Here is a 106,931-nt window from a genome sequence, read left to right as displayed (position 1 = left end):
ATATAATATCTGTGTTTGAACACTGAAAAAATATGTCCGCATCTCATGTCCAGAGTTTACCTCTTAACTTTAGGCATTTGTCTAAGTATTACAAATACTAACACCACTTCCAAGCAAGACCAAGCTAGGCATTATGTAAAAAATATATACCTATTCATGGCATCCTAAGCCTCTTTTCTTCTATATATCTTCTTTCCATTCTTTATTCTTCTTTTATATCCCCTTTTTTTAATACATTACCTTTCCATTTAAGGGGTTCTCACCTTGGAATGATAATATTAAATACCAGGATATCTTTCCCCATGTTCCTTGTAAATTTTGCTGTTCTTATTTTCGATGCGAATGATGATTGATAACCAACTGTAAGATGTACATTGCATGGCTCATTTTTATGCTGCCCCATTCCAACATAGTATAACTGCAGAGGCCTACTTTTAATACAAATTCTGTTTAGATTCAGGACTGCACAGGTTACTTTTGATAGTGTGATCTCAGCCAAAACCAAATAAACCCAAGTTAATCAATTCTTTATTGGGTATAACATCATCTCGGGGATCACATTTATAGTGTAACTACACTTTGGTTAAATACATTTATATAGTATATATCATTGGTAGAGAAGTCTTTTTATCCTTTAAGCTCCGTACACGCAATCAGATATTTGGATGACCGTTTTTTGTGGCATGCTGGTCGAAAGTGAAGAGGTTACACACCATATGAAAATTCTTGTACGACAGAATTCAACGTCAGAAGTGACAAAATGGGGTTGATTTACTAAAGGCAAAAATACTGTTGCTCCAGAGCTTAGTAAATGAGCAAAAGCCCTGCTGACTTTCACCAACCAATCATGTGCAAGCAAAAATGCATTTTTTTTATTTTCCTTGCATGTGATTGGGTATTCTTTGCAAAGTGAACCTTTACCTCATTTATTAAGCTCTGGGGTAACTGCCCTTGCAGAGTGCAATTGCACTTTACAATGTGAAAAGTCTATTGGCCTTTAGTAAATCAACCCCAATGTGTTGAGTAGTTTTGTATGTATTCTTTCGTTTCAGAGCATGCGTAGTCTTGCTCTTATGAATTTTTTTCGTACGAAAACCGTACTAGTTAAACAAAAATCGGACGTTGAGTTCACATCCGCCATAATTTTAACCCACATCCAATTTGCATAGGTGTGAACCCAGCCTCAGTGTTTTAAAAAAAAATACATTTTGTATTCAGACTTCTGCTATAAATTTTTTTTTTTTTAAACTACCAAATAAAAAAAATAAAAAACATGGCTTTTGTCTAGGGTTTTTTTCATATACTGTTGTAATAAAGGACTCCTCCATATGAGCCATTCCGACTCTCGTGATGGGCTTGCTGCTGGTCCCAGGTAGCAGAAATACCATTTCAAAAATTGCTCAAGAAATAGGAAGTGAGCGGATGCATTGTGAGCTTCATTGCACTTGTCTGCAGGTAGGAATCTGCAATTACATTGTCTAAAATCCTTACTATGTACATAACTAAACAGAGAAGGATTGTTTTTTTCACAGCAAAAGTAAGGTTACATTTTCTAGTGATTATAAATTGAAAAAAGTGATATTTTGCAAGGTTATTGTTCTCTGAATCAGCATATTATCAGCATTTGCTTTGTAGGCCATAACCAGACCCCACTGGACTGGACGATTTTGGGTCTATCCTGGAATGTGTGGGCACTAGGATCTGCATTATGGCATTAGGTATACTGAGTTAGTTAACTGTGGAGCACTTTCCAGGTCCAGAGCTGTGGTCCAGCCTCTGGTGTGATTCATTCTCTACTTCATGAATAAGACCATTGGACACTATTATTATTCGTATCTTTTTCCATTGGTTTACCACAGAAAGGGCTAACACAGAGGAATTCATATTATTCCTTAGGTGAAATGTTGCGAGCACACACTCATCTTACCGCTATTCATTGTGAGATAACGCATTATCGCCATTGATCCTTTTCAATAGTGATATGGGATCCTCATCTGTTGAGCTGGCTATAAATTATCCTTTAGATTTACCAAAACCATGTAATATGAGGACAAACCTAAACACTTTCAAATTGTGTACAGGCCCTTGAAGGTAAATCTAAAGGAAATTGAACAACAAAAATTGTATAGTGTGTATCCAGCTTTAGGCCTCGTAAACACGCGCAAGAATCTCGTCAGGAAAAAAACTTTTTCCTGACGAGATTCTTGGCAAGAATCTCTTGCTGCCCGAGTGTACACACTGATCTTTCAACCGCGGTTCTCTTAAAAGGCAAGAATGCGGAGACGCCATCGCGTACGACGAGCATGCGCTCGTTACATTCGATGCCGTCGCCGCCATCTTGCTTCACCCTACCTATGCCGTTGAAGCAACCGCACATGCGTCAAAGTCATTTCGAGCATGTGCGGGTTTCCACGGCGACAGGTAAGTATACACACTCTCGGGTTTCTTGTCGGGAAACAAGCCGACAAGAATCTCGACGAGAAAATAGAGAGCAGGATCTCTATTTTTCCAGTTGAGATTCTGCCCAGATTTCCAGACGAGAAACCTGAAAGCCTCGTACACACGCTCGGTTTAGTCGGCAACCGAGCGTGTGTACGAGGCTTCAGTCTTTGTTGCCCAAATATAGTAATGTGACACCACCTAAACCTCCAAAAGAAAGTTTGACCTTTGTGCTTACTATAAGGTCCATTTCTTGAAGTTTCTTAAAAAAATGTGTCTATGATGTGGCTCTTATGGTTGCTTTTCTACAAAATTGAGGCATACTGGGAGTGGGAAGGGTTATACTAAAACGGTCACTGTTTTGTTTGACAAATCCTCCTTTACAGTGGGGATCGAAAGTTTGGGCACCCCAGGTAAAAATTTGTATTAATGTGCATAACGAAGCCAAGGAAAGATGGAAAAATCTCCAAAAGGCATCAAATTACAGATTAGACATTCTTAGGCCCCGTACACACGAGAGGATCGATCCGCTGAAATTGATCAGCGGATCAGTTTCAGCGGATAGATCCGCTGGTGTGTACGATCCAGCGGATATTTATCCGCGGATATATTTCGGGCCGACCGATTTCCAGCGGATAAAAATTTCTTAGCATGCTAAGAAATCTATCCGCTGGAATCGGCTCCAGCGGATTGATCCGGTGGTCTGTACAGACTCACCGGATTGATCCGTCCGAACCCATCCCTCGCATGCGTCGTAATGATTCGACGCATGCGTAGATATCCTTATATGACAGCGTCGCGCACGTCGCAGCGTCATCATCGCGGCGACGGCGCGACACGTCACCGCGGACGGAATTCCGCTGGGATTTTGATCTCCTGGTTAGTACAACCAGGAGATCAAAATCCTCTCGTGTGTACCCGGCATTATATGTCAAAAAAAGTTAGATTTTATTTCCATCATTTACACTTTCAAAATTACAGAAAACAATAAAATGGCGCCTGCAAAAGTTTGGGCACCCTGCAGAGTTAATATCTTGTACTGTCCCCTTTGGCAAGTATCACAGCTTGTAAATGCTTTTTGTAACCAGCCAAGAGTCTTTCAATTCTTGTTTGAGGTATCTTTGCCCATTCTTCCTTACAAAAGTCTTCCAGTTCTTTGAGATTTCTGGGCTGTCTGTCACGCACTGCTCTTTTAAAGTCTATCCATAGATTTTCAATTATGTTGAGGTCAGGAGATTGTGAAGGCCATGGCAAAACCTTCAGTTAACGCCTCTTGATGTAATCCCCTGTGGATTTTGAGGTGTGTTTAGGATCATTATCCATTTGGAGAAGCCATCCTCTCTTTAACTTCAGCTTTTTCACAGATGGCATCAAGTTACCATCCAAAATTTGCTGAAATTTTATTGAATCCATTTTTGCTTCTACTAGTGAAATTCCCTGTGCCACTGGCTGCAATACAACCCCAAAGCATGGTTGATCCACCCCCATGCTTAACAGTTGGACAGAGGTTCTTTTCATTAATCTCTGTGCCCTTTCTTCTCCAAACGTACCTTTGCTCATTCCGGCCAAAAAGCTTTTATTCTAACCTCAACGGTCCACAGAACTTGTTTCCAAAATGCACCAGGCTTGTCTATATGTTCATTTGCAAAGTTCAAACGCTGATTTTTGTGGTGAGGACGTAGAAGAGGTTTTCTTCTGATGACTCTTCCATGAAGACAATATTTGTACAAGTATCTCTTTATAGTGGAATAGTGTACCACAACTCCAGTGTCTGCCAGATCTTTCTGGAGGGAGCGTGCAGTCAAATGTGGGTTTTGAATTGCCTTTCTCACAATCCTGCGAGCTGTTCTGTCTGATATTTTTCTTGGTCTTCCAGATCTTGCTTTAACTTCCACTGTTCCTGATGACTGCCATTTCTTAATTACATTCCGAACAGAGGATATTGACATCTGAAAACACTTTGCTATCTTCTAATAGCCTTCTGCAGCTTTGTGAGCGTCAACTATTTTCAGTTTCAGTTTTCTAGACAACTGCTTAGAAGAACCCATGGTGCTGATTGTTGGGGCAAGGTCAGATGAGTCTGGGCATTTAAAACCTTTGGGATTGACTTCACCTGGTCTTCCCAGACGATGATTGAGAACAATCCATGACACTGGCAGGTCTCAGCTTTGCAAAGGGACCAAATGCACCTAGGGAATGCTATAAATTCTGCAGAAGCCCAAACTGTGCATGCTATAAATTCTGCAAAAGCCCAAACTTTTGCAGACACAATTTTTTTGTTTTCTGTAATTTTGAAAGTGTAAATGATGGAAATAAAATCTAACTTTTTTTGACATATTATAAGAATGTCTACTCTGTAATTTGATGCCTTTTGGAGATTTTTCCATCTTTCCTTGGCTTCGTTATGCACATTAATACAAATTTTTACCTGGGGTGCCCAAACTTTCAATCCCCACTGTAGGCAGCAGTAAAAACTCAATTGTCTGTAAAGTCTATGTCCCCTAATGAACAAGAATGGATTTTGCAATAGGTTCAAAATCCACGTACTTTCATAAGGTACTACTATTCCCATAGTCACAAACTAAACATATACAGATGCTTGTACAATAAACCAGTCACTAAATATACTATTCCTTTTAATGTAAAAATTTTATTGAACATAAAATATTCAACTTACAATAAAATCCAAGTCAACAAGGCATTGTGGACATAGGAAGAGATCATACAACAAGCTTCTGACACAGAGACGTTCAAACATTGAAATGCATTCATTAAAAGTCTGTACATTCGGACACACAAACATTCACTATTCTTCTGCGCTGTTGCGTCTGCTGGACGTCATACATACAGTGCCAAGCAGAGACGAGCAATAATTCACACCCAGGACTCAGCATCCTGATAACCTAGTGTGAAGCTGAACTTGAAATGATATGGTTCACTTTCTGTTACTCTCATAAAACCAGTCCCGTTAACCCTGTCTTTTCCAATGAAAATAAACAGTTCTGTCTATGCATTCCAATTCTTCTTTTAACCTGAGCATCTGAGTACTACAGAGGCTTGAGAACCAACAAATTGCCAATTTCAGCATTATACAATTTTGAAGAAAGTTGTTTTGTTAGAGATGATCACAGATTTTTAAATTCATGATGTCACTGACTGATATTCATAAGTGGACTACCAGTTGTTTTGATGCCCTTTGTTCAAAGTATAATTGAACCCAAACACAAAATGTCTGCACCAGCTAAATGCACAATCTTGCATTCTGCAGATGTGGTGGTGCTTATTTATGTTTTACCTTTATTTTCACCTGGTGATTGAGCCAGTAACACACTTTCATTCTTAAGATGACAAAGCTCACACAACCGTCAGGACAACAGAAACTAGATAGGACTACAGAACCCCAACCTATTCTTGATAGCATCAAGAAGTGTGGTTCTGTAGTTTTGAGAAATAGCTGAGAACAATGTCAGCACAGAAAGAGAGCATAGGAAGCTATCAGCTCACAAGATTTCTGGCAAGATCGATAGGTATTTTTCGAACTTGTGAAGATAAAATAGGTATAATGGTCCAAAATGGACCAAGTAAAGATGTTCATAGTTAGGGTTTACATACATTTTAAGTCCCCAATGCTTTTCCAGACAGCAGCTGAATTTCTTCTTACAGTGTAATGTACATTAATATAGACAAGGACCCAGAAAAAATCTAAGTTGTATCTAATTAGTGAATTGTTGCATACACAAGTGCTATTTTGTCACAGATTGATTTTGAAGTTCAAAGCAGACTAAAGTAAGTTGCTCAACCCCAAATATGCAACAAATATTATTTCAGTTTTATATATTCCTTAGAAATTTTAAATTCTTAAATTACCATCTTTTAAACTCTTAACACCAGACATTGCTCTGAGCCAGATGGGGAAAGATGACCTAGTATTGCTCACCTCTTCTTGCTTCATGTTTGAAACCACTCATCATTTACAACTCATGATCACATACTACTGTATGCCAAAAAGGAGTTAAAGAACAATAGTAAACAAACTAGTTGAATAGACCATACAGTTTGCAGAACTGAAGGCTTAAACCAAGGTCTAAACAAATATTAACATCACTATTATTAGTTAGCTGCAGTTCTCCAATCTCTCGATCTAGAAAATGATTCATAAGGAACTACAGCATGTGAGGTGAATTATCTAGAATACCTTAATCCATGGCTTTCTCTGGTTTACTCAAGATCTCAAACACATCAACAGCATCCAAACATATCTAGTGTCAGGGTCAGATTTCATTTCAAGTATGGATACTGTATCTTTTTTTTCTTGTCAGTATTACATAAGTTTTTAACTGTTGAATTTACTCAATTGATGTTATTTAACAGTGTCAAATTCTCTCCCTATAGCATAAGAATAGCTAATGTCTCAATCTTTTTTTTTTAAGGACCTTTGCACACCATTATCCCATTACAACGGTGCTAATTTTGTTTAGCAATACTTTGGCCATTACTGCCCATGTCCTAATGATAGATGTGAGACTGAAAGGCTATCCATGTGTGAGTGTCAGTAATAGTGGGTGAGGTGAGGGGGTCACTCTTGTGAGCCAGAGTTTGAAGAAGTGACTCCATCGTTGTGCACTCCTCTTCCCACCATCTCTTGACCCCATTCTCTGTGGCTGGACTCCTGTAGCCCACGGCCTTTGGTTTCAATGGGAAGGAAGCAAGAAGCCAGTGCTGCTAAAAGACAACAACCACTGTACACCAACACTGTGAGATATATAGATGACTCGAGCATCACCTGGAAGAAAGGAGAATAGATCTATAAATGCTTTGTTAAAATAAATGAGAGTGGAAATCAAAAGACATCATTTGAAACTTCATGAGAGGCTTGTGGAGATCATACCTTTTTTGTGCCCAAGTCATCATAAGAATGTGAGCCAAAACATTTACTGTATTTATTGGCGTATAACACTCACTTTTTTACACTGAAAATAGAGGGTAAACTGTGCCTGCGTGTTATACGCAGGGGGCTGTGGAAAGTTTTTTCCTGAAACTTCCCTCTTAAAGTTAGGGTGCGTGTTATACGCCTGTGCGTGTTATACGCCGATACATACAGTATTTTTGTTTTGAAAAGATCATATAAAAGGCTAAAACCCTTGTCAGTTTAGTTTTTGTCCTCACTTTCTGTCCCATAGATGCAGTGCCATCTTAATAGCCTCAAGGGGCCCTGTGCAAAGTAATGCACTGGGACACCTACCAGCCTGCATCAGCTGTCCTCATCACAGTGTCAATATACATCAGGTGTCCCCATCACACGATCCCCTTACATCAGGTTCCCCCATCACAGTGCCCATTTCCATCAGGTTCCACCATCACAGTGCCCATTAACATCAGGTGTCTCCTCACACCAGGTTCCCCCATCACAGTTTCTGCATACATCAGGTTCCCCCATCACAGTTTCCCCAATGCATCAGGTTTCCCCATCACAGTGTCCCCATGCTTCAGGTTCCCTCATCACAGTGTCCACATGCATCAGGTTCCCCCATCACAGTGTTTCCATACATCCGGTGTCACCATCACATCGGCTCTTACATCAGGTTCCCCCATTACAGTGTCCATATACATTAGGTGTCCCTATCACAGTGCCCCTTAAATCTGGTTCCCCCATCACAGTGTCCCCAAACAGCAGGTGTCCACCATCAGAGTGTTTCCATACATCAGGTGTCCCTATACATCTGGTGTCCTTTAACATATTGTCCCCATACATCAGGTGTCCCCAAACTTTAGGTTCCCCCATCATAGTGTCCCCATACATCAGGTTCCCTCATCACAGTGTCCCAATACATCAGGTTCCCCCATCACAGTATTCCCATACATTAGGTGTCACCATCACAGTGCCCCTTACATTAGGTTCTCCCATCACAGTGTTCCCATACATTAGGTGTCCCCATCACAGTGCCCCTTACATCAGGTTCCCCCATCCATCAGGTGTTACCATCACAGTGTCCCTAAATATCAGGTTTACTTGGGTGAGAGTGTAGAATTGTAGATGAAGTTGTAAAACCTAATCCAGTAACGCCTTACATTAGGCCACTGCCACCAAATGTGTTACATTGTCTCTTCATGCCCGCATCCGCGGAAACACAACAGAGATGCTACCGGAATATAATTTGCCAACCTAGCTGGCACCATGTACCATCTCAGAAGCACTTTATAATTTGCTTTGAAGGTATTAATGAGAGACCTCAAGGCCTCCTGAGCAATAGAGTGCCATTCATCCAGCTCAATAGTTTCCTGGAGGTCTACTTCCCATTTTCCATATAACCCTGTTTGACAGGAGTATTAGTCAAAATAGTATAGATTTCTAAAATACGCCTTCGGATTTTATCAAACTTCTGACACAAATATTCCATGGAGGTCATGGTTGCTATATCGGAATTTCGTTATAAGATATATAAAGTGTTGCTAAACCAAGTAATATGAAAATAGTTAATCCCCCGTTAGGAGTGAGGCCCTGGATGAATTCCCTATTTTCTAAGAATAGGTGCCAGGGAGTTTTGCTGGGATTTACATTTGTGAGATTTTGATAGTCTATCGCAAATTTTCTTGGAAAAGGAAAGTGCTGGGCATAGGATTGGAGGCTGTTCCTTAGGTGTCAGCCATAGGATATGGGAGATCGGTCGATCCAGACATGCATAAGCCTCAATTTTCATCCAGATAGGGTGAGGCTGATTGGAATGAAATTTGGCTAGCTGGGCCAATTGTGCCATGTAAAAATACTTAAACAAGTCTGGCCCATGTGAATTTAAAAATAATTGGGAGATTGTTCTATTTTCTGAAAAAAAACTCAATGGACTACTTTTTTTTTTGCCATCAGTCTTCTATGTTCATCTCATGCTGGCTGCTAATTTTTGGAAAAATAATGAGTCAGCAGGTAAAAACATAGCCTATAAAACTGTCAGGAAGCCTGCAGGCAAGGCTGAAACATTGTCAGTGGTTAGGGCAGTTTATCCCCCCTGGCGGTATTCCAGAGTCTGGCTCGGGGTAAGATTTCTTTACCAAAAGCGGTATCCCCGAGCCAGACTCAGGCTCGCCTCGCAGCATCCACAGGCAGTGTTTACTTACCTTGTCCCTGGATCCTGCGATGCATCCCCGCTGTATGAGCGAGCAGTGTCCTCCTCGCTTGATTCACAGTGCCCGTGTGCCGCCGATTTCCGGTCCCTGGGACGTTCCGATGCACAGGGGCGGAGATCGGCGCCAAATTCAAAAATTTAAATAAACACAATACATATAGATTACAGTACTGTATGTAAAAAATACACACCCCCCTTTGTCCCTAGTGGTCTGCCCAGTGCCCTACATGTACTTTTATAAAATAAAAACTGTTCTTTCTGCCTGCAAACTGTAGATTGTCCATAGCAACCAAAAGTGTCCCTTTATGTCAAAAATGGTTTTAGAGCAGCTAGAAAACAGCAATAATAAATTATAATCACTTGCAGAATTGAGCGATAGCGATTTGTGGGGAAATTCGTCATAAAAAAATAAAAGTAATGACAGCGACAATTCTGAGCAAATTTCAGTGATTTTGAGTTGATTACATTATTGAATAATTTTTATTATAATTACATTATTATTTGTTATAATTATTTATAGTTATTTATTATATTATAATTTTGTTTTTCAAACGTTATCATACCCGAGATGTCTACTAGACTCTTGTTTGGACAGATTTAAGTGAGTTATTCCTAAGAATTACAGGCCTACAATGTAGAACATATATCGCATGAATAAGTCAGGTTTTATGATGAAACATGTCGGGGGCGTGGCTATAATCTGACCTCTTGATCACCTACCAACGTGAGAGGCCAGTGCAGTGTCTTGCTTGCGCTAGTGACCAGCGCCTGTTTGTTTTTTGCTTCACGCCATTTTCTGGGGGCTATCAACTTAAAGTGTGGATCGAGTGCCGTGAGTTACCTGGATTTTCTTTCCTTGGTCCGCCGTGACCGTAGTTTGCCAGCTGCACAATATTGAGGAGATTTCTGCTGTGTTTATTCACGTTTTTACCTTTTTGGCATTGTGTGAGTGCATAATTTGCAGAGTTTTATGTGGTGTGTTATTAAACTGGTTTTACGTTATCACACTATGTTATACTTTCTTCATTATTTATGAGGATCTTATTCACTACTTGATTGAGAATGGAAGCTCGCCCTATGGTTTGAACCAATTATTACACGCTAGTGAGTGGCCATTTCTATTGGTGAAGGAATCACTTTATCTCACATCGGGTGTGGTGGAAGAATTTTTTGAATTAATTTACTTTAAAGACCTTACACCTTGAAAGAGAGAAAGAAGTTTCACCTCCTATTACTTTTCCATGAACTTTTATTTTGCCTATGAACACTTTCAATCACGGGTTTGAATCATTTGGACTTTTACATTATTATATTGTGTTTATTTATTCACTGTTTGGCTCATACACACATGAGCGCTGTTTATAAATAATTTACGGTTTAATTTAATATTTAAACACGTTATATATACTTTGTCATCTACAATGTAAAACGCCAAATTTTCATGCAAAATAATTGTACCGCTTTTAGCACCTAAAACCAGAAAGAATCATACTGCCAGGGAGGTTAAAAAACAGCATAATTCAGAAGGCACAATAGGGTTGTAGCCAAAATAAAAGAAGCAAACACATCTATTGCAGAGCTAGAAAGGGTCAGGGGGGAACCTTCTGCTTAGCGTTGCCTTACTGCCCAGAGCAGAATATATGCTGACTTCACATAGCTGGGCTTGCAGTTGCCACCACTGCTTTTAAAACTGTACTGAGGTGAGCAGGGGCACTGGGGGCAAAGACTTAATAAATATTTTGCTGAGAAGAGAACAATGGAAGTGTCTTCAGTAAAATGCTTGGCTACGAGAGAAAAGTTGTGCCTGCAATAGTTATATTGTATCATACATAATGAACAGTTTTCATTTTTACCTGTGCAATAAAAGGTGTGATTAATGCCCCTACACGAGCCATCCCACTGCAAGTTCCTAGACCTAGTGCTCGTGTAGCTGTTGGATAGACCTGAAGGAATAAAACAAAACATGCATATATTAAAATTCTTATATATGGGAAAGACATTAGAGATTGCTAAAGCATAATCAATGCACTAACGAAAGCAGCAGCCAAAGTGAAAGCCCCCCCCCCAAAAAAAAAAAAAAAAATCAGCAGTTACAAATACTGTAGCCGCTGACTTTTAATAAAATCACACTTACCTGTCCAGGGATCCAGCCCCATATACGAGCCGCACAGCACTTTGTGAATGTTCCTGCAGCCACCTAGGACCTATAACGTGTCCCAGAAGGCTGCGGGCAAACCCCCTCAGCGTAGTCAATCTGAGTGGGAGCGGGTACCTTACCTATCAAAACCAGGTACCTGCTCCCACTTCCACTGGGATTCCAACCAGGTACCCGCTCTCCCCCCCATAAAAATGTGCCCAAAAGTAGGAGAAGAGGGGGGAGGGGGCAGAAAAGTGGAACCCTTTTGGGTGAAATTCTGCTTTAAATTGCCGAGATACCATTCCTTGCTCCAAAATATATATCCACATTTGAAACATTCAATCTTTTGTGAGACTTAAGGCCAAACTCAACTACATCCAGAGGACTTCTTTCAATCTTAATTGTCTTCATGACAGATTTACTGTCCACTATGATTTTCCAGTAGCAGTCACACATTCTCGTGCTTCTTCCACTTTTTTTCCCATCACCCATTGATAAATCATCTTATATTCTATTTACAGAATACAAGGTGTTCTGTGACTGGACAAGAGGTAGTCCCATTGTTCATCTTCCCCTCGTCTCTTATCAGTAGGTGATGGGGGAGGAAGGGAAGAGCGTGTGACCAATACTCCCGCTCTGTATGAAATGGCAAGTCACAGTAGTAGAGCCCAGAAACTCAAAACTGACAGTAAATCTGTCACGAAGACAACTAAGATTTGTAGCATTCCCAGAAACCCTTGAAATGTAGTATATACAGCTTAAGACATAACTATGCTGGATCAATCTTTAACCACTTAAGGACTGCCGCCCGACTAAATACGTCGGCAGAATGGCACGGCTGGGCACATGGACGTATATATATACGTCCCCTTTAAGAGCCCAGCCGTGGGTCGCGAGCGCGCCGCCAGCAGTGTGCTCGCGACCCGGTTCTAAGCTCCGTGACCGCGCCCGCGGGACCCGCGGACCCGATCGCCATGGGTGTCCCACGATCGGGTCACAGGAGCTGAAGAACGGGGAGAGGTGAGTGTAAACAAACCTTCCCCGTTCTTCTCTGTGGCAATGTCAGTGATCGTCTGTTCCCTGATATAGGGAACGACGATCACTGATGTCACACGTCCAGCCCCGCCCCCCTACATTTAGAAACACACATGAGGTCACACTTAACCCCTACAGCGCCCCCTAGTGGTTAACCCCTTTACCTGCCATTGTCATTTTCACAGTAATTTTTATAGCACTTTTCGCTGTGAAAATGACAATGGTCCCAAAAATCGGTCAAAAGTGTCCGATGTGTCTGCCATAATGTTGCAGTCACGAAAAAAATGGTTGATCGCCGCCATTAGTAGTAAAAAAAAAAATATTAATAAAAATGCCATAAAACTATCCCCTATTTTGTAAATGCTATAAATTTTGCGCAAACCAATCGATAAGCGCTTATTGGAATTTTTTTTACCAAAAATAGGTAGAAGAATACGTATCGGCCTAAACTGAGGAAAAAAAACTTTTTTTATATCTTTTTTGGGGATATTTATTATAGCAAAAAGTAAAAAATATTGATTTTTTTTCAAAATAGTCGCTCTATTTTTGTTTATAGCGCAAAAAATAAAAACCGCAGAGGTGATCAAATACCACCAAAAGAAAGCTCTATTTGTGGGGAAAAAAGGACGCCAATTTTGTTTGGGAGTCACGTCGCACGACCGCGCAATTGTCAGTTAAAGCGGCGCAGTGCCGAATCGCAAAAAGGGTCAAGGTCCTTAACCTGCATATCGGTCCGGGTCTTAACCGGTTAAGAAGAAGTTTGGGATTTCAAAAATAATTAAAAAAATGACATACTTACATCTATTCTGATTTATCGGTTTACGGTCTTTTTGGAGCAGAGAGCCTGCGACTCTCAAGTCACTGCCCTCTGCTCTGCCACTCCAGCACCCACTGGAGCAATGGGCTGAAGAGGGGAAGAATGCAGCTGGCTTTGGCTCTCAGCAAACAAAACAAATAACATGCTTTTTTCCTGGAGTTGGGCTTTAACAATTCAGACTGGTAAGTTTGCTATGGTAGCTGTGTTTGCAGTCATGTGCCTGTTTCTTTGTGAGCTTAGGTGGTCAAGTTAGAAAAAATAGGGGACCACGAGTGTGGTCCTCTACATATCCAGGTGGCCGTACAAGAGTTTGATTTTTGTGAATTTTCTATTAGTATACTATATGGTGATGGTTTGTGTAAAGTAAACTGTTAACGTAACATTAAAATACAATCAAGTTGATTTTGCATGGATAGAAATTAGCATGACATCAAAGAAAATGTAATCTTTAAAGTCCTGAATGACATTGTGCTGCCTTTTGTAAGTTTTTAGTGCTCATGTAGTCCGAGCTTCTGACATTCAGAATAATGGGGCAACATTATATCTGCAGCATTTTTTTTCCTGGAAGAGATTTAGACTTTCTTTAAAGTATGAAAACAATATACCCAAACAAGTGAAAAAAGGGGGGATAATTGCGCTAAACTCAATTGTGCACTTGTATCAAATAAACATGTGACCAAGTATGTGTGTAACAGGTGAATCTAAACTGGAGGTATAGATTCATCCGTGGAATCAGGGGGGCGTGGCCACCTGTTCCTACTGAACACTAGTGTGTGTAAACCCAGTAATCAAATAACACTGGGATGTGTCAATCGTGACTACAATAATTGCTATAGCAGAGTCAGGGGGCCGTGGCTGCCCGTCCCTCCTAAGCAGTGATGGGTGTGAGCCCAAAGTGCAATAACTTAAACAATATAACACAAATACTAAAAACCGTGATAGCAATATTTGCTAGAAATTGATAAACCACAGAATTAATGTTTTGTGAAAAAGTCCATAAAGTCCAAAATTGAAAAATTAGATAGATGATAAGTCCATTTGGCAATGAAAACACCCGTGAAAATTCCAGGAATGCTGTAACTAAGCACCAGATGTGAGTCCACCACCAATCATGCAGTTGCTTACCAGAAATCAAGGTCCTGCCGGACCACTATCAACATATCTCTCAACCAGAGATTTAAGGCAGTAGTAGATCCTCCACATGCACTAGAACCCAGCCGTATCCAGCGATGGATATAGAAAACAACAAGACAGAGCTCCACATGGCATAAAATCCGGGTGATTTATTTAAAACAGCATTAAATGAATATACAACTCACATTTGTAGATAAAAAAACAGCAATTGGCCTGTAACGCCGGCCGGACGTGTCCAGGAACAACAGCCACTCGTTTGGAGAAATGAAGGGGATGGCGTCCACACGTCACTCGCTCCACCTACTACTGCCTTAAATCTCTGGTTGAGAGATATGTTGATAGTGGTCCGGCAGGACCTTGATTTCTGGTAAGCAGCTGCATGATTGGTGGTGGACTCACATCTGGTGCTTAGTTACAGCATTCCTGGAATTTTCACGGGTGTTTTCATTGCCAAATGGACTTATCATTTATCTAATTTTTCAATTTTGGACTTTATGGACTTTTTCACAAAACATTAATTCTGTGGTTTATCAATTTCTAGCAAATATTGCTATCACGGTTTTTAGTATTTGTGTTATATTGTTTAAGTTATTGCACTTTGGGCTCACACCCATCACTGCTTAGGAGGGACGGGCAGCCACGGCCCCCTGACTCTGCTATAGCAATTATTGTAGTCACGATTGACACATCCCAGTGTTATTTGATTACTGGGTTTACACACACTAGTGTTCAGTAGGAACAGGTGGCCACGCCCCCCTGATTCCACGGATGAATCTATACCTCCAGTTTAGATTCACCTGTTACACACATACTTGGTCACATGTTTATTTGATACAAGTGCACAATTGAGTTTAGCGCAATTATCCCCCCTTTTTTCACTTGTTCCTAATTTGTTTATACACAATTTAATTGCTGCTTATCAATCTCAACCCATCATCTTAGCGCAGTTGTTCCCAAATTTTTTTTCCAATATACCCAAACAGTTAATTACATTTTTACATGTTTGGATAAAACAGCTACACCATTGTTGGAGAGTTATGTTGACAGCCATAGGCGTGTGCAGATCGTGTGCCAGCTGTGCCTGGGCACACCCTAATCACCCAGTGTGGCACAGATTCCTCCTGTTTAGACCTCTGATATTTCACCAAAGGCTGCTAGAATTTTTTTTTTAAATAAATAAAAAAAATAGATTGTAAAAAATTAAATAATACAAATAAACAAAAACTAGTGCCACCATCCACTACTGACACTAATCTCTGCGCTACTGACACTGTCAGTATGTATACACATGCACACGCATATGTTTGAGCTTTGGGGTGCATACCCTAATGCAATAGGCTGTGCACACCTATGTTGACAGCACAGATCAGACTGTGTGACCATAAAACAATAGCAAGTGGTTACAGAAGAATTATACAAAAAAAAATGATATGTTTTTTAACCACTACTATTCCCTTATACTGGCATTTGAAATTTACCAATGCTGAAATTTGGAAACTGGATGAATGGTTTAGGACTTTCAGATCAGAACAAAATGAGGGACAAATGAGGAGAAAAAAGGGACAGAGGGGCTTTGTTCCAAATCAGGGACAATACCTTGAAATCAGGGACAGATGGGAGCTGTGGTCTTACCTCTGGAGTGTAAACATAGGCAGCTTGGAATCCACCTGAAATAAAGGCTCTTGCTATGAAGAGTAAAACTGTGAGCACATTCCTGAAAAGAAAAAAAGATTCAATGGTGAATAGTTGCAATGTAAACTATTAATATTTTAACAAAAAAACACCATGACATGTCAGGCTAATACTTATCTAGAAAATAGAGTCTGTTTTTCAAAGGCCTTTTTGAAATATCATGTTTATTTGATAGGGCAAGTGTTGATGATTCTTGACCTTGTGTTGATGGGCAAAATGCAGGGCATTTAGGATCAGTTTGAGATCTTTCTGGGATCATTCACAGTTCAGGCATATTTAACCCTCAGTTGACTTGCCTTAGAAAATGCCTTATCTTACTTCAAAAGCTGATGTCCATTGACTTGCATAGAGAGAAAAGCAAGTTCTAACATGAGCAAAAGCCCATTATCGCAGGCCCTTTACCTCCCTGGCGGTATGATTATTTCAGAAAAAAGGTGCTGAAAGCGGTACCATTATTTGCAAGGAAATTTGGTGTTTTATACTGTAGGCCTGTAATTCTTAGGAATAACTCACTTAAATCTGTCCAAACAAGAGTCTAGTAGGCATCCCGGGTATGACATTTTTTTAAAAACAAAATTATAAATTATAATATAATAAATAATTATAAATAATTATAACAAATAATAATATAATTATAATAAAAATTATTCAATAATGTAATCAAATCAAAATTACTGAAATTTGCTCAGTTGCAGAATTGTCGCTGTCATTACTTTTATTTTTTTATGACGAATTTCCCCACAAATCGCTATCGCACAATTCTGCAAGTGATTATAATTTATTATAGCTGTTTTCTAGCTGCTCTAAAACCATTTTTGACATAAAGGGACACTTTTGGTTGCTATGGACAATCTATAGTTTGCAGGCAGAAAGAACAGTTTTTATTATATAAAAGTACATGTAGGGCACTGGGCAGACCACTAGGGACAAGGGGTGTGTATTTTTTACATACAGTATACTGTATGTATTGTGTTTGTTTACCTTTTTGAATTTGGTGCCATTCTCCGCTCCTGTGCGTCGTAACGTCGCAGGGAACGGAGATCGGCGGCACACAGAGGTACTGTGTGAATCGAGCGAGGTCCCGCTCGCTCACACAGCGCGGTGGCATCGCTGGATCCAGGGACAAGGTAAGTAAACCAAGCCTGTGGATTCAGCGAGGCGAGCCAGAGTCTGACTCGGGGTTACCGATCGTAGCCCAAAAATCTCACCCCGAGTCAGACTCGGGAATACCGCCAGGGGGGTTAAGCTGGGTACACACAGGCTGAATGTCGGGAGACAATGGACGGTGAAAAACAAAAATGTCCGGACATTCGGCCTGTGTGTATGTCGGTCTGTCCGACAGAAGCCAGCCGTTTGGCCAGCTTCTGTTAGACGGGCGCTTTCAGCCATTGGCAAAGAGAGCTGATCAAAGTGCCCTGGCGGCTGGGAGGGGGGGGTTACCCCCTGTCAGAACACAACAGCTCAGCAGGGTAGCACTTACCTTGCATGGTTAGTACAGCTGAGCTTTTTTTTTTCGTTCAACCTTCGGGGGTTAAATGAAAAAAAGATCTTATTGATCTTTTCAAAAAAATGTACTGCATTTAATGAAAGTCTCGATCTGAGAGTTCAACCAAATATTTTCTTTGCTGGAATGAAAGATAATTTGGAAGGAAAAGGTTATTTGAAACAATCAGATCTATAGTTAAATCCTTATTGTTACGTGTATTTTCAGTATACAGTTAGGCATGCGTGGGAAGGATGCAACTTCCTACAAGCAGTTCAGCTTGTAGGATGAGATATTCCACCTCCCATTGCTGACATGTTAATACCACCCACCTATCTCCTGTGCTGGTTATCCACCAGAGCCAACACAGCTGTCAGCTGCAGCCAGAAATAGAAAAATTGTATTATAGCAGAAAAAGTATATTTCAAATAATGGATGCAAGGAATCATTATATGTGTAGTTTTATTATTCAAGACGCAGATCATGTCTGATCAGAAAGGAATACTGCTTGCTGGAGATATGTACTATATTGTGCACATACAATTTTGGTAAGGAGGACATACTATGGTGAAAAATTCAGAAAATGATTGCACTTCAGTTGTCCTTTAAATTGTGGCATGAGGTTGAAGTTGTGGTAAAGCCAGTGTAATACTGGAAATGTGTAGGCAAATTCAACCATTTATAACCATTGTTTGAATATAAAAAAGGGCCAAAGGTCTAATGCAATATAACCAATAATTTCTACCAAGACTGTGAAATGACCAGACTTGGTGGTGGTAGATTGCCTTGATTTAGTAACTAATTTTTGAAAGATGGTTAAAACTGGTTGAAATTGCCTTACAATTGCCATATTTATGGCCAATTAACAGATTGGGTTATACTCTCTATAAACGTAGCAATTTCCATTTTCAACCACTTTCCATCCACCAGGAATTGCAAATATGATTGCAAGTAATCACCAGAAATGAAGCAATCTACCAACCCAGGAGTTCAATTGACCAACCAAATTCCAGTGATTGTGAAATAGAAACTGCAAAAAATTAAAAGCTTCAATTAAAGTTGACTTTCTGCAGTGCACGCTGTATGATATAAGATAGATAGAGTGATGGTATGAATGCTTCATCAGAATGAAAAAGGCATTCTACCTCCAAGGTACATGTTAGCATAAGATGGGGCACAACATGTCGCCATCGCTGCGCTGTGCATTCAGGAGTTTTGGTGCACTCTCAGAAAGTGCACCAAACCCGTAGGATATAAAAGCAGTCTATGGCTCAGTGCATTTAACCTGCAGAAAAGCCTCAGGTGCACTGCCCTTTACCTGCGGATCAGTGTGAAAGCAGCCTAGGTGTTAATATGATGATGGCAAAAGCGTAGTGCATGGGATGTTTAATACACTGAGAATCTACTGGCATCGCCCTCCAGGCAGCCAGAAAGGTCCCAGGCAAAGTGTGCTTAGTATCACTTCATCTGTGACAGGAGCTCTACAGAGGCAGCATCAGCTTATGCAGCTCCTGCTCCCTCCATGCTCTTTCTGCTGCTGGCGGATACTCTGGTATGGTGGGTCGGCAACCCGTTGCTTGCTGACCCGCTATCCCAGAGCATGGACATGCACTTCCCTGGTTTGCGGTTGCAGGCCACATCAGAGGGTGCAGTGGGCCATGGGCTGAGCACCTCTGCTCCAGAAGGTTTTAATGGTTGGCTAGTTTGCTTCTGTAAACAATTTACATTGTAAGTGCACCATGTTTGTTGAAGCATGTTATATATTTCTATTCTGCTATTGTAATTTAAATGGTTAATTTTATTGAAGATCTGTCACACCCTTCTAAATGTATTGGGTCTGTCTTGATTTGGGGATTGGTGCAGACAAGTGAAGCACTATGAGAAGTTTGTAATAAATCCCTGATTAGGGACTTTAGGGTAGTGCCATAAATACAGTATATTTCATTTTGATGTATACATATGATGTACAAGCCACTACACATTTTTATGTTTTATGTAATGTTGTAAATAGAAGTCAATGATTTTACCAATATGGTTTACACAATTTTGCCGTTAAAGTCACGTGAGAATCTAATGTGGAGAATCTATTCACTGTATAGTTTAAGTTGTTTTTTATTGGCTAGAATTGCTGTTTAAAGAATACATGGCACCCTTGCCAATTGTTTGACACATGTGCCTCATTCCTGCATGTCCAAATAGAATGCAGAAGTTTAGTTACTTGTGTGATGGGAGTCACTTTGGGTGGGGGGCTTGTGAAACCCAGCTTACCTTGGAGAGCTCTGGAAACTCTGTGTCCAGCTCCCTCAGCCCCTCCTATGTTTAAATTACCCTGTGTCCATTAGGGGCACAGGTTGACTGAGAACCCCAGGCTGATCTGAGCTAGTCGGACTCACTGGAATATTGTATATATGTATATATTGTGTGTTGTCTCATGCTCTTGTGGATTGTTTACTAGGATCGTTTGGGGTGTGGCTGTGTCCTATTGTTCTGTTGTGTCTGTCTGCCTTAGGAGAAATGTATTATGGGATGGATGTTTTGTATTTGTGTTACTGGCATGTGGACTGGGGGCAGGGTGGAGAGGGGAGGGACGAAATTCCTTCAACAACTCTCCTTGCTGATTGGACAGTTTACCCCGCCCTGAATTCCAAAGGGAGGGGTGATTGTCTCCTGGGCTGTATATATGTTTGTAAATGTGTTTCAATAAAGAGTTTAATGTTTCAATGTTTTAATGTTTTTTACCCTACATTGAGTTACGGCTATTAACTGGTTGGTTCCGGACAAAGGAAACATTTACAGTGGGCATAGTCCTGTTGAGGACGGGGGTCCGTCACACTATGCTGAGCATCTGGATGGGTCTATGCATGGCACAGTAACAACACTGTCACATCCCATGAAAAAAAAAACTGATGGCTTAGCAATGTTCATGCCTACTCAGAAGGGTTAAGAATAACATGTAACCTGCAGTAACACATAGCAACTAGTCACCAATCATAGGAACAAGTTTAAGACCCCAAAAAAAAAATTCTGGCCACCACAAAAGGGTGGGAAGATTGTACTGTGGTCATCCTACATAACAACAGACCTTTCCCACCAGTGGCTTTACTAGGGTTGATGTCACCTGGTGCAGTAAAAAATTGTGTCACCCACCCCTTTCATCAGGCTCTCTTCTGTCTAGCCTGCCACAGTGCCCTGCAGGGTGCTGGTCAGGCAAGTTTTGGGCCGGCAGTGCATGGTCACAGTGTGCACCCCAAATAGGCCCTTGTAAATAATGCGGTCGGTGCCGATCCGCTGATCCGTGTGTTGCCATGCAGTCGGATATCACTTCCTACTTGATGGCGTCACCCCTCTGGTCAGTGTCATCCGAGTGCGGTCCACGACCCCCGCACCCCCATAGTGACGCCACTGTTTCTCACTCCATGAAAAAACGCATAATCTGATATGTGTTTAATTTTACTTTAAAAGGAACCCCTCAGGAGAGAAATGTTGTTATTATTATTATATAAAGTTATTGCTGGCTATATGTCAAAGTTCAACAAAGTCAGTTCCAAAATGTCCTGCTTTTCGAGAAATGACAGCACCCTTAAACATATAACACTTGTTTATTTTATTGATATCAGATAAAATTAAAAGCAGTTTTTAAGTGTTCTCCAGTTTGAAAAACACAAGATGGACACTTTGATTCTGACTTTATCCAGAATATTAAGATTCCATAAACTGGGTTTTAAGTGCTCTGTCAACACTCTGCTTACCCTATTGTGTGGTGGGGGAATGCACTGTACCAGACAGTTTACAAATCATGCTGTTAAACCCTGGTTTTTGACTATCTAAGTTTCAGTGTATGGTTAATGTTGCAGGGTAATGGTATTTTAGCAAAGTATTACCCCAAAAAAATGGAATATGTGTCAAATATATTACATTACCTTCCAACACAAAGAAACAGAAGAAGTGCACAAAAAGAGAAAACAAAAAAGCAGATGGCCATTGTCTTCTTCCGCCCCAGTCGGTCAATGATCCATAAAGTCACCAACACACCTAAGATGAAACACAGGATACTTAGCTATCATAAAGATAAATATACATAGAATTTTGTCAAGAACATCAACCAGGAGAACGATGAACGAGGGGCGTGGCCTGACGCAGACGACAATGGACGCTTTCTGAGGAGGCTCCTTCTAGCCAACTTTTATCTAGGGCCATCCGATACCTTAGATCGGAGATTAGCGCTCCTAACCCCTCCATCCTTATTCAAGATATCTCCCTGCATGGTTCTGAACCATTATTTTACCTTCAAAAGGTCCTCCGGAGGTGTACTGTGCTCCGTGACGGGGGTTCAGTCAGAGACGTCCCGTCGCCATTTTGGGGCCTACGAAGCCTTAACCACAGGCGCGCTCGGGTGAGGTAAACTCAGCGGCTACTGAAACATTTATAGTTTCATCTTCCTCACGGGTGGCGATCCTGGTGAGTGAGGTTCGTTCCCCTGTAGAGGCTAAACATTCGGGAGATCCCTGCACCGGTCCCCTGCGGCCTATACTCCCTCCGTGATCCGCGGACTCAATTGCTGCAGACGACACCGCGGTCGAGTACAGGGAGGACAGCGGACGAATCGATCCACCAAATCACTCCCGCCTGTGTCATACAGCTCTGCAAGGGGTGACCAGGACAAACATCCGAACAGAGACTGGTGGAGACATACGTTTTCTATGCCAGAGGCCTTCTGACGCACTTTTTAATAAGACTGAGGGGACAACGCCGCCATCTTGTGGCCTGCAAATTTATTGTCTCAAACATTAATTTAGTGTGGCATAGGCTGCTTTGACTGGCCCTTTTTTTTTTTTTTTTTTTTTTAATTGATTCATCCCCTCAAGTCTGAAGCTAAGAGTGAGGTATGTGGATGACTGCTTGTCAGTAAATATATAAAGGCCTGACAGTGTCTTCATAGGCCTTCTCCTCAAGTTCCCCCCAAAAAAAAAAAAATTCCTGGAATCTGCAGTTTTTATATTGCCTCACTTACATAAAGGATACAGAGACTGTACTGTTGTTAATATAGGTAATACCTATTGCCACTAACCAGCGACAGAAATATAAAGGAGCCAATACTGGGAATAATAAGTGATTTTAACGCAGAGTGTAGTAAATTGTGACCATTATACTGTGGAATTTCTATAAGGATCTGATAGTATATGGATGAATTTTATGCACAGGTCACCGTGACATCCTGAAACATACATAATCCACTGTATCATACTATTTGGAGTTCTTATTATATTTATTTTTTTCTCTAAACTGAGGTAATTCTTAGTTCACTGGCTATATGACTGCAATGATAATCTATTAACAGTAGTCAAAGGTTGATTACCAACTGAATACGATGCCCAGGGACTGTGTTTTACAGTGTGGAATTATCCTATGATTTTCTCTGCTATGAAAACTTGCTGAGGTAATCCTACACACCGTCCGATGTTGGTTGACAAAAGCTACAAACCAATCCGCTAATATAACACCTGCATGATATGTAATTTGAGGCATTTTTATGATGATGATCTTTTCACAATACTTGCTGTAAAGGCCCAAATCTGGGCCTGGTCTGTTCACATAAGTAATACCTACTGTAAGATGGTGGTTATAAGACTGTTATGCCTATAGGAACTGATATAGGAGTGAACTGTTGATTTTACGATATAGAGCAACTCTACCCCTGCTGATAAGAATTCACTATAACACTTATTATATATGAAGGGGAAACAGGTCAAAAAAAATAAGAACTCAATTATCAAGGAGAGTCTTTTTAATATGGACACACCTCCTCATACAAGTCCTCAGGTGCCTGTGGTGGATCCTAAGTTTACTGAACATTTCTCATCTCATATGACACCCTCCTCATCACCTCCTCCCTTAAGTTCTACTACATCTTCAGCTTTATTTTCATCTGTAGTAAAGGAGGGTATAATACCTATAATGGCTGATCACGGGATTCCTATGGTTTCTCCCTCACATGACCCTATACAAGTACCTGCTACCATTGAAACTGCCCCAGAAGTTTCTTTCAATGTTGCTGATCTCTATAACAGGATTTCTGAAATGCTGGAAAGGGGTTTAGCTCACACGGCTGAGAAAATTACTAAAGATATTAGGGCAGACTTCCAATGTCTGGGCAACAGGATTGATTCAGTTGAGCATAAACTGGACACTAACGTTTCTAAAACAGACCAACATGATGATCATATCCATTTCCTACAAGAACAACTGGAGGCCGCTCAGGCTAAGATTGACGATTTGGAAAACAGGTCAAGAAGAGAAAACTTCAGGGTTAGGGGTCTCCCTGAATCCATTATGGACATTCATTCAGCAATACGAGATATTATGAAAATCCTCCTTCCATCTGCACCTGATATGAAATTGGAGATTGATAGGGCTCATAGATCGTTAGGCCCACTGAGAAGAGATGGTTTGCCCAGAGATGTGGTGGTCAAGCCTCATTTTTTCTCCACCAAAGAAGACATTATGAAACGGTCCAGACAACAGGAGAATCTTCAATACCAAGGTACTAATATACAAATATTTTCTGACATTTCACCATACACCATTCAGAAAAGAAGAGCAATGAAACCGTTATTGTCTGCCCTCATCAACAAAGACATCAAGTATAAATGGGCTTTTCCCTTCGCCTTAAAATTCAATTATAATGGTAGAAACCATATAATACATAATTTCCAAGAAGGTGAACGACTTCTGTCTGATCTGAAAATTATATCTCTTGATCCTGTCATGGACACTAATCCGCCTCAACTTCCATCTGCCAAGAGGAACACACCTACTAGTCCGACTCAAAATCCTTGGAACAAGGTCAAGTACAGGAAAATTGGAGGTGACCAAGCACCCTGACATTGAATAGACTTACTCAAGATGTATCTCTTATTCTTTTATTCAGATGAATTTTTTTCCCAGAAACTTTCTAAAAAAAAGAAGACTCCGAGATTACATGTCTAGTTTTATGCAGTTTTTCTTTAGATCATTCTCCTATTGTTTTTTGGTCATCCTATGATTCACATGCCTTTTTTCTTAAACTTGTTTTAAGATGTGATGTTTAATCTGTCGGCAACTGACGACGGTGAGGTATTGAACCTCAACTTACCTCTTGTGTCGACGCCTTGTCGACCCAATGGGTAAGAATATAGTCCTTTTCCGGGACTATGCAAAAATTTCTTGTTTGAATGAGGGAAGGAGAATCATTCTCTTCCCCCATTCTGGGTCACGAATTGACCTTACACGATCTAATAGTTTATTGTGCTATATGTTTTTTTATTTTTCTCTTCTTATCTCTCCTTTTCATTTCCTTTTCTTTCTTCTTCATACTCTCTTCGTTTCTTCAGCCTGCCTGCCATTGTTCGTATTTACGAGACTATTGATGATATCTGTATGGTCCTGCATGTTCATAGATGTCGACAAGACTTATGGCTGGATCGAATGATGTATCTAAACCCCTTAGTGTTGTTACTCACAACACTCAGGGGTTAAATTCTCCTGTTAAGAGACGCAAAGCTTTTCAAGTATACAAATCTCTCCGTGTAGATGTGGTTTTCCTTCAAGAAACCCACTTTCCTAAACGATACAACCCTTCCTTTATGCATGCCCACTTTCCATTGTTTTACCTAGCTAAAGCAGAAAACAAAACTAAGGGTGTGGCCATTTTGTTTTCTAGGTATTGTAACTTTAACCTGACTAAAGAATTTGGAGATCCGGAAGGTAGGTTTCTATTGATACAAGGTACCCTTGATGGCAGACTATACACATTTATCTCTTATTATGCTCCTAACAGAGGTCAGAAAAAGTTTTTCTCTCAGATGCTTGATACCCTCCGACCATTTATGGAGGGGATCATTCTTATGGGTGGAGACTCTAATCTAGCTTTTGACACGGGATTGGATAAATCCAAACCTTCTGCCAATGGAATCGTCAGACCGACTAAACTTAGTCTACAAGTAGCACGCATTCTACATCAGTCTAGATTAACTGACATCTGGAGGGAGTTGAACCCCAAAATTAAGGACTATACTCACTATTCTAGCCCTCACCATTCTTATTCGCGTATAGATCATATATTAATCTCTAACCATCACGTCCCAGCTGCCATTAAGTCTCACATAGTTGATGTTTCTTGGTCAGATCACTCGATGGTTCTATTGTCACTGAGGAGAGAGGACACTTCTCCTAAAGTGTCTCATTGGACACTAAATAAGTCTATTTTGAAGGACCCTGCCCTAATGAAGGATATTGAGCAATCTCTTCTAGAATACTTTAAGCATAATGATACAGGAGATGTGTCCCCTGAAACTCTGTGGGCTGCCCACAAGGCTTCTATCAGAGGCAAAATCATACAAGTAGCCGCTGGCCTTAAGAAACAAAGAAACATAGACATAAGGAAGCTGGAAAACAACTATATAGAGCTCCGTAAAAAACATAAATCTGATCCTCTTAACTTTCCTACTCAGGCACTTGATGCAGCTAGATCAGCCCTAAACTTGGTACTTACCACTAAAGCTGGGGAAGATATGAAATGGACTGGAGCTAATTTCTATAAGTTTAAAGATAAAATAGGCCCGATGCTAGCTCATAAACTCTCTCCCAGATTTCAATCACGATCTCTCCCTAAAATAAGGATGACTGATGGCTCTCTTACCCTGAATCCTAGAAAGATAATGGAGGCCTTTCATGATTTTTTTTCTAAGCTTTATGCATCCACTGACGATTCTTCTTCAGAAGGAATGGATGATTTTCTAGACAATTTGAACCTACCACAATTGACTGAAATACATAGAGAAATGTTGGAGTCTCCCATATCAGCTGAAGAAGTATTGTTAGTAATTAAAAACCTGAAATTAGATAAAGCCCCGGGCCCTGATGGGTTTTCAAGTGCTTATTATAAAACATATTCGAGCATTTTAACACCCTATATGGTTAAATTTTTCAATCACATGACCGGTGGAGTTCCCATAGACAGGCAACTTAATTTAGCTTATATTTCGGTTATCCCAAAGCCAGAAAAAGACCATAGCCTGGTGGAAAACTATAGACCTATATCCCTCATAAACAACGATCTTAAGATACTCACTAAGGTAATGGCCAATAGAATGTCCTCTTTCATTGGCCAGTATGTTAGTAAAGATCAAGTAGGCTTCATAGCTGGAAGGCAAGGTCCTGATCAGGTTAGGAGGGCTGTGGATCTGATCTCTATTTTGAACTCGGGTTGGACTGGTGATACTAATCAAAAGGGAATGCTTCTTTCTATTGATCTACAGAAAGCATTTGACTCAGTATCTTGGCCATTCATGTTAGAAGTGATGAAACGTTGGGGGTTTGGCACGAAATTTCTTGGAGTCTTATCTGCACTTTACTCTCACCCTAAAGCTAATATACGCTTTCAGGGTATTTTTTCGGAACCTATTGAGATTCATAGGGGTACTAGGCAGGGTTGTCCTCTGTCTCCCCTGGTGTTTGCAATAGTTATGGAATCCTTGGCTATAGCCATTCGTGAAAACACAAACATCAGAGGAGTTAGATGTGCCAAAATGGAGCATAAATGTGCCTTGTTTGCAGATGACCTTTTACTGTTTTTGACCGCTCCAGTTACATCCCTTCCGGAATTATATTCTCTTTTAGACAAATTTTCTATGGTTTCAGGTCTAACTGTAAATATGGCCAAGTCTAGGGCCCTCAATGTTTCTCTCTCTGAATCCACGGTTTCTCTACTGAAGGAAAATTATGGATTCAAATGGGACACCTCTTATATCAAATACCTAGGTATATATTTGACCCCCAATATCCAAAACTTGTATTTGGCCAATTATCCACCTATGTATAGAAAACTTGAGAAAGATTTAAGAGATTGGGGGACTCAGAATATAGGTTGGATTGGTAGAATTAACTCGGTTAAGATGACTCTTCTCCCTAGGCTTTTGTATCTTTTTAGATCATTACCCATACCGATAATTAAAAGTCATCTAAAATCCTTTCAAGGAAAGATTATCAAGTTTATTTGGAACAATAAGGGTCCACGCCTTTCATCTCGCACTCTCTATAACTTACCTGAACAGGGGGGTCTGGGGGTACCCAACTTATTATGGTACTATCAATCAGCAAGATTGGCACAGTTATCGGAAACTTTTCTTAAACATGAACGCCCTGACTGGTTAGATATAGAAGAGCAGGCGACCCCGAATCTAACGATAGAGGAGTTAATGTGGAGTCCTACCAAGAATAGACCTTCTATTTTATCTCCGACTCTTTCTCAAACTTTTGTTTTATGGGACTCACTTAAAAACAATCCCTCTCTAATTTCTAAAGGCAGACCTTTATCGAATGTTTTTCTAGACCCACTCTTTATTTCTAAAATTGAAGTAGATTCGTTCAAATGGTGGCATGACAAAGGGTTGTATCGTATAGGCCGTTTTTTTTCGCGCTCAGGTCCACTTCCTGAACAACACTTCATTGACAAGCTAGGTCTTCCTGTCTCAGAAAAATTAAGATTTTCTCAAATACATGACTATGCACAAAGTCTATGGGATAGTGGCTCGATATCTGGACTATTGACACCTTATGAAAGTAACTGTGATCAGGGTTTAATCAGGAAGGGGAATATTTCAATCATATATCAATCGCTTGCTAATAACTACACCAAATTACCTCATATGCTGGCCTGGGAAAGGGAACTTAATATCAACTGGGATTTATCTGACTGGTGCAGTAATTATTCTAGATCCATTAAAGGATATGTGAATATATCCCTTGTAGAGGCTAATGTTAAAATTTACACTAGGTGGTATCTGGTTCCCGTTAAACTGGCTTCCATGTATCCGTCAACTTCGCCCCTTTGCTTCAGAGGTTGTCAGGGATTGGGGTCTATGATACATATATGGTGGGAATGTCCCAAAATACGTGGATACTGGAATAAGGTGTTCAACATAATAAGACGTGTCACAGGCTGTAATTTGCATCAATCCCCCACTATCGCTTTACTTCACGGGATGTTACCCCAAACCTCCAAGGTTACTAGAAAACTCATCCTATACATTCTGACAGGTGCCAGGATCACAATTGCAGCTGCGTGGAAAAAATCTACTGTCTCCATCCGGTATATGAAACAAAAGGTTACATGGATTATGGAACAAGAAAAGAGGGTCTGTTCCATGTTGGATATGTCTACTCTTTTCCATGAAATATGGGAACCGTGGATGAAATTTATGGGAATATCTTTTATCCCATAAAGGCTGTGGTGATATTTATATCCATAAGACGATGTCGTTCGTTGGCAGGCAGGCTGCCATCTCTTTTTCCTTTTACTTTCCCCTGACCTTCTTTTTATTTTTCCTTTCTTCTCTTTTTCTCTTTTCATTGATTGTTATTTGATTTGATAATTTTGTTTTTTACACGAGGATAACATCCTTGTTATTTCTCACTCTCAGAGTGATATGTTTAGAAAAAAAAAAAAAGATATATATAAACATTTGTATTAGCATATGTTTGAGTTATCTAAAGATTCCACCAAATTTTTGGGGATGTTAGGTATGTTAAGGGTATTGAAAATATATATTTACAGTTACTGATGGGTATTGGTGATAGTTATTGGAGGGAGGAAAGGGGGATTTAAGGGTTTGCTTAACCTCTTGGACACAGACTGTTCCCAGTGGGGGTGTCAGAGAGGTCTTGGTTATACAGAAATCCTGCCCTTTGTTCGTTCCATGAAATTAAACCCAGTACACACATTGGGTTTTTTTTTTTTTTATTTTTTTTATTGTGTGACGACAATAAGTCTAAGGAATTATATAATATATGGAAATATCCTTTTATTTATTTAAATATAAATTATTGGTTATACCTAGCTTTTCTATTATCTATTACAATCTGTTATACTCTCACCGTATGGTGATAGCATATGATATGGCTGTATATAATAGTCAGTTTCTATGACAAGAACATCTTCTATGTAAAACAATGCATTGGATTTATTATTTACTGTGTATTACTAAATTGTATACTGCTGTTTTAGTACAAATGTATGTACTTTTATTGAAAATAAACATAAATTTGAATGAAAAAAAAAGAACATCAACCAGAATTAGGCCTCGTACACACGACCGAGGAACTCGGCGGGCGAAACACATCGTTTTCCTCGTCGAGTTCTTGTTAGGCTTGTCGAGGAACTCGACAAGCCAATTTTCTCCATTCCCGTCGAGGAAAAAGAGAACATGCTCTCTTTTTGGCTCGTCGAGTTCCTCGACAGTTTCCTCGTTGAAAAATGTACACAAGACCGGTTTCCTCTGCAAAAAAAATCTCCCACCAAGTTTCTTGGTGGATTCTGGAGAGGAAACTGGTCGTGTGTACGAGGCCTTATGGGAACTTGACAGCCTCAGCTCTGTTCCTGTGAGCTGTGTGGAGGGGGGTGTGTCTCTTCCCTGCAATCTGCTCTCAGAACTCTTATTGAGCTTTGCAGAGTGTAACTTTAGCTCTCCACCCCTTTATTCTGAACCCTCAGATAAGCTTTAAAAATTTAGCACTTTGAACAAATGTAGAGAAGAGAAGACTGCAGATAAACAGGTACAATTTACGTAGAAGGATTTGTTTCATCTCTGTGTATCACCTGAGGCCAGTCACTTTACTGGGTATATGTAAGGGTTTACAACCACTTTAGGGTCTCCAAGCTGTCCATACACAAGATACGAAAATTGGAAGAAAAATGTTGTACAGCGAACAATCGGCCGATTATCTGATTGTTAGTATGGTGCTTTAGACAGCATGATTCCGAATTTTCGGACAACAAAAACTGAAGGTGAAGGCTAGAAATGTTTTATCGTAAGTGAACACAACGTCCAGTTTTCATTTCATGTTTACAGTAATCGTACAGAAATAATCTAATAGAAAAAAATATGCATGCTTAGAAGCACAGAGCAACCCTACACTACCCTCCTCTACTACGCAAGTAAGTAGCTACATTTGCCTAAGTTTGTCTTTGTTGGCTGAGATTTTTCACACAAGTCAGTGCCATTTCAACTACATCATTATATGGAATTTCGTCGAAAATCGAATGATCGGTTGTCTGATTTTCTCATAATGTGTACGAAGCTTAATGCACACCGGTGTCAAGTTTGTTTGTATTTGGACACATGTCTTCTGGCAGTGACTTTCAGATCAGTTTAGATGCTTAAAAATATCTCTGTTTATATCTGTTTACATTTAAACCAACAGCTAATGGACCGCAAATGCAAGTTTTCCTTGATTTGATAAAAAATGCTAAATAATAATCATTGATATGATATTATATCCAAATGATATTTCAGACTACCATATGTTTTAGGCATTTAAAGTATAACTAAAGGCAAAACATTTTTTATTTTTTGTATTTTTGAAATTAAGGAAAACCCGAAAATCCTCCAGTGGAGACATTCGTTTTGGTCACCCTGGTGACAAAAAGACTCCCTACATTTGGAGGGATTTCTTCTCACTTCCTATTATGTTTAAACTCCCCAATGGATGAAAGGGGGCAAAAAATCCTTCCCTTAATTGAAAATGTAAAAAGAAGAAAGTTTTACCTTTTAGTTCTACTTTAACAACCTGTTTAAATCACAAGGGCAGTGAAATGGCAGATTTTCATGACAATATGTCCTATTAAATGAATGAACATTTCATATTACTGTGAATCAGGCCTCGTACACACGACCGAGTTTCTCGGCAAAAACCAGCAAGAAACTTGCTGGGAGATATTTTTTTTGCCGAGGAAACCGGTCGTGTGTACATTTTCGTCGAGGAAACTGTCGAGAAATTCGACGAGCCAAAAAGAGAGCATGTTCTCTATTTCCTTGACGGGAATGGAGAAAATTGGCTTGTCGAGTTCCTCGACAGCCTAACAAGGAACTCGACGAGGAAAACGATGTGTTTCGCCCGTCGAGTTCCTCGGTCGTGTGTACGAGGCTTCACAGATAATTCTTGATTGACCAACTTGTTATCTGCATTACACTGAATATACGTTTTGCATATTAGGTAACAAGCTTAAATTTCTTGTGGAAATGAAGGTAAAAGCTCTTTGTTCGCCCCTTATCTGTGTACTAACCAGGGAATTCTGATAGCGTGGTCCATAATAAATCAGTATAATCTTCCACAGTTAAATATTCACAGGACAGGCTGCACTTTGGCTTTGCTGTCTTCCTGCGGCTGGCAACTAGAAGAGAGTAAAAAATAACACTGATAAGAATAATCATTTAAAATAAAACCAGATTATGTCCTGAGAAGCGCAGACTCTGGGAGAAATTACAATTACAAGACTTGCAATGTTATTTGTGGTAATATATATAAAGTGTGCTGTCAAAATTAAGTGCATAAGCTCATAAGCTTATATGGAAGTACCACGAGGGTATAAACAAATTGATACAATATAATAAAAGATGATGGTTCTATTAGAAACAACTTTGGTAACAAAGAACATGTGTATGAAATAAATTAGTCCATATATGAATCATCTGCTATATCAAATGAAAGTGTCCATCCAAAACAGTGCATAAGTGAAAGTTCAATGCAAACATATCCAAAATAGCTTCACCACCATGTTAAGGAATAAATAGATGGCAGCTTACCAGATCCTAAGATCCTAACAGGATCTATATGCGTGTGTCTCCACAAAATTATTAAATTTTTGTAAGTGCAACTTTTTATTAAATTCTTATTCGTTTAAAAAGATAATGCACTATGAGCTTTTTTCTACCTCTCCAACACGCTTGTTTCTGAGCACTTAAAGCTAGTTTCGCAACACCTGGAGGGCCACCAGTTTGAGACCCCTGCTTTAGATAATAAGATGGTAGTTGCATGAGTTATAGAGTATTGTTATTCATATCAGCAGTGTGTGCATTTCCCCAATTATTATTGCCAATAATGTTATGGTTCTAGAGGTGGCCTTGCCATGTAACAAAAAAAAAGAAAAGAAAACAGAAACTAAACAATAATACCAATTTAGTGCTGCCCACTCTGGCCCTGCTGCCATATCCTGTTAAAAAAAAAAATTTGACTCTAAATATTTTTTTTTTTTTTGCTCCATAAGATTTTTATTAAAGAATTGGTACAAAAATGAAAAATACAAACCTTAAAAAAACAAAACAAAACCAAACCCTTCCCAGATACCCTCATATGTAGAAGATTCCACAAGGCTGTCAATGGGCCATTACCGGCCAACCAAGGCATTATAGAGGGGTCCAAACCATTATATATACCTAGTAATACAGTACAGAACCAAAATTACCAAAAGTACAAGGTAATAGCACAGGCCAAATTGGAATCATGGAAAAAAAATAAGCAATTGAAGATAAGTTCTCAGTGCACCGACTGGGTGGCAGTAATATTATTATTCACAATTGTACACCAAGAACCTGATGTCAGCAAGAACAGTACACATGCTAAAAAGCTTGAGGAAACTCCTGCAATCATAAAGCAGAAGGGAGTGAGAAGAAGAAGAAGAAAAAGAAAAGGAGGGGTGGGGAAAAGAAGGAAGAGTAGATGAAAACCACCCCATTGTCCAGGCCCATCCACCGATAGCACTCCGACCTACCAATGATGCCCAAAATAATTTGTTTTATAATTTTTATAGTGAATCCAAGTTGAAGAAAAATGTTGGATTCTATTCTGGGCTGTCAAGATCAACTCCTCGATCTCCTCCAGCCTGTTCACACAAATGTAACATTTCGTCAGGCTAGTGGATGAGGTGTTCATTCAAACGAGACACACAACTGTGCAATGTTGATCAGCAAAGTGCGTACATAAAGGGAAGAGTGGTGAAGCAGATATTGGCTTGACGTGCAGTCAACAGTCATCAGGGCCGGCGCTAGGCATAGGCAAGTCAGGCGGCTGCCTAGAGCGCCAGGGTAGGGGGAGCGGCAAAAACAGATCCCCAGCCACTCGCTGGGGATTCGGATCATTAAAATACTGTCACTCTGAAGCCGGGAGGACAAACTGTTCCTGAACAAAAGTTATGCTGCCAGACAGTGCAGCCGCCCTCCGCTCTTATCTAACTCAGCAGCAGTACAGGCACAGAGCGCACCATGACAGGCAGCACAGCCCCCCCCCCCCCCCACACACACACACACAATATGAATTCAGCCGCTGTTTCCACTCCCCCCTGTACCGCTGGCATCTCTTACTATACAGGGGAGGGGGCGATCAGCAGCTCTGTGATGTCCTCTACCCAGCAGTTCACGTCCCGTGTGTCAGTGTGTGTACAATGGACAGGGGAGGAGGGGCTTCTGACCCGAGCAGAGACCAGATTCAGTGCACAAGTTTGTCCCTCTGCTTGTACACTCTGCAAACTTGTCAATACATGCTGGGGTCAGAGGCTCCTCCCCTCTCCATTGTATACATGACACTCAGGAAGTGACCTGTGCTGGCTGGAGGCACATGCTGCAGACATTGCAAGGGATCACGTTCAAGGGCTGCTGCATTTATACTTCTCATGTAAGGTAAGCCTGACACTGACTGCCCCCCCCCCACCACCTATGACACTGCCCCCTCCACCTATGACACTGCCCCCTCCACCTATGACACTGCCCCCTCCACCTATGACACTGCCCCCTCCACCTATGACACTGCCCCCTCCACCTGTGACACTGCCCCCACCACCTGTGACACTGCCCCCTCCACCTATGACACTGCCCCCTCCACCTATGACACTGCCCCCTCCACCTATGACACTGCCCCCTCCACCTATGACACTGCCCCCTCCACCTATGACACTGCCTGTGACACTGGACCCCCTCCACACCTGTGACACTGACTGCCCCCCCACCTGTGACACTGACTGCCCCCCCCACCTGTGACACTGACTGCCCCCCCCACCTGTGACACTGACTGCCCCCCCCCACCTGTGACACTGACTGCCCCCCCACCTGTGACACTGGCCTCCCCCACCTGTGACACTGACTGCCCCCCACCTGTAACACTGGACCCCCCCACCTGTGACACTGGACCCCCCCCCCCACCTGTGACACTGGACCTCCCCCACCTGTGACACTGGACCCCCCCACCTGTGACACTGGACCCCCCCACCTGTGACACTGGACCCCCCCACCTGTGACACTGCCCATATTAGCGGCGTGCTAGCAGTCTCCATGCTGACTCTCAGCGTCTTCGATCCAGTGTGCCAGCGGCTCCGATCCCGGCTCTCAGCGGCCCTGATCCTGTGTGCCAGCAGCCTCCATGCTGGCTCTCAACTGACCTGATCCTGCCTCTCAGCGTCTTGTGCAAGGTAAGCGGAATCATGGTGTTGCTATGGGGCAGGGGGGTGCAGGTCACACCGGGTGATGCCAATCCGAGGTCCCGGGTAGTAAACATGCACTGAATTATCCTGGGTTTAGCAGTGCTCCTGTTAGGTGAGGGGGGAAGGCCAATGACATTCCTGGTGCCAGGGGAAGTCATCCATCCAGGCCTTCTGCTGCCATGTTGACTGCTGTAATAGTGCGATTTCCGGCACCCACAGCATCTTCCCTGCAGCTATCCTATCCACATCCCCATTCCAGCAACAAACAGGTCAGTTTCAAATTGATGACATTGTCTGCAGGAACAGATCCCATCTTCCCCAGATCCCCCATACCAATATCTGCTATCACCAGATAACAACTCCAACTAGTCCAGCTAGCTATTGCCCTCTCGGCCCCCCATGGTGAGCCCTCCACATCTCTGACTTGGATCTGTCCAGACATGACAGATGAGAATGTATTGGGGGGGGGGATTTATGTGAGAGGGGGGATTTGTGTGAGGAGGGGGGATTTGATGCGAGAAGGAGGGATTTGTGCAAGAATGACCAATTGGGGGGATTTGTGCGAGGAGAAGGGATTGGAAGGATTTGTGCAAGGAATGGGATTGGTGCTTGGAGAGGGGATTTGGGTGATTTATGCAAGGAGAGAAGGAGATTTGTGCTAGGAGAGGGGATTGGGGAGGATTTGTGCTAGAAAGGGGATTTATGCAAGGAGGGGGGATTTGGGGGATTTGTGTGAGGAGGGGGGAATTTTAGGGATTTGTGCTAGGAGGGGGGATTTATGCAAGGAGAGGGGATTTAGGCAAGGAGGGGAGATTGGGGGATTAATGTGAAGAGGGGGGATTTGTGCAAGAAGGGGGATTGTGCTAGAAGAGGGGATAGGGGGATTTGTGTGAGGAGGGGGATTTGGAGGGGAATTTGTGCTAGGAGCAGCGACAGGACAACATGGTGTCACCCCCATGGACGGTAGACACCATATTTTACCACACTGAGCGGAACTTCACACATAAGCACTCCACCTGCTTCTGTGTGTTTGCACCAGGCACCCAGGGGGGACATGCCCACATTTGCTGGTGGGAATGCTGGAAGTGTCTTTCCCCACCTGTCAGGACTGTAGCATGGAGCTACAAGTTCTGTGAAACTCCTCCTATGCTCCATGCTACAGTTCTGACACTCAAAGGTGTCAGCAGCACTGTGTTTAAAAAAAAAAAGCACAGGGAGACATATCAGTCTGCGCATTGGTAAGAGAGGAGGAGGGAATTGGTGAGAGAGACGGGGGGGCATTAGTAAGAGAGGAGGGTGGAATTCGTGGGGGAACTGGGGGGGATTAGTAACAGAGAGAGATTGGTGAGAGAGCTGGGGGGACATTAGTAATAGAGGAGGGAGGAATTGGGGGGCATTAGTAAGAGAGGAGGGAGGAATTGGGGCCATTAGTAAGAGAGGAGGGGGGGCATTAGGGATTTGAGGTGTGAAGGTTCAAATCCAGTTTTGTAAAAAAATAAAAATAAATGCAGATCCCTTTGCAGGTCAAAAAATTTGCATTTTTTATTGTTTTTACTAGGAGTGTAGCATTGTCAGAGTATCTGTCGCTCGTACAGACAGGCAGTTACACGGTTGGCCTCTCTGTATATTGCTTTAGCCTAGAAATAGGTGAAGAGGCACCACAAAAATCTCAGTGAGGGGCGGAGCGAATGGTGCGGGGGGGGGGGGGGGGGGCGTCAAAATGAGGCTTCGCCTAGGGTGTCAAAAATCCTTGCACCAGCCCTGACAGTCATCCCTGTCACCTGAGCCGTAATATCATAAACCTTGGTCCAGAAAGGGACCAAATTAGGACATGTCCGCCAGATGTGAAGAAATGTACCCTCATCCGCAAGGCAGCACCCACAACAGTCTGTTGCCGTCGGGCAGATTTTATGCAAGAGCACCTTGTGCCAACGAGTACGAATTTTATAAGCATTTCCTTGCATACGGACATTAAGGGAACCCTTGTGTATCAAGGTATTTGCTCCCAGTCCTCTGCCCAGTCCTCTGCATCCAGATGACAATCTAAGTCCTTCTCCTAAGCCTTACATGCAGCCCCAGTGTCAGGAGGGATAGTGGCCAAAAACAATCCATAAATCTCAGATATGAGATGAACTTGAGGGGACAACTGTGTGCAAATGGACTCAAAAGGTGTGCAGTCTCTGGAAAAGCTCTCTTGACTTCCAAGGCATTAAGGTAATGAAAGATTTGTAGATAAATCCAGTGAGGGACATTAAAGCCCGGGACTCGGCTGTTAGACTCTTGATATTTATTAATAAGAAGACTTTATGAGTGCTAACTCCTGCATCATAAATCATAAAGTGGTATAGATTTGTATAAATTGTAGTTGCTAAGGACTGAGTTACATGGTAGCTGGGAGCTTGTCTCTTGATATGCCTCTTTAGACTTTAAAAAAAGGATAGAAATGGATCTAGGATAGAAAAGCTTTATAGGATATTAGTAAATGATGTATGAAAAGTGAAAATTACTGTTACTTACTACTGCATGCATCTCCAGCTTGAAAGAGTTCTGTAGTTAAAAGAACCAGTCCGTAGTATGAAAAGGCATTGGAAAACCTGAAGTATAAAAAAGTTATGTTATTTGTCTAGTCAGTCAGTATGAGATTTTTTTTAGAGATAAGCTTCACAATATGTAATGCATACCTGCATAATACCAAATATATCATATGGCATATTGTATACACACAAACAGATATGTGCCATTGTGCCTGATTGCTTTATCTTCATCGTATTACAGTTTTACACAGCATACATTTAACGTATTAAAATAAGTTAGTTTCAAGCTGAACAATGCCAAAGTCAGCCTGTTTCTTGTTTAATTTACCACATGACATTGCTGATATAGAGCTCCTGACGTATGAGTTAGGATAGATCTTAATGGCAGCTTTTAAAATGTCCTTTGCCACCCTCAGGAGACCTGCAGCCAATGTTGTCAGGGAATACTGGTGGCTGCCATACTGCAACTGAAGTGTGATATAACTTTTGTAAAAAAAAAATAAAAAATCTTTACTATAATGCTGGTGCACCTTGTCGTGAACATATACCCCTCCCCCCCCCCAGTCATCCCTATCACCTGAGCCACAATATCATAACCCTTGGTCCAGAAAGGGACCAAATTAGGACATACCTGCCAGATATGGAGAAATGTACCCTCATCCGCAAGGCAGTACCAACAATGGTCTGTTGCCGTCGGGCAGATTTTATGCAAGAGGTGTGGCACCCTGTACCAACTTACTAGGGTGCTGACTAAAGAGCTGATGTACTAGTTTTAGACCCCTTTCATACTGAGGAGTTTTTCAGGCAGTACAGCGCTAAAAATAGTGCTGCTATACCGCCTGAAAAACTCCTGCACAGCAACCTCAATGTGAAAGCCGGAGGGCTTTCACACTGAGGCGATGCGCTGGTAGGAGAGAAAAAAAATCTCCTGTCGGCAGCATCTTTGGGGCGGTGAGAGGAGCGGTATGTATACCGCTCCTTCACTGCTCCTTCCCATTTAAAACAATGGGAAAGCGCGGCAATACCGCCCGCAATGCGCCTCTGCAGAGGTGCATTGCGGGCGGTATTAACCCTTTATCGGTTGTTAGCGGGGGTTAATACCGCACCGCTAGTGCCCGAATCCTGCGGCAAATACGACGGTATAGCGTAGCTATTTTTAGCGGCACTATACCGCCACCGCGGCTCCCGCCCCAGTGTGAAAGGGGCCTTAGCAAGGATGACCTGCAAATTGATGAGGAGCACTGGGTATTCCCTCTGATCTTGAGGCCGGTTTCACACTGTCGCCACATGCGGCGCACAGCAGGGGTCCGGTGCATACTGGTTCACCGGTTGAGGTCTGATTTCAGCCCGAAATTTTAGCTAAAATCGAACCTGAAACGCACCAAAAAAGGCATGTGTTTTTCTGGCACACTGCACCAGACCCGCTTCGGAGATATGTGAACCAGCTCCTTAGAGAGTCGGTCACATTCTCCTGCTATGCGAATTGAATGTGGAGAAACGCCCATTAATTCACATAGGTGTGAACCCGCCCTAAAACCCTACTACTACTGAAATGTGTCAAACAGGTCAGGTGCCAGTATTGAAGCTGTATTGTTTGGCAATTGGTCCCCCAGGTTTTCTTGAGTGTGCAAATGATCTATTTTGACCTTAGAGCCCGCTCCATATTAATGGCTGCCATAAAGAAATCCTGTAGTGCATGCGTGTACTATAAAGTAAGGTAGAAATTAGGTGTCAACGAATACTGGTACAGTGACAACCTGATCCATTACATCTTTGCTGGAGCCAAATAGTTGTGCCAAAGTTCCTCTGCTGACTTGCTTAGGGTTCATAGTTGAATAGGGAACGGTGGCACCATCCTCCATGGGGAAGTGCTTAAAGCTGGGTACACACGTTCAGTTTTTTCATTCAACCAGTGGGTTGAGTGGAAAAAAACTGACAGACCTGGAACGGATACTGGATTATCCCCTGAACTCAGCCTGCCTTTACCTGAACTGTCTTTAAACCACACTATCTGCTAAACTGCAAGTACCTGTTTGCAGTTTAGCAGCACCAAAAAAATGTGCCTATTGAATATGTGAATAAAATAGTCAAAAAGTCCTTAGTTCCTGCCTTGTGTGCTCCAAGAACCGAGATGTCCCCCCCCCCCCCCAATCCGCCATCAACCTAGATAGCAGCATCTGCCTATGCAGACACGCTGCTCTAAATACCGCTCAGAGAGCATGCGCATTGCGACTGCTGCAAGTACGTGCACGATACACTATGTCATCACATCGCAATGGCATTAGATGGAGAGCTTGTAAGTGATAGAAGAAGACCAGTGAGGGAATGCTCAGGGGCTGCAGGAGGATTCCCCTGGAGCACGAATGGGAGGATAGCGAATTGGAGGGTGTCATGCACCCGCAGTCCATTGACGCATGGTGGAAGCATGTGCAAAGGGAGGAAAAATACCCAGAATGGTGAACTGCAGGCATAAGCCCCAACCCATGCAATGCCGCATGTGAGGTTGCCCACCAAAGATGGGAGGCCTTTGTGCGCTGGGTGGGAGCACAACAAGGCCTCAAGGAAATAAGGAGAGTGCGTCCCCTGGTGCAGAGACAGTAGTATGGCATCAAGACCGTATAAATATACGGTCAGGGTAGAGAGTATGCAGGTCATAAGTAGGCATGTAAATACCAGCGGTACCATTCCATAAACATAAAGTGAACATGTGTATCTAAATTACAATCAAAGATGTTTTAGAGATAGCAGTACAAATGGCATAATAGTAATCATAATAGGTAAGCAATATAGACATTCAGAGATTTCACAAGTTGTGTACAGTATACTAGAGCAGTAAGCACACCCTGAGATCATCCCAGATGGTACATACAATTACAAAGCAGGCTCACTAACTTAGCAAGATCACTATATCATTCTTTTTCACAGCCACCTGAGGAGAACCCTTCTAGAAAGGGACAATAACTGAGCTGGTTATTAAGGCCCGGGGGCAAAGTGGCTCTTAGTTCCGCAATCCAGCATGCCTCACGAGTAAAAGCCTGTTCCAGTCTCCCCCCCTAGAATTGGGATGAACCCGATACCGGATGAGGAACTGGATACAGGAAAGGTACTCTGATGATGGTCTCTAACGTGTCTCCCCAAGGGGAGTTCTGGATTTCCACTGGTCATACTGATAATGTGTCTGTAGGCCCTTTTACGAAATTCAAGTTTAATTTTCCCCACATAGAAATTGTTATATTGGCATGTCAGTAAGTAGACCACACCTAGGGTCTTACAATTAGCAAAGTGTTTGGGTTTATATATGTGACCATTGGGTAGCACAGTATTTGGTTTTGTATTAGTATTCATGTATTGACAGTACGGAAAGCCACCAAAAGTAAAGGTACCCAGTCATTTACATGGGTCAGACCTAAAGGTTCCCACATATTTGCTCTTGACCAATTGGTCCTTAAGGGACTTAGCTCTTTGGTAGGTGATAGCTGGAACAGTTGATATGTAGGGATTAAGGGTGGGGTCAATCTGCAAAAGGTGCCAATGTTTTTCAATCATTTTTTAAACTGCTTTGTGTTGTTTGTTAAATCTTGTGATAATGCTGGTGGTTCGTGGTTTAACATCTTTTTTTGTTAGAAAATAGTAAGTCATGTCTAGACTGCCCACTAGAACGCCTGAATGCTTTTTTAAAACATGTAGAGGAATATACTCATTTGATTAATCTTTCTCTGAGGAGGCCGGCTTCAAGGCCTTGGTGGCCCCCATTTTCTTGGGGGATCCACACATAGGGGATTATTCAAAACCCTGGTGCAGAATTACCTCTGGTTGTTTTTATCTGCGATGAGTCTTTTGGGGGCTAATCTGTTGGTATGTAGATTACACTGTTTTTAACATCTGCAACATGTGCAGATACCCTTCATCTGTTTCTGTTTTTAACAAATGTTATGTTCTGTTATAAGGTGTCCTAAATCCTAAATCTATGACCTTCTCTTTGTAAATGCCCCTGAACAAGGGATTCATATTTGCTCCTGAAACGTGTCGGACATAATGAGGAGAGACTGTACATCAATAACCAACCCTACATGTGCTTTTTCATATCATGTTGTTATATGTATCTTATGGTGATGTATGCACCAATGTTTTTAATTGTGTATGAATAAACTTTATACTTTTATAGTAAATCGATTAAATAATTTGAGTTTGCCTATAAATTCCCAACGTACTGGGGGGTACCCTTTATTCTTCTGTTCCAAATTTAAGGGATGTTGGCAACAAAATTTGGCTCTACCACGGTGGTTTAATCTATATAATATATTTTAGGGTATCAAATACCCTCCCCCTCTCCACCACCGAATAATTCTTTGTTATATAATTTTTGTACTTATACACCTATGATAATAGATATCAAAAGGTGTCTGACACTGACACTCTATAGTAGGATCTTCATTGTGAAACTATGTTTCAGGGGAAGGAATGGGTGACCCTGATGGCAGGTCATTACAAGGACTATGGCAAGAAAGAGTTATCACAATCTGAACTCTCATCTCTATTCTTCCAATTGGAAAGAATTGTTGAGAAGAAGGCAGCTTGTTTTTGGCATGCAGAAAGTTTTGATCGTTATATTAGGGAGGACATCAATCCTTTTGGATTGCGTATACAGATTTTTCCCCTCTTGGAAGAAGTGGATACTATTTTCAAACAAAGATGGGAAAATAATCTACAACAATGTACCAAAACGCTGATGAAACTCCTTAGTGAGGAATATCATAAATGCATTGCTGCGATTGACAGGAAGTGGGACATTGACCTTATCTATATCAAACTGTACATCCCTTTAAGGGATTACCCTCCTTTAAGGAACATGAGGATAGAATTAGATGGCACCAAGGTAATAGATCTCAACGCCAGAAAAGTAAGGGGTTGGGACAGTTATCTAAAGATCTAGGGTCTAATTCCTCAATCAACCCTTTTGCCTCCTCTTCTTCACAGAATTGACAGAGAAATAAAAGATCACAAAAAACAAAATGCCACTTTCGGGCGATGATTCTTCATTACACAAAAAAAGTACAACAGAATACACTCCTATGCAGCACCCTTCCATCCTTTCTTTTCTTGGAGCTATGGGTAAAGGTAATTCACGTGGTGTTACTCAAGTTTTCCCTTCTGGGCTCTCTGGTGATGGTTTGCCTATATCTGTACACATGGGTGGACCCCTTACACAAGGACCTTCTTCTGCACTATTTACTTTGGATAATGATTTTTTAGTACCCAGTCCAGACGACACCTAGAAGGACATGAATCCTCTAATGAGGAACATGACCACACTAATACACTCAATATTATTAACTAATCTGTTCACCCTCTTTCTCCAGAGGAAGAGAGATTGCTATCCAAAGGCCTTAAAATCTGTCCTGACTCTGAGCCAGGCACCTTTGAAATAATTGCTACTCGAATACTCGACTCGATACACTACTAGATACAAACAGCACATAGTGCCAAGAACACTACACAATCAGATGAGGCATTGGATGACCTTCTGACCCTTTTGGAAAAACAGGACCCTACTAATCTTATTGACACCATTGATATTGAAACTTTGTTGCAAGAGCACATTGACACGAAAGTAAAACATATACCTAATACTCCCAGATTTAAAAAGAAATCTGATAAGTTTACATCTCTCTCAGGGAATCCCAATTTGGCCACATTCGTGTCCTTCGCCACCACAGTCAGATATTAAAAAAGTGAAAACTGATTCCTCTAAAGGGAATCTTACCAAAGCTGAACGAAATGCCCTACAGTCCCTAAAAGAACGACATTCACTCACTATAAAACCTTCCGATAAGGAGAAAATATAGTGATTATGACAAACAAACAATACAAACTAATGTGCAAAAGGGTTCTCCTCAATAGTGCTTGGTACAAACCTATCCCTAGATGCACCATTGACAAGTTCAACAACAACTTCTATACTCTTGTTGACAATGCCTTTTCTCGTGGCATCATTAATAAAGATACTTGGGAGTTTATTCGTACTCAACACCCCTAAATTCCAACATTTTATAGTCTACCTAAAATACATAAAGATCTAAAAGTTCCACCTGGTAGACCTATCATATCAGGGAGAGGTTGTATCCCCAAAAATCTAAGTAAATTCATAGACACACACTTGAGACCCCATGTTATGAATCTTTCGTTCCTACATTAGGGACACCATCCATCTGCTACAAAACCTGTAAGGGATCTATCTTTTCCACTGGGAAACTTCTTGTAGCCATTGATGTTGAGGCCTTATACAGCTCTATCCCTCACCATTTAGGTATATCAGCAGTGAAACACATTCTTTCGCAGTCCAACAGAGATGATTGGAAACCTTATGAATTTGTGATATCAGAATTAGAATTTATCTCAATGCACAATGTCTTTTCGTTTGATGGTTCCCATTTCCTCCAGGTACAGGGCGTGGAGATGGGGACATGTTGTGACCCAGAGTACGCCAATCTGTACCAGGGGGAGTGGGAACGTTCTTTCCTCTCTGACGAAAGCTTGTGATCAGTTACTTGTTAGATCACCTCATGGTTTTGATACATAGACATCTTTTTGATCTGGGAGGGTTCCCTTGAAGCTCTTAATTATCTTATCATGGCTATGAACAGGAATACTTTGAATTTGAGGATAGTGAATCAGCAATGAAAATTTTGGACGTTACTATCAATAAAATTGAAGATGGTGGACTCTCTAGTGGTCTTTACCATAAGTCCACTGTGGGAAACACCATAATCGATGCCTCGAGTGCACATCCTCAGCCGCTTGTGTGGTCTATTCCCTATAGCCAATACTTAAGGCTAAGGAAAAACTGCTCTACAGATGAAACTTTTTGCTTCGAAGTCAGCCTCTTCAGAGAAAGATTACTCAAATGAGGATATTCCTCTACATGTTTTAAAAAAGCATTCAGGTGAGCTGGTGGGCAGTCTAGACATGACTTACTATTTAAAAAAAAAAAAAAGATGTTTAACCACAAACCACCAGGATTATCACAAAATGTAACACACACAAAGCAGTTAAATTATTGTTGTAAAAACATTGGCACCTTATACAGATTTACCCTACCCTTAATCCCCACATACCAACTGTTCCAGCCATTACATAAGCGAATAACTGGGAACCTTTAGGTCTGACCCAGGTAAATGACTGGGTACCTTTATTTGTGGTAACCTTCCGTACTGTCAATACATGAATGCACAACCTAATACTGTGCTACCCAATGGTCACATATATAAACCCAAACACTTTGCTAATTGTAAGGCCCTAAGTGTGGTCTACTTACTGACATGCCAATGTAACAGTTTCTATGTGGGGAAAAGTGAAACTTGAATTTCGTAAAAGGGCCTACAGACACATTATCATTATGACGGACCGCAGGGGCATGACGCCCTCCCATTCGCTATGGGGGGGGGGGGGGGGGTGCCGTACACTTGCGTTCCAGGAGATCCTTCTGCAGCCTCTGAGCATTCCCTGGTCATCCTCTATCACTAGCATGCTCTCCATCTAACGTCATTGTGTTGCGATGAGGCGGTGGAATGTGCAGGTGATTGCTACGGTCACAATGCACATGCACAGGCGTTCTGAATGGTATTTAAAGCAGCGTGTCTGCATAGGCAGACACTGCTTTCTAAGTTGATTGCGGATTGGGGGGAACATTTGGGGGTGCTTTGCACCCAGGCGCCTGCAGAGGTGGGGGCGCTGATGTGCCAGAATTCTCCCCTCCCTCCTCCTCTCCTTGTTTGTGTCCATCCAGACTAGTGTTCTGAGCATAGGTGTGTGTCCGTCCAGAACTGATGTGTGAGCATAGGGCAGCCCGTCCAGCCTGGCAGTGCTCAGGGGAGGGGCCGCTCCTCTTCTTGACACAAGGGTTCTAGTTTTCAGTGGCTGCTGAGTGCTGATGTGCAGGAATTAATTCCTCATACTGGGAGTCTTGCATCCCGCACTGTCTCCACCAACTTCAGTTGGAATGCCTTCCCCTCCCATCTCTATCTCGGGCTGCACAGAGAGAGAACCGAGGTGAGTCACAGTGTTCAGTGTGCTGTGTGATGGCATCCCCAGCATCCCATGTTCTCTGGGCTGCCCCTGCCCTAGATGTTTTATGGCATGATAGATTGCATAGGATACACAGCCCCTGTCCATTCCTGCTCCTCAGTAGTCCATCTACAGATGTGATGTATAATGAAATGTAACAAGAGCAGTTTCACATTGACAGTGTGGGAGCGTCGGCGGTAACGCGCTGATAGTTTTAGCGGTGCTTTACCAACATTTTAGAGATACATTTAACCTCCACTAGCGGCCAAATAAAGGGTTCAAAGGCGCTGGTGCCGAAGCTCTTTACAGGCACTGCCTATTGATTTCAATGGGCAGTGGTGCTTTAGGAGCGCTGTATACACCGCTCCTAAAGCACCTCAAAGAAGCTACTTGCAGGATTTTTTTTGATGTCCTGCCAGCGCACTGTCCCAGTGTGAAAGCACTCGGGCTCTCACACTGGGATTGCAGATGAGGCTTTTTTCTGTCACTATTTTTAATGCATGAAAAATGCCTCCAGTGTGAAAGGGGTCCAATGGACCATCTCCTGTACCATGTCTGCAGTCTCTGATCGTCTCCTGTACTATGTCTGCAGTCTCTGATCGTCTCCTGTACTATGTCTGCGGTCTCTGGCCATCTCCTGTACTATGTTTGCAGTCTTTGACCATCTCCTGTACTATGTCTGCGGTCTCTGACCATCTCTTGTACCATATCTGCGGTCTCTGACCGTCTCCTGTACTGTGTCTGCAGTCTATGATCATCTCCTGTACTATGTCTGCAGTCTCTGACCATCTCTTGTACTATGTCTGTGGTCTCTGACCGTCTCCTGTACTATGTCTGCAGTCTCTGACCATCTCCTATACTATGTCTGCTGTCTCTGACTATCTCCTCTATCATGTCTGTAGTATGTCTGGGGGCTCTTTCTAACAGACTCTCTAACAGAAGCCCTCTCTGTGTCCATCAGAGAGCCCCCCCTCCAGGTCCCAATAAAGTACTCTGCTTCTCTTCCTGTATGTTGTTTATTGTTAAGATATCATGTAAGGATCCCAGGTAAATGAAGATTTCGTGGGGGAGCATCTCTGTGGTTGAGCCATTGCCATAAAAAATTGTAAAGGGGAGGAGTTAGTAAAATGACCACACCTGTGTGGGGGTGCCAGAAATATGTAACTTTAGGATCGGCCCTGGTTATGATACTGGTCTTTGGTGCTCCCTGTGTTGGGGACCTTCCATTAAACTCACAATACTCCAGCATTCTTTTCTCCATGCCTTATTCATCTTTACACTCAATATGGATTGGGTGATTTATGGTACAATGCATACCCACACATAGGGAGTTTATATTGTCCATCCATATGTGCTATGATTGGGTGATTATTATGTACATGCAGGGACAATCATGATGTTCCCTCCTCTTTATTACTGTTTATCTACATTCTAGGTGAGGCAGACATCCTTATTGATGATAACTGCCCTACTCCTCAACAACTGCGACCCTCCCTCCCCCTCTCTACATTCCCCACCAGTTGGCTCATCAATTGGCTGTGTTCTGGGATCCTTGTGAAGAACATTCGAGGCCTTGGTGGCCCCCATTTCCTTGGGGGATCCACGCATAGGGGATTATCCCAAACAATGGTGCAGAATTACCTCTGGTTGGTTTTATCTGCGATTAATCTTTTTTGGGGGCTGATCTGTTGGTACGCAGATTCCACTGTTATTAACATCTGCAACATGTGCATACCCATCATCTGTTTCTGTTTTTTAAAAAAATGTTATGATCTGTTATAGAGTGTCCTAAATCTATGACCTTCTCTTTGTAAATGTCCCTGAAGAAGGGATTAATATTTGCTCCTGAAACGTGTCAGAAATAACAAGAAGAGACTGTACATCAATAACCAACCCTACATAAGCTTTTTCATATCATGTTGTTATTTGTATCTTATGGTGATGTATGCACCAATGTTTTTAATTGTGTATGAATAAACTTTATACTTTTTTTTTTTTTTTGCAAAATCTTTATTTTCATTTTCAAGTAATAAGTAATATTGACAGTTGCACAATACAACATAGCCAAATAAAAAAAAACAACAACCAGGGGGGAGAGGGGAGGAGACAACGGATAAGCGGAAGGGAGGAGGGATGGGGAAAGTGAGGGACACCGAGGGGTGTGCCCAGTCTGAGCTCGGACAACCGTTTCAACTGGGAGTAACAGCAGGCAACAATATAGGGACAAAGGGTCACCCCGCCTGCCGTGGACATTCGATCCATGTGGGCAGGCGTCCCACCAACTTAGGGGAGGGTAGTATAGCCAAATGCCCCTGCTCTTGGGTAGATACAAAAATGACTCCCTTACTATGTAGCAGTTTAAATAAACCTTCTCGGTAGCCCGGAAAAAAACACACCCAAGAGTCCCTTGGAAACAATACAAAAAAAAAGGGACTAAACAAGACTAAGCAAACAAATTCACAGCAAACAATTGAGGGAAGGGAGTGAGAAAGAGAATAGTGAATTAGATAGGGAGCAAAGAAAGGGGAGGAGAAAAGTAGAGAAAGTAAGAGACAAGAAGGCATATGGACCAGCACCCACCGGATTCACTGATGGAATGAACCCACATTTAAGTGGGGTCTAGGGTATCTGACTGACGATGCGCCTGGACGAGTCTCCCGAAGGAGGGATCTGCTAAAGCAAGTAGTGCCTCATCCAAACTTGAAGAGAGCATGGCTGTGTCATGAACGTGGGCCTTCCACTCCGCCCATGTAAGGGCAAATAAACGTTATACTTTTATAGTAAATCGATTCAATAATTTGAGTTTGCCCATAAAGTCCCAATGTACTTCAGGGTACCCTTTATTCTTCTGTTCCAAATCTAATGCCGCGTACACACGATCATTTTTTGGCTTGTAAAAAACAAAGTTTTTTTAAAAATGTAATTTAAAATGATCGTGTGTGGGCTTGACATCATTTTTCGGGTTCTGAAAAAAGACAAAAAAAAATTCGAACATGCTGCATTTCTTAACGACGTTTTAAACTATGTTGTTTTTCGGGTTGTAAAAAATGATCGTGTGTGGGCTAAAACGGCGTGAAAAACCCGCACATGCTCAGAAGCAAGTTATGAGACAGGATGCGCTCGTTCTGGTAAAACTAGCGTTCGTAATGGAGTAAGCACATTCATCACGCGCGAATCGTCTTTTACTAACACGGAATGAGCTAAAGCAGCCCAAAGTGGGCGCCATCCGCATGGAACTTCCCCTTTATAGTGCCGTCGTACGTCTTGTACGTCACCGCGCTTTGATAGAGCATTTTTTTTAACGATCGTGTGTGGGCAACGGTTTTTCGCGTTCGCTACGTCGCCGCTAGTCTAGTTTCCCGTCGCAAAGTTAGTCGTCGTTTTGGGTGCCTTAACTTTACACAGCACACGTATGTGCTGTATAAAGTATGGCCGTCGTTCCCGCGTCGAAATTGAAAAATTCACGTCGTTTGCGTAAGCCATCTGGGAATACGGAATTACGCTACGTGCGTCGCCGTTCGAAAAAATTACGTCACTTCGCGCAAAGCACGGCAGGAATTTTGAAATGGAGCATGCGCAGTAGGTCCGGCGTGGGAGCGCGCCTAATTTAAATGGCACACGCCCATTTAAATTACGCAGGCTTACGCCGGAGGCCGCCGGCGTAGGTTTTCATTGCAAGTGCTCTGTGAATCAGGCACTTGCGATGAAAACTTGCGGAGGTGTAACGTATCTATGATACGTTACGCCGCCGCAATTCTACCTGAATCTGGCCCTTTGTTTTTACTAGAGGCTGAAAACTTAGTTTTTTTACAAGCCGAAAAATGATCGTGTGTACGTGGCATGAGGGATGTTGGCAACAAAATTGGGCTCTACCACAGTGGTTTAATCCATCTGAACTAAATATCAGGGCATTAAAATGTATGTATAGCCAAAAAATAATGTGCTTAGGATATAGTAGGGAAGAGCTAAAAGCACTGCTAGTTCATTTGTTTGCTGTTTGTGTTTCACTGGGGCAACTTCCTGTTCCAGAGACACTACAAAAAGTTACAGGAAATCTCCCAAATTGAGCGGAATTCCCTTTTTAGACAATTGTCATAGGAACAGGTATACCTATTCCAAAATTTGTCCTAACTTAAATTTTGGGAACAACTCTAAAATTTAGCATGTCCCATAATTTTTTCTTTCAGTCATCAGGAATGGTGACTTTTCCAATTGGATCACATACAGCAATAAACTTGGCCAAGGGTCTACCTCTTGCCAACGCCATCCTAAACTAAAACAAAAACGTTTTACCTAAAGATTCATTTTAACTCTTCTGGTTAAAGGTCACAACACTGTTTAATATGCTCACTGTTCCATAGATGACAGTTTAAACTACTCCATACAACAGCCCATCACAAGACAAACATGATCTGCAAAGGAAACCAAGATGGCTAGCAGGAAACTGCCACACCATACTCTCAGGCCTTGTACACACAACGGAGTTTCTTGGCAAAAACCAGCAAGAAACTTGCTAGGATTTTTTTTTGCCGAGGAAACCGGTCGTGTGTACATTTTTCGACGAGGAAACTGTCGAGGATCTCGTCGAGCCAAAAAGAGAGCATGTCTTCTTTTTCCTCGACGGGAATGGAGAAACTTGCCTTGTCGAATTCCTCGACAGCCTAAAAAGGAACTCGACTGGAAAACGATGTGTTTCGCCCGTCGAGTTCCTCGGTCGTGTGTACGAGGCTTCAGATATTTCTTTACACATGCACATCCACCTGTGTCCCTTTTACACAAATTGCTACCCAGTACAGCACTATTTAGGTATCAGTATCCCTAAATCGTTCTAAATGTACACATTTAATGGGAAGCTCTAACTCGGCACCCTCTAACATATTCAAATCTGTCTTTAAGACATATGAGCCTTACCACTTACCATATAAACCAAAGCAACAGTGTTGTACATCGAAACTGAGGTGTAAAAAGATCTCGTATTTTACCACGATCTTCCTGTAAAATAGATGATACTACATTTATTTGCCAGTGCAATTTAGCTCCTGATGAGGAAAGTTTTGGTAAAACTTAAAAAATAACAAATTAAATCAATAGACAACAAAATCAATTGCCAACAAAAAGGCAGTATGCTATAAAGGTATCATGCTGTACTAGTAAAGTTCAATAAACCTCAAGAAGCCTTATTTGTGGACTTTTTGGGTAACCTTTAAGTGCATGCAAAGATACAAAACAAAATAAATAAAAATATTCACTCATTTTAATTTGATACAAAAATATGATTAAAAAAATGATCACACAAAAAGTACAAACATGGCTTGTACATTCATACAAGTGTCATATTTGTCATATTTGTTTCATCAAACACAACCCCCACCTCTGTTAACATGTTTTAAATATAAATTTACATGGCTAAAAAATACATCTTGGGGGTGTTTCCTTGAAATCCAGGAGAGTGACAATGTAGAAATACAATCCTATATTTTCTCAACACATTTTACAGAATGATCTACTTCCTCTGGAGTTGATAATATGCGCAAACAAACTAAAAAAACATCAAATGCAGCCTTAATGTGCCCATCAAACGCAGCCACTGTGCCCATCAAAAGCAGACACTGTGCCCATTAAAAGCAGCCACTGTGCCCATCAAAAGCAGCCACTGTGCCCATAAAACGCAGCCACTGTGCCCATCAAACGCAGCCACTGTGCCCATCAAATGCAGCCACTGTGCAATCAAATGCTGCTAGTGTTCCCATCAAACGCTGCCACTGTGCCATCAAATTCAGCCACTGTGCAATCAAATGCCACCAATGTGCCCATCAAATGCTGCCAGTGTGCCCATCAAATGCCGCCACTGTGACCCCCCCCGCCTGCTCGCCATCTGCCCGGCACTTACCCTGTCTCGGTGGGGCATAGGGTGACGGCGACGAGCGGGGTCCTCCATGAGTCTCCTGCCATCCTCTCCTCACGTCCTCTCCTCCTGATAGGCGCCCAATAGTCATTTGAGACAATCAGGTGACGGGTAATAGACCCGAACACCTGATTGGTGGAGAGGTGGTTCAGTGTTAGGAAAGCGAATATTAATTTCTAACACACCTGGGTGAACTGCAAGCGCCAAGCATAGCACTTGCAGTTCACCTATTTTGAAGCATATTAGAGCCTATGGCTCTAATTAGGTGCTTCAAAAACAACCCCCGCTGTAGTTCAGGCGCCCGGGGCTAGCAGCGGCAGAGGTGGCAGCGGCGCCCATTAATAGATTCATGCTATGCATGAATCTATCCATTGGTCATAGAGGGGGTGGCTGGAGAGAGGGGGCGGCGCCCGTGCGCCCTTATGGGCGCACCGCCACTGTCCCATACAATAATATTTCTTCATTTAAATGTTCAACCATGTGTTCCTGATCATAGAAGTGGAACTTTACTCACAATAACTTGATAAAAAATTATGTTTTTTTTTTAGCAAGGAACAAACATTTCATACTAATAATTAAGCTACCAAAATTAGTGTGTGCTGTAAATTGCCTCTAGCATTGTTCGTGTTTCTTCTTGCCGGAGGCTGCCATTTTGCTGAAGCCCAGAGCCCCTGGGCAGCAGTAAATCTTTAGGCTGCCAGCAGATTGGCCTCTAGCTTTTTGACACAGTTCCCAAAAATAGAAAGCAACTGAGCATTTGCAGAGCAGGGTGAGACGCTGTTTTACTGGATTTTAAACAGTATAGGCAATTATGTTTCATGTTTTACATTACTATACCTGCAAAAGGGGACAGTCTGAAGTCATCTAGCAGGACTTAATTTTCTGACTAAAGTTCCACTTTAAACTTAAAGGGTCGTTCTCTACTCATGTGAAAAAGAAATGCCTAAGAATGGTCTTAAGAGCTTAACCAACATGTTTGGAAAATGCTTCTGGCCACAAGACAATCGTTTCTGAACCCACACACCAATCAACTGCCACTATATTGTCAACCAAAATATACATAACAAATACATACCTGTCTAGATAAGATTAGTTTCCCTAGAGGCATTGGAGCACCATTCTCAGTTGCAATACGCTTCAAAGTAGCAAGAGCTTTCTCTTGATTCCCAGACAGAACATCATACCTTGCACTCTCAGGCAACCACTAGAAAACAGCAGACAAAAAAATTATATACACATGCTCTACAGAACAATTCTAGGTGAACAAACATTCATACTCATCTATGTGGCTGCATCATCAGCATCGATCCAATACTGCAGCTATCCCCCACTGCCTCTAAGACTGACAACTGAGCAATCACATGACAGCTGATTGCTCAGTTCCTGGTCTTCCATGAGCAGAGAGTTGTGACTGTCAGTCACTGGCTCTCTTCTCTGCCCCCCCCCCCCCCAGCACTCACGGGCGGGGGCAGAGGTGCGCTGAGAGCCTGAGCCAACTGCCAGTTGGGCATCTGCTGGATCTCAACATTATTGTCGGGATCCCTGCAGAGCCTGGACCGACTCTGTGACATCAGCTGACAGCGGGCTTTAGCTGAAACTGGGTAACAGGAGTGCAGCACTAAGTGGCCATACTTCTACTTTAAATTACTGGGTCTGCAGATCTTTTGTGGTCATTATGAGGGGTTTCCACTCTCTCTATTGGACCTTCAATTTGTTTTAGGTTCTGTAGAATGCAGCATAAAGTACAGAAACACACAACGATGGGCAGCAACACTAACAATTTTCAGGTGGGCAGATAATCAAGAATAATAACAGAGAGATCTTAATGTTGCAAAATCCCTGACATATGAGGCCAAGGTCTGGCTCACCAGGATCCAGCTATAGATAATATATTTCTTTTGGGTGGATTGACTATTTCAACTGGCATCAGTAGGTTTAAAATCATCACTACTGAAAATGTTTAATTACTCTAGTGAGTTTCTGTTTGGGAAGAATGAGGGCATATAAGTATCCATGGGTATTGATGGACCTGCCCCACCACTCTCACCTGGACAGAAAACTGCAGAACTGGTTAATTTTGATATGCACTCCATTACCGAAACACATGTAGAAAACCATTAAAGGTTCGTTATCTATTCTGCAAAGGTATCAAATATATAAAAGTAACCTGAAGGTTAAATAAATGTGATTTGAATTATTAAATACTTACAAAGCACATAATGGAAAAAATCATGAGGGGGAGGGTAGACAGTATAAGAAGCCAGCGCCATCCCAATGTGGGCATCACGAAAATAGCTAGTAGAACCTCAAACACTGTGCCAATAGCCCAGAAAATCTGCAATAAAAATATTAATAGCTGAATCCAAGTTTGTCATTGTAGTATCACAAAGCAAACACACATTTATCAAATTCTTTTAATATCACTGTTTAGCTAAAACATTGGTAACCTGTACATTTTAAGAAGCCTTGTTTGAGCTGATTGGCAGCGATTTCTACTGACTGTAGTTTGCTGTCTGCTAATTTTTAATAGAAATAACTACCCAAGTACGTCACCAAATATGCAGACACTCGTATAGTTCAAAAAAATGCCTTATATATATATAGATTGTGCCAATTGGCTAGAGCACTGATCAGTGTATTCTGGCACTGAAGTCCTGCTGTCAGGATGGAAAAGAGCAGAAGGGAGGAATCCCGCATCCACTTCAAATTAATGGGCAGATGTAGTCAGCTAATCCATAGACTTGCATTGTGAGAAGGATTAGTAAACCACAACTAATGTATAGTACTGCAAAAGTAGAACCTGCATAAGTAATGTGCAGAAATGGCTAAACCCACATGTGTATATATATATATATATATATATATATATATATATATATATACACACACAGTATATATATATATATATATACAGAGCTTTTTTTCTCAGAAAATAGGTGCAGGAACTCAACCACGACCTGTTCAGATTTCACAAACAGTAGAAGGGTCTTAAAGGGGCATTAAATACCAGGATTGCATTACATACAGAGTGCAGAGTTCAGGGGGTTACACACAGAGTGCAGAGCTGTCACTTGTAAACACAGGAACCAGACTTATGTGTTTACAAGTGATTGTGGTGAGCAGGCTCCAAAGGGTCTGAGCCAAAGGTGGTGAAACTGAGTTCCACCAAGTTCCCCCTGAAAAAAAGCCCTGTATATATATACACACACAGTATATACAGATATACAGTATCTCACAAAAGTGATTACACCGCTCATATTTCTGAAAATATTTTATTATATCTTTTCATGTGACAACACTGAAGAAATGACACTTTGCTACAATGTAAAGTAGTGAGTGTACAGCTAGAATAACAGTGTAAATTTGCTGTCCCTCAAAATAACTCAACATACAGCCATTAATGTCAAAACTGCTGACAACAAAGTGAGAACATCCTTAAGTGAAAATGGCCAAATTGGGCCCAAAGTGTCAATATTTTGTGTGGCCACCATTATTTTCCAGCACTGCCTTAACCCTCTTGGGCATGGAGTTCACGAGAGCTTCACAGGTTGCCACTGGAGTCCTCCTCCACTCCTCCATGAGGACATTGGGGAGCTGGTGGATGTTAGAGACCTTGTTCTCCTCCACCTTCCATTTGAGGATGCCCCACAGATGCTCAATGGGGTTTAAGTCTGGAAACATGCTTGGCCAGTCCATCACCTTTACCCTTAGCTTCTTTAGCAAGGCAGTGGTCATCTTGGAAGTGTGTTTGGGGTCGTTATGTTGCAATACTGCCCTTCAGCCCAGTCTCCGAAGGGAGAGGATCATGCTCTGCTTCAGTATGTCACAGTACATGTTGGCATTTATGGTTCCCTCAATGAACTGTAGCTCCCCAGTGCCGGCAGCACCTTAATGCAGCCCCAGACCATTATACTCTCACCACCATGCTTGACTGTACGCAAGACACACTTGTCTTTGTACACCCCTAAGTGAAAATTTCCAAATTGGGCCCAATTAGCCATTTTCCCTCCCCGGTGTCATGTGACTCGTTAGTGAATAGGACAAAGAAAACCTTTAAGGTTTTAAGAAATTTAAAGGGCATAAACTCCAAGGAAGTAAGGTTCATAATATAAAAAGTTCAAAATGTATTATTTGGAAAATATTAAAAAGTATTGGTGCAGAATTAAAACATATACAATTTGATACGGTTACAGTGAATACAGAATATTGAAAAAAAATGAATACCCACAATTCTCTGTCAATGGTAGAACCAAGATGAGAGTAATGCCCCTAACAGAAGGTGGAGCTCCATGATGCCATCATGGAGCAGTAGAAGAGGACTCCTGTGGCAACCTGTGAAGCTCTGGTGAACTCCATGCCCAAGAGTGTAGTGCTGTAAAATAATGGTGGCCACACAAAATATTGACACTTTGGGCCCCATTTGGATATTTTCACTTAGGGATTAACTCACTTTTGTTGCCAGCGGTTTAGACATTAGAGGCTGTGTGTTGAGTTATTTTGAGGGGACAGCAAATGTACACTGTTATACAAGCTGTACACTCACTACTTTACATTGTAGCAAAGTGTCATTTCTTCAGTGTTGTCACATGAAAAGATATAATAAAATATTTACAAAAATGTGAGAGGTGTATCCCACTTTTGTAAGATACTGTGTATATATATATATATATATATATATATATATATATATATATATATATTCATAAAATACCTTCTATTGGCATTAAAAAAAGAACGTTAAAATCAGCTCACCTCAATTAACAGGATACACTTTGCACGAGCTTTCATTGGAAGGAACTCTGCATACAGGGTCACTCTGTCATGATACACGGAAAAAATTAAATCACTGCACATATCAAGGTTATATGAACTTCCTCAAAACACCATTTTCCTCTATATATACTTTCTAGTGCAGAAAGCAGTGTGCAGAAGTAAGCAGTTATGGGTTTTATCTTTTCTGCTAAATTATCTCCATGGTGTGTGCCAAGAGTGTTGGACTGTCTGAAACCCTGAAAATAACCATGGAATAGAGGTACATATACTGTACTCTTAGTATACACTGCTCATCTTTGTCTGCTGCCATTTTTAAGGTAGCCACTAACCTACTGCTGCTGTTCAGGAATCAAGATCTTTACAGGTATTCCACTGCTATGCTGGTTTTGCACAGTGCTACCTACTCAAGCACTGTTTGACCTTCTTTTTAATTAAAGAGGTCATATCGGTCTGGTGAGTAAGGCAATCTTTATCCAGCACATGTATTTTGCAGATTCACTACCATATGGTGAAGGTGTCATCTTTATTTTATGTCACTTTGGAAAATTATCACTAAACAATATATGGGCTTCACAAAGGACTGGATTATCTTATAATTGTATCCACAACATACAGTATATTGAGCATGTTGCAATTTATTTTTTTGGATATGAAATTGACAATTGTGCAATATATCATTGTTGTATTTATTGTGTTCACATGATCGGATCATTAGCCCCCCTCACTCCTGATTACCACTTGGCTGGTAAGTTGAGCTGGGAATTTACTTGGTTTGGGTTTACATGCGTTGCCCTTCCATTTGCTCCTTTCTGCGAAGGCCAGTTATAGGTGCGGTCAGTGGCCATTTGTTTGTATAGTTGTGACTTGAGCCCAGGCCCTATTGCTTACATATTGTTGCAACTGCCCATTTGTTGTCCCATGTTGTCAAAATTGCCAATTTGGTGTTTACATATTGTCAGGATTACCAGTTTGTTACCCGTGTGTGGTAATATTTGCTCCTTTGTTGGTTATGTACTGTCATTCTGCCATTTGTTCTGCATATTGTCAAGTCAGCTGTTTGTTTAGACTTTAGAGGACCATATACTATAATTTAATCCCCTGCAGGTCTGTCACTATCAAACTACAGCACTGTTAGCCCTATATTTTACCACGTTTCACTATGTGCACCGCAATTAAAGCAGAAGTAAAGTCCCGCTGTCAAAAAGTGTGTCAGCCCTCAGGTTGTTTATTGCAGAAGGGACATTACATTTTGGGTTTTAAATGAAGTTTAAGAGAAATGCAGTCAAACACAGTGGGGTAGATTCAGAGAGAATTTACGACGGCGTATCCATAGATACGCCGCGTAAATTCAAATCTGCGCCGGCGTATCTTCTTTCTGTATTCAGAAAGCAAGATACACCGACATTAGCCTAAGATACGACTGGCATAAGTCTCTTACGCCGTCGTATCTTAGGGTGCATTCTCACGCTGGCCGCTAGGTGGCGCTCCGTCGTTTTCAGCGTAGAGTATGCAAATTACCTAGTTACGCCGTTTCACAAACGTACGTGCGCCCGGCGGTAGTTTTTTACGTCGTTTGCGTAAGTCGTTTTCGTCGTAACGTTGCTCCTGCTATTAGGTGGCGCAGCCAATGTTAAGTATGGACGTCGTTCCCGCTTCGGAATTTGAATTGTTTGCGTCGTTTGCGTAAGTCGTTCACGAATAGGGCTGGACGTAATTTACGTTCACGTCGAAACCAATACGTCGTTGCGGCGTACTTGAGAGCAATGCACACTGGGATATGTACACGGACGGCGCATGCGCCTTTCGTAAAACACGTCAATCACGTCAGGTCATAACACATTAGCATAAAACACGCCCCCCCTCCCACATTTGAATTACGCGGGCTTACGCCGGCCCCATTTACGCTACGCCGCCGCAACTTACGGAGCAAGTGCTTTGTGAATACAGCACTTGCTCCTGTAAATTGCGGAGGCGTAGAGTAAATACAATACGCTGCGCCGCCGTAACTTAAAGCGCAGCTACGTGAATCTACCCCAGTGTAAATATACATTTTAAAAAAAGTCCTGAATTTAGGCAACTTACGATTGAGGGACTCCTCCAATCCCAAAACCAACCAATCCTCTAAGCACGAGAATCCAACTATAGACTGGTGCAAATGCACTGAGGATCCCGTAATACAAAGTCCAGAATACGCTAATCTTTAGACCCTATGCAAGAGAGAAAATGTAGAAACAAAACATAATTAAACACAATGCAGAGCTCAACGCCTAGAAATGTCAATCGGGAAATCATAATATTAATATCTTCAGTGAGCTTATATAATTATTAAATCATTCTGTCACCAACACTTACTGTCTTTCTGCCATACTGGTCAGAGACATTTCCCCAGAGGGAAGAGCTTGACATCATTCCTATAAAGACAACCTGGGAATAAAACAGAAAAAAAAAACAACATAAGCATTCTTGGCACTGCAGTGTCCTTCAGTGTATGGAAATGAGACTGTAATGCCGCGTACACACGGTCGTTTTATGTGATGAAAAAAAATGAAGTTTTTAAAAACGTCACTTTAATTGACCGTGTGTGGGGGAAAACGTCGTTTTATGTCTTCTAAAAAACGACCAAAAAAAATTGAAGCATGCTTCAATTTTATGTGTCGTTTTTCAAAACGTCAACTTTTACTTCACAGAAATTGACCGTGTGTAGCAAAAACGTCGTTTAAAACGACGTTTTTTCATCCGCGCATGCCCAGAAGGTACTTATGAAGCAAGCTTCAATGGAAAAACGTGGTGAACGTAACCTCGCTTTGCTAGAACATTGTGAGAAAAACGATGGTGTGTAGGCAACTTCGTCTTTGAAAATTGAAGTTTCAAAAACGTCGTTTTTTACTTCACAGAAAATGTCGTTTTTTTTCATCACATAAAGTGATGGTGTGTATGCGGCATTAGGCTCAAAAACATGCCAAAAATTGATCTACAGATAGGCTGTAGAATTAGGAGTAAAGGCTCTTGCAGGAAAATAAGGGTTTTGTTTTTTCTTACCCTAAAAAAGAGGCAGAATTTCTAATTGAAATTAATGTGGAATATTGTTAAAAAGGAAATAAAAATAGATAGAATAGCTAATATTTATCAACATTCCGTGATGATCTATTTCCTTACTAGAACTGTTATCGGTCTGTCTCACCCACTTAACTAGTTTATTCTGAATGCCATACCAGTACACACATCCTAAAAGGGTAGTAATCTGTAGCTCACTTCACACAGCTCAGCTCTGAAAACCTGAATAAACACACAAATGGGGACTCAATAAACTATGAGAGTGGTTTACTGAAATGTAAGATGAAATTAAACTGTGCTTATATACATCTATTTAAAGCACATTATAACAGACCTATGCATGAAGCAGATCCCTCCACCTGCATGCTGTCACCACTGCCAGGGCTTCCATCTTCACCCTTCCTTCAGGGTTCACATGCTACGACTGTTTGAATGGCCGGGCTGCAATAACGTCACCCTGTGCATGCGCACGCAAGTACATCGCTCTAAATGGATGAATGCGCCAGTGATGTCACCAGCTGCTACAAGTGTGAATATCTCCTAAACAATGCACGTTTAGGAGATATTCACTGTACCTACAGGTAAGCCAATAAGCTTACCTGTAGGTACAAATGTCTACTTTTCAAAAAGTTTTTATCTTGGGTTTTTTTTTGTAGTGCCCTGGTTTTTGTTTTTAATTTGATATTTTTAGAACAGAAAGTAAGGAAAAGTAAGGAAAACTTATTTTTGGCCTTTTTTCTTGTATAGTAAAAGATTTAAAAAAAAAAAACAGTGACTATTAAAGAATACCCATGATTAAGTCACGTGACGAGTGACGATAGGCGTGGGGAGGAGCCTTCAGTGACGGACCATTGGATGTCTATCCCTAGTGAGGAGTCCACTTAAACTGAGCGGCAACATACCCTGTCTATAACATAAGCGAGGATATGTGAGTGCACTAAGTGCAGCCTTTATCCACATCTATATGGTACAATATTGCGCTATGTTTCCTTTTCTCCTCTTTTGCATGTGACTGAATGAAACTGGAAACATCTGATCGCTGCTAGAGGTTGTTGTAACCTGATCACATTGAAGTGAGAGCTTGGCAATTAGGGAAGGATCACTGCAGACTGACTGATTCAATCATCAGGACTTTTTCATGATCTACTCACATATATTAAGAGTTTCTTCACCAGGTTTTTTGCTTGATTGTATATGTACGATTCACATTGCACATGAGTTAATACGAGCGCATCAGTATTTATTCATTGACTATTAAACACCACTTAACTACTTGCCGACCAGCCGCCGTCATTTTACGGCGGCAGGTCGGCTCCCCTGCGCGAGAGCCCGTAGCTATACGTCGGCTCTTGCTCACCCCCGACTCCCGTGCTTGTGCCTGGCAGGCGCGATCGCCGCCAGGCACACGCGATCGCTCGTTACAGAGCGGGGACCGGGACAGTTAGAACACACTCAGGGAACATGCTTAACCCCTTTCCCTCCCCCTAGTGTAAACCCCTTCACTGCCAGTGGCATTATTATAGTAATTCAATGCATTTTTATAGCACTGATCGCTATAAAAATTCCAATGGTCCCAAAAATGTGTCAAAAGTGTCCAAAGTGTCCATCATAATGTCGCAGTACCGAAAAAAAATCGCTGTTTGCCGCCATTACTAGTAAAAAAATATATTAATAAAAATGCCATAAAAATACCCCCTATTTTGTAAACGCTATAACTTTTGCGCAAACCAATCAATGATTTATGAAAAATATGTAGAAGAATACGTATCGGCCTAAAGTGAGGAAATTTTTTTTTTTTTATATATATATTTTTGGGAGATATTTATTATAGTAAAAAGTAAAAAATATTCATTTTTTTCAAAATTGTCGCTCTATTTTTATTTATAGCGCAAAAACTAAAAACCGCAGAGGTGATCAAATACCACCAAAAGAAATCTATATTTGTGGGGAAAAAAGGACGCCAATTTTGTTTGGGAGCCACCTCGCACAATTGTCAGTTAAAGCGACGCAGTGCCGAATCGCAAAAAGTGCTCTGGTCTTTGATCAGTAATATGGTCCGGGGGTTAAGTGGTTAAAGAAAGCTAGCTGTCTCAAAAAATGAAATTAAAAGATTTTGGGTACAGTGTTGCACGGCCTTAGATTTTTTGGTCAAGCTTTCACAGCCTTAAAGACTAAAAAATGGTCTGATAAAGAAGTGTTTGTGAACCCATATAAGTAAATCTATGCCAGCCCCTCTATTAGAGCCTGGTATAGCACACTGTACACTGTCTTTTATAAAAACGAGGCTTGTAAATACCGTTTATGGTGATCTTCAGGCCGGTCATGTGAACCACGGCCGCTTTGCATTTCCGTTACATGGATACTGCATGAGGGGCCAGAGATCTCCCTCTGACGTCAGCCGGTGAGATCAAATGGCTGCTCAGCCTCTTCTGCAGTAGCCCTGGAAACCAGCCAATAGTAACATGACCAGCCTGAAGAGCGCTCTAAATTGGTATTTAAATATGCCTTGTTTAAAAAAAAAAGAAGGCATGTACAGTGTGGTATGCCAGGCTGTAATAGAGGCACTGAGCACTTAAAATATTAGTTTTATAATAATAGCGGGGGGGGGGGGTGGACTGGACACACAGGCAGGGAACCGACAGGCAGAGAGGAGGGGGGGGGGAGAGGAGAGCAGAGCAGGGCCGCGGATGATGAAGGGACGTACACTGACCATGGTGGTCAGGGCTCAGCAGCCCTGATTTTCATGGTCAGTGCAGAGAGGGGGATACAGGAAGTGGCAGTTTTTTTTACAGTTTAGAGGGGGGAAGATTACACAGCACAAGCACTGTGCTGTTTAATCTGCTTTAAGGGACCAGTAGATCTATTTTTTGGGTTAACAAACACTTTAATAATACGTGCATCTACACCATCCGTTTTCTCTACGTACCACTGCAAAATCTGCAAAAGACCTGTTGAGCCTGCTAGTAGGCTACATAATGCAGCCTCCTAGCAACAATGCTGCACTGCATCTGTATTCACAGTAGAGTTGCCACACTCAATTGGTTGTGTTTTCTTGCACTTTATTGGTTTTAAAAAAATGTTGCAAGACGTGCTAGAAGTATTATCACCACTTTTCACAAGTCACAATGGGCACCTGGCCACACCTAGTCTTTTACACTGCTTTGTTGTTGAAGCCCACCTACTGAGCTGTGTCTGGAATGGGGGGAGGGGGGGGGGGGGCATGTGAGACACAACTGAGTGTTGGTTCACATCTATGCAGCTTCAGAGCCATATGACTTTGACAGCTGACATCCGACTTCATTGCGGCTTGCTTGCGACCTCATTAACAGAAGTCATTGCAAGTCGTGATGAAGTCACTCAAAAGTAGTACAGGAACTTTTTTCTAAGTTGCTGCGACTTGAGTGGCACCGTTTAGAATAGTTCCATTGCGGTTAATGTAGTGCGAATTCTCAATTCGCATGTCAATTAGTGGCAGTGTGAACCGGCACTAAAAGAGACTTGGCTCAGTCAGGGAAGCTAAAATAAGTTTTCTGCTTACTTTATGAAGCTTGTGCATTACATAATAACTGGATTTTGCACTTGTTTAGACTATCATACAGGACCCTTTATCTGTACTTTAATGCCTCGTACACACGATCAGTTTTTCCGACGGAATTCCGCTCAAGCTGTCTTGCATACACACGGACACACCAAATTCCGACGGTCAAAAACGCGTTTACGTACAACATTACGACGAGCCTAGAAAATTGAAGTTCAATGCACCGGAGCATGCATCAAATTGTTTCCGAGCAGCCCTGTTTTTTTCTCCGTCAGAATTCTATAAAGACGAACAGAACGAAAAAAAAAAAAGAGAAAATGTTCTCTTTCTAAGTCCATAAATATCGAAATATCAGATGAAAAAATTCCATCTGACTTTTTTCATCGGAAATTCCGACCGTGTGTATGCAGCATAAGTGGTAGTTCTGATGACATTTTCAAAAAGTAGATTAACATTACCTGCAAAGTCATTCAGTTACTAAGGGCAATGCTGTTTTAGCTAACAGTTTAATAACCAAGAATTACTGTGCCAACAAAGCGTTGTAATTAAAAAAAGATGAATGTGAGTCTTTGGTCAGCTATGACGTCAGTTCAGCACCTGGAATATGATCAAGGTCTAGTCAGCGCATCTGCTTACCGATGTGAGCAAAGCCACCTGCCAGCTGGGTAATCTCCATTCACAGTGGAGCTGTGGAGCCAGGATGCTAAGTATCATCATTTCCATGGCATCTGCCATCTGCATATACATCAAGGCAAAGGATCAGTGCGTGAATTAGAAAAGTAAACATCATGATAATAAATGCAGGGAAGGAAATATGTAGAAGAATATAGATCATCATTCAAAAAACAACTGAAGGTAAAAAAAGGCAACTCTTTATTTAAAGCCCTATTTTCTTTAAATAAGTCCTAAAGTGTTTCTAAACCCAGGACCCTGCATTCGCTATATATGGTCTCCCACAGTACACAGAACATGGAAATGCAAATATTTTAGTAAACATAGGCTGCTTAATACCTTTTTTCATCAGCAGGTAGAGCAGCCTTGTGACTTCTATTAGTGTCTGGTTAAAGCTTGGTTAAAGCTTGTAGGAGGAGATTTCATTTTCCCACGATTGTCCTATGAAAATGCAGGACCCCTGACTCTCTGTCTGGACAGTGCTGAATGGCCCGTGCTAATCATTCTCTCAAGAAAAAAACAAAACTCTCTAGCAATACACACCAAACTGAGCATGTGCAGCCTGTCTCTTGGCTCTGTAAATATCATATCATATTTATATTGGAGTCAGTAAAAGTAGTAGGTGGTCAGAGGACACAGGATTAACCCCTTAGGTTCCATATCGAGCATGCTTTACTGCATATACACACTGATTTTTCTGCCGTGGGTTTAGTAACACTTTAACTTAAAACTATATTTAAACTTTAAATTTAAATTTAAATTTAAAACTGTCAAATGCCCAGATGCATCAAAGCAAAAGGTACAATGTTTTACAAGTTGTTTTCTAAAGAAAGCAGCTACAGCTTTACATTGCAAAGCGGAACCTTTGCTCTTTGTGTGGAAGCAGTAGTCTCTTTGCAGAGGTCCAATACACCTTTTGCTGAGTCAAAGTATAACCAAACTCACGCTCCCTGCTGGTTGGAGAGCTCTAGCTTTGACTCTTTTCTAATCTGGCTTTGGCTGCTTTCTACAGAAAACAAAACTGATGAACCTAGAATGTAGTTATCTGATTTAAAGTGCACCTGTGCCCAGTCTATGGACAGTAACGTTTTTACATATACTTAACGAACAGAAAAAGAGGTCATCACTGACCTCTGTAGATGATTGTACTGTGGAGGTATTGATCCTTTAGGACACTTAAAGATCACAACAAAGGCTGTAAAGTCAGGTTCTAGTATGTTTCATACAGTTTACACGTAACTGCTGTGTGTTTACATTAGAGGGCTGACAGGTTGTGAAGATTCAGTTTCCATAGAATACAAAGGGGAAATAATCTGTAATTTCAGTGCCTCTGTTGTGATCCCTTAATAGCTAAATGAGGGTTTGTATAAATAGCTTTTAATGCTTTTTAAGACAATGAAAATAGTTTATTATGCATATTCTGGACACAGGTTCCCTTTAAACTGAACGTTCAGTTAGGCTTTCAAAACTGTTAACATTTAACAGAGACTCAGCTGTCTAAATTAATAAATACCATGGCAGTTGTTAAAAAAATTCATAAAAATATTACAAAGAAAGAATTAGGACAGAGGACAAATTCACACTATTGCATTGTGGCAATGTGCTATAATTACCATAATGTATGTTAACATGCATTTTGAATGGCACCCCAATGCACCTGAACAGCACACCACTTGTGGCATGTGCATTTAAGCATGTGTTTATTGTGTGTGAAACATCTGTTCATTGTGGTGTTAATACATTTTCTGGAGGTGAATTAAAACCTTAGCGGTACATTAGCATCCTATTCAACATGAACAGGCTGTCTTAATACAAAACCCGTTAACAAGTAATTAATGAATGACAACAATGTGAATTTAAAATAGATTTCTCTTTTCCTCAATGTTGCCTTTTTACTTAGACTGCTATTAACTAACAGAGATGCAAAAATCCTGTCACATCCATTCAATAAATAATAGGTTTATCTTATTGTATCTATATCTGCCCATAAAGACTGTGGAAAATATTTTATTCTGCACCATTCTCCTCCTAAAGCCAAGCAAGCCCATAGACTTCTATGCAGAACACTGAGATACCTGGGAGTTGTAGTTTGAGATGGCAGCTGTATATTGGGGCCAATTTACTCTTTACACTACAAAATCCTAATAAGCACCTCCAGCAGGAGGAGTGAGAGATTATTTGTATTAAACTGCCTGGAAAAGTTCTTCCTCTTGGCACCGAGGGAGAGAAAGAGAGGACACCTCTGTCTGAATAGTAACCTGCCGCCAGGTGGCCTTACAAGCAGAGATCCAAGCCTGAGCCTGGGAGTGAGTGGGCAGCGCAGCAGCACCCACATCCCAGCACCTGCACCACTACCACAGTAGGACTGGAGCATCCACCCACCCTCTGCTTCACTCCGCTGATCACCAGAGGCCTTCAGGGAGAGACAGTGGGGACCTCCTTCTACAGAGAGGTCAACACAGCATCCTGAGGACTGGTGGGAGGGCTATTCACCCATTGTTGATTCTTCTAACAATGACTGAGCCAATGAGGGCAGGAAAACCAAATGTTTCCAATACATACTGCACCCATTCTGCACTCTATACTGTACTTATTCCAAACGTAGACTGGACCAATGCCAACCCTATACCGCATTATACCAAACCTTTACTGCATCTGAATTACATCTACCTTGCACCTGTTTCAAGACTATACTGTACCTATACTGCATGCAGGTTAACTGGGACTGTTGTTAAGTGCACCAAAGCTCTTGAAGGGCCCCAATGATAGTCAGCAGAAGTCACTTAAATTTCCCTGCTCCCCCCTCCTCTCCCACCCTCCTTTACTTTTGGACAGTGCATACCCAGACAGTCTAGGCTCCTGCAGGGGTTGTACTGTATATGTGGATATGTATATTTATGTATGTATGTGTATATATATATATATATATATATATATATATATATATATGAGTGAGTGAGAGAGACTTGTAAAGCGCAACACATGCGAACTGAATCGCCTCTGGGCGCTGTATCCATTTCATGGGTAAGGAACCGCTTGACCTCAGAAGAGATGGGTTTTAATCTTTCTCCTGAAGGCCAAGTGGTCCGACTCCAGTCGGATGGTGGTTGGTAGTGCATTCCACAGGCAGGGTCCTTGGACTGCAAATCTTCGATCTCCTTTGGACTTGTATCTGGCTTTGGGTATCTGGAGGAGGTTTTGATTGGTGGATCGCAGAATGCGATTGGGGTTATGGGCTTTTATTTTTTCGCATAGATATTGGAGGGCGTTGCCTTGAATACACTTATGTATTAGACAGAGTGCCTTTAAAGTGATTCTGTCTTTTACTGGCAACCAATGAAGGGATCTCAGTGAAGGTGAGATTGATTCCCATGGTTTTTTACCAGTCACTAGTCGAGCAGCCGTATTTTGAACGACTTGCAGACAAGTGATTTGGTATTTGGGGAGTCCTAGATAGAGGGCATTTGCGTAGTCGAGTCTGGAATTGATGATTGTTCCCACCACGACTGCAATGTCCTCTTTCGGGACAAAGGGGGTGAGTCTGCGTAGTAAAACTAAATTTATACTACTTCACAAAGCTCTGGTTTGGTCTCATTTTAATCATGCAGTTCAATTTTGGTCACCAGTCTTCAGGAATTATGTTCTCTAACTGGACAGAATCCAGAGAAGGGAAACAGAACTAATAAGGGGGCTGGAGGACCTAAATTATGAGGAATAAGTACAAAAGCGAAACTTATTTTTACTGGAGGAAAAGCAACTAAGAGGAGATATGATCACAATATCTTTAAATGGTAACTGTATCATTTGGAGAAAACTATTTAGTCTAAGATCTTTAAACAAGACATGTGGCCATGCGATGAAGTTGTACGAGAAGCTGTTTAATTTTAAACTGCATAAGTGCTTCTTCACTATTAGAGTGGTAAAGATGTGGAAATTGGTAGCACCATGAACACATGTTGCGAATATTAGAGTAGGTACAATATATAGCCAAAATTTCTGTTTCGTTTTGGATAAATTTGGTAATAGTTAAACCCTTGCCAGGTTTTTCTGCCATCTGTGTCATATTTAGCAGATTACCCCTCACATCCTGTCCTGTAGACAATAGGAATTGTGGGACAATCTATCTAAAAGTAGGTAATTCCCCTTTTAGATGGTTTTCAACAGAACAGGTCCCCCCATTTTCCCTGTTCTAAACTAAACATTTGGATTTTTCTCACTTTCTATCCCGGTAACATGAAAATCGTAATCTCCCTCATGAGACCCTGACATTAAAAACATGACTTGGTTTGGCTGGATTTTGTCTATGTGCGGAGTTTTCAATTTTCTGTCAATTAAATTACCTATAGCTGTCAATTACTAGGTAATGTTGACCAGATAAAAGATATGCTGTGATTGATTGATATAGCTTACTGGCTTTCAAACATCACTTCAGTCTTTGCTCTTTGCATTCCCCTACTGAATCAGCCCAAAAAACATGGTACAAAAACCTTCAAAACTAACACAACAGAAATATAAAACAAAAATGTAGCATGAAGGTTGCACAGACCAACATTATAAGCTGTTATTTATTGTTACTTGCCCAGGCCAGACCAGTAAGGATTGAGAGCTTCCATTGGAATTTTCCAAAGCCAATAGCTTCCACAGCGTCTTCCACCATAAAGGTATCTTCAAGAAAATGACAATGAATTCAGATACCACAACTCAATAGCAATGCTTGTTTGTTCAAACCCATTACTTCGGCTATAATTTTGTGTTTCGTTTATCACTTTAATTATTACATTGTACTACATCCATATAGTCAATCTTTGTATGGTAGCTGGGGAAAAGTTTTTCTTATTGGCCAATTTCCAGAGCTCTATATCTTACTACTATGACTGTGAGGAGTCTAGCACTGGCCATATCACATTAGCAAGTCACCAGCAACAAAATCGCCAAGAGTCAGCGCACCTTCTCATTCCCTCACTAGCATTTATGGTTCTGCGGTGTTTCACCCAGAGAGAAAATTACATCCACAGGGAAGTGGCATTTGCGTTTTGGTGACAGTTTACCAGCAGCAGCAGGGGTGTCAAACTCAATTTATTCATGGGCTGAATCAGCATTATGATTGTCCTCAAAAGGGCCGGTTGTATCTGTAAGATTAGATGTCCAGCGCATCCCCCTCCCCTTACATTAGATGTCAAGAGCCACCCCACAATCAGAAGTCGAGTCCCCCACTCTCCCTTACATCACAGTGCACCCCCTTTCCTTATGCTGCTGCCTGAAAAAAGCTGGATGGATTGCTTGAAAGTAGAAGGTAGGGGTCTGGAGGAGGACCAGAGGAGGGCTGGAGGGGTGAGGGCCACATGAAATGGCCTGGAGGGCCGGATTCGGCCCGCGGGCCTTGTGTTTGACACCTGTGCTTTAGTATGACATGGACTTTAGTTACATTTTACTGCCCCACAATATGAAAAAGCGATCTCCAATATCAAGGAAAGAATATGAAATCTACTGGTTGTCATTGTAAAAACACTAACATCTACAGTGTCTATCAATACTTACAGGGACATGACTTTCAAATGATCTGATTTGTCTGCAAACGAAAACTTACTGTACATTTCGGAAAGTCTTTAGTATTGCTATCTGCCATGAAAGAATTCTTACCATCAGTTGGGTTTGCAAACTCCTTTGGCACAATTGTTCCATCTTCAAGCTCCACTGCTTCCAAATCTGTGTGGACAGGTCCAATCTGTATCTCATGTTCCCCTGATAGATTATCCTCTTCTGATCTGGCACTTTCCCCAGTCCGACGGAATTTGACAACACTGATAAAGGAAATTATTCTTTTACAGATTAAATCCTAAAAATTAATTGTACGCTTACATAATATACAGTTTATCTGTCATACCTACAAATGGATTGGACAAATAAAGATCTCCATTTTGCATTTAGCACACATAATTGTGAAGTGAAAGGAAAATAATAAATGGTTTTCATTTTTTTACAAATAAATATGTGAAAAGTGTGGGGTGCATTTGTATTCAGCCCTCTTTACTCTCATACCCCTAACTAAAATCTAGTGGAATCAATTGTCCTCAGAAGTCACCTAATTAGTAAATAGAGTCCACTTATGTGAAATTGAATCTCAGTATAAATACAGCTGTCCTGTGAAGCCCTCAGAGGTTTGCTAGAGAACCCTAGTGAACAAACAGCATTATAAAGGCCAAGAAATACACCAGGCATGTCAGAGATAAAGTTGTGGAGAAGTTTAAAGCGGGGTTAGGTTATACAAAAAATATCCCAAGCTTTAAACTTCTCACGAAGCACGGTTCAATCCATCATTTGAAAATGGAAAGAGTATGGCACAACTACAAAATTACCAAGACATAGCCGTCCACCTAAACTGACAGGCCGGGCAAGGAGAGCAATAATCAGAGAAACAGCCAAGAGGCCCATGGTATCTCTGGAGGAGCTGCAGCTCAGGTGGGAGAATCTGTCGCCAGGATAACTATTAGTTGTATACTTCACAAATCTGACCTTTATGGAAGAGTGGAAAGAAGAAAGCTATTGTTGAAAGAAAGCCCATTTGCAGTTTCCAAGAAGCCATGTGGGGGACACAGCAAACATGTGGAAGAAGGTGCTCTGGTCAGATGAGACCAAAATTTAACTTTTTTGCCTAAAAGCAGAACGCTATATGTGGCAGAAAACTAACACTGCACAACACCCTGAACACACCATCCCCACTGTGAAACATGGTGGTGACAGCATCATGTTGTGGGGATGCTGAAACTGGGCCTTCCAGTAGGACACTTCACTTTCCAGCAGGACAACAACCCTAAACATACAGACAGAGCTACAATGGAATGGTTTAGATCAAAGCATAGTCAAAGTCCATGCCTAAATCCAATTGAGAATCTGTGGCAAGATTTGAAAATTGCTGTTCAAAGACTCTCTCTATCCAATCTGACAGAGCTTGAGCTATTTTGCAAAGAAGAATGGGTAAACATTTTACTCCCTAGATGTGCAAAGCTGGTAGAGACATACCCAAAAAGACTTGCAGCTGAAATGGTTTTACAAAGTATTGACTCAGGGGGGCTGAATACAAATGTACACCACACTTTTCACATATTTATTTGTAAAAAATGTTGAAAACCATTTTTCATTTTCCTTCCGCTTTACAATTATGTGCCACTTTGTTTTGGCCCATCACTTAAAATCCAAATAAAATGCATTTACGTTTTTGGTTGTAACATGCCAAAATGTGGAAAATTTAAAGGGGTATAAATATTTTTTCAGGCACTGTATGTCAGATTGGGAGCAACATCTAGTCTATACAGCCACTGTGTCCCAACTGACATCATGGGACATCAGTTGGGACACATGGGACTGTCTGCACAGGGACGCACGGACCACCTATGCATACTCATGCGGGTAAGCATGGCCCTCCACAGATGTAAGCTTTAGTACGCTCAGTGTAAATGAGGATTTATACTTAAACATTACTTAACATGCATGCTTTTAATGTGGAAAAATATACAGTATCTGATGCTAGCCCTCTAGTTTTTGTTAATCAGTAATATAATTAGTGCAAGTGCTTTATTGCTGATCAATTGCCAACACACAAATCAACACAAGAAATTTTGCCTTTTAACCTGTAATAACATAGCCGATCAACTACTCTTTAACTGTCTCTGTCTGTATAATTACTGTCCCAATAGTTGTCTGTTCTTATATTGATCCACTCACTACAGATTAACACTAACAGGACTAATCAATGATACTATCAGGTTATATTTAAACACAAATGTATAAAAATAAATCAGAAGCCCCCTTCACATCAGAGTCGCCCTTTCCCACTAGAAACCCCCCTCCCCCCTATCACATGAGAGCTCCCTTTGCATGAGAGTCCCTATTTCAAATCAGAATCCTCCAATCACATCTGAGTTGCTGCGGGCCTAGTGAAATCTTGGATGTGGGCCTTAGTTTGGAGACCCCTGATGTCAAATACAATAGGAGGAATTTTTTTTAGGTCTGAGGCCAATTTGTCAATACTTAGCAAGCACGGACCCAAAGATATATTGGAAGCAGGTTGTTGTTTTCACTATGTCTTAACAAAAGTGAACCCATCAGAGTAGTCAGAAAACCTTGATTTACATCTAGATGATTCATGCATGATAAAAGCAACAACAAGCAACACAGCTCATTCAAATAGACCAGCACAAGGGCATTAACACTGTGCACTTCAAAAGGGAAGCCGTCACATCATTGGAGGCTGACATTTGTTGACATTATACAGATTGTTAGCTATGTGGCAGATATTTTATGCTGCTTGGAGCTAGTCAGGGAACTCCTGTGAGGGCCCGTACACACGTCCGAGGAACTCGACGGGCAAAACTCATCGTTTTGCTCGTCGAGTTCTGTGAGAAGCCGCCGAGGATCTCGGCGAGCCAACTTTCCTCATTGAACAACAAGGAAATAGAGAACATGTTCGTCGGCTTCCTCGGCCGAAAGTGTACACACGGCCGGGTTTCTTGGCAGAATTCAGCTCTGATCGAGTTTCTGGCTGAATTCTGCCGAGAAACTCGGTCGTGTGTACGGGGCCTCAGACGTTTTGCACACAGACGTGCGCAAGCACATAGCCTTTGCAATAGAATGGCACACAGGCGCACGCACGTACAAGCCTAATTCCCCTTGGCGCCAGACAGCCTATTTAAAGGAAGTCTGGGCTCTTGTGCTTTGCTGACTGATCTTCAGCTGTGTTCCTGAATCCTGCTCTGATTCTGTGTGTCATCCCAGTATTTAGACCCGGCTTGCTCTTGACCTTGGCTCTGTGTTCTGTTCCTGTACTGATGCCCATCTCTGACCCGGCTCCGTTTCTGACTCTGGCTCTGTCTATGATTTGGTACCTCACTGCCCGCCTGCTGACGAACCTGGCTATCCCTGAGACCTTGCTCCTGTCTATGTTTCTGGTTGCTGTTAACTCTCGGTTACCTGCCTGGCTGTTACCTGTTCCTGCTCACCTCATCACAGTCTACTCCAGGCCGCTGAACCCTGCCAAGCTGTTCTCCCGGGACCTCCGGCTCCAGGACTCGTGTCCCTCTTGTCCTTTGGCTTCCTCTTTCTCACCTTCAGCGGAGCCAGGACAGGAGATATAAGAGAGGCTGACCTCATCAAATCAGTCTCCCATCCGATCCCTGACAGAGCTGCAGAGGTGTGCCCTGCTCTCGAATTAGCATCATTTCCATAAGTAATGGTCACCCCACCTACAAAGGAGCCTTGGCTGTTGCTGAAACAAGTTTCCTAAATGACTACAGTGTACAGATGTCCCATGTCTAGCTTCTACCTAACCTTACACCAATAAGTAAATACAAAGAGCTTCCAAAATCTTACAACAATGTATGCAACACATTGTACAATCTTACAATCACATTTTAGATCTCTGGCTTAGGTAATTTTCAGCTTTGGTGTCCAAACAGTGCAGTGAATGGTCTTAAAGGGGTTGTAAAGGTTTGTTTCTTATTTTCTAAATAGGTTCTTTTAAGCTAGCGCATTGTTGGTTCACTTACCTTTTCCTTCCATTTCCCTTCTAAATGTTTTTTTCTTTGTCTGAATTTCTCAATTCCGGTTTCTCTTCAGTAAGCTTGCCCCCATCATCCGAGCCGTTCTGGCTGGGGGTTAGTTAGAGTGCTCACCCCTCCCTTGGGACTACATCACTGTAGTCCCAAGGGAGGGGGCGAGCATGCTGACTAACCCCCAGCCATAACGTCTCGAATAAGTCCCAAGGGAGGGGGCGAGCACGCTGACTAACCCCCAGCCAGAACGGCTCGGATGATGGGGGCAAGCTTACTGAGGAGGAACAGGAACAAGTGAAAAATTCAAAGAAAAAAAAAACATTTAGAAGGGAAATCGAAGGAAAAGGTAAGTGAACCAACAATGCACTAGCTGAAAGGAACCTATTTAGAAAATAAAAAATTAACCTTTACAACCCCTTTAATAATCGCAGGACCTGGTGTTCTCTGCATAACCTGATGTTCTCCAGCAACGCTCACAACAATGACGCATTTTGTTCAGCTTGGTTAAAATAATGTTTTCCCATCAGCCATTATAGGCTTAAAGAGGCTGCAAAAAGGACAACTACATTTTATCTAAATTGGTTTTGTGGCTGAAAAGCTTGTGCAAAAAATATACATTAGATCAGCTTTGTCTCACATATATACATAGTCCCAACAGCTTCACAAAACATTGATAGCTATGTTATTATCAGCTCTTATGTAAGCAAATGTAATTTATAGAAGAAGCATACAATATGCCAAAGCGATATTAGCAGCTTCTGGATGCCTGCAGAGTAAAGGAAGCCATTAATGTAAAAGGATTCCTGGACCAGCCATGGATTTGCCATTATTTGAATAATGTGTACGCCAATATGCTATAAAGGGTATTTTTGCTTCCATTTCATCTGTTCTACCCTATTCTGGTTATACTTTTGCAATAATGATGGCTAACAAGCCTGAAACAGCTGTATGTAATTAGAAGTAAGTGATTCTATAATAGCGGTCTGTGCTAAACCATGATTCCAGACATGAAACTTGTCACAGGGTCATAAATCAATAATCAAAACAACTCTGGCCACTGTCTTTAAAGGGGTTGTAAACCCTTAGGCCCCGTACACACGACCAAGTTTCTCGGCAGAATTCAGCCAGAAACTCGATCGGAGCCGTATTCTGCAGAGAAACCCGGTCGTGTGTACACTTTTGGCCGAGGAAACCGACGAGGATCTCGTCGGGCCAAATAGAGAACATGTTCTCTATTTCCTCGTTAGTCAATGAGGAAACTTGGCTCGCCGAGATCCTCGGCGGCTTCACAAGGAACTCGACGAGCAAAACGATGTGTTTTGCTCGTCGAGTTTCTCGGACGTGTGTACGGGGCCTGAGGCCTCGTACACACGATAGGTTAACCAGAGGTCATAGGTTGACCTATTAAGCTGACTGATGGTCCGTCGTGCCTACACACCATCAGTTAAAAAAACGATAGTGTCAGAACGCGGTCACGTAAAACACAACGACGTGCTGAAAAAAAACGAAGTTTAATGCTTCCAAGCATGCGTCGACTTGATTCTGAGAATGCGTGGATTTTTAACCGATGGACGTGTCGGTTAGGAATCCATAGGTTAATTTTAAAGCAAGTTGGCTTTTTTTTAACCTAAGCTTAAATAACCTATAGGGCCTACACACGATCGGTTTGGACTGATGAAAACGGTCCTTTAGACCGCTGTCCTCTGGTTAACCTATCGTTTGTACGAGGCCTAACAGACCACTTATACCTACAGGTAAGCCTAGATTAAGGCTTACCTGTAGGTGCAACAAATATCTCCTAAACCTTTACAGTTTAGGAGATATTTGCAAAAATTACAGCATTGATGTCTACGGCGCATGTGCACCGTAGATACCGGCGCACTGAGCGTGTCGTTTTGTGAATGGGCTAATGCCGTCACGCGACTCCGGCCAGTCACAGAGCCGGAGTTTGCAGCCCCCGGAAGAAGAGGGGTGAAGATGGACGCTTGCTACTAGCGAGGAAGACGCGGACATCGCGGGCTTCTCCTGCAGGTAAGTGACACATAATGGGCTACTATGAGATGCATAGTAGCCCATTATGCTTTACCGTTGCAGGGAAACAAAGAGGAAGTAAACCCATCAAGGTTTACTTCCTCTTTAACCACTTTAAAACCGCACGCCGTCATATGACGTCCAAAAAGGGGATCTGTTATCCCGGGTGGACGTCATATGACGTCCTGTACTTTGTGCGGGGATATCTGAATGATGCCTGCACCTAGAGGCATCATTCATATTAAATTTTCCTTCCGGCGGCTATCCTGCGGTTCCGCCGCTTGATCGTTCTTATAGGTGGCGGGAGGGGACATCCGCCATCCGGTGCTTCTCCGGGCTCTCCCGTCCCATCGGGGGCCCGGAGAGATGATTGCTGTCCGCCGGATGTGCAGCATAGAGATCTCTATGATTGTCGGAGGCCTGGGCGCGATGTGATGACGTCACGCCCGGGTACCCCTAAGTAAACAAACCGCAATTGCGTCTAGTAAGAATGAGATCTGTGAATTTTTTTCACAATCTCATTCTTTCCAGCCTGGAGGAGAGATGCGGGGTCTTATTGACCCCGCATCTCTCCTTAAAGAGGACCTGTCACACACTATTTCTATTACAAGGGATGTTTACATTCCTTGTAATAGGAATAAAAGCGATCGGAATTTTTTTTTTTTTAAAAAGTGTAAAAAATAAATAAATAAATAAAATTAAAACGCCCCTGTCCCCGGTAGCTCGCGCTCAGAAGTGAACGCACACGTAAGTCCCACCCACGTATGTAAACGTCGTTCAAACCACACATGTGAGGTGTCGCCGCGTGCGTTAGAGCGTGTGCAACAATTCTAGCACTAGACCTCCTCTGTAACTCTAAACTGGTAACCTGTAAAAATTTTAAAGCGTCGCCTATGGAGATTTTTAAGTAACAAAGTTTGGCGCCATTCCATGAGTGTGCACAATTTTAAAGCATGACATGTTAGGTATCTATTTACTCGGCGTAACATCATCTTTCATATTTTACAAAAAAATTGGGCTAACTTTACTGTTTTGTTATTTTTTAATTCATGAAACCATTTTTTTTACAAGAAAAGGGCGTTTGAAAAAAGATTGCGCAAATACCGTGGAAGAAAAAAAGTTGCAATGACCGCCATTTTATTTCCTAGGGTGTCTGCTAAAAAAACATATATAATGTTTGGGGGTTCTGAGTAATTTTCTAGCAAAATAATGATGATTTGTACATGTAGGAGAGAAGTGCCAGAATAGGCCCGGTATGGAGGTGGGTTTTAGAGCCCTGTATTGAAGTGGTTAAAGAGATTGTAAAGGTTTGTTTTTTATTTTTCAAAATAGGTTCCTTTAAGCTAGTGCATTGTTGGTTCACTTAGCGTCTCCCCGCAGGAATGTGGTCCCAAGGGAGGGGGCGAGCACGCTGAGGCCTCGTACACACGATAGGTTAACCAGAGGACATCAGTCTGAAGCTGACTGATGGTCCGTCGTGCGTACACACCATCAGTTAAAAAAACGATCGTGTCAGAACGCGGTGACGTAAAACACAACGACGTGCTGAAAAAAACGAAGTTCAATGCTTCCAAGCATGCGTCGACTTGATTCTGAGCATGCGTGGATTTTTAACCGATGGTTGTGCGCACTAACGATCGGTTTTGACCTATCAGTTAGCAATCCATCGGTTAAATTTTAACGCAAGTTGCCATTTTTTTAACCTAAGGTTAAATAACCTATGGGGCCTACACTAGGGTGACCAGACATCCCCAGTTTCAGGGGACAGTCCCTTGATTGAGGACACTGTCCCCGGACAAAGTCTGTCCCTGGTTTTGTCCCCAGATTGGATTTAATAGGGGGCAGGGGCAATTTCAAATACAATCAGTGCAGAATTAAAAAAAATAAATAAGAATTGCACACACGATTGGTGTGCCTACTAGCATAGGGGGGTGTATTTTTTTCATTATCTGTGCCCCTTTCTGATGATCATGTGCTGGTCGGAGCGGAGGGAATATTTCTTCAGTTTCGGGCGCATGTCCATTCAGCTTCTCTCGCATGTTCTTCTGCCTTGGCTCAAATCCTGGCCTGCCACCTCTCCTTGCCTTCCCTGGTGGAGTGATCTTCCTCCACTCCCCATCCAGTAGTAGCCGGGGCCCGAAGAGTAAGACTTGAGAGGCTGTGAGATGGGCGGCGAGGGGCAGAGAGTCGCTGATTGTTGCCATTACTAGTAAAGAAAAAATATGTCCCCGGATTTCATTTTAAAAATCTGGTCACCTTAGCCTACACACGATCGGTTTGGACCGATGAAAACAGTCCTTCAGACCGTTGCCCTCTGGTTAACCTATCGTGTGTACGAGGCCTGACTAACCCCCAGCCAGAACGTCTCGGATGATGGGGGCAAGGTTACTGAGGAGGAACAGGAAGTGAGAAATTCAGACAAAGAAAAAAAACATTTAGAAGGGAAATCGAAGGAAAAGGTAAGTGAACCAACAATGCACTAGCTTAAAGGAACCTATTTAGAAAATAAAAAACAAACTTTTGCAACCCCTTTAACTGTGGAGTAAATCCCTTGCTTTTTGATTTCTGAAGAAGCTATGAACCCTGCTCTATGATGGCTATGCCTATTGAAGGGGCATTTCTGTTACTTCCAAACAATCTGATAATGTTCAGCTCTGCAGGCACCTACTACAAAGAATCTCACCTAAATATGACTAGGCTCACATATCTGCAAGTGGGAAATGCTTGCAAAATCATGTGCGTTTCTGACCCACAGAGAATTGTAATGCACTTCAGCAGCCACGCTGGGGTGCCATTAATTCTTAATAGCACCCCACACATTGGCAACAGTGGCACATTTTTGGCACCATGCTGTTCGGTGAGGCGCAATTTAAATAAAAGGGGTTGGGGACTTCTTTCCCTGTGTTTCTGCGGTTAGGACAGCCTATTGAAAAGGATGGGCTTCAGGGTAGCCAACCTCCTGCAGCATTTTTTACTGACGAAAAATGGAAAATTTACTGGCAGAGCAAATTTTTTACTGGCAACCTGAGAAATTACAGAACTCTTGAAAACTCTTGAGAACACAGTGAATATTTGAACAGTATAAACATGATATGGAAACACCTATAACAAAGTAATTTGCTTGATTTAAACTTAAAAAGTCAACACAGCATGAAATTATCAGCCCCTGATATATACTGGCAGTTGTAAAAAAATAACAGATTTTTACAAACTGCCTGTAAATTTACTGGCGGTTGGCAACCCTGATGGGCTGCCTACATGCAGATGCAGGTTGCAATAATGTGAACCTAGCCTTAACATGTAGAGCTCAACACGGACCATATTGCTGTCTTGTTAAAGATATAGTAACATCTAAAGATGGAGTGAAGGTCAGCAGACAAGATAATCACCTCTTCTTTAACTAGGATGTTATGTGGTTAAGGGTTGTAGTCTTTTTCCAAACATGCATGATAGCACAATGCTATACACATATTCAGTGTTAGTAGTAGTTTAATGTTAAATGGAATTTACAGTGGATTGTACATCATTTATTTCTTTACTATGGTCAAAACTTAATTTAAAAAAATTAATTAAATAATATTTAGAATTTTCCATTAAACAAACAGGGGGAGCTTTATGCTCTCTTGCATAGTTTACATGCTCTGTTTTTGCTACTTAGATGAAAGGGAGCTTTTGTTTACAGAGCTCAATAGCTCAAGCTGATGTTTCCCTTAAAGACCCTCATCTGACAACTCAGTTTGAGATTTTCAATCAGACAAACTGGCCTAAAGGTGTGCTACCTTTTTAAAAGTAAGACTATAAAGTGTTTAAGCATTTTGTGCATGCAAGTTCAGTGTTTGGAGAGTTTCTCCAACTAAATCAAGTTTCACTAGCAAAACGTATGTGTTGCTAGAATTGTGAAAGACCTGGGGCATTCTTGGGCAACCTAAAGGAAGCAATGATGCATTGTGCCTAGAATTCTACAGTGAATAGGGGGTGTGTTCACATTGCACAGTGGGAGGGGCTCAGTAGAGGTCAGTAGTATGTAACACACAGAAAGAAGGAATTTAGGGGCCCAGGGTATGTAACATTAGGGTTGCTACCTCATCCCTTTAAAACCGAACACATATTAATTACACAGGTTCTGTGGCTGATTAAGGTGGTAATAAAACTCACTTAACACCTTATCTGCATTAAATTAGCCACAGGACCTGTGTAATTAGTATGTGTCCGGTGTGCAGGTGTCAAGAGTATGTGTACAACCCAAAAGCACAAACCCCCAACCTCCTCACCTCAAGTCCTAGCCCCAGAACAGGTTTTCCCCTTCCAAGCAAACCCCCCTCCCCCACCCCACCTTTTTTCACCCACCGCTGTCATTAACACCCCCCCAATCCCTGTCCAAGAAACCCATGGTCACCCAAGTTTGAAAATCCCACACTTGCCAAAAAAATTCCCCCAGCAGTAAAAAAAAAAACCCTTCCCCCAAACAAATATCTCTACTCACCAGCACTGAAATCCCCAGGCTCCTAAACAGAAATCCCCCCCCCCCCCCCAATTCCCACTCCCTAGCACAGAAATCCCCCCCTAGCTCAAAGATCCCTATCTCTCCAGCATCCCCGCCAAGCACTCGCCAGACCTCATGCAGAGCAGTGTCTGAGTAGAGTGAGGAGATCATTTCTCTCTTGGTTGTTTCAGATATGTCAGAGCTAAGGAGGAGCCTTGGAAATCCCTTTGTTCTGCACTGAGCTCTGAGCTCCGGTATGACGGGTAGCAGGGTACTTTTCTGCTATGTGGGGGTCCCTGCATAATGACAGGGGACATAACCTGCGGCTGCACAGGGACTCCTGTGTAACGGGAAAGGGCAGGACATCTCTGAACCGGAGGACATGTGACCATGGTGCATACCTCCCATCTTTTTGAGATGGGAATGAGGGACACCTATCAGCAAAAGTATGCAGGCATAGGACACACCCCCTTGCCACACCCCCTTAAAGGAGAATTGTACAAAAAACAAGATTGGTTAAACACACAAGTGCTTTTTCTTGTGAAAAAAAACCACACAAGTGCTTTTTTACCACTACTATTCCTTTATATTGGCTTTTGGAATTTACAAATGCAGCAATTTAGAACTCAGATGAAAGGATTAGCACTGGGAAACACTTTTATACACTTATATACACTTACATAGATCAGACCAAAATGAGGGACAAATGAGGAGGAATGAGGGACATTGCTCCGAATCAGGGACAGTCCCTCAAAATCAGGGACAGTTGGGAGCTATGCATGGTGGCAAAGCATACTAACCTCAATTGCTGCTGTTACAATTACATGAATCTTTGCTTCACTTAGCAAGAACACCTGCTTGCTATATTTGCTATGTAGATTTGGAATTATGTCCTCGCTGCACATTAAATTGTATGTGTATCTGTCTGTCTGTCTGGGGAGATCCACCCTTAATATGCCTGCTAGTTATCACTGTCACCGGGACTGAAAGTAAGAAAAAATTAAAAATTTGGAGTTGTTATTGGAACAGGAATAGATGGAAAATCTTCCTAAGTGCTGTGGGGGGATGGCGGTTCCCGACATAATCAAATATTATCATGTGGTACATTTAGCAAGACTGGTGGATTGGTGTAGGCATAGAGAGCTCAAACGATGGGTAGAGATAGAGCAACAGCTAAGCCCAATTTCATTAGGGAGAGCACCGTGGTGCTATACAGTTTTGCCGACCTCTCTTAAAAAACATCCTACAATTGGTACGACCTTGAGAATTACAGCCAAGATATGTAGCGACGAGAAGTTTTCATCAAAACAATCCCCCCTATTCCCCATACTGGGAAACCCTAGTTTTATTCCAGGAATGGAAGAAGGATCCTTTAAAAATCTTAAAGAAAGAGGCCTATATCAAGCCTTACACTTTTTGTTGTCCGAAAAGTGACCAACTATTGAAAAGCTGACACAATAAGGAGGAACTTTTCGAAATTACAGTGTGGCAAGCATTTGAGATCCCTGGGCCCAGCAATAAATTATCAACAGGAGCTAACCGTACTTGAGTCATATTGTAATGTTAAAGAACCACTCTCCAGGGTGGTTTCTAAGATGTATGGGTTATTAAATAAACCATCAGAAGACTTTGAGCTGCCAAGCCTCAGTAAATGGGAGAGAGATCTAGAGAGAACATTCTCGCAAACCCAACATAAAAAGATAATTTATTTGGCCTTGAATTCCTCGGTCTGCACACGGACCCAGGAATCTAATTACAAACTCTTGACGCAATGGTACTATACCCCAGTACGCCTTCATAAGCTCTCGACGCAGAACTCAGATAGATGCTGGAGGTGTGGCAAAGAATGAGGGACATTGTTGGATATATTTTGGGCCTGTAAGAAAGTGAAACATTACTGGGGGGAGATTCAAAGAATTGTGCAGAAATTCTCAGATGTTCAGATATTAGACGATTCAGCTTTTTTTCTCCTCCACTGCTCGCAGATTCCGGTTTTGAGTCATATGATTAATGCAGCAAAAGCCGGAATTGCCTTGCAGTGGAGAGACCCTAGACCTCCCTCTATTAAAGCATGGCTCTTTAGAGTGAGAGATACAGGAGCTATGGAGGATTTAGTATTATCCGCACAAAATAAGAAAGATCGGTATGACCAAATATGGAGGGGCTGGAATCTCTTTATGTACTCAGAGGAAGGTAAGAGATTACTAGAGGGGAATGCTGAAGATTAACTCTGTTGATATGAAGGGAGGTATAACTTAATTTAACTTGGAAGGAAGGGTACCTGCGGAACCCAGGGACTATTGATCGGTGCTAATGGGAAATCAACAACAAGAAAGTATAGAAAAATAGAAAAATATTTTATTTTTAACAATTAGATATATATAAAACAACATCAATCAAGATGGATAGATGAGATCTCCGATAACTTATTCTTATTCTAGACCTTAGTCTTTCGGTGCCTCTTGAGGTCCTGGTTTCCACTGTGCTGCGGCTGTCCGGTTGTGCTGGCTTACTAAAATATATATTTCATTTTTTCTTTTTTTTCTCTTTTTGGTAAGTTAAACCTGTGCCGATTTTACAGCATTTAGATATTGAACATACACCTTCTGTATTAACCTAAATTATGTAAATTTCTTTGTATTCCGATATAATTTTATGCACTTAATCTCTGCATCTATTTTGATATTCTATGTATTTATTGCAGTTAATTAATTATTTGTGTTATTTTTGATGTCTAGCATTGCTTATAAGCTCCTGAGGAAGCTCCACATTGAGCGAAACATGTCGAGCAAGTATACAAGCCAATGCTTCAATTGATCTTCCTTTTATAAGTTATCGGAGATCTCATCTATCCATCTTGATTGATGTTGTTTTATATATATCTTATTGTTAAAAATAAAATATTTTTCTATTTTTCTATACTTCCTTGTTGTTGATTTCCCATTAGCACCGATCAATAGTCCCTGGGTTCCGCAGGTACCCTTCCTTTCTTTATTCCTTTTTGATCAATAATTGGGACGAGGTGCTTGGATATATTGATATTTGCCCACAAACATTATCTGCTTTATTTAACTTGGTTTATGAGGAATTTAATCTGATCCCTCCATCCTGCCCCCTTTTTTTTTTTTTTCGTGGGTGGGGAGAGGGGGGGAGGGTGAGAGGGTGGGTGTAGGTAGGAAATGGAAAATAAATAAATAAGAGGAAAATAATTAGTCAGTAAGTAACACTCCCTCAGCCCAAAGGATAATAATGGAAAGTATAACATAAGAGTAATTAATACTAAATTTCTATGATAGAAGTGTAAGATGATAGAAATTTCTTAGGATAGAAGGAAGATTAGAGGTAAAGGGATTATTTTTTTCTTGGTGTGTTTTTTCAGTAGATGCTGGCGATGATAAAATGTCTGTTGATAAATTAGGAAATTTAATTTAAACTGTGTGTTATATATTAAAACTGAATGTAAACTATATAAAGAAGAAACAAAAATTATATAAAAGAAAAGGAAAATCTTCCAAAACGTGTTCTGGTGACAACTGAGAAAAGTGGGGGTTTCCTTTATTTTAAAAAGGTTTACTCTTATTTTATTATGTCAATAGGAGAGAAAGAGAAATGATTACCCTAGTAAATAGCTCTATCTGCTATTGGATAATAGTAAATATGAAATATTTGTATGCAGTATTTCATATTTATCTGAACGTAATAAATAAAAAGGCCAGTGGTTTTGCTAATGGACAGACTACTGCTTTAATACAATTGTCAATATGGTTAAGAATGTATAACTACTTGTTTATGTTCTGCTAAATTGGCCCTAATTTGTAGTATGGTGGGCATGCTTTAAGGGTAAACTATTTCAATTTTCAATGGTAGACTGTGATTGTTTGTCATTATGGCTATGCCAATGTTTTATCTGGAACCTGCATTGTTTGTTCTGTTTGCTTTTTTTCCAACAAACTGCGATTGGCAAAAACAAACAATAATTGGCCCAAAAATGTAGGTACTTCATGGGAAACTGGAATGCTCAGTGGAGAAATAACAGTCCATATGGGAATATCTTAAGCCCTGTAAACACCATCGGATATCTGATGGAATCTAATCCGATGGATTTTTTCGTCAGATATCCGATGAAGCTGACTTTCATCAGCCTTGCCTACACACCATCGGTCAAAAATCCGACTGTGTCCAAACGCGGTGACGTAAAACTATACGACGTGCTGAGAAAAATTAAGTACAATGCTCCTGAGCACGCTTCGACTTGATTCTGAGCATGCATGGATTTTTGACCGATCGACTTCCACACTGACAATCGTTTTTTCTATCGTTTTTTTTATCCATAGGAACATTTTAAAACATGTTCTATTTTTTTTCACCGATGGAAAACAAACCGATGGGGCCCACACACGATCGGTTTGTCCGATGAAAACGGTCCATCGGTCTGTTTTCATCAGACAAACCGATCGTGTGTACAGGGCTTTAGAGATTCCGTAGAGACTGATGTTTGAATGGAACAGAGTGCCGTCGTACGTGCTGAACGTAACCGCGCTTTGCTAGAGCTTTTGGAAAAAACGATGGTGTGTATGCTCCGTCATTTTTGAAAATGAAGTTTGAAAAACGTCACTTTGTTTCATGATAAAAAACGTCGTTTTATTTCATCACAAAAAAAGACCGTGTGTGAGAGCAAGATGCAACTCTAGAAGACAAATAGAGGAGAGAACACAAGCGTCTTCTAAGTGGATCCGTGGAAGATATATAGTGCAATATAATCATTATTTAGGATTGTTTGCAGTGGTGGCTGGTGCTCAAAATATTTGGGGGGTGCGAACGAACTGAAAAATTCAGAAAAATACTGAAACAATACATCAAATGCAGCCTTACTGTGCCATTAAATGCAGCCACTGTGCCCATCAATTACAGCCAACTGTGCTTATCATATGCAGCCAATTATGCCCAGGAAATGCAGCCAACTGTGCCCAGCAAATGCAGCCAACTGTGGCCATCATATGCAGCCACTGTGGCCATCATATGCAGCCAACTGTGGCCATCATATGCAGCCACTGTGGCCATCATATGCAGCCAACTGTGGCCATCATATGCAGCCACTGTGGCCATCATATGCAGCCAAATGTGGCCATCATATGCAGCCACTGTAACCATCATATGCAGCCAACTGTGGCCATCATATGCAGCCACTGTAACCATGATATGCAGCCAACTGTGGTCATCATGTGCAGCCACTGTAACCATCATATGCAGCCAAATGTGCCCATCATATGCAGCTAACTATGCCCAGCCAATGCAGCCAACTGTGCCCAGCATATGCAGCCAATTGTGCCCAGCAAATGCAGCCACTGTGACACCCTGCGCCTGCCTGCCCACCCGCTGTCTGACTGGCAGTGGGTGACGCCGGCAAGCTGTGGGACGGGTAGTACAGGTCAGGAGATGGCTCCTGTGTCCTCCATGCATCTCTTCTTGCCTTCTGCTAGGTGGCCAATGGGATCGTCTGTGCCTTCAACCACTCAGGTGACGGGTATTAGACTTGTGCCTCCTGATTGGCGGAGAGGCGGTTCAGTGTTAGAAAAGCAAATATTAATTTGCTTTTCTAACACACCTGGGTGGACTGCGAGCGCAATGCTCTGAGCTCCAAGTCCACCTTTTTTTAAACCTATTAGAGCCTATGGCTCTAATCAGAGGCTTCAGAAAAGCACCCCCGCTGCTGGAATTCAGACACCCGGCATCCAAAAAGATGCCAGACGCCTGAATAAGGGGTGGCTACAGCGGACATGAATAGAGGGGGGTGGTATGACAGAGGGGGCGGCGCCGTGCGCCCTTAATGGACGGGCCGCCCCTGAATGTTTGTATACCATATATGTTCTTATTAGCTTGTATTGCTCTTCTTAATTGTTTTTATACATAAAACGTATTTGTGCATTGTTTTTATATATAGCTTTCGATATAGGTTTTTATTTCTATTCTATTGGTGCATGTAATTCTCTTGCATCAGTTGTGAACACCAGTTTGATCCATGTCCGCAATAGCCATTTGAGGACTAAATTGGCTGCTTTAGGTCCCCATAGAATGCGGCCGCAACCTTTCCCCATAAAAGCCCTTTTCCAATATGGCGCATCTTTATGGCCTGAAAAAGGAGCCAATATTCTGCAAACATGTCGCCATTTTCCAATAATCAAATCCCGGAAGTGACATCCAGGAAGTGGCAGAGTCCACTGGTACTCCCTGATCGCGTGGACACAGCGATTCTGAGGACCCCAGCTATAGGGCCACATGCTCGTTTACCTGACACCTTTGTGTGTAATACTCGTTTCTATCTGCAAATAAAATTCCTGTGATACTACAGTTAGGCCTCGTACAGACGACCGGATCTATCCGCTGGGATTGATCCGCGGATCAGTTCCAGCAGATAGATCCGGTCGTGTGTACGTCCGAGCGGACATTTCCCGGCGGATAAAAATCCAGCCGACGGATTCCCAGCGAATAAAAATTTCTTAGCATGCTAAGAAATCTATCCGCTGGAATCCAGTCCAGCGGACTGATCCGGTCGTCTGTACAGACTCACCGGATCAGTCCGTCCGCTCCCCTCCCTCGCATGCGTCGTAATGATTCGACACATGCGTGGAAGTATTTACCTTCCAGCGTCGCGCACGTCGCCGCGTCATCATCGCGGCGACGGCGCGACACGTCACCGCGGATGTATTCCGCGCGGATTTTGATCTGATGGTGTGTACAGCCATCAGATGCAAATCCGCCAGAGGATTTATCCGCTGGAAACGGTCCGGCGGACCGTTTCCAGCGGATATCCTCTCGTGTGTACGGGGCCTCAGGCTCTATTCACACTGGAATAAAAAACGTTGCTTCTAAAGGAGTTGTGTTCTGCCTGTCCATACACATTAGGACGTTTACAGGCATATTTTTGAGAACAACGTTTAGAGGCAGGAAAAAAACCCTTCTCATTCGCGTTTCTGATTGGAACTCAGAAGGTGGGCAAAGGTGGGCAAAACCTTTGTGAGCTGGTGCCATCTGGTGGTGAGCCGTTGGTATTACAAGTTATTACCACCAGATGTGAGCTGGCGCCATCTGGTGGTGGCCGTTGGTATTACAAGTTAAGCATTACAAGTTAAACAGCAATTCTAATGTCATTTTTCACTATTTTTCAATGCCACATTCTTCCCTCTAATTAGAACCCCCAAACATTATATATATTTTTTATCCTAACACCCTAGAGCAGGGATAAGCAATTAGCGGACCTCCAGATGTTGCCAAACTACAAATCCCATGAGGCATAGCGAGACTCTGACAGCATCAAGCATGACACCCAGAGGCAGAGGCATGATGGGACTTGTAGTTTGGCAACAGCTGGAGGTCCGCTAATTGCTTATCCCCGCCCTAGAGAATAAAATGTTGATCGTTGAAATACTTTCTGTCATGCCGTATTTGCGCAGCGGTCTTACAAGTGCACTTTTTTGGGAAAAAATTACACTTTTTTTAATTAAAAAATAAGACAACAGTAAAGTTATTCCCATTGTTTTTAATATTATGAAAGATAATATTACGCCGAGTAAATTCATACCCAACATGTCACGCTTCAAAATTGCGTCTGCTTGTGGAATGCCGACAAACTTTTACCCTTTAAAATCTTCATAGGCGACGTTTAAAAAAATCTACAGGTTGCATGTTTTGAGTTACAGAGAAGGTCTAGAGCTAGAATTATTGCTCTCGCTCTACCAATTGCGGCGATACCTCACATGTGTGGTTTGAACACCGTTTACATATGCGGGCGCTGCTCACGTATGTGTTCGCTTCTGCGCGCAAGCTCATCGGGACGGGGTGCGTTTTCTGGCTCCTAACTTTTTTAGCTGGCTCCTAGATTCCAAGCAAATTTGTCAACCCTGCCCTATCCCTGGTTGGTCTTTATTTATTTTATATTAAAACATGCACAGGTGGGTAGGGACACACAATGGGGCAGATCCACAAAGGAAGTACGCCGACGTATCTAGTGATACGCCGGCGTACTTTCAAATTTCCCGCGTCGTATCTTTGTTTTGAATCCTCAAAACAAGATACGACGGCATCTGGGTTAGATCCGACAGGCGTACGTCTTCGTACGCCTTCGGATCGTAGATGCAATTCTTCGGCGTCCGCTGGGTGGCGTTCCCGTCGTAATCCGCGTCGAGTATGCAAATTAGCTATTTCCGAAGATCCACGAACGTACGAGCAGCCGTCGCATTATTTTACGTCGTATAGTTAAAGCTGCTATATGGTGGCGTACTCAATGTTAAGTATGGCCGTCGTTCCCGCGTATAATTTTAAAATTTTTATTTTGTTTGCGTAAGTCGTCCGTGAATCGGGCTGGACATAATTTACGTCCACGTCAAAACAATGACGTCCTTGCGACATTTAGCGCAATGCACGCGGGAAATTTAGGGACGGCGCATGCACAGTTCATTCGGCGCGGGGACGCGCTTCATTTAAATGAAACACGCCCCCTACTCGCCGCATTTGAATTGCGCGCCATTACACCGCGAGAGATAAACTACGCCGCCTTAACTTACGGCGCAAATTCTTTGTGGATTCGAAGCTGGGAACAGTAAGTTACAGCGGCGTAGCGTATCTCACATACGCTGCGCCCATGCAATTGTTTGTGAATCTGCCCCACAATCTATATGTAAACTATTCTGACAGGGACATTTTGCTGATGTAGAACTTAAGGGAGAATAGAAAAGAAAACTGGGTATGATTTGCCAGGCACCATCTATAGCACTTTTGATGTACTTTCAGGGAAACTGACTTTTTCCTCATTTTGTATGTCCACCTGCTTGGCACAATGTAAGTATGCATATCACTTACTAGATGGGCCAGTAGGGAAGCTGATAATAACTGTAGAAATTGACACTAAGGCTCCATGCGCACCGGGCTTAAAAAAAAATGCGTTTCCTTGGCAGGAAAATGCTCATATAGAGTGTTTTTGTACATAGTTTAGGAGCGTTTTGTGCTTTTTTCTACCAGAAAGCTCCAATCAGAAATGCAAACCAGATTTTTTTTTTCCTGCTTCTTAACGTTGAGCTTAAAATATGCCTCTAATTGTCCTAATGTGTATATAGACATAGGATAACATTTAGCTGCTTCTATAGGCAGAACACAAACCTCCTGTAGAAGCAGCAATTTTTAAGTGAGTGTGCATGGAGCCTACTACAGTGATGGAGACAGTGTTGAGATCTTTTGGGTTCTATTAGCTAGATTCAGAGAGACTTAGGCTGGCGTATCAGTAGATACGCCAGCCTAAGTCTGAAATTGCGTCGGCGCTAATTTAAGCGTATACTGGTAACAGATACGCTTAAATTAGGCTCAGATACGAGTGGCGTAAGTGTCTTACACCGTCGTATCCTAAAGTGTAATTTTTAGGCTGACTGCTAGATGGCGCTTCCATTGCGGTCGGCGTAGAATATGTAAATCACTAGATACGCCTATTCACGAACGTATGCCCGGCCGACGCAGTACAGATACGCCGTTTACGTAACGCATTATCAGGCATAAAGTTATTCTATCAAATAGCTGGAATAATAATGTTAAGTATGGCCGCCGTTCCAGCGTCGAAATTTGAAAATTTTACGTTGTTTGCGTACGTCGTCCGTGAATAGGGTTTTACGTCATTTACGTCCACGTCGAAATCAATAGGACCGTGCGGCGTACTTTGCCGCAATGCACACTGGGATATGTAGGCGGACGGCGCATGCGCCGTTCGTAAAATACGTCAATCACGTCAGGTCAAGCCCCATTAACATAAAACACGCCCCCATAGCTAAATTTGAATTAGGCGCCATTACGCCCGCCCGATTAACGATACACCGCCGTAACTTAGCAGGCAAGTACTTTGTGAATCATGTACTTGCCTCGCTAACTTACGGCGGCGTAGTGTAAACACGATACGCTACGCCGCCGCAAAGTTAGGACGCCCTCTCTGAATCTAGCTATATGTGTTCACCTTCCCCTCTGCACACAGAACACAGGGGCAGCTTGCTTATCATCACCAGCATTCATACAACACCTTGTTTTTTTTAGGTATGCAATACAGGTATGCAATTTCAGCTTTAATCACAATAAAATGAAAAAAGTTACACATAAATGCATCAATATATACAATATAACCAAAGTGGTAGCTACATAATTTTTAATCTTTGACCATTATGAACCTAAAAAAAAATCATATATTTTTAGATGTGGTGGTTGCATCTGTTTCTTTGTTTTCCTTTATTTTCACCTAGCTATCCATGTGTCACATAGTTACATAGTTAGTCAGGTTGAAAAAAGACACAAGTCCATCCAGTTCAACCACAAAACAAATAAACAAACAAAATAAAAAACACAATACAATCCCATACACCCAACTCCATACCCACAGTTGATCCAGAGGAAGGCAAAAAACCCCAGCAGAGCATGATCCAATTTGCTACAGCAGGGGAAAAAATTCCTTCCTGATCCCCCGATACCCTGGATCAACTTTACCTACAAATCTTAGTACTCAGTTGACCAGAACCACCTCTGGAGGGAGTCTGTTCCACATTTTCACAGCTCTTATTGTGAAGAAACCTTTCCGTATTTGGAGGTGAAATCTCTTTTCCTCTAGACGTAAAGAGTGCCCCCTTGTCCTCAGTGTTCACCGTAAAGTGAATACCGTATTTATCGGCGTATAACGCGCACCGGCGTATAACGCGCACCCTAATTTTAGGAGGGAAGTTTTAGGAAAAAAACTTTCAACAGCCCCTTTTATATTCCAAAGCCCCCTGCACATTACATACAGATCCCAGCACATTACACATAGATCACATGACAGCACATTACACATAGATCACATGACAGCACATTACACATAGATCACATGACAGCACATTACACATAGATCACATGACAGCACATTACACATAGATCACATCCCAGTACATTACACATAGATCACATCCCAGCACATTACATATAGATCACATCCCAGCACATTACATATAGATCACATCCCAGCACTTAGATCACATCCCAGCACATTACATATAGATCACATCCCAGCACATTACACATTTTCAAACTGCCTGTGAGTGCTGTATGGGTGGGGGGGGGGATACTCTGCCCTCCTACCTGCTTCTCCTGTCACAGCATGAGCCGCTCCACTCACCCAGCTTCAGCTTCGGCGTCAGCGTCTGTAGTCCCGACGGATCAGGTCTCCGGGTGTTGATACCCGTTCCGTGTTGATCTCCGGGTGTTGGTACAGCGCCGCATTGGGCCCCCACGGATGCCCGCAAAGCCGATCAGGTCGGCATCTAAAAACCACAGTCTCCCGCTCAAACCACACAGTCTCCTCTCCTCCTCCAATCTGAAGCTATACTCGGAGGGGGAGGAGGAGCAAGAAGAGGAGAGAAGAGACTTTTTTTAATCTTCTTAGTACGCCGTCGGCTGTCCCATGCGAGGTGGGACGGCCGGCACGACACTCCCGCCCAATCCCCGCCCCCCCCCCCCATTGTAAACGATAATGACATCGGCGTATAACGCGCACCCACGATTTCCCCCTGATTTTAAGGGGGAAAAAGTGCGCGTTATACGCCGATAAATATGGTAACTCAACACCAAGTTCACTGTATGTCCTATAACTGGCCTTCATAGTTAGAAGCACATGGAAGGGCGATGCATGTCAAACAAAACCAAAGAAAATTTCCAGCTCAACTCACTAACCAGCCTGCAAACAACCGAATTGTCCTATCTTACATTTGCGTTAAAAACAGGGGTTTAGTTTGCACACATTTGCAAATAAGTAGGTAAGCCTGGAGTGAGCCCACCCCTCCTTAAAGGCACATTGGACACCCAGCATAAAGCACAATGGCAGCAAAGGTGTCCAGTGTGTCCCCTCACCAGTATTCCAACAGTACAAACAAATGGCCCCTGCCCACACCTATGACTGGCCGTCGTAGCAAGGAGCACATCGAAGGGCCACGCATGTCAAACAAAACCAAAGAAAATTCCTAGCTTAACTTACCGGCCAGCCTGCAGCCAACCAAATTATCCTTTTTAACAGTTTGTGTTAAAAACAGGGGTTTAGTTTGCACACATTTGCAAATACATGCGTAATCTACAGAGGCTGCCATTTTATAATGGTTAGATTTATTCATTTATGACACAACCTGAAAACCAAAGAAAACTCCCAGCTCAACTTACCAACCAGCCTGTAAACAACCGAGTTATCTTGTCTGGACAATTTGCTTTAAAAACAGGGATTTTGTTTGCACACATTTGCAAATAAGCTGCAGAGCTCCTTTTTGGCACCCCAGTATTATCATCAATCCTAACTCATTTTTGAGAGCCTCCAAAGCAGAAGTACATGCATTATAATGGATAGGCAGAGGGCAGGGGAGCCTGGAAGGAGCCCTCCTTTCCTTAAAGGCACAGAGTCGCACTGGACACCCATCATATAGCACAGTGGCAGAAAAGGTGTCCAGTGCGCCCCCATACCAGTATTCCAACAGTACAAGCAAATGGCCCCTGCCCCCATCTATAACTGGCCTTTGTAAGCAAAGAGCACATGGAATGGCAACACATGTCAAAACAAAACCAAAGGAAATTCCCAGCTCAACTTACCGGCCAGACTGCAACCAACCTAATTATCCTGTCTAACAGTTTGTGTTAAAAATAGGGATTCAGTTTGCACACATTAGCAAGAGTCTGCCATTTTACAAGGGTCAGCTTTTATCCATTTATGACAAACCTTAAAAAAAATAAAACCTATAAAAAAAGTTGCCACTGTAACTGCCTAAAAAGAGTTAGCTAAAGCTTGACTTAGGATGTTGTTTACGAAAAGGCAAATCTTCTTTGCACTACAAGAGCACAATGCACTTGAAATTGCACTGAAAGTGGCGTCGCTGTAAATCTGAGGGGTAGATCTGAAATTAGGGATTTTATTATCCAATCATGTGCAAGCTAAAATGCTGTTTTTTATTTTCCTTGCATGTCCCCCCTCGGATCTACAGCGACTGCACTTCCAAGTGCACTTTCAGTGCAATTTCAAATGCACTTTACATTTTTAGTGTGAACTTGTAGTGCAAAGTGGATTCGCCTTTCGTAAATAACCCCCATTGTGTGTTGGTGAAGTTCATCTAAATGTATTAGTGCATCTAACACCACCCTCCATGGGCGTCCGCTCCATAGGGCAAGGGAGGGTACTTGCCCCCCCCCCCCCCTAGAAATCAGTGCCATGATCCTCGGTGAGAAAAACAGCGGGCAGGAAGCAAGGCGGCGGCACGGCGAATCCAATTAGAGCCGCTCTCTCTCTCTTCTAGCTCCAGCTGACAGAGAGGGGGGGGGCTCCATTTTTTATGATATTGTTATTTAAAGTTGCTAGTTGCTTGATAGTTGCATCAGGTTTCTCAAACCTTTGCATGCCTGCGCTTTATGTGATAATGACTAAGCCCCTCCCCTTCATGACATTGTCAAAAAGGGACCGAGCATGGATGACCTTAAAATGATGCCCCCCCTGAAAAAAGTTCAGCGGACGCCCATGCCACCCTCTCCCCAGACTGATAAAGCTGTTGTCTAAAGCTTTACTACTTCACAATGCAGACACCCTAACACAGGAGGTGTTACTGACTGGATCACAAGCTGAAAACAAAGGAAAAAAAGCCACAAAAAAAGGAAACTAATGCAGCCACCACATCTAAGCTGCAATGTGTTACATTTTTGTTGTTCGCTTTAATACTGCTTCAAATATTCATCAGCTTCCAAGGTATGGTTTTTACTGCAGAAGCCTATAATTCAGGCTGGCATGCATGCAATGCTTTGGCAGAGAAGGGGTTAAGTGAAATGATCTGCTTCCTTTCAGCATAAGATCCTGAATTACTAATTACAGAAAATAGCACAGGGATCGGCCATTCTAGGAGCTGGATGTGCTTTGCATGACATATACTAACAAACAAAGCTTGCAGTTTAATAAGGAACCTAGGAAAGAATGGTTAGGAGAAGATCCTATAGACAGGGGATTGGGGAAGGGGAGGGGGAGCCGTTGTGCCCATCTAAACAAGGATCACCATTGTGCTACTCACGGAAGATGTCTTAACTGGAATAGATCATCCTCCATGTCTGGTGTGTGTGTATTAGAGATGCCCGGACGGATGTCATGGCCTGTCACATTGTGCTCTATTCAGGAGGTCTGCCTTGCTGGACAGCTCCGAGCACTAAGGAAGAGCCGACAAGATGTGTCACACTTCGGGAATGGTTCCTTCTGCCAGAAGTGCTAGCCTAACAGGCCCTCCTTCTCTTCCCTATGTAAAGCATGCCCCTATTGGCTCCACATCATTGCTTGCTGTGCAGCCCATTCTCATTGGCACTTCATTCTATTGTATTTTACAAGTCTTAGGAGAATGGCTTTGCTGAGAGCTGATTGAGAAAACTCATCAAAGTGTCATTCTTTGCACAGAATTTCATGAAATCATTTTTTAGTAGTGATGGCTAGCAGACGGAAAGAATGTTACTGCGCCTTATTTCTACAGCACCAATAAACAAGAATTTGATAGATGGCAGCTTGCTAACCCTAATGCCGCGTACACACGACCGTTATTCACGACGAGAGAAATTCAATTTTTTGAATTGGTCGTGAAAAACGATCGCGTGTAGGCTCCAGAGCATTTTTCTTGACGAGAAAAATGGGCGTTAAAAATTTAGAACATGCTCTATTTTTTTTGGCCGTTTTTCATGTCGTGTGTACGCTTTAACCACTTAAGACCCGGACCTTTAGGCAGCTAAAGGGCCCGGCCAGTTTTTGCGATTCGGCACTGCGTCGCTTTAACTGACAATTGCGCGGTCGTGCGACGTGGCTCCCAAACAAAATTGGCGTCCTTTTTTCCCCACAAATAGAGCTTTCTTTTGGTGGTATTTGATCACCTCGGCTGTTTTTATTTTTTGCGCTATAAACAAAAATAGAGCGACAATTTTGAAAAAAATTCAATATTTTTTACTTTTTGCTACAATAAATATCCCACAAAAACATATATAAAAAAGTTTTTTTTCCTCAGTTTAGGCCGATACGTATTCTTCTACCTATTTTTGGTGAAAAAAATCGCAATAAGCGTTTGCGCAAAATTTATAGCGTTTACAAAATAGGGGATAGTTTTATTGCATTTTTATTAATTTTTTTTTACTACTATTGGCGGCGATCAGCGATTTTTTTCATGACTGCGACATTATGGCGGACACTTCGGACAATTTTGACACATTTTTGGGACCATTGTCATTTTCACAGCAAAAAATGTATTTAAATTGCATTGTTTATTGTGAAAATGACAGTTGCAGTTTGGGAGTTAACCACAGGGGGCGCTGTAGGAGTTAGGGTTCACCTAGTGTGTGTTTACAACTGTAGGGGGGTGTGGCTGTAGGACTGACGTCATCGATCGAGTCTCCCTTATAAAAAGGATCACTCGATCGATACGCTGCCACAGTGAAGCACGGGGAAGCCGTGTTTACATACGGCTCTCCCCGTTCTTCAGCTCCGGGGAGCGATCGCGACGGAGCGGCTATAAACGAATAGCCGCGCCGTCGTCCCGGATCGCTCCCCGAGGGAATCTGCCCGCCGCACGCAGCGGAGGGGGTCTCGATCGGACCCCCCACCCGCTAGAAGGCAAGGACGTATACTGTATATACGTCCTTCTGCCTGTACGTGCCATTCTGTGGACGTAAATAGTCGTGCGGCGGGCGTTAAGGGGTTAAAGTGTTACTAAACCCAGGAGCCTGCATTCACTATATCTGGTCTTCCACAGTACACAGAACATGGAAATGCAATTATTTTAATAAATATAAACTGCTAAATACCTTTTCTCATCATCAGTATACAGTGCATTCGGTAAGTACTCACAGCGCTTCACTTTTTCCAAATTTTATGTTACAGCCTTATTCCAAAATGAATTAACCACTTGTCAACCGCCCACTGTCAAAAGATGGTGGGAGGAAGACCCTGTTGTTCTGGGCGGACATTATATGACGTTGCACCTTTAAAAGCCAATAGGGGGCGCGCACGCCGCGTCACTGGGGACCCGATGCGCGTGCCCGGTAGCCGCGATGGCTGCCGAAGACACCCGCGATGGCCCAGTAACTGAGCAGGACAGTGGATCTGTGTGTGTAAACACACAGATCCACGTCCTGTCAGGGAGAGGGGACCGATGGTGTGTCCCTTGTACATAGGGACAACCATCGGTCCCCTCCCCCAGTCAGTCCCCTCTCCCCACAGTAAGAATCACTCCCTAGGGAATACATTAACCCCTTGATCGCCCTCTAGTGTTAACCTCTTCCCTGCCAGTCACATTTATATATAAATCTATCCCCTATTTTGTAGGCCCTAGAACTTTTGAGCATACCAATCAATATACGCTTATTGCGATTTTTTTTATAAAAAAATATGTAGAAGAATAGGTATTGGCCTAAACCGAGGTAAAATTTTGTTTTTAAAAAAAATGTATTGTATTGTATTGTCATTCAAATTGTGACAGCGCTGAAAGCTGAAAATTGGTCTGGGCAGGAAGGGGGTAAAAGTGCCCCATAGGCAAGTGGTTAAAATCATTATTTTCCTCAACATTCTACAAACAATAAAAAATCAATAAATGGTGTTGCGCTCCAAAACAAAATAAATTATAAAATGCTGATGCGTGACATAAATGCTGTGTGTCAAATACAAATAGCTGTGATGAATAATAACGTGCGTTAATAATCTAAAAACTTCATAATAATCATATGTGAAGATCCAAAATAAATTAAAGTGGAGGTTCACCCGGAAATGTTAATTTTTAACCTTAAATTGAGGCTCATTTTGTGAAGGGGAATCGGGTATTTTTTTAAAAAATTGAAGCAGTACTTACCGTTTTAGAGAGCGATCTTTTCCGCCGCTTCCGGGTATGGGCTGCGGGACTGGGCGTTCATATTTGAATGACAGTCTTCCGACAGGCTTCCGACGGTCGCATACATCGCGTCACGATTTTCCGAAAGTAGCCGAACGCCGTATAGAGCCGCACCGACGTTCGGCTTCTTTCGGCTGCTCGTGACGCAATAGATGCGACCGTCGGAAGCCTGTCAATCAAATAGGAACGCCCAGTCCCGAAGACCATATCCGGAAGCAGCGGAGAAGATCGCTCTCTAAAACGGTAAGTACCGCTTTGTTTTTAAAAAACTACCCGATTCTCCTTGACAAAATGAGCATCAATCTAATGGTGCAAAAAAGTGCTGAGTAGCGACAAAAAAGTGACACTAACTTCAGTGGTTAAAATCTTTGGCGTGTTTCATACCCGTGGGTGTGCTAACTTCTTACATTACTGTTGTGAGGTAATCAGCATAGCAGAGTAAGGATAGATGGTTAAAGGGGACCCTCCAGCGCTACCTCCTGGTGGTTCCGGTCTCTATATAGCCTGATAAATGCTTCCTATATGTTTCCTTCTCCCATAGGGGTTAGGTCAGCAAAAATCCACTCAGGTTGATAAGCCAGGCATAGGGGAGGAAAATGCGCAGAAAACATGGAGCCTCTATGGTGTAGTATGTGTAGTGATTTATTTATAGCCAAAACATTAAAGTACTCACATTTAAAACATGTAAACACGCACAAAAGAAAACGAGCAGCGAGCTTGCGGCCAGGACATCACTTCCGGTGTTCGTATGTTCCAGAAGTGACATCCTGGCCGCGAGCTTGAGCTTGAAAAAACACCTTGCAGTGTCTGGCCCCCCAGCCCCCCGTTTTACTTACCTGAGCCCCGAATTTTCACGGGCACGTCCCCGCCATTCTTATCTCAACGGAGTCCCGGCTTTGATTGGATAGATTGATAGCAGCGCAGCCAGGGCCGGCCTTTGGAGTGTGCGAGCTGTGCGGCCGCACAGGGCGCCATGGGCAACAGGGGCGCCGTGCGGCCATCGCAGCTTGCAGAATGTGAGTCGCAGTCAGTTACTCACATGATCATCACAAGAGTCCGACTCCCATGAGTCACAGCAGCAGGCGCTGCCAGGTCTCCCTGCGCGCTGCCAGGTCCCCCTGCCCTGGGACTGGGTGAAGAGCAACGCATCGGTTGTGGCACCTGAAAAAAATGGCTGCTGCCGGCCCCCGACAGGCACACTGCACATTCGCCGCCGCTGTACGGGAAAGCCAGAAAACGCTTGGCTATTCTCGGGCAGACGGCGCATGCGCAGTGGCATCTAAGCGCTGGGCGGCGCCATTTTTAAATGCAAAGCCGCACCATCCACCGAAAGGTAAGTCAGTTTAGGTGACCAGGGGGCAAGGGGTGAAGATGGGGGCGCCACAGATTTAGCTCACACAGGGCGCCTGAACACCTAAGGCCGGCCCTGAGCGCAGCCATTGGCTCCCGCTGCTGTCAATCAAATCCACAAGCGCCAAGGGGCGGCATGGAGTCATACACTCAGCGTCTATGGACTCAGGAGCACTCCCGCAAGGTAACCCCCTTGGACGAGAGCTTCCCAGAGGGGGTTATCTAATGCGGGTAGAAGCTGCGAAAGCCACCGTGGGACCCCAGAACAGGTGGAACGGGGCCACTCTGTGCAAAATGAACTGCACAGTGGAGATAGGTATGACATGAACCTCAAAGTTGGCCATATACCTATAGATTATCTGCAGATTTTCTATGATTAGATGGAAAAAGTGCAACAGATTTCTCCATGTACACTAAACTGTGTGGATGGAGGAATCTCCCACAGGGCCAAGCTTCAGTATCTTGCTAGTCAGCTACGCTCTCAACCTAAACGATGCCTGCACCCAATCAGAATGTTCAGGTATTGTGATAGCCAGCGGGGCCGGCTAGCAAGATACGGAAGCTTGGGCCAGTGGGAGATTCTTCCATCCACGCAGTTCAGCGTAGATGGAGGAATCTGTTCCACTTTTTCCATCTGACATTAGAAAATCTGCAGATAATCTATAGGTGTATGGCCAGTCTTAGGGGGTTATTTACGAAAAGGCAAATCCATTTTGCACTACAAGTGCAAACTGAAGTGCAGTCGCTGTAAATCTGAGGGGTAGATCTGAAATGAGGGGAAGCTCTGCTGATTTTATCATCCAATCATGTTCAAGCTAAAATACTGTTTTTTATTTTCCTTGCATGTCCCCCTCGGATTTACAGCGACTGCACTTCCAAGTGCACTTTTAGTGCACTTTGCACTTGTAGTTTGCACTTTAGTAAATAACCCCCTTAGTGTCACTTTAAGTTGCCCAATGGAACTTGAAGCTTGTTTGGAGGGCCCGCGAATGAGTAAGGGGCATGGCTACAGTCATGGCCTTGGATTTTTGTACATTCATTTTAAAGAATGTGAGGTCTCTATAGAGATCCAAGTCCTTTAGGAGGTTAGGGAAGTGGGAACAAAGGGAAACCCTCTGTGGTCCCCTTTGTGATAGGGAATGGGTAAGACAGAATACCATTCGCCTTGACCCCTGCAGAGAGGGTAGAATAAATTGTGCGGGTCCATTGGAGGAAATCGGGGACTAGGCCTAATCCTTCTTGGTCCAGGTGTATGATATTTGGAATGTGTGGTAAAAGACAGTTAGTAAGGATTTTGGTGACAATCTTCAGGGCTAGGTTTAAGAGGACTCCAGTAGTTTTTTCAGGCATGTTTTGGAATGTTTTATATATAATGGAAGGTGATTTCACATATGATTGCAAATATATGCCAATACCTCTGTTTTTTATGAATATGTTGAAGTAGAGTTAGGGACCACATGCTGCAGAGGGGCCTTGAAGTGGCAGTGCGGCTTCACATATATTTGCAAATGTATCCAAACTAAACACAAAGCCCCGGATTCACAAAGGAGTAACGACGGCGTATCTCCAGATACGCCGTTGTAACTCTGAGTGTGAGGCGTCGCATCTCTGCGCCTGATTCATAGAATCAGATAGCCTCACTGTTGCCTAGATACGAGCGGCGTAAGTCTCTTACACAGTTGTATCTTGGGGGGGGGGAATATTTACGCTGGCCGCTAGGGGCGCTTCCGTATATTTCCGCGTTGAATATGCAAATGAGCTAGATAGAAGGTCCTAAAAATTTGTGGCATGTGTGTGCAGGCATGGAATTGTGCACAGATGTGCTTCAGGTCTCTCACAGGTCCCAAAGACCTATGGCACATCTCCACATGTGCCGGAATTTGAAGAGGTGGTGCAGAATACGACATGCAGTACGAGAACATCAGGGGGTAAAGTTCCTTTTTATTCTGCATTGTTTTGGTTTGTTTTTTGCCTAGGGGTCTATTTATAAAGCAGTGAATGTCAATTTCAACAAACATTCTCTGCTGGAGAATCAATCAGTGCCATTTAAAACACATGCAGCTGGAAGATTCATCTGCTCGCTGAGCCCTGGTTCACACTGGGTGCGATTTGGAACGATTTGAGATGCGATTTGACATGTCAAATCGCATCTCAAATCGGCGGCAATTGTCGGCAATGGCACTGTACTAATCAGTGCGACGCCGCATCTGCGATTTCAAAAAGTAGTTCCTGTACTACTTTTTGCGATTTCGGGCTGCGATTTACATTAAATTGCGGCCGAAATCGCGGCAAAATCTCAGCCGCAAAATCGCTGTAAAATCACGCATTTTACCGCGATTTTGAATTCGCAGCAGTGTGAACCTAGGCTGAATGTCAGATTTATTGTTTTTTTTTATATGCCCCATGTACAGTATCTTGAGTGTTTCTCAAGATGCATCTGACTTATGTTGTGAACTTGAATACTGCAAAGAATTATCCATCTTTATCCAGAACACATTTATAATAGTGTACTGTACATTGACACACTTATCAGAAACAAGCTAGATTATCTACCTTGTAAATTTCTAAAAGTGCAGGGATTCTTTTTGTGGTGCGTATTCTCTTTAAGGCCGAGTACTCACGAGCAAACATGTCCGTTCGAAATGTCCGACGGGCTGTTTCCGGCGTACAAGGCTGTTTTTTCATTTGGCCCGCTGGCTTGTACACACCAGCGGACGATATTTCCCTGCGGACCTGAACGCGTGCACGTAATCCACGTTTGACGTCACTATAAAGGGAAAGGCCAAAGTCAATGGCGACGCCCTCTGTTCCGCTTTTGCTAGTTACGGCTTTGCTCGTGTTAGTGAAGGTTTGGTTAGAGCTGATTCGCGCTTCTCGGTCTCCAGGCTTTAGCAGGTAGTATTTTCTCGTTCAGTGCGTGTGCTTGTGGGTACGTAGTTGGCATTCGGGTACAGGCGTGCAGTTCGTTCTGCTTAGCAGATTCGTACTGTGCGTTCGTATCTGTGTGTCGTGCGTTCTTTGCAGGTACCACTGGATTTGATTGTGCTTTCTGTTGGAGTGTGTTCTTGACTGACCAGCCGGCCGGTTTGAAGCCATGATGGAGCAGCAGCGTCAATTTTCGCGAGTTGGTGCTGTTTATGGGATGGCTGCTGGATATGTTCATTATTCCAGTACTTTGGCCAGAAACAGGGGGCGGAGGCGTTTCTGGACCAAGAATTGGTTGCGCCAGCGTGACCAGTTCTCACATATGCCTCTGCTTAGGGAAATCCAGGAGAATAATCCTAATGACTATAGGAATTTTCTCCGCATGACGGACCCCGTATTCAACAGTCTGCTGGATCTTCTGTCCCCCTATATCACGAGGCAGGACACTGTGATGCGCCAAGCCATCACGGCCGAGCAGAGGCTTATTGCCACGTTGCGGTACCTGGCGACTGGGAGGAGCCTGCAGGACCTCAAGTTCTCGACAGGCATCTCTCCGCAGGCGCTTGGGGTCATCATACCGGACACGTGTGCTGCCATCATTAAAGTTATGCACGAGGAGTATATGAAGGTAAGTTTCCTCATTTTAACCTCACAATGTGTCTTTAATAATGTGGCAAACTAACTTTTGATTTTATTTCCCAGATATGCTGTGTGTTTAACTAACGTTCCCTTTTCTCACTATGCATGTTGATATCAGCTTTTACATGTTCTTTTTATTTTGGCCTACCTGCATATTTTGATCTTACCCAATATTAACCTGTCCAGCATGCTATCTTCGGGCCAACCCCCACCATGCCACTTTATTTTAATTTTTTTGGTTTTCTAAAAACAGTTTAAACACCCCCCACCCCCCCTTCAAAGTGTTTTTGTCCCCATCAGAGGGCTGTGGAGTCTGTTATTAATTAAGTGGCCCTATATATTTGTGCCCCGAAATTCTCCCTTCAAAATTTGCAAATGCTATTTAAAAATTGTAAAGTTGCACAAGGATGCTTGTAGGATTATGTTTGCAATGTTTATGTGCCAAAGTACTAAATCTCTTTTTTTGTTTGTCCCCACAGCTACCCTCCACACCACAGGAATGGCAGTCTGTGGCTTCCCAATTTGCCGAGCGGTGGGATTTTCCTAACTGCGGTGGAGCAATAGATGGGAAACACGTCCGCATTGTGCCCCCACCCCACTCGGGGTCCTACTATTATAATTACAAGGGTTATCATAGTATAGTGTTGATGGCGGTGGTGTCGGCACAGTATGAGTTTCTCTATGTGGACGTGGGGAAGAACGGCCGGATGTCAGATGGGGGAGTGTTCGCACGGACTGATTTCTATGATCGTCTCCAAACTGGTGGTCTGGCATTGCCACCAGATGAAGATAATGTGGAAGGACTTCCGTTTGTGTTCCTAGCGGACGAGGCTTTTGGCCTTGGACCTCACCTAATGCGGCCTTTTCCCCAGAGGACCCTCACCTCAGAGAGGAGTGTGTTTAATTTTCGGTTGTCCAGGGCTCGGAGGGTAGTCGAGAATGCCTTTGGGATCCTCAGCAACCGGTTCCGCCTGTTCCTGACATCGATACATTTGGCGGAATATAAATTGAACACCGTTATATTTGCCTGCTGCATTTTGCACAATTTTCTACGCAGGCACTCCCAGACGTACCTAGCCCCCATGGGCTCTGAGGCAGGACTACCCTCAGAGAACATTCCTGGCCTGGACACTGGTCGCGCTGGCTTGGCCCCCCAATCTGCTCGTGAGGTACGCGACAAATATGTTGAGTACTTCATGGGTCGGGGGGCCATTGCTATGCCAGATCATATTTCTTTCTAATTCGGCCCCCAAAAGAAAGGAATATTCTCACAACTAATAAATAATTAGACCATTGGACTTTATACAGTTGTTTGTCATTACTGCTTTTTCTCTATTTTTCTGTCTTCCAGGTTATCTCCAAAAATAGTGCACTTCTAGTGCCACATTTACTTACTCAGATGTATTAACTAACCACATTTGCACATTATTCACTCATCTACAAACTGGGTATTCAGTCTATAAATAAGAAGCCACTCTTTTTTCTGCTTTTGATGTCTCATTTATTTTTTTTATTTTAGTCATTTTTTAACAAGAAATGTGTATTTTTAGGCAGAACACATTTCCTGCAAATTCTGGAGACAAAATATTGGCTTTAAATTATTTATTTTTTGGTCTTTATTGACAGTGATTATCAATAATAATGATCGAAACACAATGTAACAATAATTTCACTGAAACTATACGCAAGAATTTTTGGGCTTGTCATTTGTTTGTGTCTAATTTTTTAAACAAGATTTTAACACAACACAAAAATTTTTTTGTTTTTTTCTAAAATTAGTTAACTTCTTTCTTTAGGTGAGATTTATTGTTCGTTTTGTGATCTGAAACTGGAAACATTTACAAACCAAAAAAGATCAACACCAAACAAAAATTTAAAAAAAGAACAGCAGTCAGTCATATGGATGGTGTGCTTTCACACTGGAACACGCCAAAATTTCTAAATGCACACATTCAGTGAAAACTCGCCAAATGTCATTGGTTAAACAGACAAATGGCCACATGTGCTATCTGACATCATGGGTGATCAATGTCTGTGTTTTGTGGGAGCAAACCCTTCCTCTCAACTACTTGAGGATCGAGGAGGGGTTTGTACCCACAAAGCACAGACAATAGATAGTCTGTGATGGCAGATAGCACATATTGGCACACTGTGTGTGCATTTAGAAATTTTGGCGTATTATAAAGTACAAAAATTAAAAAGGGTTTTGTGGGCGGGGGATGGGCGGGGGATGGGCTTCTGTGGTTCAGTCTTTGACACGGCCCATCATGTCCATGATATTTTTGTAATTTTGGTTGATGACTAGCATCCTTTGTCGCATGTTCTCCATTTCCGTGCTACACTCAGAAATGACATTTCGCACATTCTGCTCCATGACTAGCATCCTTTCCTGCATAATGTCCATTTCCGTGCTGCACTCCATTAGTTGCTGTACAATGATAGAAGCACTTGCACGTGAAAAATGTGCTACTCCATCTTGATCCCCTAAAAAGAAACAAATTGGCATTCAAAATATGTAAATAATTTCCAGCCTATCTGCATATGTTTGGCCCTATTAATATAGGGGTGACACTGACCTGATGGCCTGATAATTTCCACATCCCCAATTTCTTCATCTTCTATCACTCCTCCTTCTTCCACCACCTCCCCATCATCTTCTATCACTCCTCCTTCTTCCACCACCTCCCCATCATCTTCGACTCCTCCTTCATCCATCAATCCACCTTCTTGCAATTCGCCAAATTGTTCTTCCGCCACTTGCCCTTCATCTGATATAAATTCTAAGTCCAAAATAACTTCTTCCTCCTCTCTTCCTTCCTCCTTTCTTCCTTCCTCTTCTCCTTCCACATCCTCTTCTCCTTCCACATCCTCTTCTCCTTCCACATCCTCTTCTCCTTCCACATCCTCTTCTCCTTCCACATCCTCCTCTCTTCCTTCCCCAGCCTCCTCCTGCTCAACATGTGGAGGTGTTTGATTTTCCGGGTGTCTGGCCCTCTCTGCCTCCTCCAATTGCTGGCGTCTTCTTTCCCCTATAAGAAATAATAAAAAACAAAAGGGATACTCATCAGCACACAGATATTGGATATCATAAATCGCACACATTGCATAGACGATACATTTATGATGATTTTTGGTTGTTTTTTCTTTCAGCAATCCTCCATTTTTGGCGTAGTTCTAGGCCAAGCTCAGATCCTGCCCCTTTTTTGCAAAGAAGTGACACACATGGATGTCCCCCCAAAACATTAATTCTCGTCGACCCTCCAAATAAATATACTTTGATTTTTGAGACACAGGTGCTTTGCATTTCAAGATGTTAAAACATCAGCTTTATTTGCATTTTGGAGAATGAATCTTGTTTGCCTGTCACATTCACTCAATTTAATTTCTGTGATTTTGCTAGTCAACAATGTTGGAAAACCAAGTTTGGGGCCAGTCAGCCATGTCCAGGTGTGTTGTTCCTGGAGTAACGTCACATTTTTGCGAAACAATGTCATATTACGCGTGTTTACTATTTAACCAAATTTGTTTAAGGTTGTTATTTGACATAAACACAATACAGTATCTACACATGTTCAAAAGTAAAAGCAGGCCAAGGAGGCAGATGTGAAAAAATACATGTCAACACATTATTGCAGACATTCCCCCCCCCCTTAAATAATATGGACTTACTTTTACGCAGAATTTTGAGGATCTTCTTCATGTGATGTGGCTCCCTCAATTTTAAATCGGACCAACGCTTCCGTAGTTGCTCCTTTGACCTGGTGACACCAAACATTCTCCTCATTCTCCTTGCCACCTTGTCCATTATGTGTGACTTCCTACGGTTCGGTGTTTTGTAGGGCCCACATTCACCATCATAATCCTTCCTCCTCATGATGTAAACCAACTCCACCATTTCTTCGAACGCCATATTAGTGGCTTTATATCTTTTAGGCCTGGATCGGGACGGTCCAGCCTCTGTCCCTTCACTTGCGCCATGAGAGCTCCGTGCCCGCTCGTGTGACATCGCCATCTTTCCTTCCCACAGAGATTAGGGGCGTGGAAACGAGGAAATGTCCCGTCAGGGGCGGAGATGAGGGCGGGGATTATTGCATATGCGGAGTGTCGCGAATGCCAACAACGTATTGACGTAGGTTACGCGGAGAATATTCGCGCGATTCCAGAACCTACACAGTTAACGCCACATTTACTTTTTCAATTGATTAGGGGCATGGCAAAGGTGACGAGGGCGGCGTTTCATACATACGCGGAGTGTATAAAAGGCGCTTGACGTGATTACGTAGGTTACGTGTTAATTCAGCGAGCGGAAGAAACGAGGATTGTGAGAGAGGCAGGTAAGAAATTTAAACATGGGATCAGCAGCGGGCTCTAAAATGTAGAGCAATGGGATGGGGGTTTGGTCTGTTGGTTGCACAGTTTTATTAAGCTATTATGTCTCTTGGATACCAGAATGTGATTTTCGTACCCAAATGCTTTTGTAGACATCACAAAATAGAGAGATCAAAAATGCTGTGACTCATTAGTAATTATGTAGGGTGTATTCAGATCAGGCCAAGTATTGTTCTGTGTTGGTTGGACAGAGGTCATTAGGAAGTTTCTTTCATGTAATCAATGCTGAGGGGCAGGATATCTACACATGCAATAGTGCCTTGATGAATGCTGTCATTTGTAATAATTGTGTATGGTTGTAGATTTATATTATTTCCTGCAATGTAACCAAAGGGGCGGCATGTTAAAAAAAAATGTTAGCTAAAACCAACCAATGGGGCAGAGCTGGCCAGCATTTTCTAAACAAGAGACACTGTGTTTGTATTTCTATATAGGTACTACTTTTTTAACAACATATTCTATCAATGTAAATGCTGAGGCTTTTTTTAATTGTGTTTTTGGTTTCTTTTCATTTTTTCAATCTAGAATAAAAAAAAAAAAAAATTTATTTCACAATGGATCTCCTGCAGAGCCAAGACATTATCCAGCATTTGCTGGATAAATTTCGGGAAATGCCCATCCTGTGGGATTCAAAGCAGGACCATTACCACAATAAGGACGTACGAGCGGCAGCACTTGAACAGCTAGCAGCATACATGAGGACATGGGTGCCAGAATGCAGTGCCAACATGGTGAAGGATAAACTTGCCAACCTCAGGGGCACATATAGGAGAGCGTACAAAGCTCACCAAAAACAGCTAAGATCTGGAGCAGCAGCAAGACCACCAAAGGAACCCAAGCTGTGGTATTACAACCAGATGTCATTTTTGCGGGATCAACTGGAAGGCAGGCCATCAATGTCGAGTCTGAATCCCAACCTTTCCTCCACGCTACCTCCCAGCGGGACTTCCCAAGATCAC

At 42.3% G+C, this 106,931-nt stretch overlaps 1 protein-coding gene across 1 annotated transcript; it reads right to left on the bottom strand.

Moving 5' to 3' along the window:
- Positions 1-5,069: 5,069 nt before the first annotated feature.
- Positions 5,070-94,042, bottom strand: LOC120938339 (SV2 related protein). Its single transcript, XM_040351882.1, has 16 exons — positions 93,829-94,042; positions 69,323-69,483; positions 68,262-68,347; positions 63,647-63,745; positions 58,771-58,842; positions 58,501-58,625; positions 56,398-56,461; positions 53,855-53,980; positions 52,721-52,849; positions 50,659-50,732; positions 37,660-37,736; positions 31,957-32,064; positions 21,776-21,887; positions 16,313-16,394; positions 11,411-11,500; positions 5,070-7,222 (listed from the first exon to the last, which is right to left on the bottom strand). The coding sequence occupies exons 1-16, from the start codon at positions 93,861-93,863 to the stop codon at positions 7,016-7,018; spliced, it is 1,647 nt and encodes a 548-aa protein (XP_040207816.1). The 5' UTR covers positions 93,864-94,042; the 3' UTR covers positions 5,070-7,015.
- Between the last annotated feature and the right edge of the window lie 12,889 nt (positions 94,043-106,931).

The sequence above is a fragment of the Rana temporaria genome, chromosome 1, assembly GCF_905171775.1.
Source record: "Rana temporaria chromosome 1, aRanTem1.1, whole genome shotgun sequence".
NCBI classification, from domain to species: Eukaryota; Metazoa; Chordata; class Amphibia; order Anura; family Ranidae; genus Rana; species Rana temporaria.
Note: the sequence above shows the minus strand (reverse complement) of the source record. Positions and strands in the feature narration are given on the sequence as shown.

Bases quoted from the DNA above. Each gene is read 5' to 3' on its own strand.
- LOC120938339 (XM_040351882.1), bottom strand. From the start codon at position 93,863: ATGGAGGATGATCTATTCCAGTTAAGACATCTTCC. The intron at 63,746-68,261 runs GCAAGTAACAAT...ATGTATATGCAG, and splicing joins TCCTTACTGGTCTGGCCTGG to ATGGCAGATGCCATGGAAAT. The intron at 58,626-58,770 runs GTAAGTGTTGGT...TCTCTTGCATAG, and splicing joins ACCAGTATGGCAGAAAGACA to GGTCTAAAGATTAGCGTATT.